The 144,179-nt window shown below is 34.1% G+C and overlaps 1 protein-coding gene and 1 non-coding gene across 2 annotated transcripts; both read left to right on the forward strand.

The window, feature by feature from the left end:
• The first annotated feature begins 20,551 nt into the window (after nt 1–20,551).
• LOC106663642 (protein Tob1-like) lies at nt 20,552–84,334 on the forward strand. The gene is made up of 4 exons (XM_014388631.2): nt 20,552–20,777; nt 51,482–51,516; nt 77,203–78,001; nt 81,671–84,334. Exons 3-4 carry the CDS (start codon nt 77,346–77,348, stop codon nt 82,038–82,040), a joined length of 1,026 nt encoding a protein of 341 aa, XP_014244117.1. The 5' UTR covers nt 20,552–20,777; nt 51,482–51,516; nt 77,203–77,345; the 3' UTR covers nt 82,041–84,334.
• Nucleotides 84,335–135,162: 50,828 nt separating this feature from the next.
• Nucleotides 135,163–135,261, forward strand: Trnay-gua. The gene is made up of 2 exons: nt 135,163–135,199; nt 135,226–135,261. It is a non-coding gene; the product is annotated as a tRNA-Tyr (tRNA).
• Nucleotides 135,262–144,179: the final 8,918 nt, after the last annotated feature.

The following is a 144,179-nucleotide window of genomic DNA, read 5'->3' on the forward strand; positions in this document are numbered from 1 at the left end:
GAAGAGTGAGGGCCAGAATCGAAGGCTTTTGAAAAATCAAGAAGGACAAGTATAGTAACTTTCCGTTGGTCCATTGCAAAGTGGAGGACACTAGTAATTTTTATTAGTGCTGATTGGGTGGAATAACCTTGGCGGAAACCAGATTGGAGTTGAGAAACTGGGACTGTTCAAGGTGCCTGGAGACTTGTGCTTGGACTAATCTTTCTAGGGGCTTGGACAGGTTCGAGAGGATGGAAATGGGACGGTAGTCTGTAGGGGAGGATGGGTTGGGGGTTTTATTGACAGGGTGGACAAGAGAGACAATATACTTGCCAGTATTAATAAAACTTAGCTGTGGGGCTGAAAGGAACCCCCGAATACGTGTGAAACTATTACAGAACTGTGGTGTGAACCATATAGCAGAGATCTGTAATTACCAGACTTAGCACCCTTAGTGTTTCAATCAATTATTCCAATAACTTTCAATTATATTGATCACTATCAAAATCTGGAAAATCTTAAAAGAGGTTACACTGATAAAAAATCCTCATAAGATCAGATAGCCAAGCAGTATTTAAAGCATTAGCATGTAAAAGAATCACATCAAAATTAGTCAGTGAATGCATCCAAAATCTCCAAAACCTGGGGAAACACAACAACCTGATGATATCTTGGTGCCAGAGCACAGGGGAATTTTGGGTAATGAGAAAACAGACAGTCTGGCCAGAGGAGGATATGCAAGACCATACATAGGCCCCGAACCTATACTTGGGATAACAAAAACAAATATAAAATCCTTCATGGCAGAATGGATCCAAACAAAATAAAAGAAGAAGGTATAAATTCTAGCGGTTCTATACACAGCAAAATTATGATGAAACAATCCTCACCAAATCTGGCAAAATCACTGCTGCAACTGGAGAGTGCACTGGCATGTGAGAAAACATCTACACAACATGGGTATATACAGCGATGATCCCATTTGCAGATTATGTAATGAGGAGGAGGAAACAGCCACTCATATCATCTGGGAATGCGATGCAACCGCTCAATGGAGATTTAACCTAACGTATGGAAAAAACTTAGGGAAACAAATTGCAGCAGCGACAGTCAATGACCTGATACTTCTAAGGAGAAGGATTGAGTCTATTGCACTGAACTAAGGAACTAGAAAGGTACAATGAGCCAGAAGGCTGCAGTGCCTGGGGAGTGCAAACTCCGCTTCCTAGTATCCTTTTTCACCGTACCATACCATACCACCAAAATGCCTTTTTTTATATTAGGCGTTTTACTACGTCATTTTAAAACTGTGTCGAGTATTGCAAAGCTATTTTAAAATAAAATTTAACACAATGCCGATAATTCGTAAGTCTTGCTGTATTTTTGAGTAAAAGAACCAAGGCGGAATACAGATGAAATAAATCAACCTCTGCCTTATTCCAGGCACAATCCCGACCTAATATCTTGAAAACGTCCACTTAATTCCCGAATCAAAAATTTCCTTCAAATTTAACAAGTTTGAACCGGCTAATCGATTATGTCATTCCATTCTTCTGCAACCAGTATTCTGAGGCTTTTATGCTTATCGAGTGTCGTAGCTTTTTGAGTAAGATATGCATATTTAGCTTCGCCCTTCGCCCATTGACTCATTAAAAATCAACCGAGCCTTTTAACGGAGTATTTCCACTGAATTCGTCCATCGTTTCAGTCATGAAAGGAGCACACTGATCACTGGCAATGAGGACAAATTAAACTAATCACAATGACGTCGTCACACTATACGAAAGAGAAATTACTAACCTCCCAGAGAAAATTAAAGATGCACATGCACCATGATAACAGAGTAAGAAACCGACAGCGTTGCCAATGTAATTTTATGTCTTTATTTCCCATTAGTTCCATGAGAAATATTATCGTACCGGGTGATAATTCCAATATATGTAAAAAATACGAATGATATTCATGATTGGGAAATATCACAGACATCATATTTATATCATATATATTTATATCATACTTATATTATCCTTCATGTAAATAATTATATTTAAGACTTTTCTCCATTGTGCACAGGCCTTTTGCAATCTTCAAGTTTACTGTCTTGAAAATTTAAGATTTCAATATCAATGTAGGATATCAATGTCGCCTTTTTTTAGTGATACGAAGTGAAAAATATTAGACAAGTGTTTAAACGGTCTTGACAATGGACCTTAAGAGGCAATACATTTTTTTTAAATTAATTCAAGTACTTCAAGTTATTTATTATATATGGAACGATTCGGTAATTTTCGAATGGTAATAAAATAAAATATAAGATCGTATTTTATGACATTAGATTTTTATACAAAGTTACAATTAAGATTGTGAAATACTCGTAGAAATTTTTTTATTAAGCCTGCACATCCAAATGTACAATTCTATGAAAATGTACGTCCCTACATTCTTATTTCTTCATAAATATTGTTCATGCTAATAATGATAATTAAGACTTTTCTCCATTGTGCACAGGTCTTTTGCAATCTTTAAGTTTACTGTCTTAAATATTTAAGATTTCAATATCAATATGGGATATCAATGACACACTTTTTTAGTGATACGAAGTGAAAAATATTTAGACAAGCGTTTAAACGGTCTTGACAATGGACCTTAAGAGGCAATAAAAAACTTTTAAAATTAATTCAAGTACTTCATGTTATTATATATGGACCGATTCGGTATTTTTCGAAGGATGCAAAAATAAGATATAAGATCGTATTTTATGAGATTAGATTTTTATAAAAAGTTACAAAATCCAATTCGGTTTAATTCTGAACTGGGTGAAAATTCAAATATATATAAAAAATGTACATGTCATAAAGACGAGTGATTTTTATGATTGAGAAATATCACAGACATCAAATTTATATCAACCTAAAAAGTCGACCGGAGTAAAGATTAAGTTGCATATTTAGTGTTTCAACTCTGTAACAACTCGGAAAAGATAACAAACAGTCTTTTTTATAGCAGCTCCAGCTGTCTGTCCGTGGGACATGATGATATAAAAAAGAAAAAATAATTTCTAGTTCTAGAAATTGTTCCAAGAAATAGACCTTCGGTAGCTTCTTCATTTAGTTAAGATTGTTAAATACTCGTAAAAAAAATTTTATCAAGCCTGCACATCCAAATGTAAAATACTATGAAAATGTACGTCCCTATATTCTTATTTCTAAATAAATAGTGATGATATCATGAAAAATTTATCAAAATAAAACATATTTTATTGTAAAAAAATCTAACGCAGAATGACGAGAGATCACCGATTTTGGTACTAGCTCGAGAAATATTAGACTTTCTAAATAAGCCATAGAAAGAGAAAAACCACGTTTTAAGTTATTTACGTAACTTTTTAAAATATAGTTTGGTACCTTGTGCATGAATTTGAAGGTTGAGATTTATCAGCCTATTCGTTGTTTTAGCCAGGATAAGAAAATAATATGCAGGTCCGTGTGGAATGAGATTAGATATATAAAACTCCAAAACCAAAAAGACGCAAAAAAAAATTTTTTTTCTACAAAAAAACAATTCGCATAAGTTTTTAAGCACTCTTTAAAGCCGTTTAATGCAAATTTTTATAGAAAACGGAATACAGAAATTTTTGAGATACATCAGCTCTGTTGCAAAAATTTTTTCACTTAAAAATGCTTAATCCTTTGGATCTTATCCAATGTACGGTAAAACAAACTTTGTCCTACGTAACAAACTTTGGGTTTCATGCTCTACATAGTGTACAGACACACACAAACAAAAAACAGAATTATTCCTCCACACCATCAAAAATCGAAAAAAATTATTTCGATTTAGTCCTAAATACTTTTTCAAATCCTTGAATACAAATTTATTTATTATTCATTAGAACCTTTTGTAATAACAATATAAATCTATGACCGGATTCGCAAGAGGCATTTTTTATCTAGATGATGTTTTATGGTACACTTAAAAATTCATAACAACTCTGGATTTTATCAAAATTCAATATTATTACGAACTTTCAATTAATTACGGTATTTAGTTGAGATAAAAAAGTCAGTGTCACGAGCGGGATTCGAACTCACGATCTTCGGCTAGATACGCCTCTGCTCTACCACTTGAGCTATCGGGACATCGATCCACTCGGACACTAACTTCCCATCTCAACCCCACCTTTTGAATTTTCCCTCCTTTTTGCCATTTTTATCTATTTTTATTTCAACTAAAAATCTTAATTAATTCAAAGATATTAATTGGTAAAGCGGACCACGAAAACTAGTGAGTTATTACAAACGTTCCAAAGCTTATTTTTTCTACTTTTTGTACTTTTCAATTTGTTAATGCCAGGATGAAATCAACAAAAACTCAAACTGTTTATTTTAAATCTTCAAATTGCAATTCACTTACGGAGGCCTAAGTAATTCCATCCCGTGTGTTTTATAGGGTTTATGAATCCCCTCAAAGTTTCATGATTTATCTTATTCTCTGCATTTACAAATGCTTCTGTTTTTTCGAAAATAAAATAATAGCAATATCTCTAAAATGGCCCCACCGATCATCTGGAATCTTTGCAGAGCTTTTGACCTTACCTAATGGCACAAACCTCCTAAATAAATTTAAATCACATATATATATATATATCAAATAAAACCTCTGAAGTGTTTTATTTTTCTAACTTTTTCTCAGTAACATGAAAAACAAAGTTTGTTATGTAGCATAACGATTGTAATAACGTGTGCATTGGATAAGATCCAGAGGAGTTACGCGTTTTTAAGTGAAACATCGTGTGCAAAAAATATGTCCCCTGTTATTACACTCAAAAATTTCTTTATTCCGTTTGCTATAAAAATTTGTATGTAATGAGTGCTTAAAACCTATCCGAATTATTTATATGTTTTTTGGCGTCTTTTCGGTTTTGGAGTTTTGTTATCTTGTATCATTCTACACGGACCTGCATATTATTTTCTTATCCTAGCTAAAATAACAAATAGGCTGACAAATCAAAACCTTCAAATCATGCACGAGGCACCAAACTATATTTTAAAAAGTTATGTAAATTACTTAAAATTTTGTTTTCCTCTCTTTATGGCTTATTTAGAACGTTTAATATTTTTCGAGCTTTTAGCAAAATCGATGATGTCTCGTCATTCTGCGTTAGATTTTTTTACAATAAAATATGTTTTATTTTGATAAATTTTTCATGATATCATCACTATTTATTTAGAAATAAGAATGTAGGGACGTACATTTTCATAGAATTGTACATTTGGATGTGCAGGCTTAATAAAAAAATTTCTACGAGTATTTCACAATCTTAACTAAATGAAGAAGCTACCGAAGGTCTATTTCTTGGAACAATTTCTAGAACTAGAAATTATTTTTTCTTCTTTATATCATCATGTCCCACGGACAGACAGCTGGAGCTGCTATAAACAAGACTGTATGTTATCTTTTCCGTGTTGTTACAGAGTTGAAACACTATATATGCAATTTAATCTTTACTCCGGTCGACTTTTTAGGCTGATATAAATATGTTGTCTGTGATATTTCTCAATCATAAATATCACTCGTATTTATGACATATGTGTATATTTGTTATATATATTTGAATTTTCACTCTGTGCAGCATTAAACCGATTTGGATTTTGTAAATTTTTATAAAAATCTAATCTCATGAAATACGATCTTTCATTTTATTTTATTTCCCTTCGAAAAATACCGAATATAATAACTTGAAGTACTTGAATTAATTTTTAAAAAAATGTATTGCCTCTTAAGGTCCAGACCATGTAGACACTTGTCTAAATATTTTTCACTTCGTATCACTAAAAAAAGGTGTCATTGATATCCTATATTGATATTGAAATCTTAAATATTCAAGACAGTAAACTTAAAGATTGCAAGAGACCTGTGCACAATGGAGAAAAGTCTTAATTATCATTATTAACTTGAAGGATAATATGATTAAGAATGACGAGAATAGACTGTAGGTTTATATATTAAGCCATCTCTCTTAAAACGGAATTTGAACTTGAGATAATTATTGACCTTATTGACTGAGTTTTATAAGCTGTGAACATGCACGACCTTTCAATTTTGATTTTCATAGGAAAATCAGCTTCGAGGAAAAAACTTTCCAGTAAGAAATAATAGAATGATTTGGGCTCATGTTCTGTCAAAACAAAAACTTGTTTTGTCCCAAGTTTGGCCAAACATCTTAGAAGTAGACTGAGACCTAATTTGGAAAGCGCTAGTTCAAAAACTTTTTTAAAAAATGCATCCTTTGATAACAAACCTAAAAGTAAACATAAATCTAAAAACTGTGTTACAATTGTACGACAATCACTTACCTGAGTATAAAAATATCTTCAAATTTATAAATTATTTTCTTAATACATTAAATTTGATAAATTGTTAATAGCATAATTAGTGAAATTATTGTAAATTGGTTGTGTTGATACCTTTACAAAATCCTCTATGTAGGTAAAGAAAAAACATTCCTTTTCAAAAATGGGCTTATTTCATTGATAGAAAGTAAGAATTAAATATTGTCTTTATAATCTTGTCGAACTGTTCTTTACAGAAGCAGGCTGTCTTCATGCTATTTCTGAAGTCAAATCAAAATCAGTTTCTTTTTAATTTGAAACTGACCCTTTTAACTATTTGTATATTTATAAAATATCGTAAAATATTTCAATCATCAATAACTATTTAAGCCATAGACGACGGTGGTAATGTACTAATGAGACAACTGGACATTTTTAAAATCATTTATCTTTAAATAATACTAAATAGTTACTTTTAAGACAAACATGCCCCCTGAACTATCGTAGAACGAAGTATGGCGATTAGATAAAAGATGATTTTGCGATTGTTAAAATATTGCCAATGACATAACCAGTTGTGATGGAAAAAGTCAAGCACATGATAAACATAGGTACATCGTGAGATCTTTCGAAAAATAACTAGGTTTGATAGTTCCATATCAATAAAATAAACGACAGGAACGTTATTTTTTATATTTCTATGAAACAGGGCGAATCCTTTTCAAAATGAACTATTTTTCAGATAGTTCTAAAGGAAAATGTTATAAAGGGAATGGCGACTCTCAAATCGTGTTGATACTTTTTTTCTTATAATATATCTAGTAGGAAAAAGATTCCTAAAATATTATCTTGTAAAATCCAGTCGATATGTTTCTGTTGATAATTAATTATCAATAATGTTTATAAATAATGAAAAATGTCGGTGAAGTAAGTTTAGCTGATCTGAGTTACAAGCCCTCTTGCCGTCGACGAAGTTCAACCAAGACTGTTCAGAACGGTTTAGTACAGGTCAAACACTGATTATTGATTTGTATAAGGTCAAATGTGTACGTACAGGCGTGTGTAGAGTTGTGCAGTCCACCAGGAATTCCAGCTTTTGTAATTTACAATAAATTACCGCCAGACCTCGAGAGTGACCGACCTCGGGTGTTTGCAGTCCGGGCTCAGACTCGGTCTTGTCCATCTTGCCACTTCCAGGAGCTAGGTCATCCCCGAACAAAATCAGTTACAAAAACCAAGCTCATTCATATTCTAGCTCATTCTTAAATACATTCTTTCTTATTTACATACCATTCACTCGGAGTCGTGGAGTACTAGATATTTCTCTATCACCCTTATACCTATTACATAACTAACCTAATGGAGTTTTATCTTCTTCTATGCGATCGACCAGCCTTTATTCAATAACAATCAGATTATAGGTTATATAACGTACATATAGGTAATATAGGGTTCTGGTCAGAAAAACAAATAGTGCTAATGAACCAACGCCGAGCTTTCGACGATTTATTTCGTCGTCTTCAGGGTCTACAGAGAACAATTTTAAATCATTTTTACATTCTTACAGACAATTCACAGATTCTTGACAACTTACATATTCTTAGTTAAAATGTAAAAAAGTTGGCACAAGTTAAATAACAAAAAACTTCCACTTTAACAAGGTAACACCTACGTCTTACCTCCATTGTAACTATGTACATATCTAAGAAACTTAACCCTAACAATAAATAAATACTAAAATATCTTTAGCAAATACACACACGCGCACACACACACACACACACACACACACACACACACACACACACACACACACACACACACACACACACACACACACACACACACACANCCCAGGCCCTGAAGATGATCTCAATAAAGATCGAAACGTTGGCACGTTAAAGAAAATGTTTTTCTGAAACCTACATCACACCAGACCGCATCTCACTATATCTGAATAATATATAATATATATACACCCATAAACATCACTTGAATGATGGCTAGAACATAATTAAGGTTTATCCTTTGTGGGAGATTACACACACTGCCACAACGGATTCTCCTATTTTTCTCTTCAATATTAATGTTCCATCACAGCCTGTTTTTATTAAATAAATAAACATATATGAATAATTTTTATTTTCTCATTGTATATTTACTCAATTAATTATACACAATTTTTTCGAAATGAAAAATTTGTGTCAGGCGGGATTCGAACCCACGACTTTCGGCTAAATACGCCGCCGCTCTACCACATGAGCTACCGTGACTTCGATCGCCCATACCACAAACTTCTCATTGTTCCCCATATATTCCAGTTCGTATATTGACAGTACACAGTTAGTAAAAAAATAAAGTAAGATCAAGTAAATAAAAGTGACTGATTTATACACCCACACGTTACTATTATTAACCTAATGGAGGGCTGATATGGTAATCAATATTGCGCCATCGACCCCTCTCACATTACACATTCACGCCAATAAATACATTCACTATCATCGCAAGGGGCACAAAACTATCGGTATTAAATACAATAAAACAACACTGATCCCTACAAAAATTACGGTGGACCCAGATTTCTAACAGCCTGTCTCTTATTTTTGTTGAAAGTATAATTTAATTTTGGTCTACAACCCTTAATTATTATCACTCAGACTTCTTTAGTTTACAATATAATCCTGTGAATCGTACATGTCATTATTACAAACGAATTTGAACATTTCGCAAAATATTTCGTTTAAATCAAGCGAGCATTTTTCGAGTAACAAACGTAGCTTTTCCTCATATGCTTGCTTCTAGATAGTTAAATCCCCTTAATAGATAGTTCAAATAGATTATGAAAACCACCGAGGTCTATCTATCTTTTTATCCCAATTTTTTTAAGTGAAATCTTTGACCTATTACGTTAAAAAATATCTCAATCAGATCTGACCGTAATTCTTGTGAGAGGTATTGTCAACTTTAGTTAACAACCGCTAATTAGTTGAAGCTACAATATTTCTGTCATAAAAACGGATCTTCCATAAGCATTAAAACAAGTGGACGATTAACAGTCTCACCCGAATCGATTTAGCATGTGTAATGAGTTCATTGGGTTCAAAAGTCTTTCATTGTCTGGTTATTAACATAAACAGTTCTATGGGAATCTTACGGCACAATGGAATGATGTCTTTCAAGTACGTCAGTAATATCTATTCGAATGAACACCTGAAAAACGTTATCTTCAATAGACTGGAGAGTGAGCCCATAATTGACCAGGTTCTTGATTAAAAACCATTGTCCCAGGACGAAAACGGCTTAAAGTCAAATCTCGAAAAAGGCCTGAGCACATTATACAGTCCTAGTTATCATTATTGACTTGAAGGCTAATATGAAAAATAACGGCAAAAATAAACTGACGGTTTATATATTAAACCATCCTTCTTCAAATGGAATTCGAACGTGAGATAATTATTGACGTTATTGACAAATTGGGTGTTATAAGACGTGAGCACGCAAGACATTTCAATTTTGATTTTCATAGAAAAATGAACGTTGAGGAATAAACTTTTCAGTAAGAAATAATAGTTTGATTTAGGCTCATGTTCAACTCTCTGTGAAAACAAAAATTTGCTAAACTTTTATAAACCGTGAACACGCATGACTTTTCAATTGTAATTTTCATGAAAAAATTGACTGAAGAAAAACTGTTCACTAGGATGTAACAAAATCAGAATTTCATATCCAACCCACGACAAAACAACTAGGTTTGTCCCAAATCCTAAATTTTAAGAACACTAAATTTTAAGTTTGAAAAGACCAATCACCTTTAAAACTCCAATTGAATCTGAGATATTTATTGAAGTTATTGACATAAGAAAATTGGTTATGAAGAAGAAATTTTTCAGTAAAAACTAACAAACTGACTTAATCTCATGTCCAAATCTTCGACAAAAACGAAAACTTATCTGTGCCAAATCGTACATTTTCAAGACAGTAAACTCAAAGATTGCAAAAGGGAACAATGTATAATCATAACAACAATAATCATTATTAACATGAAGGATAATATGAGTAATAATGACGAGAATAGACTGTTGGTTTATATATTAAACAATCTCCTTTAAACGGAATTTGAACTTGAGATAATTATTGACCTTATTGACTGAGTCTTATAAGCCGTGAACACGCACGACCTTTCAATTTTGATTTGCATAGGAATATCAGCTTTAAGGAAGACACTTTTCAGTAAGAAATAATATACTGATTTATGGTTATGTCCAACCCCCTGTCAAAACAAACCAAAATTTTACTTTGTCCCAAGTCCTAAATTTTTAAGATCGTAAACTCAAAGCTTACAAAAGGCCTATGGAAATTGGGCAAAAGTCTTAATAATCATTATTAACATGAAGGATAATATGAGTAATAATGACGAGAATAGACTGTAGGTTAAAATATTAAGCAATCTCTTGTAAAACGGAATTTGAACTTGAGATAATTATTGACCTTATTGATTGAGTCTTATAAGCCGTGAACACGCACGACCTTTCAATTTTGATCTTCATAGGAATATCAGCTTGAAAAAAGACACTTTTCTGTAAGAAATAATAGACTGATTTATGGTTATGTCCAACCCCCTGTCAAAACAAACAAAAATTTTACTTTGTCCCAAGTCCTAAATTTTAAAGATCATAAACTCATAGCTTGCAAAACGCCTGTGTAAATTGGGCAAAAGTCTTAATAATCATTATTAACATGAATTTGGACATGTTAATAGATACATATATATTAATAAGGCGTGTTCAAACGGATCGTTATTTTTTTCAAACTATCTATTCTAGTAACAAAGAAATATAAAGATGCAGCAAACAAAAAACCCATTTTACTAAAACTGTACGGAATTATTTTTATTCGCATATTTCACCCAACTTTATAGTTTGGTGATCATTTTCAGCATATCGTCTTAATGATAAAACGTTTGTAAAAGTTGGCCACGGATAATTTGCAACTTAAGTCGGTCTGAAGAAAGACATAATATATGCTTCTTTTATAAAGCGACTGCAAAGAAGACACTTTCTACTTTATTGGCGTGAGCCCAGCCTTAAATTATTTTCAGCGGGCATAAAAAAGCACAATGTTTTGGTGTATGAATAGACTGTAAAATGTGACTTTTTTAAATAAAGAGATAATTCACAATTGGGAAAACGTTGTACACAATTAAATTTAATTACAATAAAACAAAACATAAAAAATTCTCTACAAATACAATTGTTAAAAAAAATAATAGGATTTAGCCAGAATAAATTAAATAAAAATAACGATGGAAAACTCAACATTAAAATATGTCTCTAACTGTTTAACTGCGTAACTATGGTGCGCTGGTGTACATCAAGCCGACGGTCAACCGTTGGAGCCCGGAGGGGATATCCCGAAGGGAAAGCTTTTTCCTAACCCGCCTGCGGATCGGTCACACACGTGTGACTCATGGGTACCTGTTGGTCGGCGCAAGTCGACCCAGGTGCACAGCATGTCAAGATAACTCACGGTGTCGCACGTGTTGGAGGGGTATCGCAGCTTGGCCCCGTATAGGGACCGAAACGGAATACGACCGGATTACAGGAAAATGCTCGAGCATGGCAACGAGTTTAAAGAAAAACGTTTTAGGTTTTTGGAAGATATTGGGATAATGGGTTGTATATAGTGGGGTATTTATTTTATAGGTTAAAGCTTAGGTTGTTTATGTTAGAGTAAGGGTATGCTGGGCGGCGGTGCATATTATCTCAAGGGTCTACCGCTGCTCCGCCAAGCCCGGATTCTAAACAGAGGATATGCATATGTGATTGCGTTTGTATATAGGAGTATGTATTTATTGTGTAAGTGAGTGTGAGAATGACTAGTTTTAGGGAACGGAAGTCCGCCGAAATGACCAAAGAAGTCGATGGCGCCCGACCCGAGCCCAACCTCGGAGTCGCTCAGGCACGAAAGTGGGTGACTTCCTCTGATCCATCAGGAGGTCAGAGGCCTCCTAGGAGATCTCGTAATTCTAATATGGTGCTCATCACTTGAATTCCAAATTACATCTCTCCTGAACAGCTGGTTCCTATATATAGCGACCTGTTATTTTTCAAATTCCTCGATCCTTTTGGATTTTTGAGGACTCTTCCATCTTACCTAATATTCTTGTTAATTATTTGTAACGATTTATCTTATTCTGTTATATCGAAAAATTGGACGACTAATTTAATTTTTAATATGTAGTGAACAAATCCAGAAGGGTTTATCGCTAGGTTTATTTTTATTAATAATCCTTGGTTGAAGATTTAAAGATTTAAACCTGATTAAAAATATAAAATTAAATCCAACACTTCTAATAAATTTAGATGTTTAAAAATTATTATTTATTTTAAAATCTAAATCAAGCGTGATCCAAGGATAACCTCATTGTTTTTATCGTGTTATAAGAGTACGCAGAAAAATATTGTGAAATTGCAAAGACAAATTACATTTTTATCATTAAATAATATATTGCAACTTAGCTATAAAAAAATATATTTGTTAAGAAAAACTTTTTTGAATCGTGTTCCAAAGAGTGCTTTCCAGTTGTTTTTTATCAGCTTGTAACTTCTAGTATGTGATAACCCATGAGACTGCTGTCTTGGCCGTTGCGCAATGTCCATAGAGGAATCATACGCTGGCACGTTTTTCTAATAAATCCGAAAAACGTTGACCTGGTTCCTCTTCCTCCGTCGGAGGGAAAAATTTTGAAAAATTTTGCCAGAAATCTGTTCAAAATCGTCTCACAGAGGAAATCGTGTATATGAGGTAGATTTTAATGACAGCTGGAAATCTTCACCTTCTTTTCTCCCGTCTTAAACGTCCGAAACAGACGCTTGAAAAGATCCCCGATGACGTTATAGCTGGGGAGCCTTTGACGGATTGCCTCAGATAATCTAGGAAAGATTGTTTCAATTATATAACGTTACGGTAATCACGACACGTTTTCTGTGATAATACAATACAAAAAAAATCCCATTGATCCAATTAATTTAACACAAATTTTATTGTGGAAATGTTGAAAACTTGAAAGTTCATAATCCGCTGATATTATTTCTGCTTAATTGGTTTAAACACATCGTTCTGATACAATTGATTACATGAGAACCTTCTATGACGTTTAACAGATAAAAAAATCGATTAGGAACTTTTTGTAGTAGTGCCAGTAAACCATTAACTCAATAATTTCAATCATCGTACGGATGAAAAATTTTAAGTAATAAGCAATCCAAGGGTAATTCGATATTGATGAGTAGTGTAAAACAGCTTGTCAAATGATATGCGGAATGATCTGAAAATTCCCAGACACCCAATAAAAACCTAGCTTACTTGCAAAGACGAGTTTTAGTAAATAACTACGAAAGCATGATAAACTCAGCTTGTATTTAACCTAGTTGCTGATTATTTTATTAAAACAATATACTTCATTGTTGTAAAATTACAAGTGGAAGAGCTTCGATGTTTAATAAAAAAAATCAATAACAAGGGAAAGTATTTTCAAACTATGTTTTTGGCCTGAATATCATGGCACGTTTTCTTAATAAATTGGAATTTATGGGAATAATAAATAACATTTATTTCCTTTTCTTTAACCTAAATAAAAAGATGAGTTTATTATTCTGGTCATATTATGTCCACAATGCGTCTTAATGAATGTGCAAATCAGGTTTTGAAAAAATCAATAACCAAGAGTTAAAAAACTGAGTACTTATTGAATTGATCATTAGTGATCTTTTTATATCTAAATTTTGATAGTCAATGCGAAATGATATAAATGATCTTATTACAATTTATATCTCGTGATGCCGACGATTGTGGAAAGCACAGATAATCGAGAATATCGTGATGTTATGTATGTATGTACCCCATTATTTAATTTCAGTGTTGAATAATAATGAAATCATTGTTGATTATAAATTTGAGTATAAATCTGTCCAATGCGTGGTTCTGTAAAAAAAAAGCTTTAAAATTTAACTTTAAAACATAGATAAGTGAGAATCATTGTCATATTTCTATTTAATTTACTACAATCCGGAATTTACGTTATTTTTTGAAATTTATGCCAGGGATAGTGTTAAACCCAGGTAACTTAGAATTGTACTATAGTAAAAGATCTACAAAAATAGGTTATTTACAATATTTTCCTTTTTTCTTAGTACAATCCGGCTGCTGATTGTAACAAAGAAACATCACTTATATTATTACTGTATGTGGTGATTAGTGACTGTTAGTCAATGATTATTCATAAATCGTGAGATGCGGTCTGATGTGATGTAGGCTTCGGAAACACATTTTCTTTATCTCGCCAACGTTTCGATCTTTATTAAGATCATCTTCAGCGCCTGGGATTTACAAACGTTGTTTAAATTTAACAAATACATGTAGGATGTTGAAAAAAGTGAATTTATACTGTGCAAAAAATATTTTTTATATTCAATCGAAGTATTTCTACTCACTCAGTACCTGAAGATATTCATAAAAAATGTTTTTCTGAAATCTACATCACACCAGACCGCACCTTACGATTTCTGAATAATAATTACAGTATGTTTATAAATCGATATGTCTGGGATTTTGTTAAATCCAGATAATCAGGTTATGGTATAAAAATCTATAAAATTGCAGTTCCTACATCTGGTTTGTTTATTAAAGCCTGGTTGGTCATTGTCATAAAAGAACAGTAGTTATGTTATTACTGGAAATATATCAATCGATTCGCCAGGGATTGTGTTACACCTAGATAACCTAGAATTGTTGTATGGTTTCGTAAAAATATGTAAAACTGTTATTCCTGAAGATATCCTTACATATATAACAATCTTGGTATGGTCATGCAAATCATCATAAATGCTAGATGCTATTATTGAAATTTTACAAAAAACTCCTGGGATCGTGTGAAACACTGCTCACCCAAATACAAGGTTTCATTTCGTAACAAAAAGTTTAAAAATTTAAAAACAACTTTTACCATTGTTTATAGTAATCTGTTTATTAGTTGTCACAAAAGTACATTAGCTAGGTTATCGTTAAACATTTACAGATGATACTCCTGGTAATGTATTAAAACACATGTAATCTCGATTAGAGGAAGGAACAGTTTCCTAAAAATCTATAAAAATGCTTTTCTTAAATTATTGTTTCTTTCATGATTTGGCTGTTCATGGATAATAAAAATGTTCATATATATGTTATTCCAATTTTATAATTTTTTATATTTTATTAAATTTTGTTACACATATAACCTTTAGTCGAATTATTTCATAAAAAGTATATATTATGAAAATATGGTGTTTAGAAGTTAAAAGTTAAATATAACAGATTGGTACAGATCGGTTGAAGATCAGAGCTCATAAATGATGTTATTGTTTCGTTAAACCCAAATAACTTATAATCGAGGTTTTATATTTTAAAAAAACTACGAAATTATTTTATTAAAAAAAAATCTTTATAAATTGTTTATAGCAGAATGGTTCAGATGGGTTGAAGATCAGAGCTCATAAATGATGTTATTGTTTCGTTAAAACCAAATCACTTATACTCGAGGTTTTATATTTAAAAAAAAACTACGAAATTATTTATAAAAAATATATCTTTCTGATTTGGTTATAGCAGAATGGTTCAGATCCGTTGATGATCTGAGCTCATCAATGATATATTATAAATTTTAAAGACAGTAAACCCAAAACTTGCAAAAGGCCAGCGTAAAATGGGCAAAAGTCTTAATAATGATTATTAACATGAAGGATAATATGAGTAAGAATGACGAGAATAGACTGTAAGTTAAAATATTAAGCAATCTCTTTTAAAACGGAATTTGGAAATTATTTTATAAAAAAAAATATCTTTCCGATTTGGTTATAGCAGATCGGTTGATGATCTGAGCTCATCAATGATATATTATAAATTTTAAAGACAGTAAACCCAAAACTTGCAAAAGGCCTGCGTAAAATGGGCAAAAGTATTAATGATCTTTAACATGAAGACCGCACGACCTTTCAATTTTGATTTGCATAGGAATATCAGCTTTACGAAAGACACTTTTCAGTAAGAAATAATAGACTGATTTAGGGGTATGTCCAACCCCCTGCCAAAAAAAAATTTGCTTTGTCCCAAGTCTTAAATTTTAAAGATAGTAAACTCAAAGCTTGCAAAAGGCCTGTGTAAAATGGGCAAAAGTCTTAATAATCATTATTAACATGAAGGATAATATGAGTAAGAATGACGAGAATAGACTGTAAGTTAAAATATTAAGCAATCTCTTTTAAAACGGAATTTGGAAATTATTTTATAAAAAAAAATCTTTCTGATTTGGTTATAGCAGAATGGTTCAGATCGGTTGAAGATCAGAGCTCATAAATGATGTTATTGTTTCGTTAAACCCAAATAACTTATAATCGAGGTTTTATATTAAAAAAAAACTACGAAATTATTTTATACAAAAAATATCTTTCTGATTTGGTTATAGCAGAATGGTTCAGATCCGTTGATGATCTGAGCTCATCAAAGATATATTATTATAATTTTTGTACGCCTGCGATTTTGTTAAGCACAGTTAACCTATAATCGTGGTATTATTTCGTAAAAGCTATGAAATTGTCTTATTTAGAAATATCTTTCTGATTTGTTTACTGAAAATTGGTTCAAATCGGTTGTGGTTGTCATAAAAGGCTATCATTATTAATGTATTTATTGGCCATTTATAAATCGTTATCCATAAAATTGTGTTACTCAGATAACGTATCGAGGTATGGAGTCTTGGAAATGTATAAAACTTCTCTTTATAATTGTCGTCCTGTTTTGGTTTACAATCTGGGTATTCATGACTAACGCAAAAGATCATGAATGATGATACTAATATCATTTTTGCCATGAAAACGCTGGGATTTAAACACAATTATTTTATAATCGAGGTTTTATTTCGTAAAAACCCATGAAATTATGTTATTTTGAAATCATTCTGATTTGTTTACTACAGACTGGTTCACAAAAATTAAACATTCCTTATGTTATTACCGGAAATTTGTAAATTTTTGTGACTAGAATTATATTAAACCCAGATAACATAGAATCGTAGTATGATTTCGTAAAATATACCGAGATGCTTTTCCTAAATATATATTTTTTTATTACTGCATTTTTATAAATTAAACCGCCTTTAGGCTCAGGTAAGATTAAATAAGTAAGCTTATAATGTTGTTAAGGTTTAAAAAAAGCTATAAAAACATATTCTTTTCTTTTTCCTTCTTTTCTTCTTCTTCTTTCTTTTTCCTTTTCATTCTTCTTCTTCTTTTAATGGATAATTGAAATTTTGATTCTTGAATTCTTCTGACCTTCTTGAAGGTGAGTAAAAAACAAATTCGATCTTCTACTGCATCGTTTTGGCACCCTATGCTGCGAATATTTGTTACTTTATGCTTACTATGCATTGTTATTTTATATTTTTCACGTGGAATTATTGTTAGCAATGAAACGTTTGAAAACAAAGAACAAAATTTTATCAAAATTAAAAATTCACTTTTTGATAATAACAGTAAAAACGAAATCGAGATTTTACTTTTCGCATTTTTTTCAATAATTTCGGTATTTTTGATCAAATTGCTCCATCGTTTTCATAGTGACAAATCCTTTAAAACAGTAGTAAAAAACATAGATTCTCAGTTACAATTGAAACTTGTACTGGCTCTGGTGTATCCTGACAACATGTATTTTTAAAAATGGACAAAATTTAAAACTAGACCAAAAAACTTTAAACACTTATTTTTTGGTTTTGAATAAAGTTATATATTCAAGAGAAATTAATCTAAAAAGGTCACTCTGTACTGTACACTTTACCTAAATTGTATATTATATCTATTAAATAAAACTTCAAACTGCAAGCTTCTTTTGTGTTTGAGACTAAAGAATATCAATGAAATATTTACGTATCGATGTTTCATGAATGAACATATTTACAAATCGATGCCTGCGATTATGTCGATCCCGAAACTTGTATTATTTTATCGTTAAATACAAAAAAAAAAAATCAGAAATTATATGTGGTGATTACACAGAAAACAAACACTTTGAGCCCTGAAGATGATCTCAATAAAGATCGAAACGTTGGCACGATAAAGAAAATGTTTTTCTGAAACCTACATCACACCAGACCGCATCTCACGATTTCTGAATAATCAGAAATTATGTTCGTATTAGAAATTTATAAATCAATATGTCATACGTCATCAATCTAAGCATACGGGAGTGTTGCTGTACGTAGAGAAGGTACGAGAGATCGATACCGTTTGGCATGAAGGCCTTCTCTATGAGCTAATAGTTTATGGCTTTCCACCATATGTTGTCCGACAGGGCAGCTCATATTTGACAGGCCAGATTTTTCTGGTCGATGTGGGCAATGAAAAGTCTGAAAAAAGAAGTCTGCCTAGGGGTGTACGTCTGGGCTCAGTGCTGGGTCCAATCTTGCTTTCCCTTTACATAAACGACATCCCATAAAAGAAAATGTTCTGTTATCATCGCCCGCTGATGACACAGCTCTGTATGTATCATCGTGGAGAATAGACGCCATAGTAAATGGACTGACACTGACTCTTCATAGATTACTAAAATATTTCCACAAATCAATATGGACAAAACACAGGCAATTGTGTTCACCAAAAGACGACCTGCACTACATCACCAACTAATAATAGACAACCGAAACAGAGTGGAAATACTTCAAGATAACTGTAGACAGAAAAACAAAAAAAACAAACTTCACACCGCATATCATGACATAGTAAATAATTGAATAATTGAAAATGGCAAAAAGAGGGAATATTCGAACGGTTGTAGGCTGGGATGGAGAGTTGGTTCCGAGAGGATAGCTCAAGTGGTAGAGCAGCGGCATATTTAACCGAAGATCGTGGGTTCGAATCCCGCTCGTGACACTGACTTTTTTATCTCAACCAAGCCCTTACATAAAAAAGATAATTAATTAAAAAAAGTAACTTGGCCAATTGACCACTAAAACGAAAATGGATAGTAAATCAATGTAAAGGACTAATAGTTCAACTATTTCTTTTATTAAATAGAAATTCGACACTGTTGATAATAAAATATTATTGTACAAAGTACTTAAGACCAGTGCTAACGTATGCGGCAGCCGCATACAGCTTCACTCGTAAAACAAATTGTAAAAAGTTGAAAAGTTGTTGTCCAGTTTCCCCAACATTTAAGTTGTAAGACAATATATATATATATATATATATATATATACGTGTATGTGGACAGTAAATAAATAATTTTGAAAATCAATACCTTCCAAATTATCATTGTTGGTTATCGATTTAAAATATTATAATTGAAGTATAATTACAAATATATAAAAAACTATTATATATTTATGTACCCTCTTTTTTCTTTCATTTATCCTAATCTAGTGATTATACATAAAAAGGTCATCAATGACGTTACTGTTCCAATCTTTTAAGTAGAAATGGGTATAGTTGCATTAAACACAGATATTCGAAGAACGCAGCATGAAATGTGGGACATATGACGACGAATTATGAAAAAAATTATTTTTCTAAAAATAGTAAATCGTTAATGACGTTTTTGTAATTTGCTAGGACTAATAGAGCACGCAAATTTATATAAATCGGTAAAGTTTCTTTATTTTTCAGAAATAATTTATAGTTTTTATTTATTCTAGCCTGGATGTAGATTTTGAGCGTGAAGAATAATAAATAAGGCTATTCGTGGAAAAGTGCGAACAAATTTAGGTACGCGTATTCAAATTAGGTTACGTCAATGGAGACCGTGACGTTTGGGTAATAAATTTAAAAGAAAAATGTTCGTCTTTCGAAATTGTTGATCCCCATTTAGCCATTCGTGTCAATGGCCGACTGTCCAATCAATGGATGTTATTGATGCAATTGTTTCAAAAAGTATCCACTTTTTACTTATTTACGTTTTCCCGTGCAGCCAAATAGCGTAGGATCGCCAGTTTCCGTAGGAGCGGCCCGTCGTTTCAATTTTAATCAAGCCGTTAACGACCCCCCGTGGGGTGGTTCCGCCCGGGCGGGGGTGGCACTGTGTCAAGAGGGTAGGTATTGAGCATGGCAAGGTGTGACGTCAGTGGCGGGGGTGGAATGACGTCATGTCGCTAGGCAACTTGACGTCACGGAACCAGGCTCCTATAAAACGCCCCACCAGGCCGGATCGTCCTCAGAGTTACCTTGCCAACCGCCCGTTGCGTACACGAGTTCCCCCTCGCTGCAATTCTTCAACATACAAAAAACAAAAACAGTCGAAGTTATTAATTAATTTATTTTTTACTTTTCTACTTTTATAATTAGTTCAATCCCGATAGCTTTTACGTGGTGTTACGTTATTTTTTTAATATTATTTTAAGCGATATCTATTTTTTGGATCAACATAAAACTTGTCTCGGTAAGTACAGTGTTATATATTTATTTATTTATTTTTTAATAAAAACAACCATTTACGATATTTATATGCATTTTTTTCAAATCAAATATTAAATTACAAATAGGCCCGTATTAATTTTGAAGTACTTGCAAAATTTGTGTGCAAAATTTGAAAAAAAATCTTTTTGCGAATCTGCGTGCAGAAGACAGAAAACTGACGTAATTCAAACAATCGGTGTAACAAAGAGGTCGGCATTAAAGTGATAATCATGGTTTTAATATAAAAATATATTGAACGTCTCAATTATCTTCCTGATTAGAAGTAGCGATGTGGAAAAAATGAAGCACAATTAACCCATAAAATTTTCAATAGCATATCAAAAATAAAGTAATTCCTCACATAAACTAGGGCATAACGTTCAACTACTGGGGTATCGTAGACGAAGGGTGTCTGATAACTTAACGATTTTTTTTAAAAATTATTCTCAAATAATAGGCGTATGCTGAGATTAGACATAATATCTCCAATTATTATAGCAGTGTAAAAGTTTTCGTGCACAAAAAAGTATTAAGTGATGATAATTATTTTTTATTGGATGACGTGATGGAAAATAAAGTCTCGGTTTCAAGTATAACTTAGCCAAATTTTGTTTCTTTTAGTATGTCAGGACGTTATTTATTTATTAGAATAACGAACTTTGATTTTGTTCGATGATAATTTAACATGAGTTCAGTTTTTCTATTTTGCAATTGTGTATATACTTGTTTATTATTTGCGGTTTTGCGAGGTGGTTTATCGATAAGTACTTGTGGTATATGAGATGTTAAGTCCAACCTCCTTTCGCTGAAGTAGTCAAGTTTCAAGCTTCATCATTCACACAAACGAAAATTGTCTCATTATTCAGTGCAATTGCGAATTTCCTGTAGGACGAGTCAAGGCTGATGGCAAGAGAGCCCTGTCCCTCGGCGGTCCCCGTACCCAGTTCGGCCGACTCAAAATTGGGGTAGCGTGCGCTGGGATCAGCTGGGTGAAATGGGTCGGGCATGCGCGAGGGGGCGGCTCCCCGGCTAGGGCGTTACCAACCCTTAAATAGGTCAGATATCTGAGGGCTGCCACAACTTTCAGTTTCAACCCGACCCCCGAGGCAACGGTAAGTAGCGATTAGCATCCGTCACCCTTCGCCTCTGTTGACATCCGGCACCCTTAAATCTATGACAGAGTCACTCGAGCGAACAATTACAAACGTTACAACCAACCCCATTGACGAAGATCACCCATGAATTAAAATCCTCAGCGGAGTAGCCGGGCCTTACTAACAACAACAAAATTTCAAATTATAACCTTCATAATCATTAACAAAATAGATATCCGATCACTCTTCACACATCAGCTTATGATTAGTCTTAAAAAAAGGCTTAAATACATAAATAAAACATTTTATAAAACCACCATTGTTTAAAAAAAAGTTCAACCTTGATCTACAACCCCATACAAAATATAATAGGCAAAACTCTACAAACAGCACTTATCATACTTCATCGTACTTCAGTAAGGACAGAACATACCCTCAAACCGTAGTTCCAGTCAGCATCTGGATGGAAATAGTTATAATTTCAATTAATAATTGTAAACTATATCTGTTTTCATAAAATTAGCGAGATGCAAACTGCTCGTTGGCAAATGTTCAACAACCTAGAGACCGCCCGACAAATATTTTTCCACATTATTGACTACTGTTTGGGTTATGCTAAACTTTGACATTTCTGAAAGGACAAAACGTAACTCTCATAGATTGAATTCGAGTTATTACTATAAAAAAAATTTAGGATATCAAAAATAAATAAATGTTCCCGAAAGGGTAGAGTGAAATGTAAATAGTACTTAACTACTTAAAACTACTAAAAAATATATTTTTTAAACATAAGTTTTACAATCAACCTATATGCAACCTATATTTTCTTTCGGTTTATACAATTATTGATTTGTTTTATAGCTGATTACGAAAATAATGTTTCAAATAGTAATTTCTATTTTTATTTAAAAAAATTAACATTAATCTATCGAATATCGTTTAAAATTTTGTTAAATTTCAATTTTCCAGGATAATCTAGGAGTTCATAGCAATTTTGTACTAGAAAACGACTTAAAATGGACAAATTTTTTACTTTTAGTAATTGCTTCGAATGCATTTTTAATAGATTTTTATTTCAGCCAACTAAGAAAGTGGATTACAAATATATTCGAAGTCTGTTTGAATGAGATGCAAATAATTGTTTGGTCTATAAAATTTAACTATTGGATTTATATAGTTTATCCTTAAAAGGAAATCTACAGAAGAAATATTTCTTTAATTTACAGAGCAGAGAAAAAAAATAAACTTGCCATTTGTAAATATTAAATATTTACCTTCCAGTTTGCCCTAACTTTTCGGCCCGGTGTGCATACTTGGCTCACAGACGGTGGGACTACGTCCCCCCCCCTGATTAAATTTATACGATATTATTTTGTAGAGAACATCAATCTTTGTTAAGAAGCAACAATTTCAATTGGCCCTTCCGAAACTAGTTGGTTTGTTTACTTTCAAACCGAGTCTGTGGGCCAGGGTGACCTACCATCGCAATCTACAATCGGCCAATTTCAATCGGGTTTGAACAAACAAAATATATATTTTATAAAACAAACAAAAACAGTCGATAATTGATAATGGCGTTAAGTTCAAAGATTAAATTCCGAATCTCTTACTCTGTCCAATATTGCTTGAACGGTCAATTGACCTAAATACGTTTTGTTTCTTTATTGTTCAAATTTATTGCCACTTGTTTAAAATTTTATTATACCAAACTTATTTTTGATTTTTTCTTAAATTTAACCAGATGTCTGTAACTAAAAGACACCTGGTTTGCATCTGTGCACATAATTTTTTTTTAATTAACAAAATGCAGATATTAAAAAAAAAGTTCAGTATTAATCATTTCAGCTCGAATGACAGTACTAGCAAGTCGTTAAATAAAATCATCCTAGCCTGTAGTCATTAAAATCTTGCAAGTCATTTTTAACATTTAACAGGAGGTGTTTTCAATAATGTTCATAGGAAAACTGTGAAAAGTGCATACAACTTTTGTTTGTCAACTTTGTTCAAAGTATGATTAATGACGGCAGTATTATACTAAAATACAATCCTTTTTCTATAATTAATCATTTTTTTAAATTTGAACTTGAAATTGACAAATGTATTTGATTTTAAAACAGCAATTTCCACGCACATTTAGCAATATAGACGAGATTTTTTATTATTTTATTTTTATTTTTTAAGGTGAATTAGTAATAAATAATAGTAGGAATAGTCCAAGTAAGTCTGTCCATAATTATTTTTGTTTTATGAAGAGTGCGCAGTCCTACTGTGACGTCATAAAATAATAATCTAAGGAATAAGGTCATTAAATATTTTTAATCAATGATGATAAAATACTGAAAATAGAAAGGTTTTTTTAATTTAACCTTTATTTACATTTGTGTGTTTTTTAGTGACCGGTATTTTAATAATTTGTCGGATTCATGAGAAGCAATGAAGACTGAGGTAATTTAGAAAAATATCTTTTTCATTTTTTTGCCGACGTTTCGAACTTTATTCGGGTCATCTTCAAGGTATCAAGTGTGGTGCTATTCTTGTGGTGATGTATGAAATTGATGTGAAGTTCGTGACAATTTCACACACCACAAGAATAGCACCATACTTTATGCGTCGAAGATGACCCGAATAAAGGTCGTAACGTAGGCAAAAAACGAAAAAGGTATTTTTCTAAATTACCTCATTCTTCGCACCTCATGAATCCGACAAATTCTTCATTTGCATTTTTAATACATTCTTAAATAAGCAAAAAAAAATCTTATAACAATGTCAACAACGATGAATCTTTTTACAATCTAAATTTATACCGTTAGCAAAGTTTAGATTGTTCCATTTTATTGGGTTCATTTCAAATTTTTCAATTTTTGTCAAGTTAATGTCGAAGGTCATTGCAGTTTCTTCTATAGGTTATATGTTTATCGGGTTTACCCAATAGTATATTAATTTATCGTGGTTTTTGTTTTCTAAAGTATTGTTTAAGTCATCTATGGCTTAGTTTTTTACCCCATTTTTGCTTGTCTGAGAATATAATCTCTATTATGTGTATGTACTGCTAGACCATTAGTCAAAAATGACAGCATTGGTTTACTGGAATGTGTGCGAAAAGACAGCACTGTTCATAAATTCAACGTATTTTTTTTCGGTTTTCTAAATTCAGAGTGTCGTTGGATAACAAGTGTTATTACGAAATGTCTTACATATTAGGTTTGTGGGATGAGAAGATATAAAATTCCATTTTTTCTCTTTCTCTCTCTTAAATAATAAAATTAAAAAAAAAAAAATGAACCCATCGTTGTTTATCGCGGTTGTGTAACAGGCAAGCAAAGTCAAACGGGCGAAGATAATGCTATCTCTGTTAGATTAAAAAGAGTCATAAAAGTTTTGCGAAAATTGAATTGACGCAACTTGGCCGAATTGCCCGGAGAAGATGGCCCGTGTTTTCCACTATGGTTATGGCACCCCCGAGCCAATGGCCAAATAGGAAGAGGCTAAATGGAGCGTCTATTTCCACCCTGTGATTCATAGCAGAATGTAAGCACATTCGCAAGTGAAATTTCAGGCTGAGTACAACTTCAGCAGAGACGTTTTCCTTAAGATGAATCCAGCAGGGGGCACCGTTATTGAAAAGAAATTGGAATATTTTTTATTCTTCTCACCTGCATCAATTTAATCTTTAATAAATTATTAATAACCACTACTTATTACCCTAAAACATTTAAAAATGAAAGATCACCATCGTAATTAAATAGAAAATACTCAGTACTTTCGACAAACTTATAAGGAAATTTCTCTCTTCCTTCATTCCGATTATTTTTACAATTTATTTAAAAGGTTATCAAATAATAACAGATATATACACTTTTGAAACTTATAGTTTTAAGTGCAATGAATCTAAAAATTGCACCGGGTCACACATCGTACTTTCCAAATTGTAGATTTCCATATTTGATAACCTTTGAAACCTGCAGTTGATGATCATGAAGGGTGCCTTTTATCTTTCATAATCATCACATTTATCCTGTGGGTCGATTCATTCTTCACTACGGACTCAAAGCACTGATGAGGTCGATATTATCGTCGAGCTAATTATTTATGAGATATAATAATCAACTTTGCCAACATTGGATCAAAACAGGTTGCAGAGAGTAAAGCTTATAGATGCTTTGCTAATTAAGAAACCTTAAAACTTCTCAAAAACCATATTTAATATTTTTTAATTAATTAATGCCTATTTATTTAATCGATTTTTTAAGGTCAAAGTGACAAATATATTTTCCTTTAATCAGGATTTTAAATTTATTTAAAAAATGTATTAATGTCCAAATTTTGATAATAATATTATAAATACTTTATTCTTTTTGTTCGTTTTACGCACAAAAGATTATGTTATAAATCGACCTTGCCTTGCAATTTAGAATTTTAAATAGTGCGAATTCTATATATTCAATATTTATTACAATAATTTATACAGTATTGTTTTATGTATAATTGCAATATTTAATCTTTGTATTATTTTATTGGTTAACCTCTAGTTTCAACAAAGAAAAACTGTAAAGAAACCCATGGCATGATATAAAAATAATTAAATTTCTATAATTAAATAGATTTAGGGGAAAGGAATATATTTCCCAGCTAGCAAAGTTTGGAAGCCAATTTACCAAAAGTCTTTACTGCCGATTAAAAACACTGAGTTACAACTGATGCAAAATTGCCTGGTATTTCTATTGGTATTGCTAGTTAAAAAGTCCAGTAAAATAAATACGATGCTTTAACTTTAACTATGATAAATGAGTAGTTTTCAAAATAGTTTAAGTAAATTGTTTTAGTGATAAACCAAAGATAGTTCTAAAGCAAAACATGATTTACTGGCTCGACCAGTTAGATTTGTATACTTAAAACAATTCATGTACGACTTCTAATGACGTTTCTATGTAGTAAATTTGAGAATAGATTGGTTCATATTGTCTTGGCCATATTCAATCGGGCCTCGCAAGTGCTTTAGTTATGTCCAAGGTTATCAGAAGCAATTTTAAGTCAACTTGTGCAAAATTACATGGTATTGGAATTACATAGCTCAGTGAATATCAACAGATTAGTCTTCAAACTATAGCGATGTTAAATGAGAAGTGTGCCCATGCTAAAGTCTAATTAAAATTAAGTTAGTTCATTAAGATAGATGTTTAAACAATGATTGGTCCGTTTAATGTAGTATGCTTTTCCGATGTGATTTTTTCCTATTTTTAACGTGTAGAAGTTCTGAACTCGTCCGATGGTTACTATATTGGGGAATTTGAATTCTTTGCCCTTGATTTTTTTTTTTGTTTAATCGTCCGGTAATAACGGCCTGTTGGAAATTTCATTTAACAAAAGATTTGTTTCACGGACGTAATTCGAACGCGGATATTTCAAATGCCATTTTGGTTCTATTCATGAAATGATTTGACTTTGATAGGCCCGTCCGCTGAATGGGAAATGACCCATTTCTGATGGTGGTGTAGATCGGCTTTTAGAACCGGTGTGTGTGTGTGTGTGTGTGTGTGTGTGTGTGTGTGTGTGTGTGTGTGTGTTCGGTAACTTGGGGGGAAACTGGGTTGAAAATTTCCCGGCACATTTAACGTTTATTTCGATATACTGAACTTTTCTTCAAAAATGAAGGGAAAAAGGAAATAGATATCCTGTGCACATTTGTACAGCAAAACTATGTATTTTTTTGGCAGGATTGCTCATGGAACTGATTGTCTATTTCTTTTCTATCACCATATTAATAAATATCATGTAAACATATGCTGTATGATTACCAAACTTAATTTTTTTTAAATTTAGCGATTTGTATAATTTAAATTAACAGCTTGATCTCTTTCAGCATAACGATGGATAAATAAATTAATATTTATATATTAGTTTTCTAGTTGCATTAATTAACTCATAACTTATGTTTGTGATCATTATTTGAGGAACGGCATTGGTTGTTTTTTGTTCACAAGTTCTATCTTCTTTGCATATTGTGTTCTCATCAACTTCTTTCTATACCTTTAGTTACCCTATGGTTTAATTTATTATTTTCATGGTGTATTGCTGGATTTTTTTATTAGAAGTAAATATTCGTACTTAGCGAGACATAACTAAGATATGAGTATGGATGTCATCCTGTAATTTGGAAAATTACAAATATTTGTTTTTTGTTTTTCTTAATTGTTCTGTTGATATTAGATCATTGTGATAGAAAGACGTAATTCTCAGCCGAATCAACAACCTGTTGGATTATAAATCGGACAAGTCGTGATGGTCCGATATTCCTGTTTGGCCGCGTCTTCCGTTTTACAAACACGTTTCGGGATTTAACAATCGGTGGGGAAAAAGTTATCCGTGGGTTGAAGGGCGAGCTTGGTTCTATGTGAGCCAAGGCGAGGTGTAGCGTGAAGAGACACGTCCCAAGGCCTAAACAGCATCTCATTCACGTTGATTGGAGCGACCTTGCTGTTGCGTCAGAAGCTGACGAGGAAACGTCCACAATCCATCTCCGGATACAAAACCGACGCACTACCTGCGCTGCCATTTTCCAATGGACGATTAATAAACAATAATGGCACAACAAAAAATTGATGGGGGACATTATGACACGACGCTGGGCCTTATTATGCCCTATTAAAATTCATTGGGATTTTACATTGTTTTCGAAAATTGCGTAATATAAGCTAACGGTTATTACATAACTTATGTAAGTTACGTCGGTTTTATGTTAATACGTACCGTCGTCGCTCTTGAAGGTTATTTTCTAAGTAATTTTAACCATATTGTATGTATATAGTCCCTCCCTCTCCCCTGGAGAAAACATAAATAAAATGTGCAGTTTATACAAAACCCAACTTACAATATAAGCACGTTGAAAGCCCTGACGTTTCTTTATGGCCTTAAGAAAAAACTTTCAGATAATATTATAATTCGATCCCAAGACTCAGCACTTTTTCAAGTTTCTTTAGATTCTGTATTTATTGACTCGCGTTTATTTTCTCCATAAGTGGAAAGTGACTGAGCATAACAACATTTTAACCATTTCTTTTATTGGAACTAAAACCATCTGGCGGTTGATCTTAGCCATGCCCTTATACGTTGTATTTACCCATCAAAATCTTATTTGCATTAACTTTATTCTTTATTAAATTAAAAGTATTTTACTGCATTAAAACACTAAACACAAGTTCAATCAAAATTGATCATCCAAAATTATATCAAATATATGACAAAATTAGTTTTGATAAATACAAAATTAGATTTGACTCCAATCCGACCCGTAAGGCAAAGAATTTGTCCTGACTGTGTTAAATGTATAACATTATGATGTAATATTTTTCCGGATTTATTGTGTCTTTTGTTATTTATGTGCTTGGTCACGAGGCATTAATGAACTGGATGTTTGTTTTATTTTATTACATAATTTAGATTTATATTGCACCGATCCTATTTATTAGTAGTACAACATATTTTCCTACCATTAGAAAATTTTCTATTATAATTCTTTTTCATGAACCAACCAAACCTGTCAAACATCCTTCATCTTGCTGCCCTATCAGTAATGATTCTTTGTATTACGATTAAAATTAGTGTGCACTCTCAACACGACACGCAAGAATGGCACAATTACACAGAAGACAAACACTTTGAGCCCTGAAGATGATCTCAATAAAGATCGAAACGTTGGCACGATAAAGAAAATGTTTTTCTGAAACCTACATCACACCAGACCGCATCTCACGATTTCTGAATAATTGAAATTAGTGAGAAACCCTTTTTATAACTGCTATATTCTATCATTGAATACCGTGAAACTATCCGAGCCACTAGTTTGGCTTTAGGCCTCTACACTTTAAAGGCCATCAACGTCAACGTGTTGTCATTTCATCTCTCTTGAGTAGAAACAATGTTGTCCAGGTGGGTTTCGTGACATTGCTCAAGCTTGGGGCAGGGTTTGGCATCCGGGCCTCTTGGGGATACTGAAGAACATCCTACCACGTACCTAATCCTAAAATCGTTTCGGTCTGACCGTTAGAGTTATGGCAGTGTGATTTCTATTGTATCCATCCTGGCGCTCACAGGTGGGCATACATGGACCTATCCTTTACACCATGTACAACAGACATTCTTATCGTTCCAGAAACAATTGTCTTCACTTTTGATGACGATACCAATCCTTTCCCCGCACAAAGGTTCAGACGGTGTATACAGAACGTTCAATGCCATCTGCATACCTCTAAATTTGGTTCAAAACGCGGAGAATTAAAATAAATGCAGCGAAGAGATAATACATTAACTTCACACTCACTGATTTGAGATTTCATTAGCTCCTTCACCTGGTCAAATGACTTACACGGAATCTGCACACAAAACTAAAACGAAACGAACTGAAAAGACTACAAACATCACCACTGTTCCACAGAATTCTACATATACACCATGGTTCCCAAACGTATATGGAATTATGGTTTCTGGGGTCAACCGTGCATTCCAGCGACCAATGCGTCTAAAGATTCCAATGAAACGTCCTAAGAAAAATTGCCATGCCAACCAAAGATCTAATACTTAGTTTTTTTATTTCTTGCACAGGAGGCTCACATCTGGGTTAGATCCCCTCACGTCTTTTCTTTGTTTAATTTTGCTTTCATGTAATTTTACGTACATTTATAATATGTAAATTACTTCTAAGCTGGAGATGGCGAAATGCTCTGCGCCTGACAGGGCTAAACTTAGCGAGGATGCCTATCGACCATAGTATGGCTTCATTTCTTTGAAGGTTTTAACAAGTAATTGCACAACAAACAAAATGAATATTTTGAAGTGAATTTGAAACTACGGCTTTACTTGACTATGCAGACTTTGCCATATATATAACTTATTTTTCATTAATGTTAACTTTTTCATTTCAACCAAAACCTTACATAAAAAGTTTAATTAATTGAAAGAAGTAATTTGGTCAATAGATCACTAAATATAATTGATTTAATAAGCAAAACGAAATATAACTTCACGAACAGCTCTCCGTGGCCACTTCATGTGTCGCCGAGAACCGAATCCTGATTATACGACATTTGAGAAATGGCAAAAAGGAGGGAAAATTCGAAAGGCTGTAGGTTGAGATGGGGAGTAGGTGTCCGAGTGGATCGAAGCCACCATAGCTCGGAGCAGTGGCGTATTTAGCAAGGTCGTGGGTTCGAATCCCGCGCGTGGCATTAACTTTTCCATTTCGCCCAAAACGATACATAAAAAGATGAATTAATTGAAAGAAGTAATTTGGTCAATCGGACCACGAAATATAATGGATTAAATGCTATGTTTTACTTTTTGCCAATAATATGTTTGTAACTGTTTCGTTAATTTCCAATGTGGATATCGGGTTTTGTCTCCGTATCGATTCTACGTACTGAATCTCTCCGTTCTCCGTAAACGGGTAGGCTGTGGTTAATCCGCCATTGAAACTAGGTCGTCCGCGAAGTGAGGGAATCAACCACGCTCAACTTCCGAACGATCCCGAAAGATAAGTTCATCCTTTAATAAATTCGGATAAAAGGGAGGTTTAAATAAGGGGAGTCGAAAACAACGGAGACGGGAGCTGTTTATCGAGTTGCTGGAAAAACAGGCCCGAGAAGCTCCTAAGATGACGTCAACGTTACCCGGGCAACGTCATGTTTGCTTATGCATTTTGAATTTGCCCAGAAAACAGTCGGAGGATTAATCTGCATTTAAACAGCCGGAGATTTTTTCACATTGGAAAATCCTTGGTCGTTGGGCGGGATCAATGGCAATTCAGCCCGCCGGGCTTCCTCTCCCATGGCGATTGTCATTCGCCACTTATGTAATGAGCAATCCAATATCCTACGCTCGCCCGCTTGTCCAAATCGAATAAAACCCGCCGCTTCATTCGAAAGGATGAAATTATCGAAACAACAGAAGAGGAGTGTAGTTTAAAAAGAAATTTTAACAAGAAAATGTCAGAATTTGTACACTTGTTACAACATACAATCAATACTACAAATCGTATCAAATAACCTTTCATAAAAACAAAAATAAAGTTCAAAAAACATAAACCATGTAGTTTCTTTTTTTCCAATGATATTGTACATGCTATTTGCAAGGAAGCTTCCAACTTAGTCAAAACCCTTGTTTTTAAATTACGGTAAACTAAAAAAAAACTATTTTATTCATTAAAAACCCAACTTTGGATTTTTTCAACTATAATTTGTTCAATTCAATCTTTGGTCCGTCTATTCTTTCAGAAGTCTTTCATTTCCCAAACCCATCTCATCGATATTTAGTAATAATGTATTTAAATAAAAAAAGAGAGAAAAATTAAAGCACAAGGCAAACATCTCAGATATATTTTTAGACGGGAGTAATTTTAAACTGACATAGTTTTCTTATAAAAATACACTTAAAAAAATATATGTTTAAATAATAAGCATGGTACTATGCCAGCACGAAATCTGCTACTTGGTAAAGCACCCTGTCTCTATTGTTTACCTGTAACAATTTTTCTAAAATAGTTTGAAATTTATCTATTGTTAGCTGTGCACTGTAATTATTCCAATCATATTAACATGATTTTATTGAGAAATTTGTTGGGCAATTTTCTTCCTCAGTAAGTCATGTTTTATATTTATATTTAAATTATAGCGCTAAATTTTTGAGTCTTACGCTTCCTGGAGATATAAAGTGTGCTATCAGCTGACTAGATTAAATTAATTAATTTTACTGCTTTACTCATCAAGATGTATAAAGGCAGAAAAAGAGATCTAATAAGGGAGGCAGATAGATCCAGTTTTTAATTGTAATAAGGATGATATGGTTATATATATTTTCTGAAGTTCACCTATCTAAAATTAATTAAGTAAGAAATTGTTTAAGGAACTTGAAATCGCTAGATTCAGATTTGTTTATCAAATGGGTTGAAAACTTTGATATTTAACGTGTACCAGATGGTGGACTGGTTTTTGGAAGTGCAGTACTTGGCAGACTTTCAGCAATACTGTACGTCATTATTGTTTGCCAATTCGGTTACTTTATACCGAAGCGATCACCTGACTGGCATTTTAATGCGTTTCTTAAAAATCTCGTAGTACGAATTTCAAATTGTTCTTTTTCGACCTTATAAAAAGGGCAAGCTGACCCACAATTTGAACCGGCGATTCATCATCGCGAACTTTGTTTTCGTCTGGGCGGGGATGGCGGTCGTTTCTGAGAGTAGGCCGTTAACAATGGGGTGAGAGGGTGGAAAAGGGGCCCTTAAAATAGGCCTAGTACCTCGGGTCGACCCAGATGCGGAAAAGCATGCGCGACTCGGCCTGTAGATCGATTGCTAGGCCACCTCCACGCACAAACTCTTCATTGACTAGGAATCTACCGGTCTCCTTCAACACGAGGTCACAGAGAAAGCCATCACTTGTCTCAATGGGACAAAAAAATATATATATGAAACAACACCTGGGCGAAACTGCCCCGCAAAGAGAGTCCGACGGACGCATCCAGACAATTTTTTTACGCAATATGTCAGGATGTATTGACTGATGTGATAACAGGTCGGGCTGTCACAGCCATCGATCCAGTTCAGATCGCCCTACAGGATAGGTTGAATCTCTATACCATATGCAGACTTCAAAATTTCTTTTTATCGTTTACTATAAGCTAACAATCTAAAACCGCACTACTTTTCTCTTTTTTTTTAATATTTACAAATATATGCAAAATATATAAAAAGCAAATGCCCGTTAGTTGACAATTTGTTCCATGCGGCCTAAGCGGTTTATCTACCAGTTCCATGCATGAGAAATTATCTGAAGTAACTGCACAGTTCTGCAGTTCGACTCTGTGACTCTCGTCAACTTAGTTCAAGTAATTGTTAAGTCCCGTTCAGTAGAAACTGCCTCCTTTCGTGAATGTTCCGATATGCTTCTATCCAAGCATACCTTGGCCCAATATTTTGTTCTCTTATTCACTCTCTTGAAGCATGCCTAACCCTAGCACCAGCATCAGTTATAAAAACAGACAAAACTAAAAGAAAAAGAGAAGCTGAACGAAAAATTGAACTCTAGCTACAAACGCTCTAACTCATCGTTCAGTGTATTCTCCCAATTCTTTTAAACTGCGTTGATCAAATCAAACTAACGGTCATCCCAATGAAATATCCCTTATCTTATCATCTGATCACGGGGCCTACCGCTTCAGTCGTCCTGTGTGGGGAGAGGTTAGTAGGAAGAATAAGATGAGATAGTTTATGTAATGATTGATCAAGGTTACTTTAATTTATTGTATCGGAATTTTCCAAGGCCTAGGCCATAGAGGAGGTCGTTAGGTAATCTTATGAAATTGTTAGGGTTGAAAAAACTAAATGGATAAAGGTTCGAATTCTTTGCTGTCTCGTAACGTTCTAGACCATAAGACGATATGGGTTCATATAGTGTATAAAGATCTTTTTTTTCTGTAACGTTTGATCTTGTATTGTATACATTCTGTAGGTTTTAGTCTAGTTTGTTCCAGTTTAATCATGTACGTCATATACGTGGTTTATGTTTGGAAGGGGATATTGTTGATATAGACTGGAAGATTTTTCTCTTTGATGTGAACATTATATGGTGGTATTTGATCAATGTTTATCACCAATTTCAATCAAATCATTATTTATGTTACGTTATTTTAGGGATTGATTTCAAGTAGGAAAAAGCAAAATATTCCACAAAGCGTGTAAGTTCTCGTCGGTTGTTTAGCACGTCATGATTAGTGGTTGCATGTCTCACGTAATTTTTTTTTAAATTTTGTTCGCGCCAATTTTTTTCCAGTCTGAACCGTTTATTTAAAGCGTCAGAAGCTGCTGCTTGATTTTGCTCCGGAGATTTTAGAGCTTAACAACAAGCCAGGTTTAGATTTTACTTAGGTGCAGAACTTCGGGACATACAGTCTAGGGGATAGTTGCGAAGCGATTCCCTGTCTGCTTTGCCCGATTTTAGCATAACGATCGCAATATGCTACAAAATGCATTGCTCTTCCCCTTTCGTATCGCATGCCTGGCAAATAGCAGCAATATCCATAACGCACACATGTCGGAAATAAAAACAGATTCCGTTTACATATGACTGGACTTAAATGCACTTTGTATACACTCTTAAAGAAAAATCCCCTTCATTAAAGAACCTTATATCGTTTTTTATAAATAATTATATTTCTCGTACTTTTCCGTCATTTCCTCGCTCAAAGAACAGTAAAGTGTGATAAAACTCTTTCCTCCCATCTCCTTTGTAAAATTTCCCCGTCCTTCTGATATTAATTGGCTCTCCATCTCTCGGTACCGTTATAGGCAATTTTCCGATCGTATCGGATTTTCCGAAATGTCCATCACTCCCTGGAAGTGCGCAGTTGGCCTAATAATTCCAGAATGAATGACGACCTTCGAGTTCCCCACTTCGTTGCAGGCCGAACCGGCAGCCGGGCGTCGGAAAGAAGGAAAATTTCACTTTCATGAAGGAAAATAATTGAATGTAACAATAAATTTGGTGAATTGGAAAAATCGGTATTGCGAGGTTTAAGAAAAAATAAAGCATTGACTTTGCCAGCAAAACACGTTGTTGTCAAAGCTTCAAAGCAACAAATTTAAAAACTACACGATTGTCAATTTATGCCAATCAATTGACCCAATAAAATTTATGTCGAAGGAGCACTTCAGATCAATATATATATAAAAATCAATTTACGTATAATAAGTTGTAAAGCTTTAAAGCTTCCTACGCAGAAAATGAATGAAATTTAAGAATATAAAACAAATATGCAATAATTTTCTGAACCATAAAACAGGTTAAACGGCTTATGATTACTTATACATTTCTTTAAGATTCAAGACCAAATGATAGAAATTGACGCTGCTTGTTTTTTGTGAAGCCAAAGCGAAACATGACGGATCGAGAACGGAGAAAACGTTAATAAAGTTTAATCACACACTGTTCTTTGTTTATCGGCAACAACAGGTTCAAATGAACAGTTATCGATAAAGAATTAGTAAACATCTTTCGAATACCGGAATGGTTAAATGACGGATCTGCACGGAATGCTTCAATTAGGAAATTTCGTGCTGAATAATTAGGAGACGGTTTGTCATTTTTGTTTGCCGCTCCATCACGCGCGACGTGTCGTGGATCGTTGGAGCTGTCCAATGTGTAAACAATTTTAAAATTGAGCCTTTACCTATCTTGTTTCGAACAAAGATGCTTGGGCGGTTTTGTCTAAAAACGAGTGATCATCCTCTGAAAATGATCGAAATATTGAAAAAAATACGTTTATTCAAACTTACATTATAAAGAAGATCTACATTTTCCGAATCGATCATGACAATTTTTACAAGGGTTCGCGACAGCAGAGGTTATATAAGCCCAGGGTGCCGTTGTTTTTGAAAAAAAAGCTCATTTGTAAGTATGTCGGGTACGAATGCAGGGCCGCTGGATTCGAACCCGAGACCTTTACCTTACAGTGATGAGCGCTTTGTCAACACCTAAACCTTTGCGGCCACCGACGCCCCATAATGACAATAATTATTAAGGAAAATATCACAAATGTTTTGAAAATCAATTATATTTCGCTGCACATTTCCCTATCCATGCTGGTGTTCCTCAGGGTAGCGTTTTGGCCCATACACTATACCAAGTGTTCACATCTTACATGCCATCACATCCCGAAACCACCACATTCGCCATTTGCAGACAATGCAGCAGTTCTCTCTAGTAACTCCGACCTGGTCATTTCCTCCCGAAACCTCCAATAATACCTCACACTACTAGAGTCTTAGAGTAAAAAGAAAAGGATAAAATTTAGCACAGACAAATCCACCCACATTACCTTCACTCCCTGTAAAAAGATCTCCCCCCTGTTTTCTTAAATAATATTCTCCTCCCAACTGCGGAGAAGTTGCGGTACCTCGGACTGTACATGGACAAACGCCTGATGTGGAATCCTCACTGACCACCACTGAAACGTCAGGAGGTTATACACGATATAGAGCACGACTTCTTGACAAACATTATAATTTACCTCTCAAAAATAAAACGCTGCTTTACAACACCATAGTTAATCCGGTATGGGCTTACGGACTGGACGTGCGAGGGTTCAGCCAAACATTCCAACATCCACCTCATTCAAACTGCCCAGTCCTTAATCCTACGAAAAATACTAGATGCTCCATTTTATGTATCGAACCTAACTTCACATACAGACTTAAATCAGCGCATTAGAAACCGCGTATCCCGACGAATCCCCTCAAACCCTCCCCGCCTACTGAACAGACAAAAGCAATATCTCCTCGATGATGGTGATGATAGTGAAAGTGATAATGACACACTTATCAATTAAACAGACAATATTTTAGTATCATTGGAGTAGTACCAATAGGTATTTTCTCCACTCTTATTTTTTTTAATTTAAAAATAAAATTGTTGCTTGTTACCTGCTTGAAGGTAGTTGTAATGTACTACAAATTAAAAAAAAATATATTCCAATTTGGCCTGTAAAAATTTCACCGCCACCTTCTTGATAATTAATAATTTAACCTTTCTAACATGTTTTTGTATTAAAGAATGGCTTTATTTAATTAATTGTTATAATTAAACCAACTTGGAGCCCGTAATTAATTGAGATATTGGTGTGAATCAACAAGAAGAAGAAAAACGGAAAGTTACAAGTCTAGATAGCCCGTCGAGTGGTAGTCGTAACAACCTAAGATAACGATTCTCTTTTTCCCCTTTACCTATATTTCAATAAAGATAATCGCCGTTCCATATGCACATTTTCTCACTTGAACTACCATGCAACATCCCCGGACCAACTGGGAAATCAATATGAGCAGAGAACAAACAAGTTTTATAACTGGGTTAATAGAAAATCGATGCTCGCGGTTCAGAGCTGGCCCAATTTGAACATTTGTTATAGTGGCAGCTCAAGTTAGACAATGGGACGAGGTCGGTGAACCGGTAATGTAAGCGCTGTGGATACACGCGTTGTCACGGCCCGATAACAATATCGTTCCTTCTTTTAATTTCGACTTTACGTTTTATTGTCTTTTTTTTGTCTTGTTCTTGTCTCTCACGCGGGGGGGTAACGAACTCCTTACGATCTGTTTAACCTTCCAGGACTTTTAAGGACGCTTGAACCGTTTTCGGCAAGGAACTGGGGCACGTCCTGCTATTCAACCCATTTCTCGCCCTTCACCTCAATTGTCCCAAAAGACCTTCGATCATTACACGCTTATAATCGAAATTCAACTATGGATTATACGGTTTTCGGATTTTAAATACACAAATGTATAAAAGATCTATTGTTTAAAATTAACCGTAGAGCCTGAAAATTTCTATAAAGGCCATTCATCCTGCCTTCTGAGACGAAATACCCCGATGAAAATGTACAATCAAATGGAAAAACATTTTCTAAATAAAATTGAATTTTTTTTGCAGCACAGAAGAGCCAGTTTCGTTAAAATCCACCCGTGGAAACTGCGAATCTCTCGAAGGTTTAGCAAGGCTTGACGGCTTTTTTATCCATTAACTCGAATCCGTAGAGATTACTGATAAAATTCTACTCGATCTCGTGGTTTTAAAAGAAGAGAAAGCTTTTTTCCCGCCAAAAATGCGCATTTAACGGGAAAAAAATTCGTTCAATTAAATCAGATCTCCCTCAACCTTTTTGACAGCAGAAAAACTTCTGTGATTTATTATTGAATAACTTAGACTAATCTATTTACTTGAATGGCCCTTCAATTGATAAACACTCGATGCCTGGTGTCTGATTAATCGAGGGAAAGCCAGCGAGACTGTCTGGGCCAAAAATAATTATTATCCGTTCAATCAGATCTCAAAGATTAATCGAATTACTCGACAAATTTGTGTAGGCAACCCTGTGTAAATTTAGCTAAACTACCTACTCCTTTTTTTTCATAGGCGTCAAAGCCAACAGACAGTATTTTTCTTAAATTACAATAATTATTGATAATTCTATGCCCAACGGTGGGATACAAAGGCATTAGAGCATGCAAGATTAATGAGACTTGGGATATCGTCCATGGTCAATAGTTTAGTTTCTAAAATTTTATCAAACTTTATTAATTGATTAATTGGTAGTGATTTTTTGCATACTAGTATAGAAGATTTTCAATATTTTCATAGATTTTTTTTATAATTTTTTGTATAACAGCACTAGTACTGAAATTCAACGGACCATCATTCTTTTTGATTATTTGGTACGAAAACAACCTAAACTTAGATAGGTTACCAAAAAATCTTTAGATTTAGAAAAATGTTATTTTGTTGACAACTTTAGTAATCATTATCCTTATTTTATAAAGTTTAAAAATGAAGAAACAATAATATAACAGAGAGTAATTTTGTTCATATTTATCTTTATTACAATTATTTTTATTTTAACGTTAAACTGCCGATAATATCTGTCTTGTCTGATCGTCGAGTTTTTAGCCAGCGGTGTTTCTTCATCAAGTTTGTCAGATGGGTGATTTTTCTAGGTTGAAACATAAGAAAAGCGCCCTTTTAAGGATCCCGTCATGGCCCAGCTCGGGTTGGGCAAGAATCGGCCGTCGGGTGGAATTTTCAGAGAGACATTGTCAAATTTCGACACAGGAGAGATAACGGTTGGCGGCCGGGCATTCACAAATAAACACGACGACCCCTGCCAAGAGAACTGACCGAATTAACGGGCCGAACGAGAAAGCTCCACGGCGATTAGGCCAAAACGAGCTAGGAATTTCTAGACAGCGCATAGTCTATGGGACAATGAATCATGATGATAATTGACCATCGCGAGGAGTAAAAATCGAATGGATATTTTTTAACATTGAATTTATTTTGTAGTGTCATATAGTCGACTATTTTCAATTTTATAATTATTCGCTTTGTTTGGATCAAAACTGGGATAGTACAATGTCTGATTTACCGACACCCATGCTCGTTCTTTTAGTTGGGATTAAAAAGTGGTTGATGGAAAAAAACGTGCTCAATTAACAAGGAGATATCAAAAATGTTTTAGAACATTCCGATGTACGGCAACAACTCGAGATGGTCGCGCTATCGCATAAAAATATTAAATAACCTCCAAAGCCCGGAATCGGTAAAAGACGAAATGTCACGGCATGTTTCAATTAGGTTATCCCTGCCAGAACAATTAGCAGATCTGCTCTTTGTTTTTTTCCCCTTCCGTCACGTTCGACGTGTTTGAAGCCTTGAATATTTGACCGGTCTTGCAAACAGAATGGAAATAGGTTCCCGGTTGGAGAGTCGAATATGTCGAACAGTTCGTTTTTACTGTAGAAGATATATGCCCTAAATCTATTCTTGGGACAACAAAAACAAACAGAATCATCTGTCACACAATGGATCCAAAAAAGAGAAATATACTCTAGGAGAGCTAAACGACCCTCACCAACTGGCAATCTCACTGGTACAATTAGAAAGAGCTAAATTTAGAGGAGAGATAGGACAATTAACATATTCACCGGTAACTGGCATTTGAGAAAACAGCTACACAACATAAGCATTTCAATGACGAGCCCATCTGTAGGCTCTGCATGAGGAGGGAAAAAGCAACCGCTCGATAAACCTTACAAAGAAATGAGATACAAAGAAAACCCAGGGAAATGAATTGTAGCAGCTACAATCAATGACCTAGTACTCCTTAAAATAAGGATCGAATTGACAGGTTGAGCTAAGGAATTAATGCAGAAGGCTGCACTGCTTGAGAAACAAAAACGCTTAGTAGCCATCATTATCATCATTTTTACTGTAGACTGTTTAAGAAATGAAGACGATACATAGAAGTACTTTCTAATGAATAATTGAAAATCAAAGTAAGGAAGTCTTCCGCTTGACCCAATAACTACGGTAAAAATCAATCGCCCCCTTCCTTAAAAATTCAGCCTTGCTGAACATGCGCGACAGATTTTTCTTGCTGAAATTTGAACTGCTGAAAAAAAGGCCATATATTTACTTTCGGACTCGAATCTTTACTTGAGCAAATACTTTCGGTCACAAATTATATTTGTTCTGATTCAATTGCAACACTGGTTTTTGATTTTGAACGGGTCACCTCTTGAAAACCTGGGAATGTTAGATAAGGAGGGTACCATCACGTCCGCCTCATTTAAACGTGATCCCATCCAGTCCATCCCTCAAATTAAACCAGTCGCCGTCCGATATCACTCCCCCTGCCGAGTGTTGGCAAACTAGGTGAAAGTCCTTTTTACGATTTTTCAAATCGTGTGAATTCGCAATTCCTCCCTCTTCTCTTTCTCAATTAGGATAGTTTTGAATCGTCTTCGGTAAAAATTATAGTTGTTGGTGTTTGTTGAAATTTTTGAAAAAAAAAACGTCGGAGTAAAACCATTATTTTAACTTGCCCAATTTATCTTTCTTATCAAACGAACTGTTTGTTTTTCTTCGAAGTCGTCTAATTAAGCTAATGTCCCCTAATTATTTTTAAATTTTGTAATGACAAGTTATGTCTAGGAAAAGTTAAATATTAACTTTTTGAATTTTAATAAGTACAAAATTTCAGGTGTTTATACTCACCATACGCTTCAAAAAACTTCCTATACCCTGTCCAAATTTCAGCGATAAAGAAGTAATTTCAGGTGTCTACTAAATTGCTTATAAACTTCAGAATTATTTACAGTAGAAAAGTCCAGTTTGTGCCACCTGAAAGAGTGTTAAATTTGCTGTAAGAAAATTTATGTACATTGCAGATTTGATGAAAAATTTCTGCACGAAAAATTCAGAAAAAACAAAATTGTTGAAATTTGAAATTTTTTGAAAATATTGGAATGGTAACTGTTAATAATTACAAACCCCTGGACCCTTGCAAATTTCCTCAAAAGTTCCTCATTCAATTAGTTTCTAGCGGTCCCATCCTTGCCTATTTCCCTTTCTGTTAGCAGCTTTAGTTGTGATCAAAACGTTTTTATAGCAGAGAATAAAAATAAAAATAAATTGTTGAGTTAGGAAGTCGGTGTCCGAGTGGATCGAAGTTACGGTAGCTCAAGTGGTAGAGCAGCGGCGTATTTAGCCGAAGATTGTGGGTTCGAATCCCGCTCGTGACACTGACTCAATTAATTGAAAGATATTAATTGGTCAAGCGGACCACGAAAATTAGTGAATTTAATAAAACTAAACTAAAACTGATTTTGACACAAGCAACTTAAGCTTGATGGACCTTTGAAGAAAAATTCATCAAGTGACTGAAACGTAAGAAACAACAGCCAAGAATGGAATTAACTTAAGTCACCAACTTGAGATATTTTGTACCTAAAATCATTTTGATTCTGTAAGCAAACCGCTTTTATAGCCAGACAAAACAATGGTCTTACGACTTGGTGGGGAATTTTAGCATTTTGCTATCTTAAAATATATTCTTATATTTGTTTATAATAATAATGGTAAAAAAATCTTGGGCATGATCAAAAAACGGTTCTATCATCTCATAAATCTCCAGAACATATAAGTTTTATGAATATGTTTGACATAAAACAAAACATTTATGATGGCTTGTCAATAAATTCTAATCTCCCATACTTCTCAGTGATTTTACGTTTAAACTGTGTTGAGTTTATAGCTTTTCTGATCGGAGTTGTCGTGGGCGAGCTAGGACGTTCCAGCCCAATTGCAACAATGTTTGCCGAGTCACTGTGTTGCGATGTCACGGAGGGAAAACCATTCCCTTGATCGTTTTTTTTTCTTCGTAGCGGTGTTCGGTAAATCGAGGTAGACAACACTATCCCTTGACCGATTATTTGTCAGAAATAATTACTGGATTTCCCCCCTTCAAATTCCATTTTGTTTCAAGCGTTCAGAGTTTGCCCAGGGCTTACGTGACGAGTTATTCCACATTTCATACAATGTCATTTTAGAGAAATGAATGGACGTTTTATAGGGGCAAAATTTATTTTCCAACTTTAACTCGACAACAAAAAAATGCACAAAAAGGTAGAAAAAGGTAACAAAACGCATAAAAAAGAGACAATAGACATAGAGAACAATCAAAGCAGAAAAATTGGAAAAAATATCTACACTAAACACAAAAAAACAACAGAAGTTATAAAATCCAACTTCAACAATAAAAAAGCACACACAAAAGAGAAAAATTCAACGTAATTTTTCACCTTCGGTTGTTCGCTATATTTATTGTCTCTTTTTTATTTGTTGCGATTTTTACGTTGCATTTTGCTTTCTTCTGTGCTTTTTTATTAGATTTAAGTCGGGAAATAAATTTTGCCCAGGGCAAAAAATTGAATTATTGTTAACTAACCCGCTTCCCTTTTTTTCACATAGTCACCACTTTTTTCTTATTCAAAATAAAATTTCTGCATTTTTGTTCGGTGTAATTAAAGAATGGAATACACCGTTAGAAAGCTTGAATTTTTCAACGAGGTTGAAAATTTATTTTTCGAAATATTTAGGGTATCTTTTTTTACCAAAAATTAATCTAAAGGTTCTGGAAGGATGTCTCTTTAAAGGAAATTTCACGCTCTTTTCAATAATTTTTTGGTTTTAACCTAAAATTAATAATTCAAGAGGTAAGAACTGATTTTGGTCGAAAACCTTAGGTAGTTTTAAAAAATCGTGAAATGTTGAATATCTGAGAAAGGGTTGAGAAGCGGACCATAGTTCAAGTGAATTTTTATGTTGCATTTGAGATGTAGAAGCACCTGACGAATATTGTCGTACAAGTAATGAATTACCCTGTATATGCCCTGTTTTATAGAATACAGAAAAATGGTGACTTAAAAATTATACAGTGTAAAGTTTGGTATTTATTTTATTTGTTTTGTTTTGCTGGTTATGTCGTGAATGGCATTGTAATTTATTGTAACATTTTATGGTGATAAGAGCTGTCACATGAAAAGCAATGACAAGCGGTTTTTTTAACCTACGTCAGACACTTAAGCCAATGTTAGCCAAAATTGTCTGAACTATTTGCAGGTCGTTTAGCACTGACAGAATAAAATTTAATGTTGTTTGATCCTGACGACTTATTAGATGCAGTCGTATATTTTTCACAGAGGGGCAATAGTGCGCAGCTTTAAATGGTTATGAATGAGCCGTAGCTGCTAGTATTATTTGTAGGGTCTATTTATAGCGGAGCCTAGCGGGGGTTGTAGAGCCAAAACTAGACATGCCTAGGAGTATAAATATAAAGAGCAGCCCTGCGGCCGTCATAGCTGTGACACAACAACCTGGCCAACTCGCGCCTCCACTGATTTACAAGGGACTAAGAGCACTGCGCAATCCTGGCAAGGCGTCAAGTAGTCCTCCTAGGTTCGATCCCCAGAAATATACCGGCCGTTTCACTTCAACGCTTCTTAGGGATAAACAGCTTAAAAAAAGAATAAAAAAAATACGCGGACTTGTTTTAACATCTTCTACCCAACGAGGGGAGGAGGGCGCAGTGTCCTACAGGTGTGTGTGTCTCGCCTGTTCAACAGGTTTCCATCCCGTCTCGCACTTAAGGCATAACGTCATTACTTTTCATCTCTCATTCAATGCATTATATTTATTTATTTTTAGCACTTTATTTCTAAATCCACTACTAGATTAACCACTTCAGTTTAAATTATTTTTTAACTAATTATCAATCCTGGGGAGGGGTTCTCTTCTATCTCAAAAAAAATAATTTTCAGGACGCCTATAATGAAGTCTTGACTTACTGAAGCACGTACACATCTACAAGTTCAAATTACAAGATTTTACACATACAAATAATCCTGCATTATTATATCGTTTTATATATCAACCACTAATCAAATTTAAGAATCTGGAGATCTGCAGATTAAGAATCAGTAACAACGCTTGAAATCTTTATTTAAAACCAATCAGTCGAACTTAACCAACAGTTTCTTTGCATAATGATTTTACGCCGTACCGTTTTATGTAAGACCTTGGGGTTTCAAGAAGAGAAACCCATATGCAGCTAATTTATCAATTGGAAAACATCTTTTTTTAGCAATACTTCACTACAAAACTTTAATTTACGTTTTGGTGGTCAATTGACCAAGTTACTTCTTTCAATTAATTATTCTTTCTATGTGAGGTTTTGGTTTGGATAAAAAAGTCAGTGTCACGAGCGGGATTCGAACCCACGACCTTTGACTAAATACGCCGCTGCTCTACCACTTCAGCTATTGTGACTTCGATAAGTCGCTCAGAATCCAATTCTGATTACATGACATTTGAACAAAGAGAGGGAAAATTCGAACGGTTGTAGTTGGTGGAGGGTTTGTGTCAGTCACGATAGCTCAAATGGTTAGAGCAGCGTCGTATTGAGCCGAAGGTCGTGGGTTCGAATCCCGCTCGTGACACTGACTTTTTATCTCAACAAAGACCTTACATAGAAATAATAACTAATTGGAACAAAACTTTAATTTTTTTATAATTTAAAAGCCCGACCTGCCAGCCATAAAATGCACGTAAACCCAATTTTCTTAATGTAAAGCCGATTATATACCTTAAATACAGAATTCAAACTCATATTTTTCACCTTTTATTAAAAAGTTATTTAAAAAAAATTATTTGTTCTTTTTCTCGGAAAATATAGTCTTTTTTTATCTCTTCTTTATTTATTTACACCTGGGTCAATTTTTGCTCTTAAGTCAATTTGACAGCATTTTACAGCGTAAAACAAAACAAAATGAACGCAAAAATATACTTATTTGGAGATCGTGAGATGCGGTCTTGTGTGATGTAGGTTTAGAAAAACAGAAAAACTCGCAACGACAGACAACCGTGACAGATCTACACAGAAAACACACACTTTGAGCCCTGAAGATGTTCTAAATAAAGGCCGAAACGTTGGCACAATAAAGAAAATATTTTTATAAATCTACATCACACAAGACCGCATCTCACGATCTCCAAATAATCATTAATTAACGGTCATTAAATACTACACAAAAATATACATAAAACAGAAAAAATAGGAACCACTCATAGCTAATGAGTTCTCTTTCCCATTCAGGCCGTTCTTTTTGCCATTTTCAGGCTAGTAATAGCCACTCCTATATTGTAGCAATAATCACATTCACTGTTATTCACAGTCACTTAGGTTGCGAGGCCATTGACGCCTCAGACGTCGGGGAGGATTATTTGGAAGGGTGCGGGACGAAAGGTTTCTGTCACGAGGGTTCGTGTGACTGGATAATTGTTTGTGAATCTTCTTGTAGCAGCTTTTCACTACTTTAAGGTCATATTGATGTTAACGTCATTATAATGTTAAGATAGAATTCATACAAAAAACATTGACGTTGGTTCGACGGATTTTTGATTGTAGGGGATGGAAGTTGGAAGTTAGAACAGCAAAGTTCATATGCAAAATATACTTTGTAAGACTAATGCAAAACCTTTCATGAGTAAAACCTACATTAACATTTTTCACCTGGATCATCTTTATTCTACCACAGAAATCCAGGCCATACTTAAATCCATTAATGTCATTTATATAATGCCACCTTAATAATCTGTTCTGACTTTCTTTTAGCACACACTAAAAAACATCTTTCTAAATCCAGATATCCATCTTATATAATTAAAAGAATATCGAGTCCAAAAAGGTCAAACATCATTCAAAAGGATTTCTGGCCTCGCTGGCATAGTCGAAAACGAAAAGGCAGTCGAAATGGCATGAGAAGCCGCTATACTCCTGATGAAGACCTTTCTGTAACCTCTACTGTCACTTTAGGCAGCTCGTCTGGCGGCCTAGATGGGTTGCCTGATCAGGAAACTCCTTTCAATAAAAGCATATATAAAACGATTGAAATCCTCCTTCAGACTGAAAGGTCCCGAAGTTTCCTCCTGGGAAAAAACGTTTCGCCCATGTGTCCAATCAGTTGTGAATCTTTCTATTTCCCTCATCGTAATTGATTGTTCCTATAAACCTATAGAATAACCACCCAATCCCAAACCACCTCCTTCCCAACCTATTCGGGGGGTTCGTGTATGGATGGGCTGGATTTAGTGGTGCCTCCCCGGACTCTGAGATCATACTGTCTACTAATAGAGACTTACACTATTCCTTCATTGATAAAGCCCTGCGCAAATCGAAATTAAAATATGAAATAAGTAAAACCTATTATATTTGTTGGAATATTAAATAATAATATGGGAAGTTTACAGGCGCTGACAAATAGCTGAGGTCATCCGGCCCTCTTGCGCGTTTTTACTTCCTTTTTCTTGCCTTTCACGTATTTTGCACCTTGCAGCCGTTGGAGTGTCGCAATCTGTTTTCAACTCTCTGCTTTTCTATGAGAACTAGTCGATATCCTAAAATACTAGCCTCCATTTTTACCTCAGGCTGCCATCTATAGATATACAACACACAATACATAATTATATATAAATCACCACAAAATAGAAGTCTAGTCAGATTCACACCGCAGGGTACTCGATATTTACCATGGCGGGGTTGAACCCTCTCTATTCTCGCTTATAATTACTTTTTCCAGACGTCACACTCACCCCAGGTTACTCGCGGTGCAATTAAAAACCATTTCCTTTCATAAAAGTAAATTACGTTCATTCTAATAAATTAACGTAAAGACAACAAAAAAACAACCACTACATACATTCAAAAATCCAAATAGCTCTGAGGTACCCGAAACCGCTATCCCGTGCCCCAAGTCTTTGTACAGGTCGACGATATGATATACAAATTTACTTTTGTTCATAAATTTAACTATGTAATTATAATCCTAATTTCAAGTTAGAAGATTATGCTTTAAATTAATACTGAGCAAATTTAGAAGTTTGTATGGGGCGTCGGTGGCCGCCACGGTGACACGGCGTTCATCAAAGTAAGGTAAAGGTCCCGGGTTCGAATCCAAGACCCTAAATTCGACATACTTACAAATGGGCTTTTTTTTCAAAAACATCGGCACCCTGAGGGTTAAAATAACTTCGTAGTTGAAATACACTCGTAAGAAAAAAAGTTTGTTGTAACTTAATACCAAGCTTAGAGATGGAATAGAATAAGACAAAAAAAAAAGACAATTTATAAATGGACACATCGATTTATATTATTTGTTTAATACCTTTCTTCGAAATTTGTGTCAAATTGTTATAATGTAAAATTACAGAAAATAGAGCTTCAATTTTCAATTGAACAGAGATTTGTAGGAAAATATTTTGGTATTAAACAGAAGAAGATCAGGAAAATAAAAGACATATAAATAAACAAAAACAGTCACAAACCAACTTTTATATGCATTTTTGTGCATTTTCTTGGTACATTTTTCAATTATTTATTTCGAATTTTTGAAAGTAAATGTAATTGCAATGATGTAATTGAATCTCGTAGAATTTTCCAACATAGTTAATATATATACATATATATATATAAGGTTTTAAAACCCTGACAGTTGCGTAAATTGGAACGAGTTAAGTTTTTTTATTGCAATCTGAATTTTGAGAAATATCTACAACGGCAAGAATTAAATGTCAAGGGCGCCATCCCAGCCCATTTAATTGGAAGTGGTTTTGATCTTTTTTGTTTTTGGTACCACTTTTCTAGAGTCGGGAACCAAATCGCTTCACGTGAAACTGGGACGGAGGCGCTTTTGGAGCTGTATTTTTACACGGGAGTGAATCGGCCATCAATCGACCAATTGTGCACAGAGGAACCAACTCGCCTTTTTTTTTTTTTTTTCCAAGCGTTATATAACGAAAACGGTTCGTCGGGCTCGGATCGAAAAGCCAAAATAAAAATAAGAAAAGATTGTTTTTTCGCCCCCGGCTGGTGAATCACGGTGAAAAGCGTTTTATTTACTCCGTCCGAAATAGCCCTGGCTGGTTAAAAATAGCGGCTCTTCAGAATTGAATTTCCACTTTTCTTTACGAACCGCGAGCCCATGTTGGCAAAACGCATAGAAAATTTGTATCGCATTTATTTATTTATTTTTTTTTAATGTCAACTCTACCCTCAAAACCAAAAAAAAATCGGCACATTTCAACTTTTTTTTGTCAACAAGTTATAAAAAGCAGCGATCAAAATAGCACAGACATCAGAAAAATATGTACAGTGTTAAATTTACAAGCATTTGATTACTTTTATGTATCGTATTTCAAATTTTACAAATAGGCCGGTTACACGCAAATAAATTTTCTTTAAAAAACCGTTAACATATTTTTCTTTATTTCAAATCTATGATTTTTAAGCCCTAATAGCTAAATAATTTTACTCAGGCGAATTTCTTTAAACGTCTGCAGCATATTTCATAAGCCTATTAAAAATTGTAATTTTATATTACCATAAAGTATAATAATGACAGTAGAATTGAATTGAATAATCAATTGAAACGTCAATGGATTCAAATGAAAAGTTCAACGACTACGATTTTTGATTTGTGTACAAACAAATTTACTCGAAACCCCGTTAAGATTGTCGAAGAATTTTAAAGATTTATTCCACAGCTCTTTCAACACTACGTTCGACGAACTGTATTATTGTTGATGCGTCGAACGATGTACAATCTACATTTATTATCTCCATGACAGAAAGATAATTTATTTGTACAAACTGTTTGTTCCATGAGAAAATGGATTAATTACAAGATAACGCAAAAGATAAACGAGATTAGCTCAACAGCGCTAAATAAAAATCCTTATTCAGCGCTTACACACGTTATTATTTTGTTCAATTAATTAATCTTTTTATGTAAGGTTTTGGCTGAAATGAAGTCACGATAGCTCAAGTGGTAGAGCAGCGGCGTATTTAGCCGAACGTCGTGGGTTCGAATCCCGCTCGTGACGCTAGCTATTTCATTTCAACCAAAACCTTACATGAAAAGATTAATTAATTCAAAGAAGTAATTTGATCAATAGACAACTATATATAATGGATTTAATGAATAAAACAAGTATAACTTCACTAACTACTCCCCATGCCCAATTCATATTTCTCCGAGAATCGAATCCTGATTACACGACATTTGAAAAATGGCAAAAAGGAGGGCAAATTCGAAAGGTTGTAGGTTGAGGTGAGGAGTTGATGTTCGGGTTTATCGAAGTCAAGATAGCTCAAGTGGTAGAGCAGCGGCGTATTTAGCCAAAGGTCGTGGGTTCGAATACCGCTCGTGACACTAGCTTTTTCCTTTCAAACAAAACCTTACATAAAAAGATTAATTAATTGAAAGAAGTAATTTGGTCAGTAGATTATTAAATATAATGGATTATTATTTTGTATTATTCTTTACACTAATTCGTACTTGTTAATATTAAAATGGTAAGCTTTGAAGCTGTCTTTTTGCATGTGATTTGTCTATTTTCAGGGGTTTGAAACGATGAATTAGCAAGTTTTTTGACATTTGATCTTCCTGACTATTCAGTTTTTCTGTAAGTTGGTCTATATAAATCCATCCATATTTTGAAAGGAGGAAATTCGATGCAGTAAACGTAATGGAAAATTGAAATAGTAAATTGTACATTTTAAATGTCTTTATGCATCATATATTTTAAATCTGGTTCTATTTATCTATGGTCGTAGTCATTTCATAACAATCAATATAATATATAAATAAATTAAAAGAATTAGAACGTTTTAAGGAGCGTGTGGGCTTTGATTAAGGATAAGTCAGCTTGATTTCTATAAAACTTATGAAATATATCAAGAAAGCTTGTTAATGGTCAAATCAAACGGATCGATATGTTCCGATTGATCAAAAAAAGCGATTAATTCAGTTTGAGAACGGTGGCTACTTTCTAATAACAGCTGATATGTTAACAACGCGTATCTCTCTTTTCCTTAGCAATTAAGGGGTGGATTTGTAGATTTGGATCACAGTGGCGCAAAGTGGTTTGCAAAACCGCCCGCATTAGTCCGGCTGAAGATAGGAAACATCCGATTTCCATATTCCAGGGCTTAGAAAATAGTTTTCACTTTACATCCTTCGGCTAGATTATTCTTTTTCCATTTTTTTTAGATTTATTTATTATTTGTTTTTGAGACAAGACATGAAGTATTTTCTAAGTATGAAGGAAAATTCGTTCGTTTTTTGTCTATTAAAAAATATAGAGTGAAATTCCCTTCGACAGGCAATTTTTTAAATTGAGGGGGAACGCAAAGAAACCGAATGCCCACATTTCGAGTCAGCGGTTATTCTGCAAGACAGGCCTTCCTGTTTCCTCGCGGTTCGACCTTAAAATAAGCAGATTTTGGCCAACAGGAGCATCGCCCTGGGGACGTTGAATCCAAATTCCGTTACAAGCCTATTTGGCCTGTGTTTCCGTTTATTTTAGAGCGTCGCGACACACGTTTTTCACATTATATCACATTAAATTTAATTAGTTCTTCGCCCTCTTTAAATACTAACAAAACAAGGTTGTACTCGTAAAACCAAACCGAGCACGTCAAGACACACGTCATTCAGCTAAAATATCCAAAGATAACAATACAAATAATTTTTAAACAAATGTTATATACATAAATCTCTTGATCTTACTCCTTGATTAAATTGTTGGAATAATTTATTTAATTTTAAATTATTAAAATAATTTATTATTTGACTAATTGATTTTTTTTGTCATTGCAGATAAGGGACGTGGTGTACTTTCTCACTTTCAACAGGTCAGTAAAAGAGATAGACACGTTAGATTTTAATGTAGTTTTTTCCTTATGATTTCAACTGAATCTAATTGGTTTCGCTGGCATCATTGGCTTCTGGCAAGTTTCCTGATCATCATTTTTAGTTTCATCATCGTAATTAAAATACTTTTATAAAAGTTCGTTTTTGATGAGAACTTACATACAAAGCTAATATCAATTTTTATTATTATAACGTATAACACGAATAAACGGATACGAATGTTTAAAATTGCTTATAATTTACAGCTGAAGATCCGCTGACACAAGCCATCTTCTTATTTCTGTTTGAAGTATGCTGTTTCATTTCTCTATATCATTGACCTTCTAGAATGTATAAATTTGGCAAATTATAAACATTTTCCGGCAGACCAACTACATTTGTATGCTCGTAAAGAACCATCCTCCGCATTAGAGATAATTTTATCTGAACTAGCTCTCCACAAAGGTTGCCATGTGAAAATATCAAAGTAAATATGTACATTAATAACAGGTGCCTATTGTCTCGACGTATCAAACTGGGGCATTTCAAAATAAAAAGTGAGACAGCATATATTTATTTCTTTTGTCCGAGTATCTCTCAAAGATACAAGCAAAAATAGGAGTTTTTATACGATAGAGTATCACATGAGCCGAATTGTATTGGACTTTCTGTATTAAGTAGAGTACCAAAACATTAATACGTCAATACATACAGATAAAAACTTAAAATATAAGTGGTACTGACTTCATCTGAATTAAAACGCATTCGGACTGGTTTTGGAATTGCATTACGCCCACTGGCAACGTCAATCTCATCTTTTGCTTAATACGCCTTTTGGTCAATCGATCGCCAATAAAAATATAATCAAATCCTCAAATATCCGGCCGGAACCGGTGACAATTTAACGAGCTTTTTCTCCTCGGCTCTCTGGAAACTACGTGCTTCCATCCCAACGCAATTTCAATGACCATTTCCCACCCATCATGAGGACATATTCAACTTCGACATAATGGTACTAGCTGTTTCGAATTCACATAAAGCACTCCGGTTAATTGGGCTTAATGAAGCTAGAACGGGCGTAATTAGGAAGCACCGGTGCCTGCCCTTAATTGAGGAAATTTTCTTTTGTCCTCACCTTGTATTAAACTTCTATCCTGGGTTAATCTAGCTAATAATTATTTTGAGAGAGGAATACTTTCATTTGATTAGTTACAGCTGTAAACAGCTTTCTTAATTAATTCAGCCACTCTGAATGTCCGAACAAAGCCTGTTGTAAAAACATTTTTTGTAACTTGTAATTTTAGAAAAAAGTGCGTTTGCATTTAAATTAGTAGGTTTAAATACGCTTATTTTGAGTAGAAGCCTATCATGAAAATTTTTTTTTTTTAATATTAAAAAAATAAATAAAAAGTTAAAACATAAATAAAAACAGCAATTCCTGATGGTGAGTTGAGAGAAAGTAGCAAAAAAGAAAAAATAGAATATTTACACAGGTCTATAACATTTGCGATCGCAATGTATATAAAATATAATACCCTCGTATATACATTTCAATTACGACGAATCCTCAGTTTTTGCAGCGCCACTGGATTCGAACCCGGGACCTTTGCCTTACAGTGAAGAACGCCGTGCCGTCTTAACCATTGTGGCTACCGACGCCCCCAAATAAATATAATTAAAAAAATTAACAAATACTATATTATAAATTATATATAAATTCAAATTGTCTTTCTGAAGAAAAATGGACTTTTTAGCTATTTTAATGGCTGGGCCTCATTTGTATCCTTCCCGACAGGATGTTATAAATAGACTGTCAATGCATAAAAATTGTGATTGATTTTTGAAAATGATGGACATTTTCAAACCGAAAGTTTCAAATGCTTGATTAGCTCGATAAAAAGTTAAATGAAAGGTTTTACATACGAATTTGACTTTATTTACTGCTGACTATATTGAGGAATGTATAATTTATAATAGTAATTAATGGGTGAAACTGTGTGTGGAAATGTAAAGCAAAACTAGGCGAGACCTTAGTTAAGTCATTTTTTTATGATAAGTATTGTTTACAAGTTGAATTAATAAATGAATATTGTGTGAATAGGAGTCTTAAAGTCTTTTTTTTCGTTTTTATTATGTAGTTATTTATGTGTTCAAATTTCAAGTTTTGTTTTGATGGAATATCATTGTTCTAAAAGAGGAGACTCGTTATAGAATGATGCATGTTTCTAATTCGTTTGGCGACAGTAATGAACTTAATAGCCAGGCCTTGAACCTGCAATAAATGGTTCTTTAGTAATCAAAATGGTAAATCGCGAAGTTTTTTATTTGCGATAGATGAAAAAAGACGTAATGCGCTATTCATACTGGCGGGAAGTACGTTATTACACGATTCTCAGTAAAACTCCCAAGCAGTCGTAATTTTCTATGGTTTCCTAGACAATTACTAAGGTTTGACTGTTATTATTGTACGGTTTCATTAATTCCTTATGTACTTACATAATGCCGTGCCCTCCCTATGGATTAGCCCTGGAGGTCGGTGTTGGTTTGAATTTCGGTTTTGACCAGGATCCCCGTGGCCCGATTGTTCGCCAATCTTCGGAGACGGTGCCAGATTTCTTTTTGCAGCTCTGGCATGGGACCAGCGATCGAATATCTTTCGACACGAGCTTTGGTGGAAATCTTAGTCCGTTTGGATCCGTGAGGGCCGATCGAATTTTTTTGGGCGTTGCCGACCAAGTCGAACTGTCGCAATGAGGTGTAGGGCAGAGGAGTGCCTTGACATTTACGACTCCGGCTCCTCAGTTGATTATTTCTGCTATAAATACCATTTGGTCGATCTGACATAAATTCGGTTGATGTGTAGCCGCTTTTGACAGCCGCCGACGTAGCAATCTTTCAATTTATTAATTCCTTTTTTTAAATATCGCCGTGTTTGTGCAACTCGAGATTTATTGTTTTCTCGGGAAAAGAATCGGGATTTTGACTTGCCGACGAAAATTAATCGTCCTCATTACAATCGAAGAAAATGTAGTAATCGAAAAGGGATAGGTCACGATCTGACAAGAGAACGTGTACCGGCCGGTTGTGAAGATAATAATTTTTTTATCGCAGTTAAAGTAAGTATACCAATCATTTTCTACTATATTTACATGTACAGGATATTCTAAACGGCTTAATTCACCCTATTAGAGATACTATAAAAAAAACCTCTGGCTCTCATGTACTTACTTGTAACACAACTGTATCGACAACTATACAAAAATTTATTAATATAAATATAATATGAATAAATATTCTAAACATTTTCCTAAGCAAATCAAACCAAACCCTCTGACATTGTTTCTGACAGAAGTATACAAGCATGATATTGACATGTTAAGAGGTTATTTAAATTTACTTATCAATTTTTTGAAAAATTGCGCACCCTATCAGAAAACAACAGGAAAACCACTTTTCATTTATATATTAAGACTACATTTTGAATATGTTGTAAAATCAATGAAAGGCCATGAAGGAAAACTGTTTAAGATCATGCGGCTGAGGAAGATAACGGCAAAAGATCATGATCTTACTTTTACAGAACAAGATCATGACATATTCTTGACTTTAGAAAACATACTCTTGGAGAACTGATTTATTTGTTCTGCTTACTAAAATCAGTGCCCTGCATCGGGATAATTGTTTAGAAAATGCTACAGTGAACGTTTTAAAATTTACAAGGGACTTGGACTCACTTTTTCGGAAACAGATCATGACATATTCTTGACTTTAGAAAAAATACTCTTGGAGAACTGATTTATTTGTTCTGGTAAATAAAATCAGTGCCCTCCATCGGGATAATTATTTAGAAAATTTACAAGGGTTCTTAGACACGACACGGAATTTTTTGACTTAGAAAATGTAACTGTAAAGATCTCGCCCTGACAGAACTCCGCTGGTTTTTTTTTTTTTTAAATTCGCTGAGTTGTTTCACTTGAAATTATGGATCTAGGGAAACTCGGGAAATTGTAATCTTTGAAATTCGCGTACTGTTGAGGACGTACTTCACTTCGTAACCGAAATTTCAATATTGAGTAAGATTAGTGTTGGAGAGAGTATAATTCCTTCAAATATTGAAAATATTAGATACTCATATACTGACGCTGTATGTTTGACATGCTTGGAGATAACACAATTTCATAAGTTAATTTTCACCATAATTTTAGTATTATAATAATGAAACACATTCAACAACTCTTTTACTTCAGTTTTCCCTAGATTTTTAGTTATCAAGTGAGCAAACCCATTTTATTTTATTTATTTGTATTTTTTTACTATTTTATCAGAAGCTTTGTTAAAAAGCAAAATTTATTACAAAAATTTAACACTGAAAGACAAAAGAAGGTTAAAGTGATTTTGTACCGTAAAAAGTTCTGCTTTCCTTTGAATAATTTATGACCTTCTGGCCGTTTTAACATTTGATCAAACAATTATATCCCATTCAAATAAAGCTGACTTTTACGGTTCTTTTTTAATTTTTTTTTGTACAAGTTAAATCGCTACCAATTACCTTTAAACTTCAAGACAGTTTTCTAATCACTGCGATAATTGTTCTGTACTTTCGGCCTCCCTGTAATAACTTGAACCATTAGTCCAACTCTTACCGTGCAGTTTGTTATGTAAATGTTCTTAGTTCGAAGACTTTTATTATAAGTACACGTAGGGTGATCGTGTATACGAGGCTTGAAAAAAAATTGGGCTAATGGGTTATTAGGGGAGAATTCGGGTATTACAGGGTTAATTGTATACAACAAGGGAGCTTATGGAGCGTAGGTTGGAATGCGCAGATGCCCATAGTTGGTGTCATAGGAGGAAGGCTTCGCGATCATTAATTTCCCATGGAAATCGTTGTTTTCTATAACTTTTCATTTATTTTACAACTGTAGACACAATGCAACAAATAAAATTTATAATATATACAATTTTATATATATACACATGCTTACACAATATTGTATGCACATTTATATGTCTGGCGTGATTGATTTGAACTGCTACCAACCAGCGGAAGTGGGCGTAATTATGGTGAGGAAGTCAAGAGCAATCCGTAGAAATGCTGAAGTTGCAAAATCAGATGGAGGCCACCTGCGCTTCAGTCTTCTAAGAGGGTTGGAAGCATGAGTTGAGCTGGACAGGTTGCGAATTAACGGGTTGTCATGAGAGGATAATTTGGATGAAATTTATTGTAGGTGTTATGAGGTATGTAGGATATTATGAGATCGGAGTGGATAGTATGATTGGTAACGTAGAATGGAACATTGACTGTAGTGCGAATGGTTTTGGATTGGATGGATTGAATTTGGTTAAGATTGGAACTCTTGGCTGCCTTGCACCTAAAGTTCAAATCCGTAGGTGTCCAAATTGGGGCTATTAGGGTGGATAGATAGATGGATAGATAGATATACTTTATTTACAAAATGAAAAAATTTAGAGTTAAAAATAAAAAACAGTATTATTATGGCATGGTATTAAAACCGTCAGCTAGAGTTCGGAGTGCATTACTATCCCAAGAATATGCATAATTATATAATTATAAGAAAAGGAGAATTTAAAATATCAACTTCAGAGGTGACAATTATTTACAGGATTTTCAAATTGCAAGGTTGAATTGCGATAAACTTTGAAAATAATAAAAATGACACTTCAAAGGACAAAAGGATTCCAACTTACAAGTTTGATATTTTTATGTTGTTTGAAACTTTCATTACTGAGGTTGATTTTGATTATTTTAGTAACAATTAGGGTAGAGTATTACAGAATTATTACAGACTTTTTGTTAAGTAATGTCAGTTCAGATCTTTTGTCAACTAGTCTCTTCAGCATTTTAAATCGAAAGTTACAGTCAATTCGTTTTAGTAAGGTGTCTGGATTCCACCTAAGTCTTTTGCCCAAGGAAAGTCCAATATATCGTTTACTATTCGCTGGAGGAATTGGGGTCGGTATAAATAGATAGGTGGGAGAGTTTTCTTATTAAAAGTGAAAACTATGTATTTAGATTTTTGATTGTTTACCTTGATTCTACACTGTCAAACCAGGGTTCAAACATATGAAGATAAGATTGGAGGTTGCGGATAGATGTAACAGGATCGATGTTTGGTGAGAGGATTGTCATCAGCGTATGAGAAGGTTACGTTGTCGGAATGTAATGGCAGATCAGTCGTAAAGGAGTAAAGTAAGAGAGCAAGTGCGCTTCCCTGGGGGACGCCGGGTAAAATTGGAAAAATAGAAGAGGGTAGAGGTACCTTGGGTTACTTGGAAGTATCGGTTTGCTTTCGGTATATGTTTGTATCTAAGACTTAAAATTTTTCAATATTTTTATATCGATTGTAGACGTAAACGATATTTCCTTTTTAAAATTGGCGTAAGGACATCACGAAAAGAAACAGTTTTCGGTTTTGTTTTTGACTGTGATAATTTCGCCATCGTGCAAGGGTCGATCCGATTGCTAATAATAAGTCACGAAACCGACAAACTTCTCAATTTGCTCTGTTTGATAACAGCGAGGCGAAAGGCGAATTAACTTTTTTTTTATCAATTCCTTCCAACAAAACGGGTTTTGGAGTGATGATAATGATTTTTGATCTTTTTTTATTCGCCACCACCACATCGCCTGGTGAAATTGTTACTGAAATGTCAAGATTTCAAACGAGCGGTTTGTGTAAATAAATGCTCGGATGAAACACACAGTTTCAACCCTTGTGTAAACAGCACACAGTGTCTTTACAACATTTTAAACCGATGATCGTTCACGATACTATAATTTTAATTATTGCCGATAATTCGCGATGAATCAAGTCCGATTACACTTAACGGTTGTTGTTATTAGGTGAAAATTGATAATATTTATTTTATTCTTCGGCACAACGTCAACGACAATGGCCTTGCTGACTTCGATTCATCAGTCATCTCGGTCGTTAAAACATCGTAAATTAATGGGATTTTTTTCTGTAATAAATCGGCGAGGGTCTGTTAATCTGTGTTGTAATACATTCATACACGAGGATGTAAATATTCATGAGTTCATGACCAGGAAAAGGATAAATTCAACCGGCCGAATTTGAACCGTTGCAATTAAAAAATTAGAAATTAGATTGCGTTGCATTTTTGCAATAGAGCATTGTTGCATAGCCGGTCGTTTAAAATTGGGGCGATAGTGAATTTTTAATAAGCTAGCCATTCGTCTTTCACGGCCGCGAGGCCGAGATCTCAGATCGGAACTGGCAGAGGGCGGGGCGTCTGTCGCAATATTTTTAGGCGCGCCTTCGGAATCAGGTGCAATTTTGGCGTTGAACCCTCGAAGGCACACGCCCAAAATGGAATTTTGATACATATAAAAACATAATTAAATCATATCTCATCCGCGCCCAAATTGCCCTGTCCTGAAACGAGGGCGGATCGAAAAACACAAAACTGTTTCGTTTTACTTGTTATAAATCGAATTTCTAGGATAGTAATTGCAAAATATTTCTTGATATTACATAAGTAACGTTACAAGAGTCGTTATGATATTTCTAATAAATCTTTACTGTCACGATTTGTATGTCGAGTCCTTGGAAAGTTTATGAACGATCACGGACAGTCCTCAAATATTAGCCTTATTAAATATATGGAGTAATAATAACGTTTATTCTAAAAAATTATTGTATATGTTACAACTTAGATTAAGAAACCACAGAAAATTACAGAAATTTATACAAACTATTTACAAATTACATGTATAAAGAAAACATCTTCTTTATCATTGCTTGCAACAAAATTGTCACTTTTTATTAGGTTTCGTGGTCCGCTTGACCAAATAAATTATTTTTAATTTATTAAGGTTTTGGTTGAGATAAAAAAGTCAGTGTTACAAGCGGGATTCGAACCCACGACTTTCGGCTCAAGAGAATCAAATAGATTGAACGACATTTGAAAAGGATGGAAAATTCAAAAGGTGGGGTTGAGATGGGAAATTAGAGTCCGAGTGGACCTATTTTTTAATCAACTTAGGTCTACTAAATTGTTTAGAAACTTCAGAATTATTTAATTTTAGAAAAGTCCAGTTTGTGCAACCTGTGAGAGCGTTAAATTTGCTGTAAGAAAATTTATGTATATTGCAGAATTGATGAAAAAGTTCTGCACGAAAAATTCAGAAAAAAACAAAATAGTTGAAATTTGAAATTTTATGAAAATATTGGGATGGTAACTGTTAATAATTACAAACCCCCCTAGATCCTTGCAAATTTCCTCAAAAGTTCCCCATTCAATTAGCTTCCAGCGGTCGTTAGATCGTCTCATCCTTGCCTATTTCCCTTTTTGGTAACAGCTTTAGTCGGATCAAAACGTTTTTAGAGAATAAAAATAAAAATAAATTTTTGAGTTGGGAAGTCGGTGTCCAAGTGGATCGAAGTCACGATAGCTCAAGTGATAGAGCAGCGCCTTATTTAGCCGAAGGTCGTGGGTTCGAATCCTGCTTGTGAACTGATTTTTTTTATCTCAACCAAAACCTAAATAAATCGAAAAAAATTATCACTTGTCACTCTCATAAGAATGATAAATAAAATCGCTCAATATTTCCCCATTCAATTAGCTTCCAGCGGTCGTTAGATCGTCTCATCCTTGCCTATTTCCCTTTCTGGTAATAGCTTTAGTTGTGATCAAAACGTTTTTATAGCAGAGAATAAAAATAAATATAAATTTTTAAATTGGGAAGTCGGTGTCCAAGTTGATCGAAGTCACGATAGCTCAAGTGATACAGCAGCGCCTTATTTAGCTGAAGGTCGTGGGTTCGAATCCTGCTTGTGAACTGATTTTTTTATCTCAACCAAAACCTAAATAAATTGAAAAAAATTATCACTTGTCACTCTCATAAGAATGATAAATTAAAACGCTCAATATATATGTAGGTACATAAAAAAAAATTATGAACAGATCCATCTCCCATCGGCGACCCTCGGAGGATCTGATTCTTACAACAGGGATCATCCTCACTCCTCGCCCGTTTAAGAATAGCCACACGAGGTTGACACACTGATACTTTTGGTATCGGGCTAGTAGTGAAAGGGTGATCGATTTAACTGGATGGTGTCATTCCTTGGCTCTTTATGAAGAGCGTGTAGGACTCAAATTTTTCGAGGAGGGGCTGTTTTATTGTATATAGTGTTTAATAGCTATCTTGTTTTGTATAGATAAATGAATGCATTAGCGTGAATTTTTAGTGTGAAGGAGATTATGGTAGATCAATAATATGATAAGTGATGATGGAAGAATATCATGCACCACCCTACTTGAGTGAATTGTACATAATAGGAAAGAATGTGGGGGCTGAAATTTTAGCTAGTCAATAGCTATTGACATCCCCTGGTCATTTCAAAATCGTTGAAAATTGAAAGAACTATTGGATTCGCGAGAAAATATACATGAAATTTAAAAAAAATGTATTAACGATTCGCGTCAAAGATAAAAACATAAATGAACCACATTCTAGACAATATACATTGAATGTCGTCCGTACAGTCTCGCTGTCTATTTCGTGCCAGGAAACGGAAAAAAGCAATACCACGTCATGAAGAAGAAACGCTATTAGCCTAGGTACGACATACAAGAAACTTTCACTTCTCCAATTTCTTATATACTTTTGTCATAAAATTTATACGGTATAGTATTAAATAGTTAGTTGTTTTCCTGCGTTTTATAAAAGTTTCATCATTATTACAAAGGTTGACAAGAAATTTTGTATAAAAATGAAGGTTGCTCCATCCGACCAATTTTAATCTCATTACCGATTTTTTCTTTGGCCAAACAGTCTTGCTGAACATTTTCCTGCTAAGATACGCATTAAATCCTGGTAGTAAAAAAAAAATGTCACGCACATGTACGCTATTCAACCAACAAACCGGATCCAAGCGGCCTTCAACTTCTTTGTTTACTTAAGATCTTCTGATCAAAGAGTAAACGAAGAAATTATTATGTAAAAGTGTTTTAACGACTTTTTGCTTTATCATCGGCAAGATTTTCATCGTGTGATCATCGATAGACGTAACGCAAATTATTTTCTTATTCTGGCTTTGCGTACTCAACTAGCTGTAGGTTTTATGTTTTCTGATTTTTTTTTTTAATACGAGACATTTATTTACAATTTAGTTTTTGATAAAACCTTTTGACTGTTTTACACCGAACTTACACGGCAGAAAGTTATTTGAGAAGAAACTGTTAAAAGATTTGAGGACAAACGAGACCAAGGCTTAAACAAAAAAATAAATGTCAGAACACTCCTTAAAGACGGTCTAAGGATCTCCTCTTGTCGAAACATGTCCGATTTTGGCAATTACCTTTTCTAAAATAGCTGTAATTCAGATGAGTCTGTAATATAGCAATGGCGTAAATAAGAGAAATAGGCTTTTTCTATTTTTTTACGAAGTAAATTGTAGCTTGTAAAAGATTAGAGTTATTAGGACAAACGCTTGAAACATGAATAATAAACTGTTTCTTTTTGAAGATTCATTGTATTTTATTAGCTTCTTTCAACACTAAACCGGTATTTGTTTTTGTTTTTGTTTTTAAATTATCACAATCAGTTTTTACTTTTTTCCGGACTTTCTAATACTTGTACAAGATCCAGTTTGCATTTTGGGCCGGGATCCAATTGTCCGGTGAAGAAGGCCTGCTCGACTGGTTTGTCCCAGTCGAACTGTATCTAATTGGCTCATATAACGATATAGACGGTTTAGTATCAGGTAATATTCACCTTAAAAGTCGCGGAAAGAAGAAAACCGATGAAATTGAATTTCAGACGTTACAGGCTTGTTTTAATATTAAAAAAGGAAACTGGTCATTGACGTCTTACCCCAATAACCTTTCAAGCAATCATTTCCGGACCTGGCTCATAGGTCATAAGTGACCATGTTCCGGTAAAACCTGAAAGTTTTATTAGTCGTAATTGAACTGTATTGTATAACACGGTGAAGACGTTATATGTCAGTTGTTTGATTTTTATGTACGTATTTTTTATAATACGGGTAAATTCGTTCCATGCCTTGGGACTACGGTGAGCTGGCGTAAACAAATTGAATTGACATATTTTCTATGTGAAGTTGGCGATTATCACGATAAGATCGGACAGTTTAATTTGTGTCGTTTAAACTTAGAAATTACTAACAATGACAATATGTTCATTGCAAACTTTTTTTAAAAATAAACGACTATTACTATGATAATGACTATCGTTATCAATCCTGTTAGTGTTCTGCTAACAAACAGAATGTACAGATGATGAAAGCTCTTAGTCATAAGAAAATGTTTATAATATGATTTTTATTTAAAAAAGAAATATATAGTCGGATCTACGTGCACGTTCTGCCGAAACGTGATCTCAACTAAGAATATGTCTTTTCCTTCTTTTTACAATATAAGAGTTTCGATTAGGTAATACAATTTTGATCGAGTTCTTCTTTCGTCTCAGGTCGCCATTATAATTTTTATCTTAACAGGAGTTTTAATTATTTCTGATTGAAATTTCCTTTTGCCGTAGGATGCCGAGTGGTACGAAGCGGCCGGGTATCTTATCAGGTTTGACAGTGTTTGCACATGGCGGATTGTGTTAATTTGTTGAAACGCGAGCGGAAAATTAACATCAAAAAACCCTGAGTCGTCGGGCTCTTTGGACTCCGATATCGAGTTTAATTAGATCGACGCTTTTATTGTAAAAAAAAGCAAACCCAATTATTTTTTTAAAACTATAAAACCCTGATTTGTTTATGCGTTTAATTTCTCATGACTTCATACCTCAAGCAAATATGGGTTGGCCGTGGTGCTCTTGAAGTTTGAAATGAAATTGAAGTGTTGGAACCACTTATGGCAACTCATTAAATTGAGAAATTATAGATAGCTAACGGCATGCAGTTAAAAATGCGAATCCCTGTGATAAACCGTCCTAAGTTTTTCTTAATCTATCTCCTTTTTAGTTAATGATGAGAAGACAGATCAGGGATGAGACCAATTAGAAGAAAAAACTGTTACTTCTGCTTTCCCCTGTATCAGGAACTTTATACCACACTAGAATTATTGTTTTTAAAAAAGCTTAACAATTATGAATCATCTTGTTACAATTCTGAAGTCTATGGGTCTAAAGAAATTAAAGTTAAACCATAAGAGCAGATGGCTTTCAAGACTTTTTCTGAGAAAGAGCTGAATGTTTTCTTTCTAATTGTCATCATCCCTGATATAAAAGAAACTGAACAATTATGAATCATCTAGTTACCATTCTGAAGTCTATGGTTCTAAGTACAATTAAAATTCAAATGTAACCATAAGAGCAGATGGTTTTGAAGACTTTTTCCTGAGAAAGCGCGACGAAAGAGCTGAATGTTTTTTTTGTAATTTTCATCATCTCTGATCAACAAGCTTAAAAATGATGAATCATCTAGTTAAAATTCTGAAGTCTATGGTTCTAAGTACAATGAAAATTAAAATTTAACCATAAGAGCATATGGCTTTGAAGACTTTTTCCTGAGAAAGGACGACGAAAGTACTGTATGTTTTCTTTCTAATTGTCATCACCCCTGATTTTTAAAAAAACTGAACAATTATGAATCATCCAGTTACAATTCTGAAGTCTATGGTTTTAACAAGTACAATGAAAATTAAAATATAGCCAGAGCATAGCATTTTTTTTCCTGAGAAAGCGCGGGGAAAGAGCTAGATGTTTTCTTTCTAATTGTCATCATACCTGATAAAAAGCTTAACTTCATTTAATATATAATCTCTTCATTTTTACTTAACTGAATTCTAATTATGATAAACCGACATTGAATCATTTGTAGGGTCAGTCATAATTTATCAAACGAGCTTCGGCATTCAGTGAGGTGCGTTGTTTTTGAGTTGTTCGACAAACCCGCGTGTGAAGACGGACCCAATAACACTGCCGGTTGAGCATGGGTTCAACGACTTCCGGACCAACATCTATCATAAACTTTAATTCCAAATATCGTTCTTTTACTGAAAATGAACAATTATTTCCATGTAGGGTCCACTTTCACTGACAAAATTCCCATCGCCTTGGCTTCTTAAGGCTGTGGAATAATTCTTCAATTGTCTTTGGAAGAATGGATGTTAGCCTAGACGTCGTCAAGAAGCTAGACAAAAACGATAATCTCCCCCAACCGTTGTCGTTATCGTCGAGATATCCCTACGTCCCTCTTTCATCATCCGGCGCAAATATTTCATTTCAAAATTACTGTTTGTCGTGAACGAGGTGTCGTCCGCTTAATTCCCTCGTTGAGCCCTAACTGCCTCCAGTTAGTGAGAGGAAGTCGAGATTAAAACATCGGGCCACGTGGAGGCGCAAAATGGCACGCACTCTGCCAGCCAATTGCTAGTGCTTTGGCGACAAATTTTCCTTCCTCGGCCATTCTCCTGGGAGGCTTGAGGTCGCGTAATTAATGGCAAATCAGCGTTTCGGTTGGTAACAACTCGGCTCTCTAGCCTTAACCGACTTTTTTTAAAAGCGAGGAGCAACGGACCGTGACTCGCCGTTCTGTGATTCAAAACATCGACAACCATTGTTAAAAATATATTCAAACAAGACAATTTTGAACATGACCAAAATATAATTTTCCTTCACCAATGCAAAAAAATTCCATCATGGCAATGTCTCATCTATACCAAAAATCCATAGGTAATAAAACAAGAGAAACAACATGCAGAAAGTTTCCGGTGCAGGTTTAATTTAAAAATTAAAATTAGGTTTATTTTAAACCTACAAGATATAAAAAATATATTAAAAATAAATAAATTAGAACAGGAACAATTATATGATTAAATGTACTAATATATTCTTTCCACGCTCAAAAAAACCCCTTAATTTCTCCTGACGTGCATCTAATTTAAAATTAAAATTAGTCATACTATTAATTAACAAAACAGGAAATTTACACGGCGATGATTTTTCAAATTTACCGTTTAAAGTTCACTTATGGGCTATTATCCAATTTTATTACCATCTAATAGGCTGTTTACAAACATTTAAACTTGTTGGGAGCAATATACTGTTAATTGCCAGACTCATTTCTCAAACTGTCTTTTCTTTAAAATTCCTTATGCCTTTGTCTTCATATGAGTTTTTGTACAAACCCAAAATGTTTATTATATTTACATTGATAAGGGTAATGAAGGTGAAATGTAAATTTTAACTGAAAGTGATCGATGGAAAAAAACATCTGATGTGAGAATCCGATAAGCTCGGGGTTGCATAAGCATTGAAAGGCTTTGTTACGCAAAATATCAATAAGCGATAAAAAGCTGCTTTTCCAACCGTTGAAGCCGCACTTTTTTGTCCAGATGTCACAAGAAATGAAGGCTCACGGTTGTCTTCAGTTCTCCGGAGGTCTTTCTTACCTGTCCGCCTTCCTTTCCTAAACAGCCCCTTAGACAAATTTTATTTTGTCCGATCTGATAATAATTTTCTGGCGTAAGATTTCTGAATTCTCAACTATTCTCGCTAGTAAAACGTAGGTCAATTCGCTGATCAGAGAAATATCGCAAAGAACGCACAAAAATCGAGCATTCATCTACGTTCTTCATGTCAGCAGTTTAATCATTACCGATCATCTTCATGTCAGGAGCTTCTAAATTTAAATTCGATTTTTGTTTATTTTCTGCCAGTTTCCAGTTGCTAGCAATGTGGTCAAGTTGGCGGTCCTCTCATTCTCGCTGTTGCCCTTGGTAAAACGCGTCCAGCAACAACCACGATGTGACTAAATCTCGAGAGGTACACTGCTGATGAAGGAAAAAATCATATAGCTGTTTTTTTACTAATTTTACCATTTTAGCAGTTAGCTCTTTCACATTAAATTATTTAATTGACTCTATATCATTTAGAATAAAAGAGATAATTACGGAGAGAAAAAGGAGAAGAGGGAAAGTGTAGGTAAGTGAAAGAATGGGAGAGTCTGCTTGTTTATCTTTTCAAGTCATATCTTATATTTTGGAACATTTGGGATTCACTACAAACAAAACAAATCGAAGTAAACAAACCCACAAAAAAAGAGCAGATGAAAAAGGGAGAGAGACGGAGCGAAAGAGAGAGAGGGAGAGGAGAGAAAAAGGGAGAGATAGACTGCCTGCCAGACAGAGGAAAATGAGAAGAGAGAGAAAGAGAGAGAGTCAGACAGACAGAGCAACAAGAAAAGAAAGAAAAGGAGGGAGCGAGGGTGAGAGAGAGAAGAAAGGGGAGAATGAGTTAGAGAAAGAGACTGTAAGTCTGTTTATTCTAGTCATATCATTTACTTTTGGACTTCGCAAATAAACAAGTCGAAGTAAACAAAAGACAAAAAGAAGAGATAGCAAGAAAGAGTAAAATAAATATTTAGATAAAGAGAGAGATAGAGAAAGATAGATAGAGAGATAGAGAGAGAGAGAGAGATAGATAGAGAAAGATAGATAGAGAGATAGAGAGAGAGAGAGATAGAGAAAGATAGATAGAGAGATAGAGAGAGAGAGAGAGGAGAGAGAGAAAGAAAGAGAGAGAAAGAGAGAGAGAGAGAGAGAGAGAGAGAGAGAGAGAGAGAGAAAGAGAGAGGACAAAATAGGACGAGTATAAAACTGTGGCTATATGTAAGTATCTATATTTGGTTATGTTTGGTGAATTTTTAATTGCTGTCCGATGTTGCAAATGAAATGATAGATCATAATATATAAACGCGCTAGAGATAGTGAGAGAAAGAGTGAGAGAGAGAGGCAGACAGATAGACAGTCCGAAAAGAGAGAAAAAGAGGGAGAGTGAGGTAAAGAAAGAGTATGTAAGTAGGTTTATTTAAGTCTTATCTTATATTTTTTTATATTTAGAAGAATCGTAGTTTTGCCGAATTTTGCAAATAAACAATCTAAGTAAACAAATCACAAAACAGAAGGGATAGCAAGAAAGAGTAAGATAGATAGGTAGATAAAGAGAGAGAGAGAGAGAGAGAGAGAGAGAGAGTGAGAGAGAGGATAAAATAGGACGAGTATAAAACTGTGGATATATGTAAGTATATGTGTTTGGATATGTGTGGTGAATTTTTAATTGTTGTCCGATGTTGCAAATGAAATGATATATCATAATATATAAACGCGCTAGAGATAGAGAGAGAGGCAGACAGATAGACAGTCCGAAAAGAGAGAAAAAGAGGGAGAGTGAGGTAAAGAAAGAGTATGTAAGTAGGTTTATTTAAGTCTTATCTTATATTTTTTTATATTTAGAAGAATCGTAGTTTTGCCGAATTTTGCAAATAAACAATCTAAGTAAACAAATCACAAAACAGAAGGGATAGCAAGAAAGAGTAAGATAGATAGGTAGATAAAGAGAGAGAGAGAGAGAGAGAGAGAGAGAGAGAGAGAGAGAGAGAGAGAGAAAGAGAGAGAAAGTGAGATAATGAATGTGTGTACTGTAAAAATGCGAGGCAAATTTCATTGTGATTACAACCTGTAAATTTTTTTTTGTCATTTTGACCACATTTCTGAAGAAAGTGTTCAGTGTTGGCCGCGGTTTTTTGTATGTACGAGTTATCCAATTTTTCATTACGCTCACCTGTCAGATAGGTGTCGCAAGCCCATAAACGGCTTATCTAATCTCGGTAAAATTCATTTGTCGGACGTTTTATGCAGTGGGGCGTTAATCAGATTTACAAAAAAACAGACACGTACATCTGTCGATGAATATGCGCCGGCCCCGAGAGGCGAAAATGTGCCTGGGAATAATCCGTCTTCCTTTGAACACACCGGCTCCTCTTCTTACGCAAGCCTTTTAACCCATTTTGATAAAAGCCAGAAGGACATGCTGGGACACGGGCTTTTTTTTATCGCCTAGCCAGCAAGGTGACTCGCAATAACAATAAACAATTCACTGGCGTGTAAATTATATATTTTTTTAGGAAGGCCAAAGATGGCAAGAGTCTAAGTTTATAGTTATAGATCATCTCTCAACCAGTGAACATATCATTTAAGAACATAAAATCATTACCAGGATCTCATTTCAACTAACCGTTCATAAACTTCGGAATGTCTAATTTTACTTAATTATAAATGAAAAATGGCAAAAAGGAAGGAAAATTCGATAGTTAGGTTGAAATGGGTTGTTGGTGTCCGAGTGGATCGAAGTCACAATAGCCCAAGCGGTAGAGCAGCGGCGTATTTAGCGTGGTCGTGGGTTCGAATCCCGCTCGTGACACTAACTTGTTCATTTCAACCAATACCTTACATAAAGATTAATTAATTGAAAGAAGTTATTTGGTCAATTGGACCACGAAATATAATGGATTTAATTAGAAATGTCGATTCCATTATTTATTTTTACGATTTCGATTTGACACAGCAATTTCATTGGGTTCAAAGAGGCTCGAGCGTCTCAAATTTCCATTTTTGATCTTTCCTCATAAAAATCATGCATATTGAGATAATTTTAACAGAGAAAATAACGAGAGACATTAGATTTTTACACAAATGGAATACTGGCTTATTAAATGCACCGAAACGGATTTATCGATCGTTATTGTTATTGTGCGGTTGATTTTAAATGGAAATTTAACCCCAATGCAAACCGTATCGGCGAGTCGACGAACATTTATCAAAACTGGTCCCATTGTAACCCGACGAATTGGTAACAAGTTGAAAATCGCCGAAGGCCAAAAATTTGCTGAAGCAAATACAAAAATTGATTGGTTTGATACGATAAGTACAATTATTTTTCTTCGCAACGTTGCAAATTAAAAAAATTATTAATACAATAATACATAAACAAAAATATATTTGGCAACACTCGTATCATGAGATTCACATTGAATGAGACAGTGCATGATCTTTAAAATCCAATATACGAATAAATTTTCAGCCCAGACAAAATAACCGCGAAAAAATTCAACAAAATTCTTTCATATTTAACAAATGGAAATTGTCTATTCCTGGAATAAGCATATTGATTTTTATGAATTTCATAAACGTAAATTTAATATATAATTCAAGGTAGAACTGATCGTGATATTTTCAAAAATTTCTTTTCCCGTTTTCCAAGAATACCCATAAACATAAAATTGAACTGAATATTTTCTATGTAAATGCTTTCCCAATGCTCCGCAGTTAAGCAATGATGAAAGAAGTTTTGTTAACGAAAATTTCGCTAAAGTCAGGCAGCTATAAGGATGGACTAAATGAGTATACATCTCACTTCAAACTTGTCTGGGAGTGCCTAAATTGCCTAATAGCTACAGAAAAACACAACAAGATTACCTTAATTAAAGTTGGTTCCTGGACATGAAGGTATAAAACAGATGAACAGGCTGACAAATAGTCAAAAAACGGGCAAACCACGCACTAATGGGACCAAACGACTATTAGACCACCGCCGGAGTGTGTGTTTAATTAAGCTGGAACTGGAAAAATGGCTCGAGAAAGAAAAATTCAAGCGCTGGCCATAAGCACCAAGTATGAAAGAAATCCAATATTTCAACAATTATTTGAGGAAAATTATAGCCTCTACACAGGCTATTCTTAACAAACTTCTAAAGTAGATGGGCAACAGACACATGCCAAATCGAAGAGGAACCAAAGACATCGGCCCATAACCTTTGACAATGTGAACCATTAGCTCGGTTACAGTACAGCGTCTTCAATTGTACAAAAAGATAGGTAGATAGACATATAAATTTATTTTTCAAAAACAATTTACATTTGACAACTGAGAAAACAAAATAATTTTAACTGGTAGAGCGCTCCGGGTCGCTATAACATCCTTCGGCAGTGAAGTAGATTTGAACCGCGTTATTTTTAAAAACAGAATGGCATTGATTGTTGGGCAAAATTATTTAATCAAAAAACAAACATGCTCAGGAATGTCACTAAATGTATAACCTAAACTATAAATACCTAAATACAATTTAAAAGTAGTAGTAAACAATGATATAAATAGATAAATAAGTGCGTCTATAAATAACTATATATGCACAAATAAATATCAAAATATTTAAATAAACAACTTCATAATGAACAAAATAAATAAGTACAATAATAAAGAGATATAATCAAACATCAAGCGACTAAAATACTAACTAGCTATAATTCGTTTTGGCTGGTATTAGTGTTTTGGGTTAAGCATCAAGCACCGATTGAACGAATAGTGAATTTTGGGACTTTAAACATCCAAAAGAATTTAGTTGGTGTCCCATGCACCTCTTCACCAATCCAGGTCGTTTCGTGATCTCGTGCAACGTGGTAATTTTTGAACTTCTACTGGAGATACATGGCAAGGCGCAAGAATTTGTTCTTAACAACCCGCAGTTTAAGTAGATCTGAAAAGTGTGGCTCTGAGATGGACTGGTATACAGGAACAATAGGTTTAACCGTGTTATAAACCAACAGTTTGATGTTTACATTATCGCCCGAGGTTAGTGATTCTCTCGGCGCACTCAAAATGAAATTCCTTCCACTGATATTTTGTGGGAGATTACGGGGCTGCGTTTTGCGAAGAGAACGCTACTGGTTTTCTGAATGATCATTTTCAATTTGCATCGGATTCTAGAAATCCTCCAAAAAGAGGTGCAGGAATAGGCACCAAGGAAAGTGCGTATAGGAAAAAATGCACTTTTCAAAGTATGACCATAATTTATAGAGGGTCGATAATAGACCTTATAGATCGCAATCGAGGAAAGAATTTTTAAAATTCTTATTTAAACACCCCCCTCAGAAAAAAAATTTATAAAATCCCTAAAACATGTTTAAAAGGACTTGCAAACTAATTTTACGATTTTAGTTTTCCTGCAATTATCTGTACAATGTTGACAATTGGCAAAATTACACTGGCGAATGTGAAGTTTCGAAAAGGGCCAAATTTTCAAAATCAGCGAAAAATTGATATACCAGACAGATTAGGGGCAATTAAGCTGAACTTATATTTATTAACTATTTTTTCTTTTTTTTACGTGTGTTTATAAAAACAAATATATATTAAAATAATAAAGTTAGACTGTAATATCTTAACTATTATTGTAAAACATTGGTATTAGATTTTCGCAGTATTTATGCAATATGCAGTTTTTCATAGTATCGTTTTAAATGTATGTAGGTCAAGTCCTACTGTACTCTGTCTATTTTATATACAATACAGATCTGATAGATGTCAATTTTAGAATTTGGTACCTGCATGATCATCGGTTTGATTTTTAGCGTTGCCCTTGGCACATTCTGACCCAGATTTCACGACATATTTGTTTGAAAATCTTTTGTTACAGTTATGAATATATTACAATTATTACAATATTTACAAATAAAATCCGGAACTTTATCGTCCCTTTCCCATAACTGGCTTTCTCGTAATTTGTCTTTAATTGAATCTTTGTAAGAAACAAGGTGAATACGCCTCGAGCCTTGGGAAAGGGGTCCGGTTTTGTTTTGGTCTGTTTTCTTTGAGGAGCGCTAATGGTCGGCTTTTTGGCCGATTACCAACTCGGTCTCGGGTTACCCCGGGGGCCTAATTCTGGAACCTTCCTGGACATCCCGTGGGACTCCGTCGTCGACCGGACGGCGGAGAGAGTCGGATCCGTGTAACGCTTTCCGCCGGTTGCGTAACCCGCGAAACGTCAACATGGCCAAGGTTACCCCTTTGTCTACGTATTTTTTTGTGTAAATTTGTCGAAAACTAGGTGAAAAACTTACTTTCAATTTTTTTTTTTTTTGGAACGAGTTGACATTAAAATAAAAAAACCATTGCAAATAGCATGATGCTACAGCCATTTATAATGCGTAATAAATGCTTCTTATTTATCAACTCTGGGTCCGCTTGTTTTCGCTATTATATTTACTTTACAAAGCAAGACAAATATCACTAATTGACGCACAAGAACTTGTCCTCAAGAAACAAATATATCAGCTGTTTGCCTTTTTCATTAATCGTGATATTTGAATAATTTAAACAATCCCGATCCCGATTATAAATACACTAAACGATGAGGAACAGTGCCAGCACTGGTGAACAACAACAATTAAAAACTTCCGTGCAGTTTGATTTAAATTTGGGACGGATCCAATCAAGGGAGGAGAGGGATAAGGATACCGACGGTGACTAACTCTCCGTCCCGTCTATTTTCAACTCGGGAAAATTATTGTTAAAACATTTGGTTTTGGTTTTTCCTAGCTTAATAGATCAAAATGTGTCTGACAGCGTTGTCAGCGATTCACTGTTATAAATAAGTAAACCCGAAGATTATTTTTAAAAAATTGTATGATTAGTTGGAGATTAGGGGCACATCACTGTTTTGCAATATGGCCTTTAGGACTTTTTAAAGTAAGTATTGCGTGCAGGGTCGAGTTACGATAAGGAAAAAAAATTTTTTTCATGAAAATTACAATTATACTGTTAGGTAAAACAAGGGAAATATTTAAGTAAAATGCTTTTCAAATTTCATATACTTTAATAGAAATGATAAATGATGGAGTGAGTGTGGTGTTCAATACTTTTTAAAGGATAGTTCCTACTCACAGTAAGTTGTTTTTCAACAATCCGGATTTCGAGCCTTTTAGCTCATCATCAGGTTGTCAGACTTTGGCAATTCATGTCGAGAGACGTGGTTGTAGAAGTCCTTCAACCTGATGATGAGCTAAAAGGCTCGAAATCCGGATTGTTGCAAAACAACTTACTGTGAGTAGGAACTATCCTTTTAAAAAGTATTCATATACTTTTGTGAAAATATTACTTAGAGAATTGATTTGTTTTTTATTTTTTTAATATAACAATCTCTTTCGATCATATACCTCCGTTCAGTTTTGTTAGTATAAATGGAAGGATTCTTATCCATTATTCATGATAATTAGCGATCGTTTAAATCGTAGATGATTATCTAATTTGTTTATAGGAAAAAATTCCATCGGCGTTTGTATTTCTGGGCGACAAAAGACAGATCTGCGATGACCCAGTTAATCGAGGCGGTGAATACGCCTACAGTTGCCACATACAGCTTGCTGATTGTCGCCCCACCAGCTTTTCGTTCTGTTTTATGAGGGCAAGGTTAAATTATATCCGTTTTTTTTTTATATTCTTCCGAAATCCTGAAGGTTTGAGACTCGATATGGAATAGGACAAACGCCGTGGGCGTTTCATTTTTTTGGCACGGCGTGTTGTTTTGAGCTGTTGCTGGCACGAGTTAAGCCGAAGAGGAAAAGAAAATTAAACCGCTCCCATTGCCTTTTATCGTTTCGTTTGTTACTTTTTCAAACGGTTCAACTGACGCCGATGTTAGTCACGGGTTAAAAAAGGACGTGATTCAATACGTAAATCTCGTCCTGTTTTGTCTCCGCCTCCAGGACGCGTTCAAATTTTCGGTACGGGGCACAAGGCCGAGTGTCTGGAGGATTCGTGGAATTTTGAAAACGATAACGTCCTCCGACCGTTTTGTTAGTTTTGTTCTGTCCCGAGACTGGTTCCGACGCAAACGAGGCGTAGATTTGAATCATCATTATGCTGGGTTTGTCCCAGCCATGGCCCACTCTTCTCAAGAATAGGGTCGCAATTCATTAACCCTATTAAAGAGCTTGATTTAAAGAACTCTTAACCATTTGCACCGACTCCGATTGCGTTGTAATTTCCTCAATAAAACCTAAAACCTGGAACACAATACTGACAAATTGCACATAAAAAATTTGAATTATGAAGATGCAGATCGAAAGCAGTTTACAAATTTTAATTAGCAATCTTCCTTTATTTTCAGCGAAAATGCAATATTTATAAAATATCCGCAAAAAACATGACCTACCTAGCAAACAGATGGATCAATTAACCGATGAGTAACAAGTAATTTAGAATTTAATTTAAAATTTAATTATTACCATGTGATGGGCAAATGAGGAGAATACATTAGATTCAAGCTGGCTTATTGATTATTCAAAATGACGTCTAATGCCTGACAAAAATGTATAAACTATTATGTAATAATAAAATAATAAGTAATAGATTACTCAATGTAGTATAGATATTTTAAAACATAGTATTACTAATTGAAGGGTAAAACAATTTACGCTGAATTGTTTTTATAAATGATTTGATCCTATATGAAAGACTTAGTTTTGTGAGATTTATCCCGTTTGTTTTGCCTAAAAGATATATAAAAAAATTTAAATACAGAAATTTGGCGAAATATTTTCCTTTGTAGAGTTTGCTTCTTTTTGGTTTTGCCTAAAAAATATACAAAAAAATATTTAACATGCAGAAATTTAATGTAATGCTTCATTTTGAGAGACTTATCCCGTTTGTTTTGCCTAAAAAATATATCAACAATAAAATATTTAAAATACAGAAATTTGATCAAATATTTTCCTTTTTAGAGATTTCTTCTCTTTGTTTTTGCCTAAAAAATATAGAAAAAAATTTAAAATGCAGAAATTTAATATAATGCTTCGTTTTGAGAGACTTGTCCCGTTTGTTTTGCCAAAAAAGTATATCGACCAAAAAAAAAAAAAATTTTAAATACAGAAATTTGACAAAATATTTTCCTTTTTAGAGATTTCTTTCCTCTCGTTTTGACTAAAAAAATATACACAAAAGCACAAATTTAATATAATGCTTCTTTTTGAGACCCGTCTTGTTTGTTTTGCATAAAAATATCAAAAAATATTTAAAATGCAGAAATTTAATGTCATGATTCGTTTTGAGAGACTTATCCCGTTTGTTTTGCCAAAAAAGTATATCAACAAAAAAATATTTAAAATAATTATTCCGAAATCGTGACATGCGGTCTGGTGTGATGTAGGTTTCAGAAAAAACATTTAAAAGTCAACTGGCACTCTCAACACGACACGCAAGGATGGCACAATTACACAGAAGACAAACACTTCGAGCCCTGAAGATGATCTCAATAAAGATCGAAACGTTGGCACGATAAAGAAAATGTTTTTCTGAAACCTACATCACACCAGACCGTATTTCACGATCTCCAAATAATCATTAACTAACGGTCACTAATCACCACACAAAAATATTTAAAATACAGAAATTTGACGAAATATTTTCCTTTTTAGTGAAATTTTTCCTTTTGTTTTGCTTAAAAATTATACACAACAGCATAAATTTATTGTAATGCTTCTTTCTGAGACACATCCTGTTTTTTTGCATAAAAAATATTTAAAAAAAATTAAAATACAAAAATTTAACGTAATGTTGTCCTTTTGAGAGATTTCTCTCCTTTGTTTTTGCTTAAAAAATATACGAAAAGATATTTAAAATACAGAAATTTAACTTAATGTTGTCCTTTTGAGAGATTCGCTAGTTTCTTTTTGCCTAAAAAATACACCAAAAAATATTTAAAATACAGAAATTTAACGGAATATTATCGTTTTGAGAGATTTCGCTTGCTTGTTTTTGCCTAAAAAATATAGAAAAAAATATTTAAAATACAGAAATGTAATGTTATCTTTTGAGAGATTTAACCCGTTTGTTTTGCTTTAAAATATATCAAAAATATATTTAAAATATAGAATTTTAATGTAATGTCCTTTTGAGTGACTTCTTCCTTTGTTTTGTCTAAAAAATGTATCGACCAAAAATATTTAAAATGTAGAAATGTAATGAATGTTACCTTTTGAGAGACTTCTCCTCGTTATTTTTGCATAAAAAATATATCAATGAAGAAAATAGTAAGTCAAACCACGAGAAGTGTAACAATTGTTTTCTTAGACACTTTTATAACATCTATGGCTTATTGATAATATACGAAGGCAGTTTATCGATGTTATAGACAAATAATCATTTTAGTAAATCCCGTTTCTTTCAAAACAAGCTTCTAGCTCAGATCTGAGGTTTTAGGAAGTGGTTTGCGGTTTTAGGTAGAAACGAGAAATCATGCGAAACAGGTTGCATGCTTATTGTCTAAGCACGGCATCAATCTGTCCTCAGCGCTCGCAAAGCCACTGTAACGGAGTCACTCGCCCTCATCTAACAGGGAGGCCAATTATTAAAAATTGTTACAACTGTTTTACAATTATAACTGTGTTTTTACCCGTCGAATGATGTGTCGCAAGCTTAGTTTCGCCTGGGCTTTACGAGTGGAAGTAAATGAGAGACGAACTAGGCCAGGCCGTCATCGATCCGCCCTCCCTGTTGCCAAACATTTCGTCCTTCTCGTTTTTCATTCTTAAATGCCGACGGGTTTTGTTTTAAATGCTTTCCTCCCATATGAGAGTTAAACGGTCCATTCCAGAAAGGCCCGGTATCGTTTGGAAACATCATGCCAATGAATGTCAAGGCCAGGCCCTGTTGAATAATTCTTGATCGATCATGTCGATTAACGGAGATAGCCTACTGCTGAAAGTTCGTTTGATTTGCGGTTAGAAACTGTGGTCGGATTTCTGTCAAGATCCCCGGGATATTTCTTCCAAGGATGAACTAATATTTTCTCTCCTATTGCGACATTTAACGCTTTTATTACATTTAAACATTTTTGAACCATTTAGTATCTTGTATGAGTCTAACTCCTAAAAATTCCCAAAATTAAAGTAAATCCCATCGTAAACTCAAAATTACCTCATGTCACCATGTTTAACAGTCAACAGTTTTTTGTCTTTTAAAGATTACAATTTATTCGGAATGACTAGCTTTGGTATATTAAGTAGTAAAATAATGTTTCTCTTGTGTAATAGGATTTTATTGTTTGTTTCAGGCTTTGAGCAGTATCTTGACGACTGAGGTTTGGAAAAAGCCGAATAAAGGTCCGATCTCAAAAATAAAACCCAAACGATAAAGGGACACATAATCCCGTTCTATGCAACAACTTTCATAAACGATTGGGACAATCCTGTCGACATGCATATAGAGGTGCAAATCGCTCTCAATTTCGTCATATCATACCTTTACAACAAGCTTCCGAGGCGGAGGGTCAACATTTTCGGGGAGGAGCTTGAAAAAGCACTTAAAGAAAAGTTCAGAGGACACTGGTACCCGGAAAAGCCTGTGAAAGGTTCCGCGTTCAGATGCTTAAAGACTGGAGACCCTGTGGACGCAGTTTTCGAAAGGGCGGCCAAGGAGAGCGGAGTCCCGATCCAGGACATCCTCGAAAACCTTCCCCAGGATCTCGCCGTCTGGGTCGACCCAGGTGAAGTGAGCTACAGGATCGGGGAGAAGGGCATTATCAAAATCCTCTACGTCGAGACGAACGACGTTCACGAAGAGGCCAACGCGGACCGGGAGGTCATCAAGACCTTCAATCCGGAAGCGCAGTGCTTCAGGCCGATCGACGCTGTCCTCGGAGCCTTGAACCTCTCTCCGAAGGGTTCTCCTCCGCTTCCTTCCGACGTCTCACCGACGGCCACCTTCAAGGGTCCCGGATCTCCCAGCCCGGTAGCCCCGGCCACCACCTTCATGCCGAGAACTACGCAACCTCTCACTTTCACCACTGCTACATTCGCCCAAACCAAATTCGGCAGTACGAAACTGAAGACGAACAGCAAGCGAGCTAACAGGTGAGACCAAACTTCAAATATTGCTTAATTTGTAATCAATACTACAACTGTGAATAGTAATTGAATTTATTTGCATTTTTACGAATAAGTGGAAATGTGTTCATATTGCTTCTGTATTAATGGTGACCAATCGTGGTTCAAAACACCAACAACCCCCAACCGCTAAAATTATTACCTTAAATGAATAATTGCTTAATTTAGCGAACCATCTAAACTTGGCCCAGTTCATATTTTTAAAAAAATTGCCGACAATATACTCAGTCAATTAATTAATCTTTATGTAAGGTATTGGTTGAAATGAAAAAGTTAGTGTCACGAGCGGGATTAGAACCCACGACCATAGGCTAAATACGCTGCTGCTCTACCACTTGAGCTATCCCCTTGGACACCAACTTCCCATTCCAACGATCTTTCGAATTTTCCCTCCTTTATGCCGTTTTTCAAATACCTTAAAAATGTGAAAATTCGAAAGGTAAGTTGAGATAGGAAGTTGGTATCCGAATGGATCGAAGTCACGATAGCTCAAGTGGTAGAGCAGCGGCGTATTTAGCCGACGGTCGTGGGTTCGAATCCCGCTCGTGCCACTAACTTTTTCAATTCAACCAATACCTTACGTAAAATTAATTAATTGAAAAAAGTTATTTGGTCAATCGGACCACGAAATGGATTATACTCAGAATTGAATATTGTTGTATGTCTAAAATAAACAAAAATAAAAACAATTACATAAATAAATTTTATAAACTGAGAATAAGTATATTACGTCAAAATATGAAATGGTAGTTTTTGCACATTTTGAACTTTATACTTCATATCTCATTTTCCTTGTTGAGGTAATGATCTAAATATATATTTTTAAATAAATTTAATTACCTATTACAAGTAGCGAATGTTCATACTTCTGTATGATTTATGTTTCTATGATCTAAACATTTTTGCAATTCAATTTGTCGTCCTTAAGTGGTTTATTTTATGGTCGCTGTAATTAAATTTAAATTTCAACCACAACATTCACGACATGCTATTGAAAGATTCTGAAAATGATCTTTTCGCAAGGGGCAACTAAATAAAGGGTGCAGTGTTTCAACTTGTCGAGATTATTTTACCATCGACTATAAAAGCCAGGCAAGTGCAAGTTGAAGTGAATTAATTACGGATAATTTACAGCAATAACTCGGAGTAATTAAATAGCTCAAGGTGAAAGTCATATTTGATTAAACATGGGCTGATTTTTTTTTTAACCTGTCCGCCTCGGCGAAATTTAATTTACAATTCCGTTAGGAAAACTTTCGACATGATTCAATTGGCTTATTACTTTCCAGTGGGCGCTATTGTTGAGCAAGTCTGTCCTAATTTCAAAATTGTAACACAAATTCGATTAGATAAAAGATAAACGTACATTATCTTACTTGCGTTTTACTTCGAGTTCCAAAGTTCATTTAAGAGAACGTTGAGAAAACATCGTTGATGATTCTAATAATTGTTTCGATGTAACGTTTTCCCAAATTCCGGAAGAGGTCTGGAGTTTGCGTCTAGTGAAGTAATCCCGTTGAATTTTTAATGATGTTGTTACCAGAGTTTAACCGAGGCTGTTTGAATAATTTTATAACGTTTCCTCGCAGGTTTGAGCTGGTTTCTTTTTATCTTACCACAAACTTACAACTTACTTGTTAGATAAGATTAAGTTGGGTGCAGGGTTGTTTATTTTATCACAAGGTTTTGTAATTTATACATTTTCTTGACTGTAATTTTTACGATTCTGTAATTAGTTTATTTTTTAACGTCAAACATTTTACCACTTCGTAAAAAATATTTTTCTATAAGGCACATGCGATATGCCCATTGTTCCTTTTAAGTAGGTTATCGGTTTGATAAAATATCGTTAGAAAATAATAAACATATTCTTTTTATTATAAAAAAGTTAAACTTATGAAGCTATAATAAAAAAAATCATTCACAATTCCTTCAAATATTACCTACACAAAAATATCGTAATATTTAAGAGTAAACTGTTTTCAAAAATATATTAATACAATATTAATTTAATCCATAGAATAACAGATACACTATCATTTTGAATAGCATTTATCTACAGAATAAAACTATAAAATCCTAATTTTGGGAGCATTATATAGCATATAATGCTTAATAGTAATTTAATGGCATCTAGTTGCATTATTGAAATGGATAAAATATTTTAATTTTTGTAAGATTTCCCAATGTCGTGTTATGGACGTGCAATTTGTCAAACTTAGGCAGACCAAAATGATAGGCAACGACCGAACTACTTTAATTTTTGGGAGTTTTCTCAGTGTGGTGTAGGAGCTTATGAAATTGTAATTTGCTAAAATTAAGCCGGCCAAAATGATCGGTAACTGCCAAATTACATTAATTTTTATTGTCATCAAATTTCACTCAGAAACTCTAAAAGTATTAATTTAAAAAAACGTACTAATTCAGAATGGCCCAAAATTTGTTGAGATTTTTTGTCATTTATTCGAATATCAGTTTAAAATGTAAAATGTTAATTGTCGTCGAGAATCCAAACCGATTACACGACATTTGAAAAATGGCAAAAGGAGGGAAAACTCATAAGGTGTGGTTGAGATGGGGAGTTGATGTCCGAGTGGATCGAGGTCACGATAGCTCAGGTGGTAGAGCAGCGGCGTATCTAGCCGAAGGTCGTGGGTTCGAATCCCTCTCGTGCCATTAACTTTTTTTCATCTCAACTAAAAACCTTAATTAATTGTCATGTATTAATTGGTCAAGCGGACCACGAAAGTAGTGAATTAATCAGTTTAAAAATTAAGTCATGTTCCTCCCCCATTAGTTAATTTTTTTACCAACCTACTTTCTTGTAATATAAAATTTATCTTTCTGATTAAGCTTCTGTAATAAACAAGAAGGATGGTTAGGATGAACAAAGCCTTTTTCGTTATTGTTCACCTCATTTTTAGGTATTTTTGAAGGATTTCTTGAGATAAACTATATTAATTGTCCAGTTTTTTTTCCGCGGTGACCGAATCTTTAGGGAGTCCGACTCGTATTTGTTAGTAATCCTGGGTTCGAATCCATCTGTATCTTATGGTTTTTAAATTGAAAATGGTATAAAAAATTTATTGTGAATTTTTGGATGGTTGGACGTTAAGTCGTCTTGTAAGACAACAGTTACTTAAATTACTTTAAATCTAATATTTGTAATATAGAGATGTCTTATTATTCAAAATGGCTTAACTCGGAAAAAAGTCATACTTGAGCCTGGAACAACGCGCACGCAATATACCCATCGACCTTTTAAAGTATTTTATCAGTATCATCAAAAGTTATTTAAATACGTGTGGACATTTATCACGAATGAATTAAAAAATGTTTAGGCTGTTGTGTTTTTTTCGTTGTGTTTTAATATTAATTTATTAAAAGTCAACATCGATTTTTCCGAGGCCCTTAAGTCATTATGATAATTGATAAAACATGATCTGATAGGGCCGTCCGTGGCCGCAACGGTTTAGGCGTTGACACGGCGCTCATTACTGTAAGATAAAGGTCCTGGGTTCGAATCCAGCGGCCCTGCATTCGAACCCGGCATACTTACAAATGGGCTTTTTTTTTCTGATTATATGATGATTTGTTTTTATGGACACTATATTTTATTTGTATTGTTTGATTTAGGATGTCGCCGACCGAGTTTTCAAATTACATCAAGCAACGGGCGATGCAGCAGCAGGCCGGAGGTCACAGCCACAGCGGTCAGGGCGGTTCCCCCGGGCGATCACTTTCGCCTTCTGTGAACCAGCAGGACTATTTGTATCCGTCTTACTACAGGCCGACGTCGCTTTTCGACAATTACCACAACGGCGACATGTACCAGAAGATGCCGTACCTCGAGCCGTCTCAGTACTATCCGGTGCCACCCAACACGCCACCGGCACCGCAGCAAAACCAGTCCCAGGAGAACAAAACGCAGCAGCTTTTGGACTCTCTCTCCAACTTTCCTACTTACTCACCGAACCAATATCCACAATTGCTCGTCGCCAACTAAACACGCTCGCCCTTCAAAAAATCAGAACCCCACCTAGATTTTCTCCACTGAAACACCCCCCACACACACGTTTAACGAAGTATGCTTTGGTTTTTAATCGTTTCAAAAGAGTACCGATGACCGGAAAGGATGGCCGACGAGGGTAGTTCTGACCACCGACAGAACGGCCTGGGAAAACTATAAACATTTTTATGGCACAGTAAAAGTTTTTTAAAATCTATTTCTACTACCGTCTAATTCGATCTACTCTCTAATTTCAATATTTCCACATTATAATATTCATGTCGTAACGCTTGTAAATTTTTTCTATTGCCCTCGTAATTATCATCTTTCCAATTGTGATTCAATTCAACAAATATAAATCTCATTGTGATTTTAATACCTAAGTTTTTTTTGTAAAAGAAGTTAACATATTGTTATTATTTATCTTTGTATAAAATGTTTAAAAAGTTAAAATACTTTCTTTAAAGAAAGAAAATCTGATAATGTCAGTTGTACAAATTTATTCTTTATAAAGCTGTTTTTAAGTGAGTTACTGTGCTCGATCTAAAACTAAACTATTTCAGTACATATATGTATTTGGGAAACGTTTTGGATTTTTTCGGAGGAGGATGACAACCTAGAGTTTTAAAATAAAACTAAATAATTTATTTTTTCACCGTGCAAAATAGTTCAATTATTTTAGTGAGATTATAGTATTACTTAAAAAAAAGAAGAAGAAGAAAGATACTATGTTGCGATGTAAATAGCGTATTTTTTCACAAAACGGCAAAAATGAAAATATGTTTTTTGTATAGATTCATTGTTTCATTGTGATTGAGCGGGCCGGCGGTTGTGTGTAAATAGAAAGAGATGAATGCCTCCTGGCGAATTGTCCACCTCTTATAACCACCATCCTAGCAAATTGTTCGGTACCTGAAATTTAACATTTTTATATACCCAGTCGGTTAATATTGTATTTTAAGCTGTTTTTCTAAAAAAAAAGAAAAAACTGTCGCGTCCCTACAATGTCCCAAATCGAAATTACATATAATTTACATTATCTGAAAGACGAAAACCTTGAAAAGTTCTTCCCCGAGTTTAAATAGAACAGTATTTCCCTATATCATTGTACAAAACCAGTTTGAATAGTTTTTTTGTTCATATCTCTTTCTCTTGTTCATTTGACTATAAAACGTAAAGTATTAAAGTACATAAAACATTTTTTTTAAATATTTATTTTATTTTTATTTTTCATCTTTTTGTATTATTTTATAAACGCTATTTGGCTTTTCAGCCTTCTTTATAGTTAATTTTGTTTGAATATTTTATATTACTTTTTGTATAAAAAAAATATATATAATGATTAAAAAAAAGAAACAAAAAATTGTTATAACATTTTTGTAGACAAACTCGTTTCAATATTTTTATACTGTCGGTTACAATACTTTTACAATTTAGAAGCTAGTTTGTATTACAAAACATATTATGTGAGTACATATGCGAAGATCAAAAGTAAATTTCTAGTGATAGCCTCTATTAAAAAAAAAAAAAAAAACGGGAATCGTAATCCCTCTCTTTTGATTTTACGTGTCTACAAAATTTGCTGCATCTTCGTAGTATTTATACATACAATAAAAAAATTGATTTGATGATTTTTCTAATCAGTGGTAATTTTGTATCTCAATAGACGGCGTTTAAAACACGCATAGTTTTTAGGGTTATTCAATAATATTTTGTATTTTGGATGTGAGCGTCGAGTAAGACTACGTTAGTAGAGAAACGGCAGGGTCTAACCTGCTTTATCCTCTCTTGCATGTTCTTTATATCAATGTGATTGTTAACAACTAGTTATATTAACTTTTACCCATATGCCAATATGTGTGTATAAAAATCGACCGTTTTTATACATATATATTTATATATGAGAATATACATATATATTTTTTATTAAAAGAGTTTTTGCACTATGTTAATCATGCATGGGATATTCGTAACGATATGAATATTAATTTCATTAATGAAGATGAATATTTGTACTTTAGTATTTTTGTACTGTGACAACATTTTATAAACTAGATTAAGATAATTTAGTGTAAACTACATTGTTTTGTGGTTGTGTTCCTTTTATCACTCATTTTGTTATTTCTAAAAAGAGTATAATCTATATACATATATATATTTTATATTAGGAGTTTTAGGAGGCTTTTCTATTTTTGAATATCACTAGACAAATTTTTGATGTCCTTTTTGATGTGAAAATTTTTCTAGTTAGCAAGAATTTGGTGTAAATGATAAACGGAATGTATTCATTTCAGAACGTTCATTGTAAGTGTAATTTAATTTTCCACTCCAAATAGTTGATAAATTTAATTTATAATTGTCTTGCGTATTATTTACATGTTATTATTTTGGGTTTAAAACTTTAAAATTGACTTGCACACTCTGTCCAAATAAAATTCAAAAATGTTTCGTTTCTGAGTTAAGTGACACTAGTCAGGTCGTTTCAAATAATAATTAATTTAATGTGATAAGTCTAGATCAATAAAAAAGGTGCCCTATTTGTTAGTTTTTAATGCTTGCATGTTATGTTCATGATTTAAGACAAACTGCACCCCCCCTTTTCACATTCCTACACCAAATTTTTACAATAACAAAAAAAAATTGGTTCTAATAATTTTTAGTCTTTTGGAAAACAAAATCACTTTCTAGTTTGGCCTTTTGTGTCGATTATTTTTGATCAATGCAATGGACGTTCAAAGTTATGTTTTTTGTTTTAAGTCAGACCAATGCGGTGTTAAAGTTACCTAGGGGATTGTTATTACATCCAATGTAGAGAATTTTTATAGACGAAAAATCACTTATCACTTTAACGGTGTATAATGTATGTATAGCTAGTTTTGTTTTATATGGATTAAATAAAATATTTTTTATTTTTAATACAATAGTTTTTACATAGTCTATTGTTATTATTTTTGTATAATGTATTTTTTATCTATTTTATCTTTGATTTTTCTTTTTTGAAATAAATTTATATGTTTGGAATTTTTTGTTTTTGTTTTGTTTTTATTTATATATATATAATATATGAAATTTTTTGCCTTGAAAACTTTATAGACGTCATGGCAAGCGATTGTTCAATCAAAAAGTTTTTAAGAAACTTAAAGAAAAATCCTGGTAATGTTTCAAACAAGTATTGTTAGTTATTCTTTACTGTGGAAAATTACTATTAGAAACGCTCTATTTAATCGAAGATAACAAGCGATTTTCCGTATTATAGCAATTGCCACACGTCATTAAAGTATTTGAAAAATCTTTCAGAATTATGCATAATAATGTTTAAATGGATATGTATAACAAAAGCACTGTTATATTTTCTAACTAGCCATTGTAGTCTTAGTTTGTAGGATCTGTTTTGGATTGAGACCGGATAGTGAAAACTAAGTATCTTGGGGCAGCTGGAAAAGATGCTTTTGACCGTTTAGGTCGCAATCCAAAACGTTATAATTAGTCTTTTTTGAGGCGTTCTGTCCACTAAGAGCGTGTGCATCTCGAAGAACCTGTCCTATTGAAAGGATACGGCGACAAAAGAGAAAAAAAATGGATTTCCTTCCTCGTGATGTACCGCAGGCCTAAAAGGACAGGACGCCCGCAAAATCTCAACGTATCGCTAGTAATTGTATAGTCAGTCACCCGTACCAAGGCCTTCGCCCCGACTTGTACGATTCGAAATATTCAATACATTCAGAAAATTCCTATTACCAATTCGGAAATATATTTTCTTACGACAGAACTGTAAAACGGCGAAATTGGAGGGAGCCCGAGCTTAAACGTAAAAAAATTGCATTTTTTGCACTCCAAGCTTACTGAGACTTACTTTTTCGACAACTATCGCGCTTTTATCCCTTGTCCCTAAACTGTTCCCCTCTGTCAGTGTAGAATTTTCCATAGGGAAATATTTTTTCATACTTCGATCAATCACATGAGGAAGAGGAACAAGAGCAGTCGGATAGGTTTTTATCGTTAATTTTTAGTATATTTTATTTTGAAATATTATACAAATAGTAATCAACAAAAGCAGTTACCCTTATACATTTTTAATTGAGCCAGATTTAGTCATGGAACATGTATACTAATTGTATTGCCTTGATTGTAACTGAAGGCGATATTAAATCCAAATTTAGTATATAACTCTCCGTTGTAGCTATGTTTATTATCATAGTATGTATAATTATGTGAATTGTCCAAAAGTGGGCAAATCGTAGAAGGAAATATATTCCCTTTTCATAGGTGTACATTTCTTAATAAGCTATGTTAGTCAAGTTGGTTTTAATCACAAATCATAATTGTGTATAAATGTGAATAAATTCTATATATGTATATATTATATAATTTTTCATATTGTACTAAATTTTGACATTTTTAAGTTTATATTAAAATGTGTTTTCAGCATTATTAGTGTAAAAATGGCTAATTATTCTCCTCCATTCCCTATCTGCTCAGAATTAATGGTGGGAATTAAAACACTTGATAAAATAGAACCACAGTGGATAATTAGACAAATTTAATTTTGTATGGACGGCAAATGTCTACAACCAAATAATGTAGTTGAGAGTCCTCGCCATATGCAATAACATTTGCAACGTATCGAAATAGACCTAAAGACGTTCTTCATAAATGAATACATTTAAATGATAATCATTTGGGGATAATATTTAACAGAATCGATCGTTTCTTTCTCCAAAGCAGCACAAAATCAGTATAAAATAGCCTAATTGAAGGGTACAATTACTTGGCTCCATATAAAGAGCGCATAGCAACGCCAAATTGGCTTGAGCATGGCTTTTTTCCGTCATAAACATCCACAATCAGATATTCAACATGTTTTATGAAATCAGTGTAGGCGTAAACTTGATCTTCTATGATCTCACCATTATACAGGTTTATGGTTGACTGGAGGCATCTGGGACTCCCGTTCATATCCTTGGAGGAAACAGTTTTTTATTGTATACAATAGCGATAGTTTTGAGAGTAAATGTATTTATTAGCGTGAATGTGAGTGGGTCTATAACGGAATATTGAATACCCCATCGACCCCCAAATAATTTGCTATATAATAGACATAAAGGGTGAAATATCAAATACTCTACCAAATTTGGTTAAAGGTATGTAAACGAGTTTAAAAGTGACAGAACCCGGAGGCAAGACGGATAAGACCAAGGTCTGACTCTAGACTGTGAAAACCCGGTTGGGTGATTTTCGAGGGCACGATAATTTACTGTAAAGTATAAAAGATGGACCACTGGACTGCGAGAATAGGCTCAATCGGCCCATTTCAGTGTACAATTATTCCATTTTTGTTGGGTTTTAATAACTATAGCAGTTCCATGTTGTAATTTGCAGTGTGAATAGTAGTAATGGTATGACGTTTTAATAATAAAATAAACGTGTGTGGTGATTAGTGTCCGTTAATCGATAATTATTCAGAAATCGTGATGTGCGGTCTAGTGTGATGTAGGTTTCAGAAAAACATTTTCTTTATCGTGCCAACGTTTCGATCTTTATTGAGATCATCTAAAGATCGAAACGTTGGCACGATAAAGAAAATGTTTTTCTGAAACCTACATCACACCAGACCGCATCTCACGATTTCTGAATAAATAAAATAAACAATACCTATCAAGTCCAATCCATTGATAGAATATCTTTCATTGTATTTATTGTACTTTGACTTTAAAAATTTAAAGCTTTTAGTATATTTGTTGTAATTTTGCGTTTACCAAAACATATAAAAACTGCGTTGGATGAGTTAGTACACTCAACGCAATGAACAACAATTTTTGCCCCGCCACCAACGTTATATATGGACCTACGTTGATACAAGAAAACCTTTAAATTAATTAATTTAACTTTTTTATTTCACAACTGTGTGTGAAGCAGTGAATGTGGAACATCATAGAATGAAATAGCACATTTAATTTTTTTAAATTAATCACTGATAAACAGCTAGATTCAGATCTAGAAATGGAATTTTTACTCGCCGGATTTTACAATTGGAGTAAAATATTTTAATTAACGGTGTTAAAACTAATAATCGATAAAACACGACCTTGTTACTAATCAATCATTATCAGGACAGGGTCAATAAATCCATTGATTTAATGTCCTTTCTTATCAAAAGCAACCTGTCTTTCTGACATTATAAAATCATCAAAGAATTTCATCTCAGCTGGCAACTATGATCTTCGCGTATTTTCGTTGAAATTCTATATTTATAAAGCAGATACGTGTTTAGAATATCGTGGGTGTATCAGCAGGCAAGCCCACACCCTACGGGCGACAATTTTTATCAACAAACAAATATTGAACAAATTTATTAAGTAATTAATTAACTTTCATTTAAATAAACGTATTTAAGGATTGGGATTTGTAAAAAATATTCGGTAAAATTGTCATTGTATTTTTAGGAAACGGCGATGTTTTGTTCTGTATCTTATCGAAGCTGGCGCCACATAAAGGACAATTCTCTGACCTCCGCTATACAGATATACACTAATGACACCTCTATCTTCACAGAAATAATCCTCTTCACTTTCCCTCACATTACTTAAACCGGGAACACACCCGATGCAACGCTATGCGACGCTACCCGATGCTACCTGACGCAAATTCACAGTCCAATTTTCCATAAGATTGTATTACCTCCATGCACATCTGCTATGCCGATGCTACGCAACGCTACCATACTCTACGCTCTGCGATCCCCACTGTCCAGACTTTCGTCAGTAGCGTCGAGTACAGTCGAAGACAAAAGAACAGGACACTCATATTTTTTCAAACTATATGTACTATTGTCGTTATATTAATTACAGCATTTTTTTTAATATAAACCAAATTAACCGGGATCAAAAATTCATTCATTTTTTTTTAAATTAAGTTTAATGGTTTGGTAGAAAATTATTCAGAAATCGTGAGATGCGATCTGGTGTGATGTAGGTTTCAGTGAAACATTTTCTTTATCGTGCCAACGTTTCGATCTTTATTGAGATCATCTTCAGGGATCATCTTCTCAATAAAGATCGAAACGTTGGCACGATAAAGANGCTCATAAAATTACACCATTTTCGTCAAGAAGCGACAGAACAGGACGCTCACATTTTTTATAGTTTATTTCATGTAATTTTGTCGTTATATTAATTAGAACATTCTTATTTTAATATAAACCAAATTAAACGAGATCAAAAATTCATAAGTTTTTATAAAAATTATTTAATTATCATGGTTAGGAAGAAAATTGATCAACACACCGGAATAACTTTCTTTAAAACAATTAAGTTAAACAAACAATTTATTACATGTTGTGCTCATAAAATTTAACTAACAATTTATTACATGATTTTGCTCAAAATAATGCATTAAGAACAAAAGAGGCGTTGCGATTGTGATACTGATTATTGTGATCGCGTGACGTGCGCTTGATGTCGCATAGATGTGCACACCTTACCAAAACGACACAAGGCGTCGGGTAGCATCGGGTAGCGTCACGTAAAGTTGCAACGGGTGTGCTCCCCGCTTTAGGCATTCCTTTCCTTGCCAACGTTCAAAGCCAATTGTCATGCCTCAACATATATCCCAAAAAATGTAAAAATCAAATAACTACGAATAGCCAATTCATTAACTTCATTAGCGCTATGGATTACACTAACGCCTTTTTAATACAACACTATTTCACTAAACCCTGTCGAACACGTACATTACTTGGGTCTCCTCCAATGAACTCCTGAATACCAAACAACTTCGAAAAAGTAAGCGTTTTAATCAGTTTTTAGATTTTCACCTACCGGTTGATGTGTGAGTTACGAGTATATATTCGGCTGTTTCAACTAGGTCTCAGATACTTATCGCTCCAAAAATTGGGTCGAATACGTAAACAACTTTCTGAATCTAGTGGAACATCTAAAATACGAAAAAACCTCGAAACAGTTAGTGATTTAACCGATTTTTAGATTTTCACCTCCCGGTTGATGTGTGAGTTCCAAATTAGAGTTTTAATAATAATTTAATGACTTAATAAACATGCCTTGAACATTGCAGTCCGGGTGTGCCCTGACACTGATCAAGCCTTTGGATCCGGACCTCATGTGGAATCTGAAGGGCATCCTACCAAGTACCTACTACCTAATCTTATTAAAATCATACCTGTCTGGACATTACTTCATATTCAGACGGGCACAACGATATCCTCCGACCTGTCCAAGCTGGCGTCCCACAGGGAGCATTCTTGAACCTCTCCTTTACATGATAACCATTCACATCATTCAGATAATTTTATCCAGAAATAATTCTCTCCACTTTTTTGACGATGCGGTAATCGTTTCTCCACATAAAGATCAAGTCGCCGCAAAGAAACCTTCAAAACTATTTGCTGTGTTTCGACGTCATAAATGCAACGAAGAGCCAATATATCAACTTCACACTCAGACGTATGACACTACCGCCTATTTACTTCAACGGGATTTTACTACGCCTTGTCGAACAATTACGTTACTTGTGACCACCTGGACAAACTAGTTATTTGGAACCCGCATGCAATACTAAAACAAAACGAATCAAACAGACGTTACAAACTGTTATCGTCTCTACTCGACTGACGATCTACATATCTAGAAGAGATACACACCATGGTTCTCATACCTATGTGGACTTTGTTGACCAACTCTACAAGTCAAGCCTTCTAAACCCCAACGCACTCCAAAATTACAATAAAAAAACGTAAGAAAAATTGTTAAGCCTTACCTAGGAAATATTCACCCTTCATCAACACCTAATCATTCCCTTTGCTCTAGAAGTAGCGAAAGCGTATAACAAAAAATTTCGTTGATCACTTTCCACACATCGCAATTCCTTCGTCCTTTATCCACTTCCACTAACAAACCCAGACAATTCTCCTCGTAGTCTGTCACGTGGTGCCATACATATTGGTGATGAAGACAAGTGAAGAATGAAATGATAAATTCAACCCTTTCCTTTATTGATCATTACTTTAGTCTTCAGTAGCCTCACCTCTGGGTGAGTTCTTCTCACATGTTTTTATTCTGTTTTTACCGCTATTTTAACCATTGTAATTACATGTAGTGTTTAGTGACCGTTGTTAATGATTATTTGGAGATCGTGAGATGCTGGTGTGACGTAGGTTTTAGAAAAACATTTTCCTAATCGTGTCAACTTTTCGATCTTTACTGAGATCATCTTCAGGGCTCAAAATGTTTGTTTTCGGTGTTACAGCCCTGAAGATGATCTCAATAAAGTTCGAAACGTAGGCAAGATAAAGAAAATATTTTTCTAAAACCTATGTCACACCAGACCGCATCTCACGATCTCCAAATAATTGTAATTACTTTAAAGAAGTAAAAATAAATAAAGAAGGAAATAAAGCAAACAATTCCCTATAAACTACGCCGATTCGAACTCAACAAATGTTGTTTTAACATTATTTGTTGTACTATAAATATTTTCCTTATTGGCGTGAAATATTTTAATTTACTTTAAGAAGATAAATAATCGATATAAATAGTGGTTGTTAAATAATTATTACAAGGTCAATACCTATCCTAGTGAAATCGTCTTGTCAACATTCTGCCATTTGATTGACAGATTAAATCTACACTAAATCGATGAATTAGATATAAAGACAAAATATTACTCCTGATATATTTATTTACCACAAACGAAATAAATACACTGAACAGAAAAAAAAACTGCTAGTAATTATATACAACTTCTTTTTAAATTTATGACTGTATTAAATTGTTCCAATATGTAACTATGCTTAATTCAAATTTTAACAACTTTTTCATGATAAACCTAAATGATTCAAAGTCATTGTTGACATGGTGCCAAACCACTTCAAAGCGATAACGGCCTTATAAGTGTTTCCTTGGAATTTTTTCTTAAACATACATTATTAACGAAAAGGTATCAACTTAACCAAGAATACGGAAATATCATACTGAATATAAATTTATATGAAATAATATATTAGTATCGATTATGATAAAATATTAACAAAAGACCTTACAAAAAAATCTTAAAATATAAGAAGTTAATAAATTAACCAACTATCAAAAAATGATTTTTTTCTTGTATAAAAATTGTTTAACATGACACAATAAATTAAGTAATAAAATGTATAATTAAAAATAATTGTTCTTAAGTTTGGATTGATTATTTTGATAGTAATTTTTTTAAATTTAATAAAAAATTATTCAAAATATAAATTAATTAGTCGTCTTGATTTGCACGTGTCAATTTTTAGCTTTGATATTTTTTTCAGTCTTTCTATATTGAATTATGAGAAAATTGTAGCCGTTTAAACGGTTCAAACCAAAATTCTGGCCATAATATAATGTAATTATTAACGATTATATTAAATTTATTTAATATTTGTAATCGGACAATCCTTCTCATGATTTTTCCTTCATGATTATTGCAATGAATTGTAGAACGATTTCGTTTTTACAGTCAAACATCAAGAATGTACGAGAACCTATGAGTCAGGCCGGTCAAAATTGGGTTATCGGCCTGCCCTGAAAATTAACGACTTGACAACAAACAATATTAAAGTTCAAAGGGGTCGGGATAATCGTTAATGGCAGCGTACGAATTAGAATAATAGATTCAATTTGGCCAACTTCCTGTCTCAACAGGGCCTTCAGCGAAAATTAACAAGGAAGACAAAGACAACACCGATACTAACTTGAACTTACCGACTTGACCCTTAATTGTAAGTTGAAGCCTTATCACACGGCAGATTAATTTTCCACGAGGGTAACGTGGAAAGGTGTCTTTTACGTGTCCTGACGAACCTTGAGTTTTTCCTTCAGAAACACAATCTCAATTTTGTATCCGAATTATTTTTTAAACACATAAAATTTGACATTGAATGGGCAAGAATAATATTTTGAATATGCACTATAATTCTTGATGACCTTTAAAAAGAGACGATTTATTTTCTGGTATGATAACAGATTTATGTAAATAATACACCGTGTCCTACGGAAATACTTATGTAATAATGGCAATTTCAAAGCTCACCAAGCATTTTCTATTGTTACATCCTAATTTCCTTTGTTTGTCTTTTCTGGGCTTTACTTCTTGCTTGATATAATTAATTATTCATAATGTGACTTACTTCTTTCATATTTTGTTAGTTCGCTTTAAATTTAGTTGATGTTTTTGTTTTTGCCGCTGAATCGAGCGTTCCGCTACTTTCATGAAAAAATTGGCCCGCCTCGCAACGCTGTGAATTAAAAGTTTGAAACTTCACATGATTTATTCTTTAAATTAGTCTACGAACATCCTTGAATTTATGTTAGTTTTATTTATTTTCAAAATATGGAGAAGAAGTTATGTATTTAATTACCAAGTGGACGTGGTATAATTGTTCATATTTACTGCAGGACAATTTTAATTATCTATCTTTAAAAGAAGCTGTTATACTCAGAACGGTTAATAAATAAAGAGCCGACAATCCTGCCGTTATTTTTAAAATTACACTGCAATATGAAATGAAACATCTCATCCTTGGCAATCTTAAAATGCTAGGGGCAAGGCCAGACGACGTTTACTCTTCAGTGCGATGACCGGTTTCTAATGCTGCCAGATCTAAGATTATTCCAGTAAACTATGCGGACTACAAGAATAAGACAAACAGGTCGTGAAATAAAAACGGTGTTGTAAAAATTTCCATAACTTCATGACGGAGAGAACATCTTTGCCTGGAAGGAGTGTTGTAACATCCCGGTGCACGATGTTGTTTTTTTCTTTTATAGTCCATTTATTCCTACTATACCGTGTAGTTCGGTCGCAGGGTACGAGGAGTGATACGAATTCTGTTTTAATCTCATTGTCATACTGTAATCTCATGCTCTATGCATGGTATATTCTGTGGAGGAGAAACATTTCCCTGGTGCATTAGCATACTGCACTTGAGTCCGTTGAAAAACGGCGAGCAGTACAATACAACTGAGGCAAATATACCTAAACAAATTAAATATGTATCGACAAATACATAATACGATGAAAGGCGGTTAATCGTATTTTTGTTTGTGTTCTTTTATGGTCGGAATGGAAGAAGATGCTCGGGCTTAATTTTTCATACTTCACCATAAAATATTTTTATCTGTATGTATAAGAATATTACTATTGGAAACTTAATAAAATATACATTATATTAAATAAAAGAATTGATAGAATTTCTCTAAGAATTACTCTAGAATAAAAAAGCATAAATTTATTTAAATGTGTTTTTCTGTAGATGAGAATAAATAATTTTCTGCAAACGTTAAATATTTCAATAAAAATTCTTACAGTTGCATAATAATTTTTATTATTTCTACAATGTAACATACATTCCCAAATTTTTCATAGTTCAATGATTAGTGAATCCATCATCGTCATAAATATAGTTGTTTATGATGTTTTCAAAATTATGACGGTTGTACATAGATCGCTGTTCCGGTACCTCAGGGCTAGAGGGATTTTTATATGAATACAGTGTTTGTGCCTATGTGTCAGTGTTGTGTTTACGTTAATTTTTATAATGAATGTAATTAATTAGCGTGGGAGGAAAGGGTTGTTTAACCTCGCCACGAAGAATATCGAGTATTATGGGGTGAGTGAATGTGGCCAGACAACCCGATGCAAATCCAATGTCATGCCACGCAACGCTACGCTACTCTATGCTACGCGATCCTCATGTCCGGATTTTCGTCGAGTAGCATCGAGTACAGTGGAAAATAAAAGAACCGGACACTCATATTTTTATTTCAAACTATATGTGTTATTGTCGTTATATTAATTACAACATACTGATCTTAAGATAAACCAAATTAAACGAGGTCAAATATTCATTAGTTGTTTTTTTAAATTAATTTTAATGATTTGGCAGAAAATTGATAAAAACACCGGAATACCATTTATTGAAAGAATGAATTTAACTAACAATTTATTACATGGATTTGCTCATAAAATTTAACTAAATTATTACACAATTTTGCTCATAAAATTTAACTAACAATTTATTACATCATTTTGTTCATAAAATTTAACTAACAATTTATTTCTGGGATTTGCTCATAAAATTTAACTAACAATTTATTAAATGGTTTTATCCATAAAATTTAACTAACAATTTATTAAATGGTTTTGTTCATAAAATTTGACTAACAATTTATTACACGGTTTAGCTCATAAAATTACGCCATTTTCGTCGATTAGCATCAGAACCAGGTACTTATAGTTTTTGTAGTTTATTTCGAACTATGTGTGTATAACTTTGTCGTTATGTTAATTAAAACATATTTATTTTAATATAAACCAAATTAAACGAGTTAAAAAAATTCATGAGTTTTTATAAGAATTATTTAATTATGATGGTCAGGCAGAAAATTTATCAAAACACCGGAATAATATTATTTAAAACAATTAAATTTAACTAACATTGTATTACATGGTTGTGTTCATAAAATTTAATTAACAATTTATTACAAGGTTTTGCTCAAAATAGTATATTAAGAACAAAAGAGGCGTTGTAATTGTGATACTGACTTGTGATACACTCTGTGTGACTGTATGTAGCGTGCGATTGACGTTTCATAGATGTGCACGCCCTACCAAAACGTGACAAGGCGCCGCGTAGCATCGAAAATGTGTTCGCTGCTTTATGTTTGTAGTGATGTATATACAATGACAGGTAAAAAATTCGACCCAATTGATTTTGTTTCATTTTCTCGATAAAAGAAAATTTTGCCCTTAATTTGTGTCATGCTTTAACCAATAAATATTTGTTTATGCTATGTTTTAAATTGGAAATATTAATTAGTGGTAAACACATTTAATCCTTAATCCAAAACAAGGATAAAGAATTTTTCAATGTTTACTTTTTACGGAATTTACAGAACACAGCCATTGGTTTTTGGACGATTGGTCTGCTGTACTTTTTACAGATGAGTGTAGAATTTGCTCTACCATCTCCAGATGGGCGTGAAAGAGTGTAGAGAAGGCAAAATGAAAGGTACGAAGCCTGTAATTTTTCCGAGAGCGAACCTTTTCAAGGTAGCTCAATGATGTTATGGGCAGGAATTTCATTGAGGAGTCGCACCTCACAGAACAGAGTTGGTTGTTGTTTGTGGAGGGTCTTTGACGGCCACTCGCTGTGTGGATGAAATTTTGGAACATCATGCGTTTCCTATCCTCGATGAAATCAGCGACAATCCTATTCTAATGCACAATGACCGTCCCCAGTCGCTCGCATAGTACAAACGTACATTCAATAGCATAACATCATGGTCTCAGTCTAGCCAGCCCGTTCTCCAGACTTGAACCTCATCGATCAGTTATGGGATAACCTCAAAAGACGAATAAGAGCACGTCCATCACTTCCTGATACACTCCATCACCTTGTGTCTATTAAGTAGTGAAGTATGAGAAGCATTTTCGGATAATGACCTAATTTTTCGTTTAAGAGCAGATTCAGAAAGTCAGACAAAACAGTATGCGTGAAATACCAGTAAAAGAAGGTTTTTTCATTTCAAAAACAGAGGGCCGGCGGTGATCTCAGCTATTGTCGGCTCCTAAACATCCGATATTACTATGACTGATATAGCGTGAATATAGCTTAGCCGATATGTTATTAAAAGAAGAAAAGGGGAAGACTGTCAAGAGTTAAAGGGCCAATGAAATAAAGGATAAATTTTAGGAATGAAAGGAGGAAATCGTGAAGAACTCATCTGATCCTCTCTTACGTACTACGTGCTTTAAGCCAGGAACACACTTACCCGATGCTACGCCATGCGACGCTACCCGACGCTACCCGACGCCTTGCCACGTTTTGGTGGGGTGTGTACATCTATCTGACGCAAGCACACGTCGCGTACAGTCCACAGCGAGTATCACAATAATCACTATCACAATCGCAACGCATCTTTTGCTCTTAATGCACTATTTTGAGCAAAACCTTGCAATAAATTGTTAGTTAAATTTTATGAGCACAACCATCTAATAAATTGTTTGTTAAACTTAATTGTTTTAAACAAAGTTACTCCTAAACATCATAATTAAACAATGTTTATAAAAACTTATGCATTTTTGATCTCGTTTANTATTATACAATTTAAAGTCATTTATAATATAAAAGTAATATTAATAATATTTTAATATAATAATATAATTTGTAAATATGGACCATTTCATTTAGTTTTCACTGTGAATTGATTTTCTAATTAATTATTAATCCATTTATGTTTTAGTGGTCAGTTGATCAAGTTAGTTCTTTCAATTAATTATTCTTTTATTATATATTTTTTATTAATTATATAAAGTTAAGAGGTTCCATTGCTGCCAATTTGGTACTATTTTGGTCTTTATATTTCTCGTTAGTTGTACGTTTCTAAATTACAAAAAAATTAAAAGAATGAACCAGTTCATTTTTTGAAATAGAAAAATAGAAAACTGCTCGAACAAAAACAAACAGCTTGTCCTTGTTGGATATTCGTAAATGGCCGGGGAATAAAACAGCCAAGTAAGCAAAGGCATTTAAGTTGGTCAAGGCGCAATGGCTTTTTTGGCACGGCGAGTAATAAAAATATTGTTGTGAAGTAAAAGAATATCATTGACAGATTATTTATTGAAGGTGGTGCGTGTCGTCAAAACATAAACTGACTGCCTTATAATCGATACAAATTAATCGATTATTAGCCAGGAATAAAATTTATGGAAAATATATTTTAACAGTTAACAACGAAATTTGTCATTCTCAAGCTGTCATAGTCGGTTTTATAGAATAAAAAAAAGGAAGGAATTTTTATTAAGCAACTTATTTTTCCATAAACTATTCATTCTATGTGATCCCAAATTAATGCAATTCCATTGAAATTAAGGAAACTAAACTGTTTAACTAACAGGAGGAGAATGCGTTACATTTTCGGCTTACCCTTTTGAAATATGTGTGAAAAGTGTGGGAGATGCAGATCTGGTAAAACAGATACATATCTCGTATAAACAAACCGGTATAAAAACAAGTCATCGAAAACCATAAAACCACGTAACACGATCCAGATCCCGGAATCGGAGAAAACGGGAAGACTCCGGTGTGTCAAAAGGCCAGTGGGTGCACAGTGTTTTTTTTGTTTCAAATTTAGCTATGTATCACTGCGTAAATTTTACAGCAAACACTGTAAACTTCGCAGCGAGTAACTAAACCATTAAGTATATTTTTGCTTTTTTTTTATAAAACACAATAACATGCAAGAGAAACAAAATTTTAGAACGCACTCTAGCCACGTGCAATCTGCAATAGTAACGCAAATACAAGAAGGGAAAAAAATTACTTCACTACAAAATAATACTATTTTAAAAAATACAATGGCAACCACCAAATTTTTGTTTGCCTGTGTATTAAATAAAACTTTAATAAAAATATTATTAGTCAATATTCATTTTCAAATTTAAAACATAAGATAGTGAGTAATCGATTAGATTTCGTGGTCCGATTGACCAAATAAATTCTTTTCAATTAATTAATCTTTAAGTAAGGTATTGGTTGAGATAAAAAAGTCAGTGCCACGAGCGGGATTCGAACCCATGACCTTCGGCTCAATACGGAGAGCAGCATAATTAGACGAAGGTCGTTGGTTCGAACCCCGCTCGTGACACTGATTTTTTTATCTCAACCAATACTTACCTAAAGATTGATTAATTGAATAGTGAGTAATTTTTAAATTTAATTTTGGATTTGGATTTATTTAAGCTTAAATATGTAAACAACGAACATATTTAAATGATCGTAGATTTTTTGAAAATGTGTTCAAATCATGAAAGTTCGAGAGGTCAGTTTAAAAACTAGGAGATTAATTGTAATCCTGGTGTGTTGCAGTTTTATAGCTCAAGGTTTTACGGCTCGTCGATAAAAATTAAACATTCTTAATAGGCACATAAGGAAACATGTTGAGATAAAATTTTGTTTGCTTTCATATTTTCTTTTTTAACAAAAGATTATCGTTGAATATGGATTGAAGCATTCAGCAATTATTTTTGATTTTTTTATAAATTACGTACATCCTGTTAAATTTTTATAACTAATTTTTCACTCTGAAGGTTTAATGTATTTATAAACAAAGCTTTAAATGACAAAACCTGATGAAAATATTTAAAAAATGAATTTCTTAATTTATAGTTTATTTTAAAAGTAAAACGTAAAAGTTTTGCATATTTTATATCTCAGGGAAAAGGAAAAAATTAAAAATATAACCTTTTATGCCTCGAAAGCATTGCAACTTCTTTGTAAAAAACGTTTCTCAATCAAATAGAAATAATGTATCAAGGATGTCCTTTTAAAAAGCGTCTCTTCTATTGAAAAAGCTCCTTTTCATCTCATTTCGCTCCATGAATAATGCATTTCTTGAACGCCTTTATGAATTAGGCGAGAGACCAAAAGCGTTTGCGATGCTATTGATTCATAATGCAGGCGTAATGGGGATAACTGGTACTTTTGACGAAAAATATGTTTTTTTATCACAGCGATATGCTAAAACGTTTCTTTGCCAAACTCGTTTTCGATGACGGCATAATTGGATATTGATTTTGGCATAAGGCACTTCCTAAAAAATCATACCATAAGGTCATACCTGATCATTAATCGATTAGCATAAACCGGTCAATCACGCCCCAAGGTTTCATTTCCGGTTCGGATTTAACTTGAAATGAAAGCAAAAAATTTTTTTTAATTTATTTGATATATTAATACATTGTTATTTGATACTTATAAGTAATGGTAAGCGGCGGTAGTAAGTACAATAATATGATAAAGATTCTGTCCGGAAGGAAGGTGGGTCTAAAGCTCTAGCCACCTCAAGTTCATGCATTTTTTTGCAAAATGACACATTCTCTTATTGTGGAGGAAAACTACTTTATTTCTGCATATTAACTCAAACCTTTTTTTCTTCCTTACTGCCCGTAAGTGATATTATCTCAAAACGGTTTCCTTCCTTACTTTTCATAAGTAATATTAATCCAGACTTATTTCCTTCCTTACTGCTCATTAGTAGCGTACACTTTTTTAAAATCCTTTGTAGGTAACTTTCGCCGTTGATACAAGTTTTCATGTCCTTTTCCATAATGATTTTTATTTGGTCAAAACCATGCGTTTTTATTACTATTTTTGAAGAGTTTTTACAAAATGAATTTTCCTATTTTGGACGTAAACTACTCCGCTGCAACTTTACACTAAGGCAGATTTTTTTCAATACCTTACTGCCCATGAGTGGCATTTATGAATTTTTTAAACTTTATTTTAATTATTTCTTAAGAATTTCTGTCTTATCAAAAATAATTTCAATAATGATTTTGTTATTACTAAATTCACTAATTTCGTGGTCCGCTTGACCAATTAATATATTACAATTAATTAAGGTTTTTAGTTAAGTTAAAAAAGTCAGGGGCACGAGCGAGATTCGAACCCACGATCTTCGGCTTGATACAACGCTGCTCTACCACTTGAGCTATCGTGACCTCGATCCACTCGGACACCAACATCCCATCTCAAAATGGCAAAAATGAGGGAAAATTCAAAAGGTGCGGTTGAGATGGGAAGTCGAAGTCACGATAGCTCAAGTGGTAGAGCAGCGGCGTATCAAGCCGAAGATCGTGGGTTCGAATCCCGCTCGTATCACCGACTTTTTTATCTCAACTAAAAACCTTATTTATTTGTTATTACTATTTTCGTACATTGTTGGGTGTCCTGTGAATAGACGTCAATACTTCAGAATACTTATTTATTTACAAATACAAGCTGTTAACCTAATTTACTAAAATACATAACACATCTATAACTATAAAATTATACACAAAATAATGGAAACATAAATTATCGAAAAATTCGTCTATTATAAAAAGTTTAATATAAATTAATTAGTTCCCTTTATATATTTTATGTAAAAATATGTGTTTATATATATTTTAGATGTTTTCAACATTTTAATTATGTTATGTATAATTTTTAGTTTATTTTTATGTTATGTAGCTAATTTGAATTTCAAAATGTAAATTAGGCTAGCAACATATATATGTAAATACATAAATAGATAAAAATATACACTCCTCAAAAAATTAAAGAGTCGTGTCGTTTTCAAGTTATAATTTGCTCGTTAAAGTCTTTTTAATGTTTATGCTCACACAAAATAAACAAACGTTAGGTTCAGGTTAATGCTTCAAATTGTTTATTTATTATGTAGGGTCATTTTTATGGTTATTTCTATGCCAAATCATAACAAATCCGAAGAGTCAGTTCACTCCCTTCGAATCCTGATAATCAATTTTTTTTAGCGATACTACTGGGGGAAGGGCAGTCTCAGACACAGACGATCAGTTTGTAATTTACCATTCATAAAGATTTATTATGTAAATCTACGCATTTTCATTTTAATCTACCTTAAAGAATAATTGCTAAATGAATCGTTGACCTTATCACTTTTTAAGGAGGTTTTAAATAAAAAAGGGAAATATTATAAACAATGTTATACAACTTTTTTATAAGTTTTAAACATTTTAACTTAACATTTTTAAATATGGAAGTTTAGCATTAAATAAATTTATATTTAGTATATTTCCGGTTCGTTGAATTCTATTAATGGAGAAGTGGTAGTTAGTGGAGCAGTGAGGGGCATCGAATAATGATAAATAATGAGTTTTGTATTGACGAACATTGGAACCTTATATAGGAAAGCAGTTAAGGACTTTTTTATTATGAACAATGTGTGGTGATTAGTGACCGTTAATCGATAATTATTCAGAAATCGAGAGATGCGGTCTGGTGTGATGTAGGTTTCAGAAAAACATTTTCTTTATCGTGCCAACGTTTCTATCTTTATTGAGATCATCTTCAGGGCTCAAAGTGTTTGTCTTCTGTGTAATTGTGCCATTCTTGCGTGTCGTATTCGGGGCACTCTCAACACGACACGCAAGAATGGCACAATTACACAGAAGACAAACACTTTGAGCCCTGAAGATGATCTCAATAAAGATCGAAACGTTGGCACGATAAAGAAAATGTTTTTCTGAAACCTACATCACACCAGACCGCATCTCACGATTTCTAAATAATTATGAACAATATTACCATGTTCTCCAATAAAAATTGTTAAATTGCCGTACAATTTATTTAAAAAATATATAAAACAGATCTGGAATCAACATGCACTCACCGTTAAAAGTCCTTTATTGTGGATTATTATTGAATTATTTATACACTATAACTTTAATAATGAATAAGCCTATTTATCAACCAAAAACAATAACAAGTTACAGGGGGTAGGAAGATACTACATGGCAAGGTTTACCTTGTTACACTGTGGCCACCCATAAATACATAAATAAATAAATTATATTTTCTTTCATGTCCAACCTTCAACATTTGTATACCAATTAAGAATACCACTATGTATCAATTAAATTATTAATATCCATTTCTTAATTATATTAATATTTATCTTTATATATTTGCATAGTTTCTTTTAACATTCTTCTCCTTATAGTTTTTTTTTCTGCATCCACTAGCTTTACACATCAACTCGTTATTGTTTTTGTCTGAAAATAATAGGCATATGGATAATGCAAGCATTTTTAGCGTTTTTAGATCTATACTCTTTAAGGACGTAAAGCAATTTTTTTTTATTACTTCTATTGTGTAATAATTTTTTTATGATTGTCACGGAATATCCATTCAGTCTTAGTACGTTGATTAAATTTTGTTTGTTTTAAGCATGAAATATGGTAAGAATCAGTTTGAGACCCTGTTAATAACGTAATAAGCAGCATTAATTTTCATTTGGAAAGAATGAGGGGAAATATAGAGACCTACCTAAAGCCGGGAACGCACCCGATGCAACGCTATGTGACGCTACCCGATGCTACTCGACGCCTTGCCACGTTTTGGTAGGGTGTGCCCATCTATGCGACGTCATGCGCACGCCACGTACAGTCACACAGAGTGTACCACAAATCAGTATTACAATCGCAACGCTTCTTTTGTCCTTAATGCATTATTTTGAGCAAAACCTTGTAGTAAATTGTTAGTTAAATTTTATGAGCACAACCATCTAATAAATTGTTAGTTAAAATTAATTGTTTTAAATAAATATATTCCGGTGTTTTGATACATTTTCTGGCTAATCATCATAATTAAATAAATTTTATAAAAACTCATGAATTTTTGATCTCGTTTAATTTGGGTTATATTAAAAAAAGAATGTTGTAATTAATATAGACAAAATTACATATACATAGTTTAAAATAAACCACAAAAAATATGAGTTTCCTGTTCTGATGCTGCTCAACGAAAAAATTGTATGATTAAAACCATGAAATAAATTGTTAGTTTATGAGTAAAACCATGTAATAAATTGTTAGTTAAATTCATTATATCAAAAAATGATATTCCGGTGTTTTGATCAATTTTCTACCAAACAATTAAAATTATTTTTTTTTTAATAAAAACCAATGAATTTTTGATCTTGGTTAATTTGGTTTATATTAAAATAAGTATGTTGTAATTAATATAACGGCAATAATAAAAGTAGTTTGAATAAAAGTATGAATGCCCGGTTCTTTTGTCTTCGAGTGTACTCGATGCTACCCGACGAAAGTCTGGACAGTGGGGATCGTAGAGCGTAGAGTAGGGTAGCGTTGCATGGCATCGGGCAGATGTGCGCGGGGGTAATACAATCTTATGGAAAAATGGAGTTTGGATTTGCGTCGGGTAGTATTGGGTAGCGTCGCATAGCGTTGCATCGGGTAAAGCCGGGAACACACCCGATGCAACGCTATGCGACGCTACCCGATGCTACCCGACGCCTTCCCACGTTTTGGACAAACTTATAATAATCTCTAATAATCCCTGATCTACATCTACAATTGAAAACTGCTGGTCCGATAAATACATCCTTCTTGAATAATAAACAGGTCCGCCAACTTTTACTATTGCTTCTTTCCGCCTTGAATTATACAGTCCTTGATTGCTACGTGCATGCTTCAAATTTATCACAGTACCTAGAATATACCACGAACTTTTGATGGCGTTAGGGGGGGGGTCAATAGCGGTTTATATGACTTTATCCTTGACCTTTGACACAATTATCATCTTAGCGTATCTTGTAATCCTTTTTTTTTATTAAATTAATTTATTTATACGATTCGAGGAACAATGTAATAATTTTCTGCTGTTTGCGAGTGTGGCACGTATTGCGGTAACATTTCCACTGTTTCCTGTAAAGTGAAAGGAAGTTCTCTGCTTTCTTTCTAAAGGTAAAATCCATGATTTATTAAAGCAGGTACGTTGACGTCGGAAAAACGTTATTTGAATTCCATAGAAAAATTTCCGCCTGTAAACAGAAATTCCTAAACAGACTTTTAAAGATCTTGATGGACACAAACGACTATGAAGAAACGTCCATCATTTTAAATGTATTTTTGTTAAATGTATGTTTATATACATATCATTATTATTTATATTGAAAGAGTGCAGAGAATTGTTGTTATTTTTTAATAATAATTTATTAATAAATTTTTACAGAAACGTGTATATTTATTTAAAAACATTAAATATTTTTCTTTTTAAACTGGCCTTAGAAAATGTTTTAATATTATATTAATTATTCAGAAATCGTGAGATGCGCTCTGGTCACTAATCACCACACATTATATTAATTATATAATACGAACTATCGTGCTAAAAAATACGTCGATTTTAGACAAAATAACTTTTTGTTTTTAACAGAAACAAACAATTTATCCATATATGTTTATTGATCATAATTGATCATATTAATTATTTCAATTAATTATTCTTTTTATCTAAGGTCTTGGTTGCGATGAAAAATATTTTATTGTTGTAAATTTGTATTTATCTCTTTAGCATAATTTAGATATAATGTCGACATTACATCGTGTAATTCCTCTGGGTAAGATAACATTATTTATTAACACGCCAGTGTTGAACTAACAGAAAAAATAAGCAAACTTCATAATTATTAAAGAGCTGACGACGTTTTACACGTAATTGTCAATTGGTTTCATTCCGCCTCCGACAGTTGTTCGGCAAAGATTCAATTGTTTGTTATAAGTTAAAAAGCCTTGAAGATAAAACGAACAAATTTGAGATGTAACAACTGCCATATCAGCAAACCTACCAATCCTATCAATTAATTGCCCATCTCATAACAGACCTCGACCGACGATAATTAAGAACGAGCAATGCAAAAACTTGTTGTTCCCTATTGTTATCCTTTTGACGCTTATTTACTTAACGGAAATACTGCCTTGTAATTTTAACATTAGCCTTGACTGTGCCACGGTTTGTTCATTTTTGTGTAAACATGGACAAACAGTGAAAACTAACTTTTCCAAACTGTCTTAAAACTAGAAAATATCAATGATCCATTTGGCCAAATTACATGTTTGTAGATTTATTGAAAATATTGTCGATGAGAAAAATATATCAGATTCCCCCTCCCAGGCGTTCCTTATAACAGATAAGTTTAAAAATATCTTGGAACAATACACTGTTTATGGCGAAAATTTATTACAGACAACATAAAGCTAGGTTTGTTATCACTTATCAAAACGCTTATCTTGCATCCTTTTCCATGATTTTATATACTTCATTTATGTTTATGATTTTCTCACAACCATAGAAGTTTTTACGATTAAGTTAGCTATGAGGAACAAGTTAATTCTGATTATATTTGTGACCGTTAGTTAATGATTATTCGGAGATCGTGAGGTGCGGTCTGATACGTAGGTTTTAGAAAAACATTTTCTTTATCGTGTCAACGTTTCGATCTTTACTGAGATCATCTTCAGGGCTCAAAATGTTTGTTTTCTGCGTGATTGTGCCATTCTTGTGTGTCGTAAGAATTGGCGTGTGATGGAAGTTTGGCTCCAATTAATTTTTCTTCTAGAATTTAACTTCTCATAATTCGTTGGGGTTGCGACAAATTTTGTAATATTTGGATTGGATTTGGACATATGCACATGTACGGAGTTGAGCCGATTACTTCTTGCAGTCCAGCAGGCCTTGAGAATCAACGGTGTGGTTCCGGGTGCTGTGAATAGTTAGGTCAATTCAGCACCCAAAGCAGTTCCTGGACTGAAACCCATTTACACTCTCCCATACACTCTCTTCTATTTACATACCATTCACTTAATTAAGGTGGTATAGTACTCGATCAGCTTCCACACATATTATATAACTAACCAAATTAAGGGTCGATTGGATACTCAACATTCCGCCATCGATCCTCTAAACTGCACATACACACCAATAAATACATTCACTTTCAAAACGCGCTTTGGGCATAAAACTATCATAACTATATACGATTCACTAATTTCTGCTTGACCAATTAATATACTATATACAATGAAACTACCCTCTAAACAGGGGACTTGGATATTCGCTACATTCTCATATCGGTGGCAATCATACACGCTCTTCATTGTGTTGCAGCCATCAATGAGGTGGGAAAAACTTTCGTTACATGCCGGACGCATACATAGGAATAGGGATAAGAGAGGCAGCCACAAGGCGTACTGCACCTCGACCTGAATAGTTCTGTTGGACTCCTCTGTTGTTTATAACTCACTGGCCAGCCTCAGGCTATTAACCAGCCTCCACACCTTTGCTAGCAGTTCCTTAGCGTTGGAACTTGCTTGTGGTTTTTCTTGCCCTAGTTGCAAGATCCTGCACCTAGACCTTCGCAGAAACATAAAATGTGTTCTGCGGTGTCCTCCTCTTCTTGGCAGTATCTGCACAGTGTTTCTTCTCTCTGTACTCCTATCCGGTGCATGTGCTTTCTTAAGTGACAGTGCCCAGAATCCTGGTTCGGTTGCGGTTGTCTTCCAGTAATTCTTTTGTTAGTTTAACGGATGGTCCTTCTAGGAATCTCTTCTCATGTCTCTACCTGTGGTATTGTTCCACCAGGTTTTGGGCTCATTAAGAATCCATTTTAAGATGTATCCTCTTTTGTGTCATGCTGCTAAGCCGCAGTAGCGTACATAGAGTCCATGTTGGCTCACTTTTTGGACAACATGTCAACTTTTTCGTGGCTTCTATGCCCCGAATGTCCAGGGTCTCATGCCAGGATCAGGTCATTAGTGCCGCTGACTTCCGTTACGGCCTCCATTCATTTCCAAACATTCTTTGTCTTCGCCTCACAAGGCCCTGAGAGCTGCCTGGCTGTCAGAGAAAATGGCTATCTTCTGGGAATGTATTCTTAGCCATTTTATTTCTCTGGCACATTGTTCAATCGCTATGATTTCAGACTAGAGAAACTGTAGCTTACTTGCCTAGGTTTACCGTCAGTTCGGTCGTGGGGTTCATCCCAAAGACCCCAGCTCCTGTACCCTTGTCGGTTTTGGAGCCTTCAGTATACCAGTAGGAATTTGCCTTTAGTGGTGTTCCTTTGGCCCATACTTCCCGTTCCGGTATCAGTACTTTATACTTCTTGGTGAAGTTGACTTTGCAGTAGTGGCATCAATCGGAACCCCTAGAATGGCATCTGCCACCTGTATCTCCTCCCTAAGTTTCCAGAGTTTATTTACATGGCCTATCATAGCAGATTGTTGTGTATTTACGAGTCTGTGGGCTGCTGCTCTGGCTTCTCGTTGGATTAAAATGTGAAATGGTAGGAGGTTTAACACAACTTTCAGGGCCGCAGTTGGCGCTGTGCTCATGGCACCAGTGACACTGAGACAAGCTTGTCTTTGGGTGCCACTTAATAGCCTTATTGCTTTGGCCTGAAGAGTTTTGGTCCACCATACCATCGACCTAATGTCAACATTGGTCTTAGGACACAGGTATATAGCCATAAGGTCATTTTGGCGTTTAGACCCCAGTTCTTGGCGATGAGCCTTCTGCACCATCCCCAGGCAATTTTCGCTCTTTTCAATGGATTTTTTTCCGCTTCTCTTCAATGGATGCAGTAGAAAAAATTTGTTGCACTCAGCCATGGGCATGTTTATTTCTATTTAGTTTCAATGCACAAAGGTCAATGATTATAAGATAATTTAAATGCCATTAAAAGTGTATTTTTATTGTTTCACTATGAAAAATGTAATATTGTTTTGTATTATTTATTTCAATCATCAAGTAGTCAGTCATTGCCGGACCTCTTCGCGTTAAGCAAAAATCCTTCTTTTGTTTTTATCCTTGCGCGCATCTTTGTCCCCGACTCTCATATTTTGTCTTCTGTTTGATTATCTTGTGTATCTAACCTCTCGAACGTACCTCAAGTCGTTAAATCGTTATTTTGAGAACAAGAAAACATAAATAACACATAACATAACACATAAATCCATTTATGTTTCGTGGACTAATTGACTAAATTACTTATTTAAATTATTTATTCATTTTAGAGGGTTGGGATGTAAAAGTTAGTGTCACGAGCGGGATTCGAACCCACGACCTTGGGCTAGCCGTCGTGTGTTCGAATCCCGCTCGTGACACCTACTTTTTCATCTCAACCAAGACCTAACATGAAAAGAATAATTAATTTAAATAAAACATAAAGATTTTAACGGTCCCCAACTTCCCCGAAAACAAGGCAAGCGACCGGAGCCCTGCCCTAAAAATTTTAATATTTCCTTGATATTGTGTCCAAGGGCTATTGTTTGATTTATGATTCCAACCCCCAATTTATAAATAAATGATCATTTAAATCCCATACATGTTCATTTCGGGTTTTTTGTATTGCATGACAATGGATTTTTTTGTGTGTGGATGTTACGGCAAACTTGGTTGACTTAGGTTATGACACGTCTGTTTGAAATTTAATACCTATTATTAAATTAACGGTTCAAGAGCCATGAAAAGTAGATTTAATTTTTTATAATCCATAATAACGACAAATCAAATATTTTCTTGGGGTTGTGGCAAAATTTGTTGCACCCGGCACTCTGTTTTTGGTTTGATTTCGAAGCATTGAAGTCTATTATTAGAAGATAAATTAACAGCCAACAAATGCCTATTTCAATTTTTTTTTTTTAATAAGACAAAGCAAAATTTATCATTTCGTTTGAGATACAGCAAAATTTGTTACACTCTGCTACGGCCACGCTTTTTTGAGATTTGATTTAAAATCACTATGTTCTATTATCAGAAGTTAATGCCATAAAAATTAAATTTCTTTTTTTTTATTTCATGATTATGACTACTCTAATATTTCGTACGTGTTACGGCTAAATTTGTTGTAACCATGTCACGAGCTTCCTTTTTTTAATTCAAAACACGAGGTCTATTATTAGAAGGTACTTTTATTATTGTTTAAGTGGATTTTGTCTTTTCTATTCATGGACAATGGAAAACCTTTTAAGCCTCATATTTCGTTAGTGTTGCGTTCAAATTTGTTGCACTTGACCATGCCAGGGTATTGCAATCGCGCAAGTTTATAATTTGGTTTCAAAAAGCCAAAGTTACGATTTGTTTAGATCAATTAAGAGGCAAAGTTGATTCCAATTATAGCATTTTTCAGTCAAATGAAACTTTTTCAACCAAGTAAAACTTTTTTACAACCAAATGAAACTTTTTTTTCAATCAAATTAAACTTTTTTCGATCAAATGAAACCTTTTTCAATCAAATCAAACCATTTTTCAAGCAAATAAAACCATTTTTCAAGCAAATGAAACTTAAAACCTAATGATAATAATTAGGTAAAAGAATAAATAAATGACATTATAGTATTAACAATAACTTTTATGATGATTGAATCATCAATTACAATAATTGAACCGTAAGGCTTAGGTGGAAACGTTTCTTGTGAAGATCCGTATTCATCAAACTTTTCTACATCCACCCCGTCGAAATTTAATTAAGTAGGATAGAAAAGTGTTTTTGAGCGAGCAACAACTTTCTGTGATAGAAATTATGATTGATGGAGTGGGTGTGGAGTTCAATCCTTTTTAAAAAGATGGTTCCTAGTCACAGCAAGTTGTTTCGCAACAATCCGGATTTCGAGCCCTTTAGCTCATCATCATCAGGTTGAAGGGTTTCTACAAACACGTCTCTCGACATGAATTGTAATAGTGAACCCGCTGACACCCTCGCCAACGCGAAAACGGATCTTCAGAAGAAATGTTCTTGTACCTAAGCCTTACGATTCAATTAGTGTAATATTAATATTCAATCATCATAAAAATTATTGTTAGTACTATAATGTCATTTATTTATTCTTCTACATAATTATTATCGTTAGGTTTTCGGTTTCATTTGCTTGAAAAAAGGCTTCATTTGCTTGAAAAACTATTTCATTTGATTGAAAAAAGGTTTCATTTGACTGAAAAAAAGTTTCATTTGATTGAAAAAAGGTTTCATTTGACTGAAAAAAAGTTTCATTTGATTGAAAAAAGATTTCATTTGATTGAAGAAAAGTTTCGTTTGATTGAAAAAAAGTTTCATTTGATTGAAAAAAAGTTTTATTTAACTGAAAAATGCTAAATATTCCTCTGCAAGTATATAACATTTTTATTGATAAACGGTAAAATTTGTAGTTGATAACTTCTAAATTGATTTCAATGCGGCAACATGTATAATTAGATAGCAATTTAAAAACGATTAAACTTTTTTTCTGTTCCACGAGAACGGAGGATCCCATATTTCATTGATGACGCATCAAAAATTATAGCAATTGTGCTTTTTATCTCGTCAAATGATGATTCGGTTATATTGCTAAATATACTTTACTGTAAATTGTTACAATAAGTTGACAGTAACGGTCAATTATTGACTAGTTTTATATCTGAATAGGGTAAATATTTTTAAGAAAACAAACTTTACACCAAGTTTTATTGTAATTGTTAATCTAAAATATTTTAATAAATGGTATGGAAGAAAAGAAAATATTTTTTATTGATGTGGCAAATTTTACTCTACTTACCCCTCTACTTGACAATTTCGCCATGCATATTTACGCGTTTTTTTTGTTTTTTTTTTTTAAATATTTCCATTGTAACAGTACGTTTTTATATCAGAATAATGAACACAATTAAAATATATAATAAAAATCAATTAATACTCGCAACATACGCAATAATAATTGACACATTTGTTGAAATATTTTAAGTGGCAACTTATGTCAATTTGAAAGTTGTGCAACTTGTGACCTTGTATTCCACTTTATTTTCAGTAAACATGTTTGCATAATTTCCTGTAACTGCATTGAACGGTGGATATCTTCGTCGGGATATCTCCCGTCTATAAATACAAAGAAAGAAAAGAATAGAACAAAAGATTCATTCTAATATGAATTATGTACAGAATAAACTGTATGGTATGAGCCGCTCTGCCTGATATAAACCATAGCAAAACGTTTGGGTTTATAATCCAAATACAATAATCATAAATCATTCTATTTTTATTCTGTTCCATGTTTTATTTGTTCGTTCAACAATACTTGGTATGATGGTTATTATATGATTTCTGAGGAGCAGTGAGCTATGTATACATGAATTTTCTGGTTTTGGTGAGGATTAAAACTTAAAATTAATTAAGGTTTTTACTTGAGATAAAAAAGTCAATGGCACGAGCGGGATTCGAACCCACGATCTTCGGCTAGATACGCCGCTGCTCTACCACTTGAGCTATCGTGACCTCGATCCACTCGGACACTAACTTCCCATCTCAACCCCACCTTTTGAATTTTCCCTCAATTTTACCATTTTTCAAATGTCGTTTTATCTATTTGATTCTCGGCGACAAATGAAATGGCCACGGAGAGCTTTAGTGAAGGTATACTTCATTTTAAACTTATTAAATTTACTAGTTTCGTGGTCCGCTTGACCAATTAATATCTTACAATTAATTAAGGTTTTTAGTTGAGATAAAAAAGTCAAAGGTACGAGCGGGATTCGAACCCACGATCTTGGGCTAGATTCGCCGTTGGGTTGAGACTAAAAACCTTAATTAATTGTAAGATATTAATTGGTCAAGCAGACCACGAAACTAGTGGAATTAAAACTTAAAATTGATTCACTTAAAAAGAATACTTGCTTAACTTTCTTCTAGTGTGACATTAACCATTTCTCCCCAATGACGTTGCTCATTTTTCATCATTACAACCCGTCAACTAACAGGATTTAAAAATCGAATGTAACAATCAGTACTTTTCAACTGAAGTTTGTATATTTCATACGAATTTCCGTTTTGTAGGTTTAGATTTTCTTTTACATCTAGTAAGCAGGAAGAAAATAGATAATATAAAAAATTGTAAAAATTTCCAGGTGAAAATTTTTCCAGAATCCTTTCCCATTCTCGAGCTTAGAAAACATTTTAATTCTGTTCACGGTGCAATGATGGAAACGATCAAATTATGAAGGTTGAGAATAGCAAAACCTTTATCCTTTGCATTTGCTGGAAAAATTCTCATCTAAATTTAAACTATATCAGTTAATAAATTTTTTGTGGGGGGAGAGTATTGTGGAAAAAAAGGGCCAGGGACAAGGGTTAGATTCGAACCCACGACCGTCTGCGAGCCGAGAGTCTATGCCACTCATTTTAATATTCAAGTTCAAGCTGAAGTCTAATAATTATAATTGTATGTTAAATATGAAATAATATCGAACATAAGTCAATTTTATGTAGTTTTACTACTATTTACAACCATGTGAATAAATTTGTCGGGATATAAGTTAAGTTTTATTGACACGTTATAAAAAATGTACCTGGTTTTGTTAGAAAACTTTTCCTTTCTTTGTATGGATTTTCAACGAAACCCAAGAACGGGGTAGTGATCGATTGTTATCATTTTGGCCCGATGGTAAATTATTTAAAACGGGCAGGCAGTGACCTCCCGCAAACGGATCGAATCGGAAGGAGCTGAATAGAAAAACCGTTCCCTCGGGACGACTTGAATAATCAATTAAGACTAAAACAAATACGCCCGAGAGATAAATGGTTTAATTTATTTATTGTTTTTCAGTGTAGGGTATGAATGGAAACTCGGCTTGTCGTTCGATATACGTTTTTCCCTTTTCAGGAATCAACTATTGATCAGTTGGAGGGGAAAAATGTTTTTTTCTTTTCTACCTCACGTTTATGGATTGACGTGTGCAAATTTATTTAACCGTGGCTATTTTGATCAACGACTCTTTAATTAAAACACGTCGTTCAAGAAAAGTGCCATCTCCACCCACGGTAAAGTACACAGTAAATTTTTTAAAGGTGAGTTTTTCTTTCGCTCGAGAGAGTGTCAAATTTTTAGCAAAACTTAATAGATCAACAATTAAACATGAGGGCCAAAGGGATTGACAGATATGAAGATAGATAGAAAAAGAAGCAGGAGAGAGAGAGAGAGAGAGAGAGAGAGAGAGAGAGAGAGAGAGAGAGAGATTACTGACAGACAGCCCGACAGGGAGAGTGGAAGAGACGACAGACAGGCCTAGAAAAAATGAAAATAGAGAGAGAAAGAGCAAAAGAGAAAAACTGAGAGAGAGAGGGCAAGAAGGAGGATGAGAGAGAGAGAACAGACGGACAAAGAAAAAATGAAAATAGAGAGACAAATAGTGTTAGTGATATAGAGAGAGTAGAGAAAAGAGAGAGAGAAAGAGGGAGAAAAACTGAAAAACTGAGAAAGAGAGAGAGAGAGAGAGAGTGAGAAAGAGGGAGAAAACAGAAAAACTGAGAGAGAGAGAGAGAGAGAGAGAGAGAGAAAGGGAGAGAGAGAGAAAGAGAGAAAGGGAGAGAGAGAGCGAGAAAGAGAGATTACTGACAGACAGCCCGACAGGGAGAGTGAAAGAGACGACAGACAGACCTAGAAAAAATGAAAATAGAGAGAGAAAGAGCAAAAGAGAAAAACTGAGAGAGAGAGGGCAAGAAGGAGGATGAGAGAGAGAGAACAGATGGACAGAGAAAAAATGAAAATAGAGAGACAAATAGTGTTAGTGATATAGAGAGAGTAGAGAAAAGAGAGAGAGAAAGAGGGAGAAAAACAGAAAAACTGAAAAACAGAGAGAGAGAGTGAGAAAGAGGGAGAAAACAGAAAAACTGAGAGAGAGAGATGACAAGGAGGAGAAAGATGAAAGAGAGAGAGAGAGACGACAGACGGACAGAGAAAAAATGAACATAGAGAGAGAGAGAGGGAGAAAAAAGATAGATATAGAGACGACGGACAGACAGAGAAAAAATAAAAATAAACAGAGAGCGGGAGAGAGAGAGAGAAAAAAGAGATAGAAACTGAGAGAGAGAGAGTGAGAGAGAGAGAAAGAAAGAAAAACAGAAAAACTGGGAGAGAGAGAGAGAGAGAGTGAGAGGACAAGGAGGAGGAAGATGAAAGAGAGAGAGAGAGACGACAGACGGACAGAGAAAAAATGAACATAGAGAGAGAGAGAGAGGGAGAAAAAAGATAGAGGTAGAGACGACGGACAGACAGAGAAAAAATAAAAATAAAGGGAGAGCGTGAGAGAGAGAGAGAGAGAGAGAGAGTGAGAGAGAGTGAGAGAGAGAGAGTTGACAGACAGAGAAAAAAGAGAAGTTAGATAGACCGACAGTCCCGACAGACAGGCTGACGAAAAAATAGGATATAATATATACAAATATTTTCTATAATTTTACTTTTACACACAACGTGCTGCGACTTCAGGGATACAAGCAGGGTGAGACAATGAGACGATGTCTTCCATTTATTTTTATTTCACCAGTGTGAATCGCGTATGTTTCAGAACGGTTTTACTGCAATTGATCAAAGCAAAATATTTTACTTTTAAAATATAAACAATACGAACTGTACGCCATGTATTCACCGTTTAGGTGCGCTGGTCGGTTGTTATATGAATTAAAATTATACTTGCTTTACACCCGTCGTGTCTGGTTTCGTCTAAGGTCGGGGTTAACAGTTTAACAGTTAATAAACTTTGACCAAAGATAAAATGGGAAATTAGCCTATTAAATACCTGCTTGTGTTCGTCCGTGACCGGGGTGATGTACAAATCAAGGATGCAGGACGAGGCACTCACGATTTTTTATACGCGATCTTGACGCGCACGGAAGCAATCAACAAAAAGGTAAACTTAATCGAACGGAAGATGAAAATCCGTCAGGGGACGATTTGACTTTAACAGTAGACTGTAAGAATGCAGGTTTATTGGAATCAATTCGACGGCGAAACAGGAGAAAAATTGGTGTTAAAGAGATGATCAAAGAAAGATGGAAGGTTAGCCACGTTTTTTTAAAAATAAAATATAATTTATATCTCACGACTTTGGCGCGAATCGTCAACAACAATGCCATATGGATAAAAAAATAGTGCAAAATAATTTTCATCCTCTTCACTCGAAACGATGAGATAATTCCGAAGATTACCTATGCTTCGCCTATGTGGGCGGATTCAGTTGTAAATAATAAGAAAATAATAGCAAAACTGCAGCGAGTTCAAAGAAGGCTATAAGGATAAATAAAGGATATCACATTATTTCATATGAAGCGGATTGTGTTGTTGCAAATATAATGACTATTCGAATAGAGATAGCTCAACTTAAAAAATTACACGAAATTGTGAATAACAGTAATGATGAGCTTGAAGGCGCAGCATATGACAGACCACTGCAATATAAAGAGTGGAAACACCTGGCAGATGCTATTGACATCCAGTATCTAAATACTACCGAAGTGGCTGATGATGATAATATATCTATATATACGGATGGAAGCAAGGCAGAGAAAGGTGTTTTGTCTGTTTCCAGAATGGTTCGAAAATTTATGAAGCAAAATACAGACTGCATCAACCATGTTCTAATAATCACGCTGAACTTTTAGCCAGCCTAAAGAGCTTGCAATGGATTATAAATAAAAAAGCAGAAGGGAATATTACCAAATTTATCATTTTAACTGGCAGTGAAGTGTCTTTAGAATCAATTATTAATTCTGATAATCATGTTTTCTTGCCTGAGCAAATAAGGAAAACTATTCAACTCTAGTGAAACAGAATGCTAATGTACTACTAGGGGTTAAGGCTCATTGCGGAATAGAGGGAAATGAAGACGCTGACAGACTGGCCAAATTAGCATCTACTGACGAAAGCTTAAATTTGGCATACACAAAACTTCCAAAGTCATCAATTATAAATAATCTTTTCCAAGAGAGTCTAAATGAATGGGAAAATATTTGATCAAGTACAAATAATGGAAGGCAGAGGAAAAAGTTCTTTCCAAAAAGTTGCCGATAGATTCCAGCAGCACATCCAACTATCCGAACCACTAACCCACAGCTTAACTGAACACGGCCCAAACAACAGCTATATTTTCCGCTTTCATCTAAAGCAATCCTCATCAAGCTCCTGCACGTTAAATTTCCCAGTAGAACAGGAAGTGCCTACTGCAAGACAAGAAGTGGCCACCTGATGAGAAGGAACTCATGAAGAAAGAATACTACGAACATTTTGACACATTCATGAAAACAATAGATTTTAATGTGATTTAGTTAAATGTTATGTTATTTGCTTCTTTAGTTTTTAATTAGTTTTCTATTTATTAACGTTATTCATTTATTTGTGGTGTTTAGTGACCGTTAGTCAATGATTATTCGAAGATCGTGAGATGCCGTTTGGTGTGACGTAGGTTTTAGAAAAACGATTTCTTTATCGTGCCAACGTTTCGATCTTTATTGTGATCATCTTCAGCGCCTGAGATTTATAAACATTGTTTAAATTTTACAAATACAGATAGGATGTTAAAAAAATGAATTTATACAATGCTAGAAAATTTTAGATAAAAAAATGAATTTATTCAATAAAGGATGAATTTATACAATGCTATAAAATTTTAGTTTTAAAAAATTTTAGATTCAATCGAAGTATTTGTACTCACTCAAAGAGTTTGTTTTCCGTGTAGATGTGCCATTCTTGTATGTCGTGTTGAGAGTGCCAGTGAGAAATTGATATTTTATGTATATATACGTTGGATTTTGAAGGGGTGGGGAAGGAAGTCGGTATATAAAAGACATTTTTATTTGGTGGCTACTGAAGCCAAATTGTCGAAGAATTAGACTATGTAGAAAGGTTTGATGTACGGAATGTGATGATTGTTTTATATGTTATACTATAGGTTTTATGTGATGTGAAGATGTTTAAACATATATATATATCGATATTGAATTTCATCAATGATATTGGCGTAGCTGCGACTGAGTTTACATGTGTCTGTTCTATAATTGATCCTGTTTTTATTTCTGTTGATGTAAACCACTTCTAAAAAGTTACGTTTATGTTTGTTTTGTTATTATTATTTATTAATTATTAATATTACACACAGAACAAAACATAGATAACCCTGAAAATTTTCTATCATTGTATAAATTCATTTTTTTAATCTAAAATTTTCTAGCATTGTGTAAATTGATTTTTTTAAATCTAGAATTTTCTAGCATTGTATAAATTCATTTTTTTCACATCCTACATGTATTTGTAAAATTTAAACAATGTTTGTAAATGCCAGGCCCTGAAGATGATTTCAATAAAGATCGAAACGTTGGCACGATAAAGAAAATGTTTTTCTAAAACCTATGTCACACCAGACCGCATCTCACGATTTCTGAATAATTAAAATTAGTGAGAAACCCCTTTTAAAACTGCTATGTTCTCACGATCTTCGAAACTTATTCATTATTATTTAACAGTTTTCAGTAATTTTCTTTTCGCCTTACTATGATATATATATAATAAATAAATTATAAATAAAATACATATGTACATATGTGTGTATAATAGAATATATGCATGTATATGTGTAAATATATATTATTTATATTTTTGCCTTAATATGATATATATACTTAATATGATTATACATATATATATATGTGTGTGTGTGTGTGTGTGCGTGCGTGCGTGCGTGCGTGTGCGTGTGTGTGTGTGTGTGTGTGTGTGTGTATTTTATATTTATGGTTATTGAATTACATGTAATATTTTGTATGAATCATTAGAATAAAATATTAAAAAATAAAAAACTACGAACTTCGTTGGCGATCAACATTGGGCATCCAGTGCTTTGTAAAGCACAAATGTATTTTTACGGTTAAGACAATAGCTCGGTCGTTTGCAATACACAATGGGCAAAACAATCATCAAACCGTCCTTTTTTCACAATATTCTGGTTGACCAATTTGGCCTCGGTGTAGCCATCACATAAGACAGATTTGTCCGAAAATAACCATTTTACAACGCTTGACTTATTTCAAAAAACGCTGTATTTTATTGGGAAGTAAATAAGCGGTGCCATTAATTTTTGACCGACTGACAACTCATCATTGTTTATAAAAACTATATTATCTTATCTTGATAATATTGTTATTCTTATTCTATTCTATAGGTTTAATTTTGTCCGAATACTCCCAGCTTAAGTTACAAGAAAACAATTGGATTGTGTATAAATAATTGTCAACTGTTAGAACTCCTATCCTGGCTGTTGCAACCTGAAGTTTTTTCTTTAATGTCTTTACTAAAATAAGTCGTGCATTTATGAACGAATAATAAACACAAAATATTTGAATCTATTACGTGGTATTTTTTAATGCCACTCTCGACCGTCAGCAAACATAATCACATTGATACAAAATACATATAAAAAAGTTGACTTGGGTTGAACTTAACGCATATGCTTCTTCGCAATAATTGAGTAAACCAGTTTTTCCTCAAGACTGGCCGTGGAGAACCATTTTTTGTGGATTTCTCCAAACCTGGAACATACGGCAATACAGTAAGGCTGATTACATATCGAAAAGGTCATATCAACATTCTTGCATGTGATGCTATTAGGTTTCAACGTATCTGTCCTAATTTTCAATATCCAACTTTTATCGTCTATCCTAATAGCTTCCTTATTTATTTGAAGTTTACACAAGTCAAACACGTTTCATTGAGGTCATCACTTCAATAGCAAACGTGATTAAATCTGATTTTTTTAAATGAAAAAATAGCAGTTTAAAATCGTTAAAATACTATCTTTGATTCACTTCTTTTGATAATGATTAAATAGTAATTTTCCATAAAAACAATGCCATTTGTTTCATTGTGTTCCATCATAAATCAAAAAATTGCGATTCATCCTGCTTGCATATATTACTTTTATTTGCATTGAAAATGTCAAAACTTGTGATTCATCATGGTTTCATAATATTCATTTTTAAACGTGATTGAATAGTATTTTCATGTTATAAACACTGTGAACGACATGGTTGTGTTTTTTCATAAATCCAAAAACCCTAGTACTTATCCTGTTTGAATACAAAAAATGTCAAAACTTCAATCTATCATGTTTTTCGTAATCATAATGATTGAATACTATTTTAAACTTTCAATTAATTATTCTTTTTATGCAAGGTTTCGGTTGAGATGAAAAAGTTAGTGTCACGAGCGGGATTCGAACCCACGACTTTCGGCTCAATATGCCGCTGCTCTAACCACTTAAGCTATCGTGACTTCGATCTACTGGGACACCAACTCCCCATCGCAACTTACAACCTTTCGAATTTTCCCTCCTTTTTTTGCCATTTTTCAAATGTCGTATGAGCAGGATTCGACGATTCTCAGCTACTTATGAAGAAGTGGCCACGGGGAGCTGTTAGTCATACTTCTTTTACTTATTAATCCTTTCTGTTTTTGGTCTAATTGACCAAATTACTTCCTTCAATTAATTATTCTTTTTATGGATAGTCGCTAGTGTGCATTAGTTGCTGAGAATTGAAACCTGATTACAAGGCATTTGAAAAATGGCAAAAAAGAGGGAAAATTCGAAAGGTTGTTGGTTGAGATGGGGAGTTGGTGTCCGAGTGGATTGAAGTCTTGATGGCTTAAGTGGTTAGAGCAGCGGCCGAATTGAGCCGAAGGTTCGAATCCCACTCGTGACACTAACTTTTTCACTCAACCGAGACCTTACATAAAAAGAATAATTAATTGAAAGAAGTAATTTGGTCAATCAGACCACTAAAACAGAATGGACTATTTAAATCTTTTAAACAGTGGGAATCAAAGGGCCAATTGTGTTCCATCAAAAATCGAAAAAAAATTTATCCTGTCCGAATACAATTACAACAAAAAATAGTTAAAAAATGACAGTTTAAATTCTTTTAAATACTTTCTTTAATTCACAATTTTTAAACGATTTTTACTATTTTTAATTAGTATTAGTATAAGTAGTATTTTCCCATAAAAACAGTAGGAACCTTATGGTTCACCGAATTCCAATATAAATCGTAAAATACCTTATTTATTCTGTTTGAATTCATTTACAAAAAAATGTGAAAACCTCGGTTCATCATGTTTTCGTAATCATAATTTTAATCATGATAGAATACTAGTTTAATCTTTTAAACAGTTGGAACCACTTTTTTTCCATCATAAATTGAAAATTTACGATTCATCCGGCTTGAAATGATTAGCAATTTTCAAAATCGTCTGACAATCGTGCAAATAATTGTGAATTATGTATCAATTACTTAAGGTTTTTTTAGTTGAGATAAAAAAGTCAGTGTCACTAGCGGGATTCGAACCCACGATCTTCGGCTAGATACGCCGCTGCTCTACCACTTGAGCTATCGTGACCTTGAACTGCTCAGACATTAACTTCCCATCTCAACCACACATTTTGAATTTTCCCTCTTTTTTGCCATTTTTCAAATGTACTTCATTTAACTTCATTTAAATTAGTGAATTTAATAAGTTAAATGAAATATATCTTCACTAAAGCTCTCCGTGGCCATTTCATTTGTCGCCGAGAATCAAATAGATTACACGGCATTAGAAAAATGACAAAACGGAGGGAAAATTCAAAAGGTGGGGTTGAGATGGGAAATTAGTGGTCCGAGTGGATCGATGTCACGATAGTTCAAGTGGTAGAGCAGCGGCGTATCTACCCGAAGGTCGTGGGTTCGAATCCTGCTCGTTACACTGACTTTTTTATCTCAACTAAAAAACATTAATTAATTGAAAGATATTAATTGGTCAAGCGGACCACGACAATTAGTGAATTGTGAATTATCTTGAATCTTGAACTTTGAGCGAGAAAAAATTGAAAATATAAACATATTTAATCGAAATAATAATTAATAATGACTAAACGTTGCTATCCATGTGAATTGTATATGATAAATAATTAAATAAAATAATAAACAAGTGGGTTAAAGGGGTATTAATGAACCAAGATAGCCTACAAGCTTAAGTAGTTCCAGTGTAAGCAGGGTATATCCTTCTTAGTTAAACTTTAAATCTCCAACCTAAAAATAGCTCTAATTACTTATAAAATACCAGATCGTTGTCATAAATTATTCAACGTCTTACAGAAGTTTCTTCAATGGATTACGTTTCTCGAATCCCACGAGGATTTCCAAGGCCAGCGAATTTCTACAAGTTCCCGATTTGGTGGTCTGTATTAGGGAGTTGATCAGATCCAATTTGTACTGATGGCTCGTCGATCCGCAATTTAACCGGTCCGGACCATTTCCAGTAATCAACACGATTTTTCCGATCCATTATTAACACATGATCGCTTCAAAATTAGGCTTTGAAAGGTTATTTTTGATTGATTGATTCCAGACGTAATCTTGTACAGCTCAATTTAAGTATAAATTTAATTACTTCATTAACATTTATTTGCCCTTTTATCTACCATAGGAATGCAAATTAGTGATAATTTCCTAAGTCCACGAATGTGAAAGTGGACTAATTTGCATTCTGTTTTTCACCGTTGATAACCATTTGATCAATACGGACCATTTTGCTGTTGGTTCCATTAATTTCAAAACCAACCAATATGAACTATTATCAGCCAATTTTAGTAGAATATTTTATCTCCAGTTGTTTAACATAGCCTGGTAGATTTATTTCCCGTTTTCCCACTTTGCACAAAAACAATTTTAGCATGACGAAACATCATTCTGCCTTGAAAAAAAACCTAATGACATTGAGGTCAACGCTTAAATAACAAGATTGATTAAATGTAATTATGATAAGACTGATCTTCTGTTAAAATTTAATTAGGAAATTTGCGATAAAGTGATCAATAGTACAGTTTTACCGATGAAGTGTCGTGTTCGACCATTTTTGATATCTGTTTTTGTCTCTTGTTCCTTGTTATATTAAAAGATTGATAAATTATTTAAAAAATTTGATTATCACTATTATCAGTTATTTTAGGCTACATTTGTAAAGGAGTTATGTCTCAGGGACAATATAAATGAATAGTTCCGAAAATAATCAGATATGCTAAACCCGCATGACTTTCCTGTAGTGCAGGTACAGCTAAATTAGATCTCTCAGGCGCTTTTATGCGGGCTTCATTTTTTTCCTAAGTTATAATGGAAATTTGATTTATAAACTTAACGTCAGAAAACTCGACTGGACAGCATATTTTCACAAAGATTTTTCCGTTACGGTACAAAAGAACTAAGTCCATCGCCGTCGAGAACGTAATTCAGATATTTTAATTAAAATAACAATTTGAAGCGTAACAATTAAAATTAATAATATGAAATGATGAGGTGTAACATTGACCTGTAATATATCTAAACTGTTCAAAAATGAAGATATTGCCAATTTTGTAGTTTTCACTTTTCCTAAAATTTTTATTTTATTTTTTATTACAAAATGCATTATAATTTATTAGACATATGTTTTTTATTGACGGAAAATTTAATTAAGGGATCTTAAAAAGTAATGAAATATAAAGTTGTAATTCCATAATTTTGTTTATTGCACACAATAAATTGTAAAACAAATGATACCGTGTAAAATGTCTGCTGTTAGCTAAACACTGTGTGCACCTATTATGCATAGTGTTAATAAATTTGTCACTCATTTCATAAGAAATTTCACTCGATTGCAGGTCAACCGGGTGCGGATGGTAATCGGACGGCCTTCTCTGCAACATTCGACATGTGCTCAATAGGATTGAGGTCTGGAGATGATGCGGTAAGGGGCAGATAGAAAATTTCCAGATTTTCTAAACATTGATGAACAACTCTGCCTCAATGAGGTCTGGCATTGTCATCCAGAAATCGTTGGTTGCCCATGAGAACCCTGGGTTGAGGGATGTATTCCTCGATAATTTCTTGGACATAACGGACTGCGTTGAGGTTGCCTTCGAATATGGAGTCCCGTTCGTCCTCCAGTGAAAATCCCAGCCCAGAACCTAGTGCCCACAACACTACCTCATACCGCCTCCTTCAAACTGCACTGAAGGGAACACGAACTGGGCCATTGTACGCATCCCCTGTTCTCGGTACTCTTCGGCGCCTGCTATCTCTATACAGAGAGAAACGCGACTCATCAGAAACATAACACCATTCCAATTGGTGGTGGACTGTTGCTGCGGATTGATTTCAAGGGCTACAAACGATTACGAACCGATTGGGTTGGTAAAGGCCTTGCCAAAACATTTTGTACTCCATTTAATGGCGGAAAGGGTTCCGTCTTGCAGCAGTGACAATATTTCTGTCCTCCCTTAGCATCGTAATGCGCTGAGATCCATTGCCATGCCTCCTATTGGCACTTCCAGAATCAGGCTAAAGCCCGAGAGACAACGCTCTGAGAAACGCCAGTTCCCTCTGCGAATCCACTAGCCGGTGACCTCAATGGCTCATTCTCACAATAATATTGCAAACTTCTGGTTCAAAATGATGTTTTTCCAAGGTTCAAGAGAATACAACTGGATTAAAATGGTGACAAAACGAGAAAAGGTATTAGTTTACAAAATGAGTAATCTTCATGTTTACTATTCTTCAGTAAATCCATTATTAAAAATTAGTATTAACATTTGTTTGTTTTTGTTTGCATGTTCTATTTTGTTTTATTCAAATAACAAGCGTCAGATAGGGAAAGGCTACGAACTGCACCTAGAAAACAAATCCGGGAGATCCTTACAGTTTGGATAGACAAATCGTGGCAGGAAAGATGGGACAGAAGCACCAAGGGAAGGTTAACCCACGAGTTTCTACCCAGTATTGAGGACCGAGCAAGAGCAATGGTTTGAACCAGATTTCTGGATCACACAAATAATGACAGTCACGGAAATTTCAACGCTTACCTGCACCGATTCCGTAGAGCTAACAGTCCACTGTGTCCCGACTAAGGAATTGATGACAGTGTCCAACACAGACTATTCAACTGCCCCCTCCTTGAGAGTGCGAGAGAACCTTTTTCTGCTGCTCTTCCACCACACTTGGCCACCGACCCTCAACGAACTGGTTAAAGAAAAGAGGACATTTGAGGTCCTCAAGCCTGTTAGCCGAGCTATAGTCGATAAAGTACCTGACTAGTTTTTTCTTTCTTTCTTTTCTTTTTTTCTTCCTATGATAACTAAGTTACTTGTTAGATCTTAGCGTTTTCCTGAACTTTTAATTCTGGGCTGGTTACTCCTTGTATCCGTAATTGTTAGTTATTTGTTAAAATATTGTATGTATATATATATATATATATATATATATATCTTTATTAGAAAGTGTATTCAAATGATTAATTAAGGTTTTCAGTTGAGATAAAAAAGTCAATGGCACGAGCGGGATACGAACCCACAATCTTCGGCTTGATACGCCGCTGCTCTACCACTTGAGCTATCGTGACCTCGATCCACTCGGACACCAACTTCCTATCTCAACCCCACTTTTTGAGTTTTCCCTCCTTTTTGCCATTGACTTTTTTATCTCAACTGAAAATTTTAATTAATCGTAAGATATTAATTGGTCAAGCGGACCACGAAACTAGTGAATGTATTCAAAAGGATTAACCAGCAAGGGGGAGACCTATTAGGTTAGGTAAATTAATAATAAGAAAAATATTTCCCTCCTTCCTTGGGTCTTCCCTTTCAGGGCAAGGTCGAAGGAAGCCGTTAAGCACAATAAGGTCTCCTAAACTTGCATCCCATTTGAATTAGTTTAGTGGCCGTGGTCCGTCGGTATGGGGTCTCCCTTAGGTACGGCGGGGAGGTGGATTGGTTAAAAAAAATCCAAATAACAAGAATATGTCGGTTAATTTCATTAAAATTACTAAAAATAAGAATAAATTACAAATATCCCTATTTATAGCAGATTATGTAATATCAGAGTTTACAGCTAGGCACCGGGAGAACAAGTTTACTCATACTAGCCGATACTCAACATAATGGATTACGGAGCGAGGAAGTCATTCGTCGTTTAAGGCGACGTGGCTGGTTCTCAGGATGAGAAAGTATACAGAAGACTTGGGCAGTAAGAGATGGATCGAAAATTTTTGAACATTTGGATCGGATCATTTCATTGACAAAAGGAACCTTGGAGAAGTTGTAGATAATAATGTTTGTGACGTAAAGAGATTCGCAAGCCCTCTGTGGAATTTCGATTGGAAGAATTTGATTCCCTGGATATTAGATAGCTTGAATCACAGTTTCACGACATATGTCGAAAGTGGTAACAATAATGCCTTGTATAGAATTAGTTGAATTTTGACAGATTTGGTTCCTAAAAGTCATCTTAGTTGTACATGTCTTCTGTTAAGTTTTGTCTATTAATTGTTACGAGGAGATTCCACGTTAGTGTGCTGTCAGGTATAGTCCATAATATCTGATTTTTGTTGATAATACAGACGGTTTTTTCAATGTAAATATACACTGGGTAAATTTTTCCTTATTCAGACTTGTCCTTCACGTTTTGCACCAATTTTTAATAAACACAATGTATTCTTGGATTTTTATATTTGCTTGGGTAGGATTCGAGTTAAAGAAAGATGTGCGGTGTCGTACACACACAGGACAGATATCAGTAAAAATGGTATACAGGACGGGACCAAGTCCAAGAATGCATCCTGTGAGATGCTGGACTTCGTTTCTAAATATAGGTTTTTCAAACCATAACACTTTCACTTACAAACTTATTTTAATTTACCTAACCAGAGCCATAAGCACTGCCAAAAACACTTATTCTCAATTTTCTACTTTCTATCAACCATTTTATTTAAAAGAAATATGGAAAACTATAGAAAAGAAATATTTTGTTTATATGATTTGTTGATGGATGATTTTATGACTGATACATGACTTTATGCAAACTATTATTTTAGAATTAATTGAATAATAATTAAAACAGCATGGAATAAGTAAATCTTGTAAGATTATGTCCTCAATTCGACATGTGCTCCCTTCGAATGTAATCTGCATCAAATCATAACAGTACATATGTTCTTTGTGGTCATTTGAGATGAGTTGTACGAAATATAACAGATACAGATGGAATTAGTTTAGAGTAAATTTTTAGATTCTTCACGAGTTAAATTAATAGATCAACGTTCTGTTTAGCCGCGCATACTAAGCCACAAACCGTATTGTCGAAAAGGACCAAAAGCGAAAAATGACAGTTGACAAAACTCAGACGGAATTGAACATTGGTGTTTCATATTGAACGGGTTTTATTTATATCCATATTTCTTACTGGCTTATAATTAATAAAAACTGTTCGCACCTCAAATTAAAAGAACCGCCGAAACTCATAAATTCGGATTAAATCTGGACGAAACATAATGGTTTTTTTGTATAAACGTGATTTCTGGATGGAAAAGCTCTGCTTAAGCATTTTTTTACTGAGATTGATTTTACTTTTTTTTCGTTGAGTTTCTTTCAACCCCCTTCAGATTATAGCTTGCCATGGAAGAGATTGATGTTTGGATGACCCCAAGTTATTTTATTCAAATAACTCCATCCTATTCCGTCTGAAAACCAGCTTTTCTGAACCGACTGGACACTCTCGCTTTCCGCTTCTGTTTTTTGCGATATTTACTGGTAATAATTCTATAAATGGCTCTAGGAACTTTACACTCTGCTTAAGTACAACTGTCACATGTTAAAACTAAGCACAAAACTTTTTTTATAACCGTATCACCATTTACACCAAATTCAAGAACGTCATCAACGAATAAGAAAAATACCAATGAATATATAAATTAATCTTTTCATATTAAAGAAAAAATGTTTAAGATAGCTGTCTAAATTTATTGTGTAATTTGTGTTACTATTACTGTTGTGCACGTTTCGTTCTGTCATTTTCCAATCCTTAAGAATCTTTTACACATATATTGTAAAAGTACAAGCTAGGTTGTTAAAAAACGAATCATTTTTTGAACATTGCCTTACTACGAGAAATATTGTGTATATAAACAAAATTAAAATATGTATCTTGTATAGTTATTTCAATATTTGCCATCATATATATGACCATTACACTTTGCGGTGTCATTATCAACAAATCCATCAGATAAGCTTCGCACAATCTATATAAATTACTTACGTTTTCAATTTAATTTATAGGTCAAATATCAGCCGCATTAGCACACAGTTAATTAAAACTATTTCAGCACATAAAATATGCTAAACACAAGTAAAAATATACAAAAAAATAGCTATGTTCTAAATGGCAAATTCCGCATGTTCGTATTTAATACTTTATCATGTTCTAATCAGAGAGGTTATTTTGAAAAGTGTACCAAAGTTCAAATAAAAGTAAAATATAAGATATTTAATTGGTGGGAAATATTTGCACTTTTGCAACGGAAGGGCCATCCTAATTTAAAGGAAATATCGATAGTTTTGTATACGCTGATAACGCTTATCGATTTTTATATCCATTCAGTCATTCTTTTTTTTCTCTTAAACACCCATCCGAACCAGTGTCAGGTGTAAAATAAATCATTTTATTTGTAATGTTACATATAAATAAGCTTCAAATGTGTTAATTGCTGAGAAGGGGTTAAACATTAGCTCAAAATGTATTCTATATAATCTAAATAAAATAGTTATCCAAAATAAAATAAACCACCTTCATTGTCCATAAATGTTATAATATATATACAACAATTTAAAAACAGACAACATAAAAAATGCTGTTTTAAAATTTTTAATGTTCTTTATCTCAACTCAAAACCTTAATTAATTGAAAGATATTAATTGGTCAAGCGGACCACCAAAAACTAGTGAATTGAATAAGTTAAAATGAAGTATATATTCACTAAAGCTCTACGTGGCCATTTTCAATTGTCGCCGAGAATCAAATAGATTACACGACATTTGAAAAATGTCAAAAAGGAGGGAAAATTCAAAAGGCGGGGTTGAGATGGGCAGTTGGTGTCCCAGTGGATCGAAGTCAAGATAGCTTAGGTAGTAGAGTAGCGGCGTATCTAGCCGAAGGTCGTGGGTTCGAATCCCGCTCGTGACATTGACTTTTTTATCTTAACCAAAAATCTTAATTAATTTAAAGATGTTAAATGGTCAAGCGGACCACGAAAACTAGTGAGTTGTTTTAAAATTACAATTTTAATAAGAAAAACAACAAATGGAACGTGCAACTTGTACAAAACTCCTCGATTTCATTCTATAAGACGTTTGATAGTAAATAAAAAGGATCAAAATCATAATTGTTACTAACTTACCTGTGCTGATTTCAAAGAATATATACATAATAAAAAGGAACGACTTTCCCAAGTTTTATTGCTAATAAGTTTAATTGACAGATATACAATTTTTTGTGTGATTATAGTCGAGGCGGTTATAAAAGTTGCCTCTTATTAAAACTTATTAAAAAGTGCCCAGTTAATCAAAAGATCAATTTGACCCTTTTTTTAATCCACGGCCGTCCTTTAATTTTATCACCGTGGTGTTTGATTAGTTTGTTGCCCCTTTATCCGTTTATTTTTATTTTAAATGAGAATAAATGTCATTCCTTTGTTGTTGATTATAATTCATATTGATCAGGCAGAAAGAAACGTTCTGGTTCGCACGGTTATGAAACGAAAAAATAGAAATACGATTTTGTAAACAACATTTTTATATTCGGGTTTATAAATTTAAACGGCTTTCTTTTAATAAACCGCTTTTCATTAAACACCGAATAGCCTGTTCAAATTTGTATTTATTCTGAGATAGTACATGTGCCAATATAAATATAATGCGTATAAAATTAGCTGTTATAGTTTAAGTGCACAACCTTGAGCATGGGTGATTTGTCACGGCTAAATTTCCTACATCCCGTCATGGCGGGTGCCAAAAAGCGGCTTGGACCACCTCCAGTAATTTCGCCAGGCTTGACACAGCCTTTTTAAGATGTATAAAAACCGACGAGAGTCCCAAAGGTTTATACGCTTTTTCTAAATTACGGCCTTAATCTTCCTGGTTCAGGGCAGGTCAAACAAGGAGATAATGTTTCAAAGCACGCGAAGTGAAATTTGAAACAAAAGGCACGGACGTTGAATACCATAGGGTTATAATATAACAGCAATATTGCTCTAGCAAATATTATACGGGAAAATTTAAACGAATATGTTGACAAAAATTGATTTGTTGATTGCTGGAAGCATATTGATTATTTATTAGGTTAATTTATCATAGTAATAGTCATAAAAACGTTTCCCTTATTTTGTTTATTTTTCACCAAAACACTTGCATTAAAAAAACCCTTTTATCCAAATTAAAGTAAGTATTATCGCAATAAAAAATATCTATATCAGATTAATCTTTTTTATTAATTATGTCAGTAGTTGTTTACATACATAGACACCAAAACATACATTGAAATTCAACAAATACATACATGTACACCCACGAAAAGAAGATAGTAGTTTTTTTTAATGTATAAAAAGTATATATATTTACATAAGTCGGGTTCGAATGCAGGGCGTTGGATTCGAACTCGGGACCTTTACTTTCCGTGATGAGCGCCGTGTCAACGCCTAAACCGTTGCTGCCACCGACGCCCCTCTCTGCTTTCGTTGTACCGCAATTCCAGGTTATTTTCACTCAAAGACAAATAAAATGTGTCAACCAATACTTTTATTCTGTTTAGATTAAATATAAAGAAAATCAGATTAATTTCATCAATTCCTGAGCCAACTTCACGAGTGGGTTAATTGGTTTTCTAAATTGTTTTCTTTGATGAAACAATAGATTTGAGTAAAAAATTAATTATTAATTTTGTTTAAATTAATAAGTTTTAATGCCTAGTCCGCGTGGAATTCTTTGGTCGCACTCTCTGTCGAAGACTCTTTGCCCAGCAACATTTTTGCTCCGGAAATTGTGTCCGTATCTAGTTTGGGTCTGAACCATGTCGAACGAGGCCGCTCTTTCGGGGATTACAGAACCACTTTACATAGCTCTACGTAAAAAGAGATAACAAAAAGCCACCACTCCGAATATTCAAGGACCGTATAATAAGCATGGGCACGATCTTCTTGGCACTGAGATTGGAAGACGGAATGGGATTCCGAAATTTTGCCCGATGAGTCCAGTAGACTTCGAATGTCATTTGAAAATAGTTGGACCGCGCATTTTGAAAAAGTAAACGAATTTTAGGGTGCTAGTTTCTCCTAAAATAGGTTAGCAATCGCTCTCCGTTTTTCGCAAGTGGAGACTCATATGCAAGCCTAAGTTCATATTTTTGGGCTAACTCAGCCACAGTGACTGCTTCCTTTCCCCTGTCTTTGTATCCCTCTTAGTAAACGTCCCACAAAGATCGTCGCATTTGTAAATCTTCAATCAACTGTAAAGTGGAATCCACATTTTAACGAAAGTCAAAAAAAAAAAAATGAAACCCTCAAACACATATCTGCGACAAAGAATTCGAACAAAGAATCCCAGTGCGTACTAGGCTAAGACGGGAATATCTCGCCCGGGTAGACGCTTTGCCAACGACTGACGTAGTGTTAGCTCATAGCCGAAGTCCTGGGTGTACCATACTCTACCATCCACGAAGGTCTACAGCGGTTTTGGGCCACTGGAATCTCGCTCGAAGAGAAGTTAGAGGTCGACCGCGATGTACGATCGCTGTAGACCATCGTTTTTTTGCTCTTGCCGCACTACGTAACCCTCAATTAACGGCTTCCTTGAAAGGTAGTTAACTCCAATCGGTAAGGGTCAGCTCTGAAATAGTCACCAGAAAGCTTCGTGAGAATAGTCTAACCTTTAGATGTCCCGCATCAAGTTCTCTATTACTAGAGAGGCATCGAGCATATTGGCGAAAATCACCATCTCACTCGGACGCTTGAACAATGGAGCTGTTCTCTTCACAGATGAGTATCGGTTTGGTTTCTGGCAATCAGATAATCTGAGTCGAGAACGGAGAAGACGTGTAGAACATGTGTGCTTCATATGACATGCGTAAGTCACAGCCTTTTCAAAGTCAGTCAGTGATGCTATGGAGTGGAATCAGCGTCCATGCCCATACCGAACTGATTATCATACAGAATAGATCCTTGATTGCGCCAGTTACATTGAGGAAATTCTTCTGAAAGCTGCGATCCCATTCCCATTTATTGGGGGTCAACTTCGGTTAGAAGTTAGTGATATAAACTAAATTTAATAGACTGGCATTCAGATTCAATTATAACTGTTTTGGGGGAGAGAGAGAGGGGGGAGTGAGAGGGAGAGAGAGGGAGTGAGAGAGAGAGAGTGGGGGGAGTGAGAGGGAGAGAGAGGGAGAGAGAACTTAAATTTAAGAAATGTGTGGTGATTAGTGACCGTTATGGGGTCTGGTGTGATAGGTGATTGGCACTCTCAATACGACACGCAAGAATGGCACAATTACACAGAAGACAAACACTTTGAGCCCTGAAGATGATCTCAATAAAGATCGAAACGTTGGCACGATAAAGAAAGTGTTTTTCTGAAACCTACATCATACCAGACCGCATCTCACGATTTCTGAATAAGTATCGATTAACGGTCACTAATCACCACACTATTTAACAACTTTTTTAAACGANAGATGATCTCAATAAAGATCGAAACGTTGGCACGATAAAGAAAATGTTTTTCTGAAACCTATCACACCAGACCGCATCTCACGATTTCTGAATAATTAGATTTTAGAATTTAGTTTTAATTTTATTTTAATGCTTTTTATTAGAATTTAGAAATTAAACATGACGTTAGTTTTATCAGTTTTGTTCTACACCTGAAAGACTTCTGTGCAAACTATTCTCAATTATTGATATATTGTTTCTTCTTATTATTTTTTATGAATTTAGTCACAAGTCATCAGAAACCTCTCCCAGCTTTAATTATTTTTCGTTTCATTTGTGTTCTTCCACCAGCCGAAATTTCAGTGTAAAGAAGATTAATAACCCTGAAAACCCAATGCTGAAGATGGCGATTTTTAATTGATTCTTTGGTTTTTGTGTTCTTCCACCAGCCATAATTTCAGAATAATTTTTTTTTTCAAACTTAGATAGAATGTTAATATTATCCATTTTGGTACACCGAAGGAGGTGTTTTGTATCATAAATTCTATTCTAATTGTACTTATAATATAAAATTAAAGTAATTCAAAATAAAATGGGTTGTTGTATGACAATGGCCGGCTTTATCAATAATATCATAAATAAATCAGCTTTCTGGCTCTTAACGATTTATAAATACATATTCTGAATACAAATAAAATTAAACTAATGTGTATTCAACTATATTAGACTTATATACACTTTGCACTATGTTCTATGTTATGTAATAATTAATTTATGTATTATACGAATATAGTTATTCTTAATAGGTATTTTTCAATATAATGCATATTAAAAGTTAATTGAAAATGAAAGAATTAATTTGGTTTGGCTATGAGCACTTTCCACACTTTTCCAAAACAGCATGTTTGATGTGTTGTTTCATCTTGTTATTTTAAAAGCTTAGACGTAAGATTTTCGTCATTTTCCATTTTTCGTTTGTTTTCTTCCTTCAGTCGTTCATCGATATTGTTTGTTTGATCTTGGTAACCAATAGTTTAAAAGCACAAAAATATGTTTTTGGAGAAACTGAAGCCTCTGTCTGAACAATCTGACAAAATGTCTTTAAAGTGAGAAAAAATGGCGAACAAAAACTTCAATTTCGAAATCATAATCTAATAAATTTTATTTGGCTTAACTCTAATTTAACAATCAACATTGTTATCCGAAGTGCAAAGTTTGAATGGATCTTTCAAATAAAATATCTCATTGACCTTTTGGGAGTTTTGTCGGGGAAATCACGGAAACCGGTGAAAATGTATGCAAACGGCCTCAACTTGTCGAAACGAAAGGCTCGTGAAATCTGAATGAATATATTAGGGCATTTTTATCATACAGCGTGAAAGTAAAGGTAGAGAGACAGTGTTTACCTCGGGCGAGATCGATGGAAAAGGCCTTGACCCAGTCCTCGGTTGCCCCTGCACACCTATATATTGATTCGCCCCCGCAAATAACCACCCCCCAGTATTTCTGGAAACGCCATTTACGTTACCTCGCCATCCCCACCAGCCCAGCCGACTCCCCCAAATCCATAGTAGTCGGTAAATATGTAAATTCAGCGTTTTGACTTTTTCCCAAAGTGGGTGACTTTTATTAAAGTTTTCTGTCTTAAAATTGCCCCAGGCGACCTACTGCGTTGGCAAGAAATTGTTCATAAAGTAGTGAGCGAAGTACGGAACATGATGAATGAGCTGGTAGTACCAGAGGAAGGGTGAATTGCGGCGATTGATTCCATAACGGCCCACATGGTTCCTATTAAACCTTACAATATGATATGAACAATAAAATATGAAAATATTTTTCATAAAACTTTCATTTTTACATGAATTGATAGATAAAGGATCTATGATGACAATAAAATAGAAATTTTATTAAAGAAAGAATATTAAGAAATTAATTTATACTAACACGAAAAGTAAATTTACTTCCAATCTTTTTAATATCATTATTTCTCTTTTCTTTGATTGAAGATTACAAAACAATCCCATGTCCCAAAACCTTTTCGGGAGAATTCAGAAGGATTTAAGCCATGGTTTCAACAAAATTCCATTCAGCAAATGAAACGATTATACATGTTGACTGAAGGCAACAAAATCGTGAACCTCGTGTGAGCTATTCTTATCGATAAAATGATTTCGAAAAGTTGGTTCCAATTTTTAAAACTTCAAAAATATACAATGCATGTCCATTTGGTCCATTCATTTACGTCAAGCTTTCGAGGAATATATCTCCTTGATCAGAACTTTGGAAATATTTTCACAAACAATATAAACATTTACTTACTAAATTTAAAAGAATTATTTCAATAATAATGAATGAGGGGAATATTTCAAAAATAAAACAAATGTTAATTGTTTGTGTGCTAATTATTTTAATTGTTATTATTTTTATAGTAATTTAATAATATTAAGTATTTACTAGTATAATATTTATTTGTGTTATAATTTCCGCGTTTCGCACGTTCAAATTGCGCGCCATTAAAAAAATCAGCTGCTAATTGGAACGTCGCGTTGGCGGAGGTATCAGCGGGTTCACTTTGGCAATTCATGTCGAGAGACGTGGTTGTAGAAGTCCTTCAACCTGATGATGAGCTAAAAGGCTCGAATCCGGCTCGTTGCAAAACAACTTACTGTGAGTAGGACCTATCTTTTTAAAAAGGATTGAACACCATACTCACTCCATCATTTATCATTTCTACAAATGTTAAAAGTAGTGTACCCACAGAACTAATCACTTTACAAGGTCGGTCCATGAAATTTAGGTTTTAAATGCATGATATAACCTATGCCAATGGTGCATCTTACAACTAACTATTGTCTGTGATCGTAAATAATTATGGCTGACATTGCTTAGTAAAAAAAATTTAAAAATAACAGTGTGGACGTTTTAGCACACCTGGAGCAATTTGGGCCAAAGGCATCTAATTGCAAGTTGCAGTAAGTTTTTAGGCCTCACTGACTGTGTCTAATTGATAAAGTTGGGAAGAGCACCATTTCCTCTTAAACGCCTTTTTCGATATCTCGAAAGGTTAAGTCAACATTTCGATAATTTTGTGTGGTGTTTAGTGGCCGTCTGGTGTTACGTAGGTTTTAGAAAAATATTTTCTTTATCGTGTCAACGTTTCGATCTTTATTGAGACCATCTTCAGAACTCAATAACTATCTTCAAATAATAATTGAGAACCGGTCACTAAACACCACACATTAATACAATAATTGCTTTTAAATCTTTCAAATAAATATTGAACAAAATTATTTAAATTCTATCGCTTTGAAGTGGTTTGGCATACGTCCCCTCATTTGACAACTGAACAGGACTTTCACCAACTCCTCTGGTAGCTCAGTTGGTAGAGCGGTGGACTGTAGTAGGTTGTTGCATAATCAGTGCAGATATCCATAGGCCGCTGGTTCAAATCCGGCCCGGAGGAAATATTTTTTTTAATTTTTACTAACTAAACTGTTTTAGGTTGACGTCGTTTTATAAATTGATTATTGTTCTATTTATATAATTAATTGGTTCAACCAATAAAGTACCGATAATACAAATTGCACGTGGAAAATAATTCTTTATTCTATAATAATACAAAAATTGTTATAAAAATCCATATTTAAATTAAAAAATTGGTTTCTTAGAGTTGGTTAATAATTACAACTTCTTAATTCCAATTAATTTTCAGCTTAAAAAATTTTTCACAGATGGTTGTCCAGTTAAAAGATTACTCAAGTCCTGGAAATAAAATTTCTTTATACATTTGAGAATATTCCAGTGAGTACCACTTCCAAAAATTTTACTATTATAATAAAAATAGTATTTTTATTTATTTCATATGCTTCAATTTAATTTCTTCTACTTCTCTATGGTAAATTCAAATAACTCCTAAACATATTTTACTAGTACAACTATATTAAATGTCATGAAATATAAGCACAATAAAACAAATTTACTAAAAGATTTTTACCAAGCGTTTAAAATGTAAAATTGAAATCATGAAATGTTTTTTACTTACCCAGTTTTGTCCGATTTAAAATTTAAATTAGCACCTTAGTGAGTAAATAAATAAACATGGGTAATGCAAACTATCTTAAGCACAATCATTAAATCTAATTGTTTGTTTATGAATGTAGTGCCTTGAAGTTGTAAAAAATAATACATAAAACAAGCTTTTTTCTTTTATGATTGTTTAAATAATAACCTAAAGTACAAATGGTAATAATAAAAGGGTAGAGCAGCGGCGTATTTAGCCGAAGGTCGTGGGTTCGAATCCCTCTCGTGACACTGACTTTTTTATCTCAACTAAAAACCTTAATTAATTGAAATATATTACCTGGTCAAGCGGACCACGAAAACTAGTGAATTTAATATTAGCGTAAAGCTCATTTCAAGCTGTTCAATACATTATTATTGGAAAAATGTTTTGATAGGAAAATAAATGAGCGAGGACTGTTCTAAATATTTAATTGATCAATCTGTGAAATTTTCTCGTTAACTTTGAACATGGAATAAAATTATAAGCTTAGAATTAATTCTACTTTTATTTTTTTTAAATTCATTTGTAGGAATGTATATTTCTGTTTTTTGTAAGAAGCCTTATCGTATATGAGGTAATAGGGTAAGGGTGAATTAATACCTGATTTTATTTTTACCCCTTTTGGTCCAATTAATCTCGCTGTTTGTCTATTTTTCATTAAAAGCATTACTTATAGTTATCGAAAGACTTAGAATTATTAATGATCACGTCTTTAACGGTTGAAAAAGTGGCAAGCACAACACCAGTTCCCATTAAACTGTCATTTTAGCATTTTAACACATTTTTATTTTTATAAATTCCTTCAGATGAAATGGTGCGAGTGATAAATAGACCAAAGCCGAAATTAAACGGCCTTTCACGATGATAATGATTCGAGTTGAAAAATAGCGAAAAACAAAAATTGTGCGTCTCAGAAGCGGGATAGACATTTATCCACGCCCTCTTCTGAAGACTACTCCGCCGGTTTCGCGCCCTATTGATCATACATAATGGCCCGGATGGGCTGTGTTGCAAAACGTTTCAAAAGGGCCATTTTCCTCCGCGATGTTGGCCTATCCCGGCACATATTTCTGTCCTGTTGACCCGTTTTGACCTCTCCATCTCCACTCGGCCAAAAACGATGATCTTGTTTTTACCGCAGATCTGACAACTCGCCTGCTCTATCTCAAATATAACCGGCTGACCCCAATAGTGAAATAATGTAAATTTATCTCTCTCCTGATATCTCGGAAAAATTTAAGTATTTTTTAATTTAACAATCTAACAATGATAAATGATTTTATAAGTGCAGATCTGGTACGTTTGTTTTTTCTTCAAGATATGATTTATTCTGGATTATAAATTCATAAAACGACCACACTAATTCCGCCAATATCATTATAAAGACTAAAAATTAGAATTATTTTATGAATACTACAACATTTTATTTTAAAAACGTTAAAACACTATATGCAGAGATAAGTCGTAACCTCTACAAAACCATTCCAATAATGATCCCATTTATAAAAGGTAAAGATGCAGGTTAATAAAAAATATAAAAAAATCTCTTACGTAAAATGCAATGCAAACGTAGAATAATAATTTTAAAATAATTAAAAATAATTTCATTTATATGAATATCAAATAATTAAATGCTAGAGCAAACCAATTATTACGAAACTAGAATGTGTTTTGAGTACATTTAAATCAACATTACATTCCCCAAAAAAAACAATAACTTTACTACTTACTGAAACCAATGATGTATAGTTTCTCGTGATAACAGAGAGAGAGAGAGAGAGAGAGAGAGAGAGAGAGAGAGAGAGAGATTAATCGTTTTATTTAATCACGATAGGTGTGTCCTACAGACCTAACTTCAACTTAACGTGAGTAGTAACAATTTACTTTATACGTACATTTTATACATACATTTTTTATACATACATTCTTTACGTGAGAGAGAGATTGATTTATTCATTGAGTGATTAAATGTTTTATTTAATCACGCAAAGTTAAGTCTCGTGGACCTAACTTCCACATAACGTGAGTAGTAAGAATTTACAATATACATACATTTTATATTATAAATAAATTCTTTTTACACACATTCTGTATTTGGGGGAGAGAGAGAGAGACAGACAGACAGAAAAGAGAGATCTATGAGAGAGAGAGAAATCTAAGAGAGAGAGAGAGAGAGAGAGCGAGAGAAAAGAGAGAGATCTATGAGAAAGAGAAATCTAAAAGAGAGATCTGTGAGAGAGAGAGAGATCTGTGAGAGAGAGAGAGAAGGAGAGAGAGCGAGAGAAAAGAGAGAGATCTATGAGAAAGAGAGAGAGAGTGAGATATGAGAGAGAGAGAGAGAGAGAAGGAGAGAGAGCGAGAGAAAAGAGAGAGATCATGAGAGAGAAAGATCTGTGAGAGAGAGAGAGATCTGCAAGAGAGAGTGAGATATGGGAGAGAGAGAAAGAGAGAGAGAGGGAGAGAGAGAAAAAGAGAGAGAGAGAGATTATGTAGTGTAAATACTGAAATAGTGGAAATTTAATCCCTCTAAGTTCTTATAATTCTATAAAAACCTTACATTCATTCTGACATTCTTTCTTTTTCAGTTATCTTTCTCACTCTACCTCTTCTTTTTTTCGTTTTTTATGTTTAGTATTGTTTCTCGTGTACAATGAGAGAGAGAAAGAGAGAGACAGAGAGAGAGAGAGAGTGACTCTGTGTGTGTGTGTGTGTGTGTGTGTGTGTGTGTGTGTGTGTGTGTGTGTGTGTGTGTGTGAGAGAGAGAGAGAGAGAGCGATAGAGATAAATCAAAAAGATTTTGGAGTAAAAAGTGAAATAATGTAAATTTAATTCCTAACACTTTCTCTTTCTTTCTACCTCTCTACCTATCTCTGTGTGTCTGTCTGTGTGTCTGTCTGTCTGTCTGTCTGTCTGTCTCTCTCTCTCTCTCTCTCTCTCTCTCTCTCTCTCTCTCTCTCTCTCTCTCTCTCTCTGTCTGTCTGTGTGTCTGTCTGTCTGTCTGTCTGTCTGTCTCTCTCTCTCTCTCTCTCTCTCTCTCTCTCTCTCTCTCTCTCTTTCTCTCTCCTTCTCTCCCTCCTTCCCTCACACACACACATTTCCCTCCTTCAGTTGTTTTCTTGAGAAATATTAATAGATTTCATTTTTCATTCTTCCAAATCTATTATTAATTCTCGTGAAAACTTTGAACGAGAGAAAAGAGAGAAAGAGAGAGAACTTGATCAAGAACATATTTGTTATATTTTTTACAAGTTTTTAACAATCGAGTAATTTATTGAAATTATAACGCATGTATCGTGAATTTATTTCCTAAAAGTTAGGCAATCCTTTTGCACAAATAAATCGGGAAAAATTGCCTAAACAAAATATTGAAGGCGTATAGAAAATATTTGTCTGAAGTTACTTTCTTACCTCCGTTACAATTAAATAAAAGTTACTATTTTTAAGTAGGTATTTAAGTATGTTGAAAAAGGTGAGAATCAAATTTAACGAGTATACAAATATTATAGACTATTTACAACAAATAAAACTTACGAAAAATGTTTTGTATTGTGACTTTTTTTTAGAAAACTATATAACATCAGTGAAAACAAGTAGATAAAAGCTGGTACAAATTATTCGTACTAAGTTTAAAATAAAGATGATAAATAATTTTTACGATACATAAGTTTACTCACAGAAAAAAAATTTCTAATACATAAAGCACGGATCTTAAAAAAAATATTATATATAATAAAGTATCAATTAATTCTGCAGATAGATAATAAATATGAAATCACTTCACGTTTACACAGATTTATGAATTATTGTTACAGATCGTCTTAACGTTAAAGTAGCCAAAATAATAAAAAGGCTACCTTCTTGTTCAAAATTTTCACTATGTTGTCCCCGTGTTTCCTGAAAAGACCTTTATTCCCCCAGGAGGTTCCAAATCGTAATAAGTTGGTTTCGCCTCTTTATACAGTTTTTCCCTGCCTAAACATCTGCTTTGAATTCACTAGGAAGTTATTTTTCTCCTTCTAGGTGATGACAGACACCTAAAATAATGAAGTACAATTGAGATTTTATTTCGTTTCCGATTGTTATAAATGTTAAAAATTTTCGATAAAACGCCTATTTTCTGATAACGATCCTGTCATTATTATCGGCTCGTTTAAATCAAAACGAATCCAATCGATAGAAAAGGCGTGATTGTTAGGAACCACGATTTAAAAAAATATTTTGTTTTAGATTAGAACTGCCATAAGCAGGCCTTGTCTCCCTTTGTTGTGTAATTAAATTTAACCTGTCAAAAGTATGAATGGTTTATCAGTGGAGGGAAAAAAATCAGGTTCTATTGAAATCGGGATCATTCAGGTCAGGATGAGGTATGACGCAGAAGACAAGTATGCTTTTTCTTTGTCCTAGCTCAACAGCCATCATCCCGGCGAAGAGGAGAAGGAACGAATTATATACAGGGTGTCGTTTTTAGATGACCCGATTGAATTTCTCTTGAACGAATGACGCTCAAAGGAAAACTATTAGAAAAAATTCAATCAAGACGAACGATCCAATTGGTCAATATAAGCCATCATCACTTATAGTTTTTACATCATTACGTTTGAAAAGAAAACCCGGGTTCATTTTCAATCTAAATCGATCATTCTATTGGCACTGTTTGTTCATATTTCTGTTTCCTATAAAGAAAGAAACAGAAACAAATTCACAGTTTCTTACATGTGAATCTAAACTTTCCTGCAAATAAGTCGAATTTTCTTCTTTTTCTTTGTAGTGGTATACATGGTTACTTGATAGAAAAGGCGTGATTGTTAGGAACCACGAGTTGAAACACGATATTTAAAAAAATATTTTGTTTTAGATTAGAACTGCCATAAGCAGACCTTGTCTCCCTTTGTTGTGTAATTAAATTTAACCTGTCAAAAGTATGAATGGTTTATCAGTGGAGGGGAAAAAATCAGGTTCTATTGAAATCGGGATCATTCAGGTTCTATTTGGTTACAGAAATTCAGCCGGTCTATCTAAAAAGTTTTAGATGGACCGGTTGAATTTCTCTTAAAACAATGAGGCTATAAAAAAAGGGTTTAATATTTTTTAGTCTAGGTTCAAATTTTTACCTTTTTTGGAGAAAAATTATACAGAGTACCTCAGGCCTAGTTTTAAGGACTTTGTTACGCTGAAAACAATGGTGCAATCGGATTTTAAATAGGTTAATAAATGACAAAGTTATGGGAAAATGTTTTAAAAAAGGATTTCGTTGTTAATTCCAATAATTTACTTCTTACCTAAAGTAAATATTAATTACCTTTATTGATTACATTCTGTCATTGTTTGTCAAACCTCCCATTATGAAATTCCTGGAAATAAATCAATTTTTGCAATGTTACCTATTCGTTACACTCAGTATTCCACTCAAAATGAACGCATTTTTCAGATCAACAGCGAGTTGATATGTACGACTACTTTATTTATAGAGGTGGTATATGAGTCTGTGCAGTCGAGTTGTACTCACAGAAATTTCGAGATCGCCTCGGAGTAAACCACAAAACGTTTATTCCTGTTGCTCGCAATATGAGGAGATATGGATCAGTTGATGTTCCATCACCAAGGAACCGTCAGCGTAATTTCGACGACGAGCTGAAAATTTTATTGTATGTTTGCGAAAATCATATTTCCTCTCGCAAAAATGTTGTAAGGGTTTTACGTTTTTCAAAAACAAAAATTAAAGATGTACTCCTGACTTAGAATTTTAAGCCGTATTTATTTTAGCTCTTATCTTGTCCAGGGACTTCGGGATTCTGATTATGACAGGCGTCTAACGTACCTTGTACAAATGTCGATTTGGGAGGCTTAAGAAAGCCTTCTTCCATACATCCTATGGACTGATGAATCCAAGTTCACGTCTAATTGTATAATTCATTAGAGTTCGTTGTCCGATAGACCAAATAACTTCTTTTCAATTAATTAATCTTTATGAAAGGTATTGATTTAAAAATGGCAAAAAGGAGGGAAAATTCGAAAGGTAGGTTGAGATGGGGAGTTCAAGTGGTAGAGCAGCGGCATATTTAGCCAACGGTCGTGGGTTCCAACATTGAATTTTTTATCTCAACCAATACCTTTCACAAAGTCTAATTGTATAGACTTAACCGTTGCAATTTTCGAACGTGGGCAGAGGAAAATCCGAGAATTTTGTACGCCCATCAGGTCATCATCAGCTGATTCACAGTATCAAAATATGGTATGGACTTCCCTCAGATAAATTAATTGGGCTTTATTTCTACGAAGACAATTTAAATAGTGCTTAGCTGCTCAATTTTTACCGACACTAATAGATGATGTTCCTCTGCAACAACGACAACGAATTATCCTCCAGGTTGATGGATGCCCCTGACGCAATTCTTTGGAGTTGAGGCGTTCAAATAACGTCACTTCTGGGTTAGGTGGATAGGACCTCATGGCCGATCTGTCTACGTCAATCCATCTCCTCTTACTCTATCGCTCCGAGCATTGGTGAAGAGTGGTTAAAAAGAGCAGATTTTTGCACCTTTACGCAAGGCAGGCAGTTCGAACATGAAATGTGATTAATAAATAACAATGACTGTGGTTTTTTTTCAAACTTTTTGTCATAACTTTGTCATTTTTTTGTCCAATGTAAACTCCGATTGTACCATTGTTTTCAGCGTAAAAACTCCTGTTGAATTATCTGTCAGGATTTATTTACATATTTACAATTCTGAAGTTAACTGGGCCTGAGGTACCCTGTATAATTTTTCTCCAAAAAAGTAAACATTGAACACTAGACTAAAAAAATATTAAATGCGTATTTTTTGTTTTTTTGATAGCGTTATTGGTTCAAGAGAAGTTCAGCCGGGCCATCTAAAAATCACACCCAGTATAACTACTTCAAAACATTACATACTCAACCCCACGTTTATAATTTCTACGGATAATATGTTTTGCTGTTCAAAGAGATTTATCCTCCGTAGTCAAAGTACATGTGTAATCTTGAAATCGGTGTTGTCTGAAGATATGTAGTTTACTTTTTTAGAACCAATCTTACCCCTCAAAACAACCTTAATATCGAACGCGATCCTAAAGTAGCCAAAAACAGACGCAAGAAGTTTCACAAACGATTCGCCTCACAACAAACTCTCATGTCAGAAAGCATCCCGCACCCTTCCATCAAACCCCTATGGCTGAACTAGTTTTTTTTTTAATTTATTTAATTATAAAGGCATACAACCACGATGGGTCAAAACTGCCTTGATGTTGAATTAATCGATGAGAGAAGAAAACAGAGAGCGATAAGCCAGGAGGGGCAGGAACATCAAGGGCAGGCGCACCCCCACAGCGAACCGGACACCACAAGACCAGGCAAGAACCAGACACCCAGACCTTAGTGATGAGACAGTGGCAGACTTCTCAGATGGCTGCGCATGGTGTGCCAACATCCGCAGCCCTCCCAAGTTCCGGGGTTCAAACTCAACCCAGAGGCCAGCCCACGTGCCCAGCCCCAACCACCCCCGGCACCGGCCGCCTCCTAGTCATTGTTGGTCACAATTTGTCGGTCAATCCAGTTTCAGTTAGGAACTCAAAAAGCTTTCTAATGTTAGCTGGGGAATCTTTCAAAATTTCGGTTCCAAGCTTATGTTTGACCCGAAGGTCTTCGTAGTTTCTGCAAGTTGACAGAATATCCTTGATTGTGATTATTTCACCACAAGTTGTGCATCTTGAGGGAGGTTCTCTGGCCATTAGGTAACCATGTGTCTTGTGAGACCTATCCTGAGCCTGGCCAGCACGATTTCTTCTTTTCGAGATCTTTGCATTGCCGTGTACCACTGTCTGACACTTTCCTTAATTTCTCTGAGTTTGTTATCCTCGATATTTCTCCACTCCGATTGCCAGAGGTTCCAAATTTTTCCTTTAAGAAACACAGCAAAGTCTTCACATGGCACTTCCGGCACGTAAATACCATTCGATGCAGCACATTTCTCTGCACGGTCAGCCTCCTCGTTGCCTTTTATACTACAGTGACCTGAGACCCACAAAAAAATTAACTGCTGTACTCGTACTATTTTTATAGCAAGTAAAATCTCTTGGATTCTTGGATTTATGAAAAATTTGTGTTTGATGGTTAATAGAGCAGAAAGGGAATCTGTGCAGACAACTAGAGCTGTGTGGTTCGAGTTTAGGATGTTAACGCATTTATTGACCGCAATTAATTTGCCAGTGTAGTTACTACATATCTGAGAAAGAGAGAACATCATTTTTCTATCCTGATAAACAAATGCCGCACCGACACCACTTGGGTTACTGGAACCGTC

Source organism: Cimex lectularius, unplaced genomic scaffold (assembly GCF_000648675.2).
Source record: "Cimex lectularius strain Harlan isolate CLEC.00 unplaced genomic scaffold, Clec_2.1 scaffold303, whole genome shotgun sequence".
NCBI lineage: Eukaryota > Metazoa > Arthropoda > Insecta > Hemiptera > Cimicidae > Cimex > Cimex lectularius.

What these genes read in the sequence shown, in the direction of transcription:
- LOC106663642 (XM_014388631.2), top strand. Translation starts at nt 77,346, where the DNA reads ATGCATATAGAGGTGCAAATCGCTCTCAATTTCGTCATATCATACCTT. An exon ending in AACAGCAAGCGAGCTAACAG is followed by an intron (nt 78,002 to 81,670) that starts GTGAGACCAAAC and finishes TGTTTGATTTAG; the next exon opens with GATGTCGCCGACCGAGTTTT.